Source organism: Haliotis asinina, chromosome 5 (genome assembly GCF_037392515.1).
Source record: "Haliotis asinina isolate JCU_RB_2024 chromosome 5, JCU_Hal_asi_v2, whole genome shotgun sequence".
Classification (NCBI taxonomy): Eukaryota; Metazoa; Mollusca; class Gastropoda; order Lepetellida; family Haliotidae; genus Haliotis; species Haliotis asinina.
In genome coordinates this window covers 60,402,381-60,524,276 of record NC_090284.1, presented here as the reverse complement: position 1 = coordinate 60,524,276, position 121,896 = coordinate 60,402,381, and the positions used below count along the sequence as shown (strand labels likewise).

Genomic DNA, 121,896 nt, shown 5'->3' with positions numbered 1-121,896 from the left:
GAAATTGGTGGGATCTTGTGCTGGACTCAAAGTCAGACCCTGATTTTATTGTTTTTTACCTTTGTTTTTGAATGTAAGTTAGGCATTCACTCTAGAGACCACTATTTCCAAGAGAAGAGAGCATAATGACAAGCTGTATTCATGACATCATTACATTGTCTGTGTAAGTTGCACCATTATTTACAAGTTTTGTAGAACAATCAGTCTCCTCAATCATTGACCGTGGTTCAAACAACCATGATTGTACAAATAACACAATAATGTATCAATCTCAGTATGTTTATTCAGGCTTTCAATTAGCAATATCTGCATGATGTTGATAATATTTACATTTGAAAAAACTCACATGCATATCTGTACAATCACTTTTAAAAATATACAACATTCTAAACTCATTACCACATACAAAAAGAACAATTGATAAAATGTTTCACTTTTTTCCCCTAAATTTTGGTAACCCATATCAACAACTATGATATCATTCACATACTCACAAGAAATATTAATCTCATGAAAAGGTTAAGAAAATATTTAAGACAAAACATAAAGAAACGAAAGATGCACAGTTTCACTCGGGTAGTTTACAAATTTATTCAATGTTTCAGACACTGTACAATCTTCCTAAACAGTTGACTGATTTGACCAATCATATTGATAAAGTTCACCAAAGCAATGAAAGGGATTAGGTATTTGGTGATTCAAATGATAACAAAGCCTGCTGATTAGATAAGGTGGGAACGTTCAAGGACAAACTTTTGAGAAGGAGACTCATGATCATGGCATCTCTCGCACACATACTCACTCACACACATAGAGACCTAAAATCCTTCAAAATCATTGCTAATCAACACCTCCAGTTCCACATACATAGGGTAATAAATAACACCGGCTTCTCATTTAAACACAGATAATTACATATGTATTCTGTAGTTAATAAGCGGTATCTTTTTCAACACAGAGTTCTGATTGCCCAAAAGTGTTACATTGATCTTTTGCATAGCAAATGTTTAAATATTTATGCCACAGCCCAACAGCCCTAATATGAAGACATACAGGGATGAGAGTTTTCCACTTATGCTCAAAATTCTGTGTATTTGATGGCACTGGTGTCATTCATATTGCTTCATTTACCTTGATTCCAAAGATGCCCATCCCATTTCCTTTATTTTCACTGACACCCATTCTCATCCTTGTATGAAGAATGCTTGTAATTGTCAGGGTTTTACAAACTGTCAACAGTTCATTCTCTACAATATATACGACATTCTTTCAATCAAAATTCAAAATGACATTTGTGCACAGACTACTCTGCTACAAACACATATGTATGCTCTTATTGTTTAAAAGACATCTTCAGGCATTGTAATTTTCTCAAGCTACAACCTTAAACTTATTAATATTCAAAGAGTAAAAATAGATACAACTCAGTAAAATATTTTGTTTCACTCGGTAACACTATTTCACAGGTGTTCAACTGCTCAAGGCTACCCTACCAACTCCTTAACCAAATGTAGATGCAGCAGTAGTATGAAGGTAGTGTGTGATAACAGGCATAAGAAATAACAAAGGGGCAGGCGAGAATGGTATAGCGACATCAAAACAGAGTGATGTTATGCAAAAAGTGTACTTTATCAACTCATAAGTACTGCTGGAGGCTTTGATCTTTCAGCACATCTTAGACTTGTGTATAGATTTAACTAGTGAACATACTTATCTGTCTTGTGTAATGTTGACTGCATGCAATGCATATTATATTCTCTAAATGAAATGTTTCAACTCATTGTCAGGGACTCAAAAATCCCATTGCCCTATGGCAAGTGACTTTTCAAAATATTTTTTAACCACTGAAATTTGTGTATCTGCTGACTAATTTATCTACTGATTGCTGCTTCTCCATCAGTTCAGTTAGCCATGAAATCTGTTGACAACAGTTGTACATTTAATGTCTTTCAGTAACGTAGAAGGAGAGCTGTTAAAGAATCTGATTAGTATAGGTATGATGTACAAACCATAATTAGGGCACTTCTGGGACTGAAGTCACTACAATGAGATCCTGGAACCCAACACAGTTAACTGTAGTGCTTTGGTCAAACTGACTACTGGAATTGAATAGTCACATAAACATAAAATTGTGGACTAGTTTGTTTGAGCCTGTTGTCTTTACCCTGCCCAGGAAAGTGTTTATGATAACCATTTAAAAAGGAAAAGTGCAGCATAATACAGATTTAATAATCTGATATGTCACAGTCACGTAAACTTAGAATACAGCACCACAAACTTTAAGAACACATCATAATAGTATTAAAACTTTTCTATGTAATTGTAGGTGATTAGGGTAGGGTAGGGTTAGGTTAGGTTAACCCTAATGTCTAGGGCTGTTACGATGCAGTCAAATATTCGGTGAATCAAACCGTATCCCTTCATGTATACAATTCGTTATTCATGGTCACCAGAACCGAATATAAGTGAATGTTTACAATATTTTATCTGAGCATGTTTTACTTGAGCGCTATTAAAGTGAGACATGCAAGAATGGAATATGTACTATCATTGCAGTAATGCAAGTCATGTTAATTTGCAATGGCTGCACATGGTAATGTGGACTGTAACTATTAGTCTATTACATCTCAATTTTGAGTGTCATGTCAGATCACTGGTTATTACTTTGAAAAATTAAGAGTCAACATGGGGGTTCCATACTCTGCATCAATTTGTGAATAATTATTTGAATTCTTTACCCAATATTCATGACACATATCATATTTGCTTACAAGTGTATTCGTTGCAGCCCTACTGATGTCGTCACGAGATGATGTGGTGCTGTATTCTAAAGGTGTTCCATATCATATCACATGTATGATGTACAGTATTTGACTTCACAAACATGTCAATCAGTGCATCCAGCATGTCAAACAACAACTGGTTTACATGAGTTATTCATTCAGATTCAAAAAGCTTTATGAAGCATATATGTAGCCACTGACAATATGCTTAACAGACAGCCCATCTGTGATTTTCTATTTGACTTTTCCATTATCAATGTAAATAAAGATTGGCTGATCCCCAAGAGAGGTTTCATTATAGCTGACAATAAATTCTAGTAAACTGATGATGCTGATTAACTATTTATCATATGTGAAAAATGTACTTGTTCTCTACAGGAATCATGATTTCATAATGTAATATGAGTTGGAAAATGTAGAAAATTCCTGCTGACACTGCTAATTGCACATAGAAAGCTAATGGTCCTGAGAATCAACATGAGGGGTTTGAGTCAGACTGGCATGCATTGTACTGTATACACAAATAATTCAGTGATTGAGTTTAGTTTTACGCCGCATTCAGCAATACTCCAGCTATATGGCTGCGGTCTGAAAATAACTGGAGTCTGGACCAGACAATCCAGTGATCAACAGCATGAGCATCGATCTGCGCAATTGTGAACCAAGGATGTGTCAACCAAGTCAGCAAGCCTGATTACCCAATCCTGTTGTATACACAAATAAAACATTAGAAACAACAAAATTACTGAAATGTGTACAACTGCTTTTTAAGTGAAGATAAATGAGGCACATAACTCAATAATGGTCTATTTACATCAGATATGTTACCGAACATAAACATGTGGTATTGTCATACATATGGTAGGTCAAAATCATTTTGCCAAAGGAGAAGGAATTAAGAAGCTATCACAACAAAACACTTGAGATGATAAAAAAACAAATCAACCTGCTTCATCAGGTTGTGTCACATCAACAGCAATAGTTTGAACATACAAGAAGGTCACAAGGTAGGTAGAATACCTGATATTGTATTGTATATGAGTATCTTTTGTTACTGAGCTCATGTATGAATGTGTCTTCTCTTGTGTTCTTAGTTTGAAAGGGCTTTGGTTTGTGTTCCAAAACATTAAAATGGGAATACATTGTGTTACACTGAGCAACTTGCATAATGAATACAGAATTGAAAAGAGCTCTCTCTGGTTGACCTAAATATTAAAAAGAGTTCTCTCTGATAAATAGTCTAAAAATGTGGTTACTGAATACATCTCCACCTTCCTGTTGGTATTAAGAGCTGTGCTCTTTCATGAAGATCACATAAACCATTCAACACAAATAATATCTAGATACAGGGGTTACATTGCAATACATCATTCACCCATACAATCTGGGTATAAACATTATAAAGCTTAAAAATATTCAACAAGGTATGCTGGTAAAATGATATTGACAAGTGATAACAAATAACATAAATAAAAATACAAAATCTAACACAAGAACTGTTTCATTTCAAAATAAGTAATATCTCACTTTTCACAAAGAGAATTCAAACAATTTTTGTAATGCACCATGACATCACAAAGACATCCATACCTCAAAACAGTTGGCATTTAGAGAGTGATGTAGGTTGGAATTCTGATTTATCATATCACGTTTAAAGATAAGTTTGAACCATGCAATCAAACCACAGAATGTCTGGCTCTGTAGTAAGTCTGTTTGATTAATTTAGAGACTGGATACATTCTATAGGAGACTGGAAAGAAACAGAGACTCTGGGTCACACGTTCATGTCATGTTACTCTTACAACATGTTTAATATTTGTGTCATCTTGGCATCACTGATATCAAGGGACAAGACAACCCCGAGAAAATCCACATTCTTCACACATCACATGACCAAGGTGGTCCAGTGAATGGCAAAGTCATATCACAGTCAGAGCACTTGCAGCAAGCTGAAGAGTTAATGGATATTATCCCCACCTGCTGCCTTTTCATTGCAAATACTACTGTACAAATGAGACAATCAAGTTAACTGCAATGTGAATGTTCCACATCTACACAAGAATGTGGATTCTGTTACAGCAAACAGTGATGACTACCATATTCATGTTGTAGTCATCAACTACAAAGAAGCACCACTTTCAGACAAGCACAGTTGGCTTCATGTTTCATGGTGCAATACGAGTTTGTTGAAGGTAATATACAGCACCAATTCCAAAAAAAGATGTCATGTTTTGAGTGTCAGTTTGAATAGTGTTCAACATGACTTCATTTCAGTTAATGAAAGGATAAGTATCATGTAGACATGTTGGGCCAAACAATACTGAATGTTAGTCCCATAAAATATAGAATAGTCCTAACAATAAAGAAATTGTTATCAACAAAATGTTCCTGCAAATATTGAGGCTTCTTTTTCAAAACAGTACCATACCATTTCTTTGCAAGAAGTAAGAATAACTGGATTGGTGAAGTTCCTAAAAGCCTGTGTGCACAAATCAGTAGGAACTCTTTGCATGGCACTGTTCTGACTCTGAATGTTCTACAAGCTCTCATACTCGTTGGTGGCACCATATTGTTTAGCCGTTGTCTCCTCGAAATCTGGATTTCTGTGTTTCTTGGAATATCTGTTCCGGTACAATATCAGTTTCATCTTGTTGACAAGTCTACGTAGATAGTTGCCTGCTGCACCTTCTGTTGATACTGACGGGTGGAAGTCAAAATCAGCTACTTCAATGACTGGCTTTTTGCGTAACTTGTTGAGGTATATTGTGCCAACAATAACGATGACAATTCCTATTGTGCAGAATACAATTGGTATGGTGAGAGCAGGAACATTCACAGAATCTGGAAGAAAATGCAGGAAACTTAGACACACTCATAAAAAACAAGCCTTTGCAGATCTGTGACTTAATCATTCCTAACAAGTGACATGTACCATCTGTGAAACATGTCTTATTATGCTACTACTTTCAGGCTCTAACAAGGTGTTTAGTCTGGGAAGGCAGTAATAATACAATGTAACATGGTGAAAACTAGATTATATGAACTGGAACATCCGTCACAAGCTTTCATGCACAACTGCTTTCATGTACAGATTTGGCTCTGAATGTCAGTCTCAAATAAAGCCCAGTTAACTCCTTGTGTATTCTTAGAACCTCTTGAATAATACACACTTTTGCAGTCATCTCATTTGAAAGCACATTACTTGAGTGAGTGAGGGAGTGAGGGAGGAAGCGAGCATATTAATACTTTAACCATTAGGCTGCACACACACCCCCCCCCCCCCCCCCCAAAGTGACAAACTTTGACCAACCTGGATCATACGCATAGACATTGAAGGATGACGACATGTAGCTGACGTCATTGTAGACCGTGAACATGACCGTCCTCCATCCCAAATGGGTCAGTTTGATGCGGACCTGATGGTTACAGGTACTCAGGAACTCTGCAGGTTTACACATCGGTGAAGATGGCACACTGGTGTTCAGGGCAGTCACATTCCAGCACACTGAGCTAGGGTAGCTGGGGGGTAGAACAGATAAATATTGAAATATATTCAGGAAATAGGTTATATTAGTTACAACTGATGTTTGTAAATTAATGCGACTAATCATTCAGTGGAGCATCACTGACATTTTTCAGTTATAGTTACCGTTATATTGCACAATTACTCAAGTTTTTATTTTGTTTGCTGCTGACATGGTCTTCTTCTATTATGGGAAGAATTTTATTTTCATTCTGTGTAAAATTACACCTGAAATTAAACTGATCCTACATAGAGCAGGTACTGTTAAATACATTCAACCTCTTCCCAATATTTTCTAATTACATATACATATGATAATAATTGAAAATATTTGAACAGTTAGTCAGCCTGATGGAGAGAGATGACATACCTTCCATTACAAGTAATGTTGACTGATATGTATTGCCCAATTCCTGCACTCAAGTCGCCAGCTACATCAACTGTCTTCATAGGCTCTGCAAGCACAAGACAAAGGCTTTAGTAATACAAGTACAGTGGAAGCCCTCAAAACCAGCATCCCTTCAATCTGGCACGCTCTCAATATCGACACTACATAGTTAATTAATGATCATTTGCACACCCTCTAATCTGGCGTCAGCCTACTCAGTACTTCGGCACAATAAAGGCTGCCCAAGTGACTGCTTGTACACACAAAACCAGCATCCACTATCTTGGCTCTCTTGTTGATTGGATGAACGTGTATTAACAGTGGATTACAGTTAAGTACAGTGGTTAAGCATAAGTAGGTGATGTAAAGTGATGAGCGGCACATGTCACTTGGCAAATTATATTAATTGGTGCCTCAAAATTTGTCAGTCACTCGCCGTGTCAAGATGGTTTTGAAGATTATCGGAACATGTAATAACAACACAGTGGACTGTGGTTAAATATGGTGGAGTATGGTTAAATATGGTGGACCATGGTTAAATATGGTGGTGTATGGTTAAATTATAATGGTGGACCATGTTTAAATATGGAGTATGGTTAAATATGGTGGACCATGGTTAAATATGGTGGTGTATGGTTAAATATGGTGGACCATGGTTAAATATGGTGGACCATGGTTAAATATGGTGGACCATGGTTAAATATGGTGATGTATGGTTAAACATGGTGGACCATGGTTAAATATGGTGGAGTATGGATAAATAGGTGGACCATGGTTAAATATGGTGGTGTATGGTTAAATATGGTGGTGTATGGTTAAATATGGTGGACCATGGTTAAATATGGTGGTGTATGGATAAATATGGTGGTGTATGGTTCAATATGGTGGACCATGGTTAAATATGGTGGTGTATGGTTAAATTATAATGGTGGACCATGTTTAAATATGGAGTATGGTTAAATATGGTGGACCATGGTTAAATATGGTGGTGTACGGTTAAATATGGTGGACCATGGTTAAATATGGTGGTGTATGGTTAAATATGGTGGACCATGGTTAAATATGGTGATGTATGGTTAAACATGGTGGACCATGGTTAAATATGGTGGAGTATGGATAAATAGGTGGACCATGGTTAAATATGGTGGTGTATGGTTCAATATGGTGGACCATGGTTAAATATGGTGGTGTATGGATAAATATGGTGGTGTATGGTTCAATATGGTGGACCATGGTTAAATATGGTGGTGTATGGATAAATATGGTGGTGTATGGTTCAATATGGTGGACCATGGTTAAATATGGTGGACCATGGTTAAATATGGTAAAGTATGGTTAAATATGGTGGTGTATAGTTAAATATGGTGGACCATGGTTAAATATGGTGGTGTATGGTTAAACATGGTGGACCATGGTTAAATTATAATGGTGGACCATGGTTAAATATGGTGGATCATGGTTAAATATGGTGGTGTATGGTTAAACATGGTGGACCATGGTTAAATATGGTGGTGTTTGGTTAAATATGGTGGTGTATGGTTAAATATGGTAGACCATGGTTCAATATGGTGGTGTATGGTTAAATATGGTGGTGTATGGTTCAATATGGTGGACCATGGTTAAATATGGTGGAGTATGGTTAAATATGGTGGTGTACGGTTAAATATGGTGGTGTACGGTTAAATATGGTGGACCATGGTTAAATATGGTGGATCATGGTTAAATATGGTGGTGTATGGTTAAATATGGTGGTGTATGGTTAAATATGGTGGACCATGGTTAAATATGGTGGACTGTGGTTAAATATGGTGGAGTAGGGTTAAATATGGTGGACCATGGTTAAATATGGTGGAGTAGGGTTAAATATGGTGGACCATGGTTAAATATGGTGGAGTATGGTTAAACATGGTGGTGTATGGTTAAATATAGTGGTGTATGGTTAAATATGGTGGAGTAGGGTTAAATATGGTGGAGTAGGGTTAAACATGGTGGTGTATGGTTAAGTGAGTGTTTGAGTGAGTTTAGTTTTACGCCGCACTCAGCAATATTACAGCTATATGGCGGCGGTCTGTAAATAATCGAGTCTGGACCAGACAATCCAGTGATCAACAACATGAGCATCGATCTGCGCAATTGGGAACCGATGACATGCGTCAGCCAAGTCAGCGACCCTGACCACCCGATCCCGTTAGTCGCCTCTTACGACAAGCTGTCAGTCGCCTTTTATGGCAAGCATGGGTTGCTGAAGGCCTATTCTACCCCGGGACCTTCACGGGTCTATGGTTAAGCATTATGCCTTAAAAGACATAAGATACTTTGCTTTGACAAGCAAGGAAGGTTACTCCCACATGTTCAAACTTTGGTGACTGTCACTGTGAACATTTCTCTTGCGACGAAATCAAAGAAACAACAAGGTAAGCTTACTGACTTTTTCATGTCACACATTACATACATGCATGCTTGTGTTGTATTTTTTAATGTTATCTTTATTGATGAATAAAGAATATGATGACTATCAACACATTGCTCACTTGTATTTTATGGCACCTGGAATATCATTCTCAGGTTGAAAAAGGGTAAAGTTCACTTTACCGGCATATTTTGCTGTCCCCAACACATGCTGGTTTAGAGGGCATCGACTGTACTTACATTTTGTTTCCAGAAAGACAACCATATTTATGACTTGTTACGAGAGTGTATTTTCTGTATATTTTGTTAATTAAGTATTATTATTATTATTGGGTCACAACATTTAGTGTTTTAAATAATATTAATAATTATGATGGATCACATTTCGTATAATAGATGGTTGGCATTTTTAAGATTTTGGTATCAGGCTGTCAGGAAATTATCTGCCCTTTGTTTTCTATTTGTTATTTCCGGGAGACTGCTAGAGATTTCTACAGTGTTGGCGATGGTCGTATGTGCCCGAACTTTCGGGAAATGACGGAATATATATAAAAAGGCTGGTTGCCGTGTTGAGTGGGGACACACACATTCTCTGGAGTTTACACCACCAATATCCGTCAACGCCCGAAACTGCTGTCAGACTGCTTGCCATGTGACATTCTGCATAACTGTTTCTCTCTTGCACTAAGACTTTGGTGAGTTTGCTATGTTATATTTTGTGACCCGCTGCCTTAGATTTTGTTTCATTTGTATTACATTTGAAATCGGTATTGTGAAATTGACGTGTGACTTTGTATAACTTGCTCTCTTTGCAAATAATAATATTTGAATGTTTCAGACTTGTCTGTCTTTGTTCTGTTTTGCTGGTTCACAGGCGATTTCTTACATCGTTTGTCACGGCAAATTCCTAACAAAATTGGGGGCTCGTCTGGGATAGAATTCATTTGACATTTGAGACCATTTGTGAAATTTATTTCAAATTTTTGCAATTTTGCAACAAGTTAAGTGTGCAGTCTAAACAGGAAATTATTAAACTCCATAGCAATTTTGCAGACAGTGCAAGTTACGTGACATACTCAATACACATGTGCAAAACATGTAAGAATCGTTCTTAATAAATAAGTTTAAAACTTCCATCATCTTAGTGCTAAGATGACCTTGGCTGACATGCACAAAGCAACCATAACTCCATGACTACCCTGCCTTTATACAACTGTTGACAGTAGTCTTAGTGATAAGATCAACATGTTACCTTCTCCCACATGCAAAAAGAGATCAAAGAACGAATTTAAGTCTTTAGTAAGTCCACTAAATTTTCTAATTTACTGTCTCCTATATAAGTCTCAGTTTAAGTAATGGTTCTATGATCACTGTAAAAATAGCTTCATGTCAGTAACCAAGTAGTTTGTGGTAGAATGGTGTCTTTCAATGGTATGTCTGTTATGAGCCTGATCAGAAAGTGAATATGAAGATTCTGTCAAGACACAATTTAACCATGTTAACATGATGGAGAATTCAGCATGCATACTGAAATCAGTAACATTAGGACAGCTGAATGTATACTGTTACTCTCTATTATCACCGGGTCTCTACTATCGCTACATGAGAAAACATCGGGAAAGCAGAAATACCATGCACCTCATCCCCTTTTTACATATCTTAATCTTGTAAAACAAATACATGGCTCTTCAAAATCAAAAGTGTAATGGCAACAACAGGCAGATCATTTGTATAATTTCCATCCTAAAAATGACAGGAAGAGACGTATAATAGAACTTCACCCTGCATATGGCAGCAAATTGTCTGGTACATTTTAAGGAAGCAAAACAATATATTGTTATGTTATTGTTACCTTGTATCGAAATGAGTAGAAGTTACAGATTTTTTGGTTGAAAACACGATGATATTACTAATGTGAATGAAATTCCTAAAATAAGTTTTCATAATAGAACTAATGAGATTTGCTACTTGTCTTAGTAAACATTTCAGAATGTCCACGATAATAGAGAGTTGCTTCCATATCCTGGATCAAACGAGACAATCAAGATTGCTACCCGTACGGTTTTACCTTATAAGATCTTATAAGATTCTTATAAGATTCTTATAAGAAGACGAATTCTTATAAGATTCTTGTAAGAAATAACTGGGAATAAGAAACTTATAAGAAATGAAAATGGTGTTTCTTATAAGAATCTTACTCATTTCTTAGCGACAAAAATTTCTTATAAGATTTTTTCATCTTTTTCTTACTTAGTATGAGAAACTTATAAGAAGTAAAATTTTCATTTTTTTACAAAATTTATTCTCTGATATCTACAACAAACAAAATGTACATGGAACAGAACATGATCGACAAATTTGTTCTTCTAAAACTACATAATTATAATATCATACTGAATGAGTTGTGATTGTGTGCCACATTGTTAGTGACAGAAATGAAGATTAAACATCCGCTGAACATATATATAAAATGCCAAATGTCAGTATCTGTTCATAATCTTGGTAATTATACATTTTCCTGTGATAATAGAGGGTCCCATGATTATCTGAAGATGATGTCAATAACAGCAGTCTGATTCTTTGGTATAGGTGCACAGTTCCCAATTAGGGTTGTAAGATTTTCTGATGATGATTAGTGAGCAGTTTAAATGGTAATAAAAACAAAATAATACTATTATCATGATTTTCTCAAGTCTAATAAGATAGGATGGAAGTAGGAAAACACCATGAATTTGCTGTTAATCACACAAATAGATTAAGAGCAGTCAGGTAGGACTGAGAGGCATTGAGGAGCAAGTACTTTGAATTCATGGCTCTGGGACAACTGCGAAACTTTGAAAACAAAATGTCGAAAATGTCATCAAGTGCACCAATTTAAACAAAGACCAATCTGTATAGCAAGTTTAAAAATTACAATTAAAACAAGAACTAGTCTGAAGTCTAATATGTTGTAAAGAAAACATAACATTTTCCCCCAAATTCTTTACATTCTAATGGCACCAGAACTCTTGACTGTATAGCACTTCATTAACTATTCAACAGCTTTGAGGAACACAGAAGGCAGACAGTGTACAGATGGACAATCACTACATACCCTTCTTTTTCAAACTGATAGGATCGAAAAACATCACTATGAAATTGACAGCTGGAGGGGGAAATAGACTTTTTTAACGTAATCAATGTATTTCCTCAGTTTTTTTCACAATTCTTCTGCTTGTAAGTCTGTTGCACTTTTAAGTAAAAAGGTTGGCCTTCAGTACAAATGGCATGCTCTTCGCTGTGGCTGATAACTGCATTCAGGAGATCCTACATTTACTGCTTATCAGTTTAAGTATCCTGCAACCTGCTGACCTAGATACAGATGATCAACCCTATATAACCCTTTAAACAAATCAAACATATGGATAGTTAAAGGCACAATGTCACACTTTTTTGACAATATTCTGGCATATATTTTATATAATAGGGGCATTTGCCCTCACTTTATAGCTTCCTATTCATGCAATAAAAAATTATTACCATTTATGTCTTGCCTGAAATCAATAATTGAAACAGCTTCTAAACAGGGAACACTTGTTTATTCATGGTATATGGAATGCAAAGATTGCTCTGGACATTGAAAACTGTCACACTTGGTATTGACGGTTTCTTACGGAAGTGGTTTCAATCACAACATGTGTGTAGCATATTCCTCAAGAGAGCTCCAAGGGACATAACTCTATGGGGTTCCCTTCAAACAATGTTTGGTAAAGGGCATGAATCGATTTCATGCAATGTTATGTTACTTCATTCAACCTTTTTGATTTCATACTGTCATCTAAATACATATTCTGGTGGGAAATATATATTATGTTAGCATCAATAATCAGCTCAGACAAAAAGACAGACTCGACAGCCAGTGCTGATTACCCTACTTTCACTCAGGATTTTAACCCCTTTCATGGACGCTTCAACTTCCACAACTTCATGCATGAACTCCAACAGGAAGTATGTAAGCTCTTTACACCACAACATCCCGCCATCTTCTTAATGTCATAATTATGTGTATTTGATATGTGTGTTGTGTTCCTAGCTGTTGTATATTGTTACTTTATGACTCAGTGAATGTAAAAAGAATTCCCTTTCCGGTAATAAAGTGATATCTATCTATCCATGAGGGCTGATAGTATTGAGGGAAATGTATTATGTATGTGGTGTGACACTGTGCCTTTAACGACACCATACTTTGATGGATTTATAATCTTCAACACCTTGAACATGCTAAATGAACTAATAGTTATCTACATATACGTCTGGCAAACTGATACCAGTCGAATCACATGATTTGAACTGTGTCATTACTGCTTGGTCTCGTGACGATGAGATAAGGGTTGATTAATTATCCATCTGGCACGTTTATCATGTTGTACTGTTACCAGTTCAGACAGTACCTTGGAAAATCACGATGAACAATCTTACATTATCAAAGAGTATTCTTACTTTTCCGAAGTCGAAATTCTTATATTTGTTTACCAATAAAGCATGACTTGACCCAGGTCTTCATTCTATATTTACATATTTTCAGCAGTATTGTCATTTAGATGGTACTTTGATGACAGACACTAAGACACCGCTATCATGTAATGGATAATGTTATCATTGATGAAAGACATAGAAAAATGATGCATTCCCGTGCTTCAAATACTCAATAATATCCGGAAATTGGCCAACACATGATGTTTATCTCCTAAGTGAGACTTAGGTTCATTATAAATGATAACTGCATAAAAAATGGTAACTTTTATGCTGAAACTATTAAGAATGTAGCTACCATGGAGTCTAAATATTACTATAAAGAGAAGCATCTAGGAGGGATTGCCTCAAACGTAAAACCAGGACGGATGTCACTGACAATGGTTGGGATCAGCTATCAGCTAACATAGAATTCTTTAGGGGAATTTAAATAGGGAAATACTCGGTGTGTCATAACAAGTTACAAAATAATATCTAGTTCTGTTGATCTTGCCAACTATACATTTTGAGATATTTAATACGATGCTTTTCTGTGGGTTTCAGGTATCACACTCTTTTGCATATCTTAACATAAACTTCACGAAAGAAAGACACGTCAGATGTTAATCACCAGATGAAGCATATTCAACACACATGAAAAAGCACAAAATATCCTTGAGATGATCTGTAGAGGCAGTAGGCAGTGCAGGCATTTCATGCCAGGTGAGTGGACTTTCCATTGTCATACATGGCTCAGCGACCTAATTGCCACCTATTGTTTTCACTAGCTAAGCAAGTTTTGCCTGATTTTACAAATAAACATGCTTTTCTGGATAGCCTCTTACGCATCCCACTGAATGCCCAGTTAAGTCCAAGTGAGCTATTTCGACATATCCAATTTGCAGTTGAGTAAGCTTAAGCGATACAGAGTTACAGTTATAAACAGTTTTTTCTCTATTTTCGACATTACTTTAATAATGAAAAACCTTAGCATCAAAACAGAATAAATATACAAATCAAGTCACTGAGAGACTACCTGTAACAAAATGTACGCATATTCTGCTGGTCAGAGGTATGCAATTAAACCAATGCCCTATTTGCATCAGTGTAGGGTAACACTGGAAGGCAGAACAAATATTGTTCATTTAGAGATGCACAAGAAAATACACTTCATCAACCAGCTCCACAAATAGTGCTATGAAGACAAATACACCAAATACTTAAGGGTCCCATTATTTACAGGTACAGATAAACATAAATGCATAAACATTGGTTCTGAAAACAAGTAAAGAGATATAACTGGCAAAAGGACCTCTAAAATACACATATAAACACACATATGTAAACAAAACTCAGAAAGTTTTCAGGAAGACAGTCCTAGACCATCAGAACACGTGGGAATTAACACAAGCAATTTTTATTTAGCATCCTGCTGGCACACAATAGACACGATGAAGTCCTGGTGCAACACATCTCCATCTTCTGGTTATGTACTGAGAACAACAACCTTGAACATGTGTGTTTGTTTTATCCAAATTCTGTGTGATAGGTTTGTCCTATTAAGTTCATGAATGATCACATCATTATAGTATGGGAATTTTGCAGATAAATTTCAGTGATGATTCATTTCACAATTTGAAACATAACTTAGACACGTTAAGATTGTGACAAGCTACAGATTTGTGTGAAACTGAAAGAAAGTGTTGCAGGTTAATATGAATATCCCACTGTGACACAACTGATGACTTGCACAAACATCGAAAGCATTAGTTTAAATCACAATTTATAGATTACATAAATATTGTGATCAAGTGATTTGAGAAAGACTGACACCCTTATCTAGCATTATAGGCTTGTCTAGGATTAGCTTAAGAGCTTAAAAATCGCCATAGGCTTATCTTTTAATATAGCCTCACAGCAGCCTGTAATACCAAAACAAACACCACTTTCTATCATGTTTAATGTCTTGTGGTAAGGTAAGACAGATTAGAACTTTTGACTTCTACACTCGGGGCAGATGATCTATATAAGCCCATGATGTTAGCTAGAAAATGTAGAGATTCTGACTTGACACTTATTTTGACCGAGATCCAGTCTGCATAGCCAAGTGCACTGCAATGCTGAGGATATGATCTGACTGAGTGATGACCTGACTGACGTGCATCAAGGCTAAAGATCACTGGAAACAGTCGTGACTACATGTTCAGCAAATGTTGAGCCTGTGCTGCTGACAGTGAAACTAACCTAACTAGTGACGATATGTACATGGTTCACACACTACTGCAAGTACACCTGCTCCTGCACAGCTTGATGGGAGAAAAGCTCAGAGTACCATAGGTCATACAGTCCCATTACTTAGGTGAAACAAGTTCCTGATATTACTATAAAGAGAGGAATCTCATAGGTGGATCCAGAGTAGGGGTGGGTGGTGGGTGCAAAACCCCCATTTTATCCTGAAAGTTTATTAAACCTGCTCTGAGGCTGCAACTCTGCACAACAAAACTGCTGTGCTAAGACCTCATAAAGTCTTAAAAGTTCTCCCGAATTTGCCAGGATTTATACCTGTTGTCCATGACCCCAGATTTACAAGCAGATCCCTTCACGCATGTATTTTAAACTTAATGCTTAATGTATTTAATTTATTTTTTCACAATATTTAATGCTTATAAAATTTATTATCTTACCTCACACATAAATGTTGTTTTCTCTTCTACTATTTTCAATGTACGCCACATACAACCGAGGCATATTTCAACGTACCCCGCGGTCAATGGCAACTCATTCGGTACTTTGTGGTAGTACTTCTTTATCTCAGATTACATTGACTGATGCATGATGCATGGAAATTTCTGATGTTTTTCAAATGCAAATCAATGAAAGGGCGATAACTCTAAATCTGTTTTTCTTGCGTTGTCTGCAAAATCTAGCGATGGCTATGAAGAGATTTCCCTTGCATTCCATTAAAGAAATTTTGGCAAAAAATTCAAATGTAGTCCAATGTGTGAATATTCAGAAGTGGAATTACACTGCAGCAAATTTAACTAAGACAATACCTGGAGGAAAAACAGAAAGATGCAAGATTTGAATGAACTGATTCACACAGGTTGGCTGAAGTGTATGATGCAATAACCATGCTTCAAACAGTTCAAAATTAATTGAGGTGTTCAGCATGATAAATGATAGATGCGTTGTTCAATGGTCCCTCGAACACATGGGTTGACGGGCACATGGGTTGACATACCCTCGATGTTTGTTTATGTTGCTCTCACTCTCAGGTCTCTGGGAACATAACTAAACATCGAGGGAACATCAACCCATGCCCCACTAGTGACCAGTGAGCAACTTATAATGTTCACGCTAACTATAAATACATTTTATACCATTACTGTTGCTAGGAATACTGTAGCTGTTGTCAGCACTGGTTTGAGTCTATATCAGTCCTACCACCATGACAGATGGTTCCAAAACAAACCCCAGCTTGTCTTCTATTATTTGCACACTTGCTTGTCTTTCTCAAAATCATATATGCTGGCCTGGACACTCGTGTTGAGAATACTTAAAAGCCTTGACACACAAAAGCAAAATATTATTCCATATTCATGCATCCATTTATAGAAGGTTCACCAAGTATATTCATGCAGATATTGCAGTCTATGAAATGACTGGAAAGGGGAAGACTGACCGTGACCATACCCAAATAGGTAAACATGTTTGTACAATGGGCATCCTGGCAGGGTATGCTGATGACACCCTTTCAAGGAATTTGGAATTTTGCCAGAATTTTTTGTTGGTGGACCAACACTTTATTTGGGTCATAAATGAAAAAGCAACAGAAATAATGAGAAGTGACAAAGTTACACAGCTCACTGACATTCAATTTACAATACAATAAGGATCAATATAATTTACATCTTATAAATAATCGCAGTTAAGTTATACCAGACATGGCTATAAAGTACTTAGTCATTGGAACTAATTCTTCAATGAGACAATGGTTGTCCCAGATTGGTGGCAGTAACACTGACTGACTAGGAAGCAGTGCGAGAACAAAATGGGCAGTCATAGTCTGCTGTACAGACCCTGAAGCAAATATAACCAAGAAAGCCCATGCAAGTCTTGAAAATGTGGCAAGTCTAGATTCCCCTAGCTTCTGAAAATGAAGAAAGTCTCAGGGCTCCATTTCATTATATTATTTTTTTTACTATGAACTTTTTTCAGTAAAATATGTTCATTTCAGAGACTAGTTGTTAGTCTAGGGTAGTCATGACACAGGGATGAAAAAAATCAGTCGTAATAAATCTCTGACTACAATACAATGTCTGTTTCCTGTATATATTACTTAAGTAGGGTATTTCATCATACTCCTTAATGACAGAATTTCCCATTAACAAGTGTCTAGTTGTCATTTTCTAAAAGTGACAAAATATTATGGTTAAATGACACTTCACCAGTAAGTCCAGCGAATTCCATGCATGGAGAGAGAACAATGGCAAATTCATCACATTAGTTTCTGCAAATTGTTGCATTTAACCATGTGAACGCAAAACAAGGTGAATGAGAATGGTTGAGATCCAGCATTAAGTCTGTGATGAAGGAAAGAGATCAGGGGTTTACTGGATGCAAAATATTGTCAATATTGACACGACAAAACACTGCTTAAATCATCAAGATGATGCTCACATATATTTACATGCATTGTATGTTACACATATACATTTATGCATAACAGAATATATATGTATAACATAAGCCTCACCCTATATTTTTTCCAGTTAATTTGTTCTGAAGTGAAATTCTGAAGTCTTGATAGAGCAAGCAATTAGCGTTTCAAATACATTATTGAAATTACGATGTACTTTAAAGATTTAATTGCCTATATTTAAAACAAGTATTTTAAGTGAAAGTAAAAGCTCACTGTTATGTGGCCAATAAATTGTTTATTTACTGTGAATGGATGAAAGTTTGTAAAGTTATAATAAAGATTCAGGCAAAGTTATAAAGTAAAAACAGTAAAATTTTGAGATGCAGTGAACGTTGCTTTCCACACAAAACAAAAAGATTACAGATTGTAATTATCCGTACTGGTTAGGAGAAGTGTTTCATCAATACAAGGCACTCAAAATCATAAAAGACTTAGTAAAAAATTTCATTAATGTGGCCTTTTTCAGTTGTTTGTCACTCAGCAATCCAAACTGTTGGGAAAAGGTCTGAATCTTTGGATTCTTCATGATTATGCATTAGTAATGCTTACATGTGTAAATGTCATCTTGGTATAAAACAGAATTGTTATTTTTCATCAAAACTTAATTTAATTGAGTAGTTTCAGCAGGAGAGAAATAGTTATTTGGGGTAAAGAAATCAATCCCATCATATTTTAATCAACATGTTTTTGCCTAAAGAATAAAAATGGTTATGGCATTTGTAAAACTGCCAGTGGATAAGGCTTCTTCAGCTATAGGTTGATCAAATTGGTGGCTATTCCCTAACTATTCTGTAGCATCACATCTTATTTTCTTATTTTCTTATGGTAGTCAGTTAATGTATGGGTGTGTATATCTACAATTTCTTTTCTGATAAACTATACACTCCATTTCTGCATGCTGGTCATTAACCTTGTTCAATCGAACGTTGATATTCATAAATCCAGGACAAAATCCATTTTTCTGCTTAGAAGAGGGTGGCAATTTTGGGGTGGATTTTGTCCACATGCATTTTGTCATTGTTATTCCCATCAACAATTAGTTTCCGAACTCTATAAATAGTATCTTTTATAATCATATGTTTGAAAAAACAGAACACCTCCCACAAATATGATTGAGGGTCTCTGTGATAAAAAGTAAATAGACGTCAGGATATATCCCTGGTAGGTGTAGAGACAGTCCTGTGGCAGAAAGCCTGGGTCCCTACGTAACAGTGTAACAAGTGGGTGCTTCTAACAGTTCCCTTCAGCTCATTAAGCAGATTAACCTTGACTACGATTTATCCCAAATTTTTAATGATTATGAGCCAGACCTACTGCATTTTCTGTCAAACACATTTCACACTGTTGTTTGACAAGCTGCTAAAGTGTCACGTTAAATAAATGACTCAGTAAGGAAAATAGAATTGTGTGCATAACACCAGTATCTCTATTCCAGTAATCATCAGCAGGGAAACTATTTTTTGCAACTGCGTGGTACAGCTCATAGGAAGAGACCTTCAAAATCTGAACAGGAGCTGTGACCAAGTGGCGTTAGCTTTTATCTCCTTGATAATGAGAGCACATTGCAACTTCGGACTAATGCTTAGTCTCTGAATATATATATAACTTTGTATGTAACAAATAAGCCCATTTGAATTGAAAAGGAGCTCCAGTGTGACCAGAGATTCAGAACCTGGAAAAAGCTAGAACAGCTTTACATTCACTGAGGGAGGGCTAGGCTGTAGGGAAAATAATTTGGCTAAGGGACTGTGAGTCACACAACTACAACATATCAGCAAGGGTAACTACTTCAGATCTATGTAGAACTTATAATCACCTGGTATTTGTTTACACTGACCCCACTGATAGCTGCTAGATGTTTACCATGCCATGTGATAAACATGTTATCTACAATGATACACGGACAAACCCAAAGGTACACCCACACCATAATGTTTGACTTATGACAACATTTCCTTCAAATAATTGTATTTTGTTTTTCTGTTGATCATTTCCCGTTCTGCTGTTCAAGATACTAACCGTTACCTTAATTTGCCCAAACTTTCAGTTTGTTTGTTGCTTACTCAGAAATATTCAAGCTCTATGATTGTGGTCTGTAAATAATTGAGTTTTGGACCAGGCAATCCAGTGACTGACATCATAAGTATCAGTCACTGCATTTGGGAGGCTAGATATTCATCAACCAGGTGAGCAGGTTAGATCTTCATGGACGAGCTGTCATTCAAAAATAACATTGCACCCCTAATAATTTCATGGTGCAGTGTTGATACACATACCATGAATATTTGACCTTAATCACAAATTTCTACCTTATTATAGTTGCCAATTTGTGATGGTCTAGCTATTGAACTGGGAAAACCCACGAAAACCTGTTTTGAAATACTTCCCTGCTTGAACAAAAGACTGATTTTGAGATTAGTCATTTCTTCCTTCTTATGTGTTAACAGAAAATAACCAATATTTTGGCAACATGTCCCCTACTAACGGTATACCAGGGATTGACATACATCAAGTTTGTGTTTACTTCGTGTAAATGACGGTACATGTTTTCAACATTTTGACCTTTTTTCCACCAGAGAACAAATGGTCTTGGGGAAAGAAAAATTTGACCCCCCGAATTGATAAAAACACGGACCTAACTTTTTTGATATTTCTAAGCAGCTTTCTTAGAATAAAAGGATTTTTGAATGTCTGAAATATTTTATTTCAGAAATATTCATGGCTGAACTTTCAAACCATAAATATTACAAATACAGTCATCCCTGGCCATAATGCATGCTTTGGGGCCCATGGATGATTGCCCACCCCACACAGGCCTGACTGTCAAATTATGACTAATATGAGACACCTGTGCAAACTTATACCAGGCATTTGAAAAACCATTGATATATATGATGAATACTGTACTTTGAAATCCGCACTGAATTTCACTAGGTTATGACGGTGAGTGGGCTAGTCAGCGGATTTGTATTTTCAATGACGTGAAGATGTGTGATCTATGGGCAACATTTTTGGATGGGAGCCACTAGTTACCCTGCAGTTTAACCAAATCTGTGGTATCACAAAGAACTTTATTGCAAGGGATGACCACATTCACATACATCTGTCATTTGTCTCATTTGTCATTTTATCACATATTTTCAATAATGCAAGAATAAAACACTGGGTTTAATTAAATTCTACTTCCCTCATACGTATGAGGATATATCTAAAATAGGTAAACAACCCAAATGATCCAGTAGTGTCTGGAAATATCAGATACTTAAACACCACAAGGTTGATTTTTTTTTTTCATTTCCACAGAATTTTTTTGACATATATGTAAGCATAACTTCACTGAAACTAAGCATTCTAAATTGAATGGATTACTTTTTCAAAATCAGGCCTATGTGTAAAATAGAAAAAATCATGTAAAAATGATGGAAATAAAGCATAAAAATGATTTTTCCATTTAACATTTGATAAAAAAATATTGATGCCACTCAATACCAGGTCATTAAAGACTGATGTGAACTCTACATTACATAAACACAATACACAATACAAGCCTATGTGAGTACACACAAGAAATGTACCAATAACAGGCATGAGAAAAATCAGCAAGTTTGTCATCCATGTACTTTGACCCTATCTGATACATGGCCTGCCCATCACATGCAGCTATCAACAACTGACTGTTCTACCCACACATTCATTTCACTCTTTGTTTACAGTGTAATCAATTCACTATCTATTCTTTAGTATCAGTGTGTGCCGAACTCTATATAACGAATCTATGTGTCTCATGTCATTGTCAGACATGTGATATGTGAACATGGTTTATTGGTGTTATTTACATTTGACAATTATTAATATACTCATGGAAACAAATAAGGGAACACAGTTTCTTCAGATGGTTTGTACTGCACTGTGGGTGAAAAGCAGGAAAAGCATGTAGGTCGTGTGTTCCTTTATTTGTTTCCATGAGTATATTTCAAATAGAGAATATCTTAATTTGCAACTAAAACATTACTCTCAAATGGAAATTACATTCTCTTACTCTTTATTTATATGATATTAAACGAGCTTCCCCTTTCATATCAAGTTTATGTCCCTCGTGAAATAAACTTGATATGAAAGGGGAATGCATTTTGTATCCTATTTATTACCCATGTTCTACAAAGTGAAAATATTGTTAAAATAAACCGGTATTTTGCTTTCCTATAGAGAACCATATAACGCAGATTAAAACATCATATTGGTGATTGGAATGTCAAACCGCTTCACTCCAGGAAAACATACGCTGCGTAGAGGCAATGTATTTCCTATACGGCAAACAATCACAAGAAAATAAACAAATTAAGACAGAATCAAGTCGTAATGAAAATTTAATTCTTTTCAGTTGAGGATTTGTTTTCAAAAGCAATAACATAATTCATCAAAACACTTGCAAAGTGTAAATATTTTTAACTTGACTACGTGACCTATATCTTGCCTGAACGTCAGTTGGCCATCAATGTCGGGCTAGTCGTCATGTTGAGAAGTGTTCCCAAAGAAGAAGATTCTAGGGAGCATTTAATTAGGAGCGTCAAACAGGGAACTGTATGTCTCAAATAGTTGTTCTTCATGTTAATGTTCTTCATCTGAGAACAAGTTACTGTAAATAATTCAGTGACGCTTCAAGCAGGATGCCAGTGACGCCTTCTCATCTCAGCTTGGAATTCCCACTTGTCGAGATTCGATGTTTATGTTGAAGACTCCACAAAAAATTGGATCTGAAAACACATCCTACAACCTCGAACGAAGATAATTTCAAGCCTATTGTGTTCAGATTCTGGGAAGTGCTTTTGACCCCTACATAAGCAGCCACGGGAGGCATGGAAGTGACAATATGTTTGTGCGAGAGGATGCAATGGATGCGGCTGACAGTGGCAGTGATAGAGATACAAGAGCGCCGCTCGTCTTTTGACGTTGTGTGTTACTGTGCAGTCCTGACAACATACATGCAGAAGGTATTCAATCTCTTGATAACATCCACAACTCTTCCAACCAATTGTCCATCAATTTTGAAGAAATCAATAACTCTTACGGGCGACGCCATATTTGTTTACACTCATGAGAGACCTACTAGATGCATTTGTTTACTTATTTTTATAGATTGTTTTAATTACGTTTTTATTACAGAAGCTTGAGTTATCATAGAATTGAAAATAATGCTAGTAACCACACTAAATGAAATAAATTTTATCTAATTCCATAGAAGTGTTTTCATTTTACATGCTCTCAGGTGCGAAAACTTGAATGAAAATCATGAATGGAATGAGTGATGAAAGTAGTACCAGTAATGTCAAAGTTCAGGTATTAGCAAATCAAGTCACTCGAAGGTGTTATGACACATATGTGTCATAACACTTTGTTATGAAACACCTTTACGAAGTACCATATGGGTAATAATATGAAATACTAGGCTCCACTGAATAATATTTTCATTTTTAAGAGAGGGGGTGGAATAGCCTCGTGGTTAAAGCGCCCGCTCATCACACTGAAGACACAGGTTTGATTCTCCACATGGGTACAGTGCTTGAAGCCCATTTCTGGTGCGTTAAAAGCTGTGTAAAACCAGTATGTGATTTATCTGTATTACAATATTCCATACATTTAGAAAAGAGCTAATTGTTAAGGTACACATGAACATCCTTCTAATAGTTTATATCCTACAGCTGTCAAAGGCTCTAGGAAGGCATGAAAAACACATACAGAATTACCAGTAAGTAAAAGTATAACAGGGGTATTCACATCTATAAATCAATATCTTGGACAAGTTTATTGCTATGTGACTGCAACATCCATGAGGTAGTTATATATGCTAAACAGCTGTTGGGCCATGTTTGGTGATATTCAGGACTATATCATGTTTGGTGATATTCAGGACTATACTATTTGTACAATGGTTAATATCACAAATGTCACAGTAACCAACTCAATTTCATTTCTACCTATCACAACTGAGTGAAACTCAATGAATCTTCATGAAACAATATCCTCTACCACTGAAGCTATCATGATTCACATTGGATTGTTTGCTTCATTAAAGCCAAATTTGGTTTCAGAAATCCTGTAGCTGTGAACAAACTTAGTTAGCATCGGCATTGAAACTAAAACTTCAATATGAAAAGCATAAATATGAGACGTTAAGAGCTTATTGGGCAAAGGGCATTCATTACAGGTAATAAGTTATTACACAATATTATCATATGGTAGTGTTGCATCATTGGTCATGGTTTACATAATACTGGCCTTCTATTAACCACAGCCACTTGCCTGTCACGTCAAACCATGAACTGAAAATGAACTTTTGAATAAATGACAGATCTGATACTCATATTGAAAATAAGTAACCAAAAATGACTGATGTCTGCCAAATTACCCAATGTAGGCTGTCACCAAGTTTGAAGGCACTGGGTACAACAATTCATGAGATACCACGTTAACAAGAGTTTGAAGAGTGGTCAAAGAGTTGTGGTGACCTTGAAAATAAGGTCAAGGTCAACAAAATCAACAGGTGTCTGCATAATCGCCCAATGTAGGCTGTCACCAACTTTGAAGATATTGGGTAAAACAGTTCATGAGATATCACATTAATAAGATGTATGGAAGGATGGAAACACGGGCACACACATGCTGCTGAAAACATAATTCCCTGTTTCAAGTTGCAGGCAATAAAGAAAATTATTAACATACACTGATCACTACACCTGACAGCAGCCAGGATACCGAACCCAGTGAGAGCAAGTGGGAGGGCACTTGAGTGTACTTGAGAGTTTCATTGGCTGGTTCATTTGCTGATATGCTCAGGTGTGTTTTTATACAAATGTTGCGTTTTGTTAATATATCCTCATTTTTTCTGCATTTGATCCAATCAACAAATACTGAGATAGTGAACTACTGCATGCCTGGGAACTGTCATTTGTCCAAATACAAAGCAGAACTTTTCACCGGTTTCTGTCCGATCCAGTCTGAGAAAAATGGATGCACTTTGTTTAAAATCAACAGACATTGTAATGTGCCATGTGTACAAGTATCACACCTACCTGTCTGTGTCTTTACATATTGTGAAAGAGACAGAATTCAAGTGCACGAGCCATTTATGGTGTATAGCCTGTTAGGTGTTAAGATCAAATTGCATGTGGTCAGTTTTTGAAGCTGTGTCATTGGTAGACAGGGTGGCAGAGAGATGGCTGTCAGTATAACAATCGCTGAGTTTTGTCTGTGACAGAGGCGGTTTAATCTCATTCTGCCCACAGACATAATAAAAGTGTGAAAATGAGAAACATCATGCCACCCCTAATTTATAAATGATCTTGCCCATGACAACAAAGTAATTTAATCTTAACTTAAGTCAATTAAAATTTGAATGTCTTGTTTCCAATGTAAAATATGGTCAAAAGTTTGTCCAGAAATGTTTGGCATTTGGTGTTAAAGCTGATTGCTTACTGTTTCTACGGTTTTACATAGGTGGGATGTGAATGATATTGGCTGAAAGGAGTCTGTTTTCTAAGATGTTTATCACAATTAACATGTTTTTTCTATGTTTCCATGGACATGGATCAAAACATTTCACTTTTCAAGCTGAGCATTGTTTAACAATATCCTCAGAATTTCTAATGCTACACTTTTCTTGAAAACTTAGTCTGCAAATCTGCCGATCCCCAAAGAGTAAAATGTGAAAAAAATAATTAAAAGTATGACACCAGTCTATCTTTTTACTGCAGATCCCCCCCCCAAAAACAAGATCTTTTTTCTTCAACTTTGACCACAGTAGTGATCCTTGCATGCATCACTTGTGGTTTTTTTGATGAGTCACCTTCTTGGGAATAAACCATCCAATCATCTTAGTTCAAGCCGCATGAACCAAAACATTGTGTCTGGACTATGTGCGCTGTGCAGCATAGCTGAAATTCCTGACCCTAAACCCACTGAAGAAACTTTGAAGCAGAGAAATTTGTCAGCAGCACAAAAGTGACATTATTCCTGGCAATACTTCAAAGCGGTGTCATACCCAGTCCTTAAACGTCCACTGTCCATGTTTCTCACTTAATACCAAGCATGTCACTGTCAGGTCTTTTCCAAATTGGGAATAGTTGCATAGTTATGAACAATTACTTCCCTGAATAAAGTTAGCAGAGACTAAACTTAGAGGTATCACAGCTTGAACTGGGGCAAGTTGATTGTCATACAGTAGAGGAGATTAATACTTTGCTTGAGAAAAATCAAATAATTGTACATGCTCACGGCGTAAACTGTATTTTGTTTTTCTATTTATGGTACTTGTTACAAATACAAGCATACTGGTTCCTGAAATAAAGCTTTTACGTTGTTGAAAATGTCATATTTTTTTTTTCATTTCACAACCTGTTCCTAAATGAATCCTAAATGTTTAATTCAAATGTCTAATTCTTTGAAGAAAGTCCTCCTTGGGGTACATATAAGCATTTTTATATCCATTAAAAATTCCACGATTCTTAGTTGTAACTATGTTTTGCAATAAAACATTTACAAAACAATTTACAGTGACCCTACAGAAAAGAGCTGGTAACTCTAGCTGTCAACCTCATTTATGCATATCTCACTTTTCATGCTGAACAAATAAGACAGAATGAGGGGAGGCCAGTGGCCGTACCCCAAGGAGCACTTTCTTCTAAGAATTCATAACCACTACAGGTTTGTATAATTCTTCCTGAGATGAAGTTGTCCTTGGGGTACATATAAGCATTATACAGACTCCCAAAGACTTGAAGCCCGGGACTGTTTTTCTGTGTGACATACGATACATTTGAAGCAGCAATCTATAAGCTCACTAAGACAGAAAATGACACTTGCCGAGTCACGTGACTACTGATGCCAATAAAGGAGGGGACATGAAAAAGGACCCATACTGTCAAGTCATGTTGATTGGCTGATCAGTAACACATCCATTTTTAAGTCCAACCCCGGCCCCACCAACTCAACATTTGGAAAGAGTATTTGGGAGAGTAGAACTTTGACTTGGCAAAACAGAAACTTGTCTGATTACACAATGCCATTTTTTAAGTGGTCAAATGTAACATATGTCATATCTGGGATTTCACTTTCTTAGTAAAGTACAAATTCTACTACATTTGGGACTGCACCCTCAGAGTCAGGCACCTGATCGCCTGTGGAAGTCACGGTGGCTGAGCGGGCTAAGCAGCTGACTTTGTGTGCTGGCGCAAGGGCCGTGGTAGAGCCCTGTAAGGATAGTCTCACAAGACAAAACAAAGTTCTTGTTTTGTAAATATAACTACATCTGTCGTGGGAGTTTTAATGGACCCCTAGGAGGACTTCTTCTGAAAAGAAACTCATGGTGACATGTTTGGTTTCTAAATTACATTTAACAGTCTTAAATCTACGATAAAGGACAGCAAAATTGAAATCAGTGTAGCTTTATCTTCCAAGTATTCACCAGAATCAGTTTTGAAGCCTTGTAAATAAGTTGATTCTAATCATAGATCTATCCATTAAACCACAGAGGTAGTTCTTTGCTGGGATGAAACCTAAAAGTTAACATATTAAGCCCACAAGAGGAAACCAAATACATACCTTTAACAGAAACACGCTGTGATACACTTCCACACTTGGCTGGGATAGTATAATATTTTCCTCGTCTCCTCGACAATGGGGAATTGACACTTTTGAAAGTCCCTTGACTACATGGCTTAGCGTTTAATGGTCTTGAGTTTCTCTCCCTCTGAACTAATGGTGGAGGAAATGGATTAAAGTACATATGAAGCACAGTTTCAAGTGTGAAATTTGCTTCTTCTTCCACTGTCAGTTCACAATGTGGTACGTCTGTATACTTGAAGAAAACACCATTCTTGTACCAGAAGAAGTCATAAGATGGTGGGAAGAGCTCTTTAGGAAACCTATCTGTAAAGTTGGCAAATAAATGAATCACTTTTCCAGTTGAAAATGTGTTCTTTTGTCTCTGATACTTGAGGGTTTGGTTGGAGTGCATCATTCCGTTCAAATATTCTGAAATAGAACAAGGCTTACCATTGAAACAGGATTAAACAGTAGAATCATTCAGCTCAATACACAAGTTCCATCATCTCTATCTGCAGTTAGTGTGGTAACAGCAGTTCTTAGAAGGTGTGACCTAATCTTGTTCGTTTTATCTAACCTAATTGACAAACATGTGACTTGTCAAAATAAATGACATGGTACATCACGTGCAGTTTGAGTATTTACAATTTCCAAGGAGGACAAACATTAGAGTGGGTGAATATTGTTTCATGGCAAAGACGAATTGTTCCAGTTAGTGTCTAGTCAAATCAGGTGTGAGTATAACCAATGGTCGATAGCGCGAAGTAGCACAATGTAACCACCAAATCCTCGTTTCAGTCAGATTTCAATACAGACATACCAAAGAGGTGTGGATATAGCCTTTTGGAAGTATGATGTGCCATAAATGTTGCCTTTTGATGTGTCTGATATATCCAAATGATATTTTGATAATTTAAGTTTCAAAACAGACACATCTGTAAACCTGAGAAATTATATAAATATGGGAAAAAAATATCTAGATCTAGATGATAGGTACTTGGATGGCTTTATATTCAATTGTCTGAAAATTTGGATGCCACTGGATGCATGCATGCTTTATTAGGGCCTATTCTGACTGTAAACCATAGCAAAGAGCAGAGCTAAAAATAAACTGTCAGTACTTGAAAAATCACAAAAGAAGTCAACCTGTCAGAGCAAATTCCATACTGCCGAAATTGACCATTTCTGAATATTCCTTCCCACCATACACTGCCACGGTCATAACCCATCGTCCTGCCTTCGTGGATTCACTGCTGAACAGGCGACGGTAAGAATACGTCAGGTCTCCTAACTTCGATTGGTAGTCCCTATCAGCATTGTTGTTCCAGTCGTAGCGGAACCTTTTCGATTGGGCGACCTTCCCCTGGTAATCTAGAAGACTGGCAGTGAAGGTCAGCAGAGAATCTAGTACCCCTGGTCCATCATTGGTCAGTACCAAGGTGTAGTTGACTGCAAATGTAAAGCACAGAAACATGTTACAAGGTGATCGGTTAAATACATAGCCACAATTGCATTTCAAACCTGTAAATCATCTAAAATCCTCTAATTAGTTTTGGGACAACTTGTGATGTCAGTGTACAATGACAGGCCACCAACAAACTCGCTGTACACCAAAAATGTCGCTGAGTTCACTGAGTGAGAATAGTTTTATGCCGCTTCTAGCAATAGCCCAGCACTATCATGGTGGGGATCACCATAAATGGGTTTCACTTATTGTATCCATATTGGAAACTAAACCCGGGTCATCAGTTACATGAAACCACCAGGCTTCCACACCGTACACTCACTGAGTTCAATGACTCAGGCACTGGATGAATTCAGTTGCATCTTCCAACCACTACTCGTTCTAGTGAACCCATTCTTACTCTAGTACAACTGCACTGTCTTTTTCATAAGCCACAAACAGGGTTAATGAAAAGTCAAAACATTGTTTCAACACCTTGGAACCAGTGTTTGTGTAGCATATAACACTTGCAATTACAAATGAGTCTTGACTCTAGCCTGTGAACGTGATCTTAAAAAAGCACACATTATAACACAGTTGCAACTTAAGAAGAACGTGAAAATTGTCTGAAATGCCCAAAAGAAATATATTTGGCAAATAGGTGATAGTTCTGTGAGACTTTGTGATGTCGTAAATGAGGAAGTTCTGACAAAATTGTTTTAGCATGCATAGCATAGGATATCTATACAGCGCACATAACCATGCACTAGTGCATGCTCAACGCGCTGGCATTGTTTTAAGTATAGTTTGATATTTATTTGAAAGAATAAAGACTACCATCCAATATAACAACACATTCAAGATAAATATGAACTTTTCCACAAAAATCTAGCATCAATGGAAATGCTTGTTTCAGTGCTATACCTACTTAACCACTGTAGTAAATTCAGCCAATGATCTTAATCTCAACACAAACCGTACAACAAAGAACTTTGATCAAATTCACACTTTATGCATGTTCAGTTCAGAAAATCACTACTAAATGAATTCAAAACAACTGCACAACCTTCAATACATTGTCAAATATTTCATTGCATGTCAGTAGGAATTGAAGACAACACAGATCTTAATTCCTGAACAGGCAGAAATGAATGATGGACAGACAATAAGCCCACTTGTGATAAAAAGCCCTTGGACAAAATAACCCTAAGCTAAATGCCCTCAGGATGTAAATTTTGCAAATTTTCACTCATAGGATAAAACACCCGATGAGTGTATTTCGAGATGCCAGGTTATAACATGATGCTTTCTGAACAGTTCCTCCCACTGCTGACAGTTGTTACAGGTAAGTACCAGATGACAGGTAATAACATGACGTTTTCTCTCACAGGTGACAGTTGTTACAGGTAAGTACCAGATGACAGGTAATAACATGACGTTTTCTCTCACAGGTGACAGCTGTTACAGGTAAGTACAAGATGAAAGGTAATAACATGACGTTTTCTCTCACAGGTGACAGTTGTTGCAGGTATGTACCAGATGAAAGGTAATAACACAATGTTTTCTCTCACTGGTGACAGCTGTTACAGGTTCCTAACTATGGCATGAAATGTTGTTTCAGAGCACTGACTTAAATTGGTCACTTCCTGTAATGTTTGAATTTGTTGGGCAGGTACTCATTGTGGCATGTCAAAGACATGGTGTTAAGATGGTCAGCAAGATTATTATTATTGAACTAACTTATTAAGTGTTTTTTGATTTCCTGCTTCCTTCCTAAGTTCGGAGTAGCTCATCAAATAATAATGTATTAGCAATATCATCCTTCCCCACCTGTATATAAGGGGTTAAGATGGTTAAGTCTAGCATATCACATTGCATCATGGAGGTTACTAGGAACAATGAAGGTGGTGTCAAGCTAGTGCTAGATGGGTATATGTACACCAAGAAAAGTTCACATAAAAGTTGTACAAGATGGCAATATCGGCGCTTGGTTGTATTTTCCACACCAGCCTGAATATGGAAGAACTGATTGTGACAAAGGAACACAATCATCCTTCTGACACTATCAATGTCAACCTCACCAAGGTCAAGAATAGCTGTATGATATTGATAGTGTTCTTGTAACTCTTGCCCAACCTGGGAAGATACTTGCAAATCCATCAGATGAAGTAGAAGCAGAAGCCTGTCGACTTGACAGTCTGTAGAGAAATATTCAATGCCACAAGTCTGCATCTTATCCTCCAGAACCCCAATCCCTGGTGGACCTGTTTTGAAGAGCCTTGGAATACCACAGGTGGCACTGCTCCCAGACACTACATCATTCATGACGACATTACTGAATCTGGACACCAAAGAATCACCATCTTTGTCACCCCAGAAACACTAAAAACTCTTGCTGCATCATCAATATAGTATATGGATGGTTGCTTCTTCTTACCGCCCAAGGTTTACAGACAGATTTACACCATACAAACTGAAGTGTGCGATGCACCTGTCACCTGTGTCTATACCATCCTCTCAGACAAGGGTACAAGTATCAACTGATCAACTGAACTATGTGCTTGGTGATTTATGTTTGTCAACTACTTGCTATTGCCAGAGTTTCTGAATGGTATTGGACCTTTTGTCCAACCCACTGAGAGTTTTTAATCATGGGGGCATGATTTAGCTTAGAGGTGCTTTATCTGAGGGTGTTATGTCCTTGTGGGCCTCTTGTCCTACCATCATAATGAATGAACCTATATAAAGTATATTTATTACCTTGTCCTTGACTGGAACACATTAGCTACTAAATCAGCACCAATGTAGATTAGAAGGTTAGAATGCATCTTCAGCAACACAGGTGTGTCTGTCATATTAGGTTTCTAAATTAATCGGATGGTCAGGCTCACTGGCTTAGTTGACACATGTCATCGTATCCCATTTGTCTGGATCGATGCTGATGGGGTTGATCATTGGATTGTCCGGTTATGTAACGACACTAAACATTGTGACCACAGCAATGAAAAGTAACAAAATTTAATATGTTGACAAACAGAGATTGCGAGTTCACTGCATGCGTATTTAAATGACTGGGGATCTGAAATCTACCATATGTTACAGGTTCATCATTAATTTCACACTACTTCATATGCTATGCACTTGCACATTTGGTGAATCGAACCGTTGCCCTTCATGAATACAGTTCGTAATTCATGGTCACCAGAGCCAAATATGAATGAATATTTACATTTTTTTAATGGAGCATGTTTTACTTGAACCCTTATGTCCTATTTCAAAGTGAGATATGCAAGAAGACATGTATGAGGCTGACACTCACAGTAGTGCAACTAATGTTAGTCTGCAATGGCTGCCAATGGTACTGTGGACTGTAATAGTCTATTACATACCTAAGAAATAATAAGAATGTCATGTCAGATCAATGGTTATTACTCTGAAAAATTAACAGTCAACATGGGTATTCCGTATTGTGAATCAAGCACTTAACAACAATACTGTAAAAGTGAACAATTATTTGTATTTGTTAACCAATATTTGTAATACATATCATATTTGCCACTTACAGTATTCGAGCAGGTATAGACTGCCTTTATAATAATGATGATAATAATAATACAAGGTTGTTGGACACAATCTGAAATTTGAAGTTGATTTTGCTCATGGTGATGTACTGCTGGACGGTACAGCGATGGGAGTAAACCAGGTGAAGTCCTTTAACAAATCTGCCCAGAGTCGGTCCTTTGTGGCGAAGCTTTCTGAGAAGCCATTGCATCGTGTTTACATGCAGTGTGTGGAACAGAACAGCAATCCAACCGACTCCTTCGTCTGGATGAAGTCGGATGGTCTCAAATGTGAAACTGAGGGCTTCCTTTTTGCTGCTCAGGACCAGTCACTTCCCACTCACAATCGCCAGAATGTTATTCTTAAAGAAAATATCAATATGAAATGTCGTCTTTGCAATGAATTCACAGAGACTGTCCAACACCTTGTCAGTGGATGCCCTTCCTTGGCACAAACAGCTTATCGTAAAAGACATGATGGTATGGTTCGCTGCTTTTACTATCGTCTCCGCCATGCCTGTGGCTTTGACTCCGAGGTCCATCCTTGGTACCACCCTGAACATGTCCAGGGCGTCCTGGAAAATGATGCTTTTAAACTTCTCTGGAATAGGCCAATATACAGCCTGAGACGAATTCCAGCCAACAAACCTAATCTTGTCCTTATTGATAAAACTAATGAAATTATTTATATCATTGAATTTTCTGTCCCGTTTGACAGCAATGTGATTGGCAAGATTCAGGAAAAGCATGATAAATATGCGGACCTCGCCTTTGAAATGTCTCGCTTGCATCCCAAGTACATTGTCGTCAGACTCCCCATTGTTCCTAAGGCATGCTCAAAGCGCTACAGAATATTTACAATGGGGTATTTACAGCTGAAATAATTAGTAGTATGCTGTGAAAAAGTGAGGTTTAAGTCTGGGCTTAAAAATGTCAATTGTGTTCGAGCTTTTAATGGCACAATGGAGAGAGTTCCAAAGCACAGGTGCAGAGTACAAGAATAACCGGTAGCGAAAGAATTTCAGTAGGATGGGATGACCAGTAGATCTTGAGTGTTTGAGTACAAGTTGCATGTGGGTACATACGGATGTAGGAGGTTAGACATATAGGAGGGAGCCAATCGAGGGAGCCAATGTCTTACAGAGGATCAGAAAGTCAATTCTTTCCTTAACTGGTAGCCAATGCAAATCAATGCCTTTATGTCATTCTAAATCAGAACCAACTTACAATAAAATATCGCTTATCCTGTATTGACAGTAACACTACCTCCATGCTAACATAAACAGTACTGACATATATGGTCTGGAGATTGTTATGACCAATGTTGGGATGGACACTCAAGTCATGGAGATTGTTATGACCTATGTTGGGATGGACACTCAAGTCATGGAGATTGTTATGACCTATGTTGGGATGGACACTCAAGTCATGGAGATTGTTATGACCTATGTTGGGATGGACACTCAAGTCATGGAGATTGTTATGACCTATGTTGGGATGGACACTCAAGTCATGGAGATTGTTATGACCTATGTTGGGATGGACACTCAAGTCATGGAGATTGTTATGACCTATGTTGGGATGGACACTCAAGTCATGGAGATTGTTATGACCTATGTTGGGATGGACACTCAAGTCAAATCATTCGCTGAACCTGACATTCCTGGACGTCATCTTTTCACTCACTTTTGTCTGCTGGCTCCACTGTGACCGGTGTCGCATTGGAGAATGGGGTGGTATGACTTCGGGTCGTTTGACTTGTGGGTGGAGTTTGACCAAGTCCCGTCCCTGGCCACAGTATCACCACGACCGTTACTGCACTGGCAAACACCCATAAACTCATCTTCCAGACGGTAAATACACACTGTCACCCTGTTGAGTAATCCTACCAAAGTTCAGCTGCGCTTGTTTATCTATTCGCTTCCGATTTTCTCCACTTCATTGCGTCTGCTAACGCCGCGTATCAATTTCCTCCTTTTCCTACCTATACTTTGTAGCACACACACACGGAAACAAATGACGTCTTGCAGATTAAACTCACTCCTACTCTCAGCGTAGAGTTTCGATGTTTGATATGAATGAAGTCACGTGTGGCTGGGGCGGTGTAAATATGAATTGTTCCCTGTGTAATCTGACGAGACGGTTTACGTTCAGAGTCGTTTCAACGCAAGTAGGTTCTCCCGGGTTGTTTCCTCCCAATTCCAAAGTAGGTCAGTTCATCCCATACTGGTAGTAGGGGTTGTTTCAGCCCAAATGAAGAGATGGTTTTCCATGACGAATGATATTAATTCTAAAATCTGATAATCCCAGCTAAGCTATGTTTTCACAACACTCAGGTAAGATATAATTGCTGCTGTGTTTGTGTCGTGATGGCGCTCAACAGCCAATATGAACTGATTCAGTTATTCAGATAATCTATGCAGTTTCCACACTACCCTTGGATAAATAAAAAATTGCAACAATTATATACCTGATATAATAACACTAATTATTTGCTGGAATTAAACAACCTTTAAACGGGATGAAAAAACCCGGGCGAAATTTACTGTGCTTGGGTGAACGTGTAACGTGTTCGGAGTGAAGGATTCCCCTTTCCCGACATATCTGCGTGATCTACAATAAAATGTACTGTGATGTTCATCTGGACTTACAGGATATTTTAAAGTAGAGACATGTGGAGCTCCAAGGTAGAGTTGGTCTTGGACAGCATTACAAGCTTGTCATAAGAGGCAGCTAATGACATCAGGTGGGTAGGCCGCTGACACTACTTATCCCTACAGTAGGGACAATTATGTACTAGTAGTTCTGGGACAGTCAGACAAACTAAACGTCAACCTCAAAACCCATTTACTGCCGACATGCTAACAGGCGAAGGCGACCTAAAAAACACCAGCACCCATTTGGCCACCGACGCTTCAGCAACGAAAAGTAGATCTAGAGGTCGGAAAATTGTAATAATTGTAGTAACAGAGACCATATAATGTATCCTAAATCTTGATATAAGTTATGAATAGCCATGGTCGAAGGCAATAATAAGTTTATAAAGTTTAAAAGGTCATTATTGGATATTATTTTTGTCAGATAACCAATAATGTTCGTGGTGAATATACTGTAAATGCGGACAAGCTACACGCGTATATGTAATGTACCGATTTGGGGATATGAGTTAACTGGTTTTGAAACCTTAAATTTTAAATATAATATTTTTTTTAAAAAGTGGTCCTAGGATATTTACGTCCAAAGTCTTCTTAGCTCCTACCCGAGACTAATATTAACACATATATTTTCATTCTATGTCTAAAAATGTACATCTACAAAATATATACTATTTCAAATGGGTCCCCAGTAAACGATGAACTTCAGGAGCTGAGAGGAAATCGCACTGAACTTGAATTGGATTAATGTTTAAAAATATTTTCTGGAAGACAGGCTTCTCCCTCCTCTGTTCCAAGTAGTGCTGTTTAATATTATTCAAAACGACGTTATTTTTTTCATCATTTGCTGACACGACCATGATATACATGCATCATCCTGACTCCATCCTAATCGTGTATTATCACAGACCCGAATTATGGGTTCTGGTATTATGAATGAAATTCAGACAATACAACTAAATAACAACGTTATACGACTGGGTTTTCTAGTCCGGCTACGTCTGTCGACGAATCATATACATTTGGTTCAACATTCCCACAGCTCATCGCAATTGCATGAATGGGAGCGGAAGTTGTATAATAAGAGCCGAAATTACGTAGATTGTGAGCTAATGTTGATCAATGTTATGATAAGAACCGTAAGACAGAGTCCGAGGAGATTTAGGGGCGTGTTTTCAAAGCGACGAACAACAATTTCTACTAGGCGTACATTACATAAGTCGTCTGGATAAAATCTTTGCTTCGTTTTCTTTCTTCCAGAGGCATGGCAGACGAAAATCATGTCTTTCCAGTTATTGAAAAACATCGGCAAGTTTGGAGGAATCGTTTTACAGGAAACGTTTTAAGGGATTTTAAAAAATGATAATATTTTAAATGTATCATGTTTCACTAAAGGGTACTAACAGTCACAACAGTTTGCTAACTTTGTTTCATCGGACTCCATCCTTCCTGCACAACGTGTCCTTTCACATGTTGTTTGTTTTTTAACGTCGTCAAAAGCAATATATCAGCTTATATGTGTCTTTGATCCACTCAAGGCGGCGGTCTTTTACATAAATATTTTTTTTCCGTGCTCTATCGGAACCTGGGAGCAAATGTCGTCTTTTCAACTTTTACATTATTTTTTCGCTGTGTGTTAAGAAGCAGGCTACCTATTTTGGGAACGTTCGTAGCAGTGCGAACTTCTTAAGCCCAATCTTAAGACATTGGCTACGATCATACTTAAGAATTCGTAAGGCTACGAACGTTTCGAGAATAAGGGACCAGTTTCATGCTTCGCTAATCACTAGAGAATTCTATCCGGCTACGTATTTCAATGGCGGTACATGTACAACTGAACACCGTGGAGTATTTTGTCACGTGTCGGTTTCGAAGGGCCGACAAGTGGTTGCACAGACTCGTGATCAGTCGGCAACATCCGGAACTTGCCCGTCTCGGAATAAACAAATTCGCGGATTGATGTTATTTCTGCGTCTAGTCACAGTTAGAAATCAGCCAGATGCTTTGGAAAGAGTGAGTGTAACTGCGAGGATGGACGACGCAGCGAAACGAGCTGTGATGAAATATCTGCATAAAAAGGGCATGACAACAGCGGAAATATAAGACGACATGAAGAGCACTCTGGGGATAACTGCGCCCCCCCCCCCCCCCCCCCACACACACACACTTTCAACTGATGTGGCATGTGTTGCTGAGTTGAAGCAGTGTATGAGTAGCAAAGATAATCACCCAAAAGGTGTCTGAAACCAAAGTGAAGGCTGTCCACGGTGACGAACGAATAAGTACTATTTTTGTGTGTCAGTTAATCATATCCGATGGATGTTTGTTCATTCTTTCAACCCCTTGTTTGTCCTAGACTCACTGAAAAATTGCCATGTTATAAACGGTTTGTTCAATCAATCAACCAGGCAAGCAAGCAATCAGTCAAGCTTTACTTACTCAACACTTTACTTTATTAAAACTACAGGTAAATTCTGACAGATCTAGTTTTAATTATCAACCAAGAAACAAATTGAAATCTTTTAACCACTAGAGTCATTTCTAGATGTATGGTGGTGAAATGTGTCATGTATTATATATATGTTGTATGTACAAAAAAAAAAAAATCTACATGTTCACTTATTACCCCAAATATGGTCTGAGTGTTGGTGTTCTTAGCGATATTGACTGACGAGATCAGTGTATCTGTATTTGAGCACACCAATATTATAGATATTTATATAAGTCTCTGATTTGAAGCACTACCTCCTGTTACACCTAGATCTTAATATAATAAGTCAGGGATGCAGAATATTTTTCAAGCAGTGGAGAATGTAACATGTTTAGTCATGAAGAATGAAGACTATTTTAATGGATATACAACTCCTTTTTTCTGTATAGGCGATACTGTTGTTATCAAGCCAGTGCAACATAGAATTCTAATGATATTATCAGTGTTGAAACCCTGCCTCTACAGAATAAAGAAGTTGTATACCTATAAAAACCGTCCTCATTGTTTGTCTACCTAACTTCTGGAATGCCAATCAAAGAAGGCATATTTAGTCTTGTTTCATAATTTTATTTGAATTCATTTTACTCCTTTGTAAAGAGTGTATTGGTATATTAGAAACATGGACTAGACATCTGAAAAATCATTCTGCAAAACATGACTTGTCATGTTCTGACAAAATCATAAACGTGTCCAGTGTGGCAGTAGACAAAATGTTGTTTTCCATGAGTTTGCATTCAGTGACATATAGTACTTTCATGAGTGAGTGTTTAGTTTTATGCCTCTTGGAACATCAGAAATGGGCTTCACACATCGTACAAATGTGGTGAATTGAACATGTGTCTTCAGTGTGATGAGCGAAAACTTTAACCGCTAGTCTGTCCATCGCCCAAACATACGTGCAAGACTGACTGCAGTAGTATTAAAGTACAGGCAATGCCAGCCTTCAGTGTGCCAGTTTCTTCCACTTCATTGGTTAATTGTTTAGGCTGTATGAAGTCAGATGTGTTTCCATGAAAGCCATAAAAATTGTTCTTGTTAATTGGGCTGATGAAAACCCCTTTTTTAGTCATATCATTAATTCTTGAATTATTGTGTAGTGGTAGTGACATGGGGTTCAGTGTTACTTTTATGATTATTGCACTATCATAATGATATTCTAATAGCAAACGAATTCATGTTTTACATAATTACACTCTGCCAGTGCAAATGGGAGTACACCACTTAGTGTCATGTCGAGATGAACACTAGGAACCTATCTGTGACATTACCACTTAAGTGACCTATGAAGATCCAGGGTAGAATAGGTCTTCCGCAACCCATGCTTGCCACAAAAGGTAGCTATACTTCTTGTAAGTGGCGAGAAATGGAATGAGATTGTCAGGTTCTCTGACATGGTTGACACGTATCATTGGTTTCCCATTGCGCAGGTCAATCCTCATGCTGTTGATCACTGGATTGTGTGGATTTACAGACCACCCCCAAATAGCTGGAATATTGCTGAATGAGGTGTAAAACTAAACTCACTCACTCACCAATCAAGCAATCACATTGGTATGAATGATAATGGCTTTGAGTGAGGGAGTATGGTTTTATGCAGTGGTTAGCAATATTTCAGTAATAACATGGTATGGAGCACCAGAAATGGACTTCACACATTGTACACATGTGTGGAATCCAGCCTGGTTCTTCATTGTGACGAACAAACACCCTAACCACTAGACTACCCCACCGTCCAATTAGGGCTTTTGAAGCCTGAGAGATCTCGTCTGATGTAATCAAAATTGCGACAGCGAATGCCCTACTTTGAAAAAAAAAAAAAACACACAAAAATCACTAAGCTTAACACTGTCACGTATTGCATCAAGAAATCCAATAAGGTTGCCCAAGCTTTAGTCCCTATGACCATCTGCAGTCTTGTCACAAGTGAAAGAGTTTAGTTTTATGCCACACTCGGCAATATTCCAGTTATATGGTGGTGGTCTGTAAATAATCAAGCCTGGACCAGACAGTGAAGTGATCAACAGCATGAGCATTGATGTATGAAAGTGGGAACCTATTACATGTTTCAACCAAGTCAGGGAGACAACCAAATCCTATTAGTCGCCTCTTCATGGTTTACTGAAGATCAACATGGTCCCCCAGTCATATGCATCCCTGAACTCCACAAAACAAACAAGTGAAACATGCATGTCATATTTTAATCCAGTCTGTGGGGGTAACCTGTACATCATACAAAGCATGATGGCATCATAACATTGTAACTGTACAAAACATACAAATATATCAGCCATAAACAGCACACAGTGGGACTGCACGGGTTATTGTGTTGTGTGCCTTGCTGGAGACCAACGGGACATTCATGAATAAACGCTGATGCAACAACTGAGAATTGTGTTTGCAAGACTGTGCCATTTGGTTGAGTTTGTATATATAAACAAAGCTGACGTGGAAAGTGTGTCTCATGGGTGGCTTACACTGTATTCAAACTGGCCTTGGCTCAGGCATATCGATAACAGTACTAGTGGTCCGATGTGCAAATACACACTCAGGCAGGCCATCACAGGAGAGTCCTTCAATCAACAATACAAGGAGTTGTGATGCACAGAGTAGAGTTAACATCCATGTTTGATTGCCAATCATCACAACCATTGGTGTGTTCAGGGCCTGCTCAAGAAGTTTGAAAAGAAAACAATTGGTCAAATGTAGAATTGAGACAAAATGAGAGTTCGTAAGCCAACTTTGGGACATGTGGTCACCACACACTGAGTTTATGTATTCTTACTCTGGAATCAATACAATGTGCCAGTGTAATGAAAAGCCCAAATACACAGGTTGTAACTTACAGTGACACCATCAACCATAGCAACCCAGTGACAAGTGTCAGAGTGACAACTTACTAAACCAACCCAGTCACAAGTGTCAGTGACAACTTACTAAAACAAGCAGGTCACAAGTGTCGGTGATGCGTCAAAACAACCAGGTCACAAGTGTTGGTGTGACAACTCATCAAAACAACCAGATCATAAGTGTCCGAGTGATAACTCACGAAAACAACCAGGTCATAAGTGTTGGTGTCACAACTCACCAAGACAGCCAGGTCATTACTGCCAGGATTCGTTGACACAATGAAACCACGAAGTCTCACCTGTCAAGGTACGCCTAATAAACACAAAATAAGCCAGGTCCAGATCAGTCTCTGCTCTGCCATTTTTGCCAAGATGCCCAGAATTGGTTGATACTGTGACATGCATGTTCATGTGAATAAACAAGTTCATGCACACATATCTGATACTCTGGGAAACTGGTTAATAAGATGACAACCTCATCTGAACAATGAAATGTAGAAGTTCTATAATACATTATATAAATGTCAATAGAATTTTGTCAGTTTTCAGATACGTCAGTTCCATTAACACAACAAATCACAACTGCCTTCATTCTGAAATGCATGCATTGTCAATGTGGTGCTGCAAAAATGTGCAAATTATACAAAAAAAAAAGAACCTATGAGGTGTCTTCAGACATTACAGAAATTAAAACTATAATTATGCAAAAAATATGAGGTAAAGTAAGTATTATATCACAACCTAAGTCCTTAAATAAAGCAGCCCCCAGGTTAGGGTGTCTAAGAAAAGGTAGAGGGTAACTGCCACAGAATCATGAGAACAGATAGCATCAGTTTATGACAAGCTTACATGTCTTTGAATCAAAGATAAAAAAGGCTTATATGATAACAATTTGAGCATAAAAATGATGATCTCCTACCGGGGCCATCATAGTGCTAAAATAATTTTTTGAGTATATTTTAAATATTTATTTTTGACATTTTTCACAAAATACTTCTAAAAGTGAAGTCACAAAACATTCTGAATTTATTCGATATCTTTATTACCATCATATACTTTGTACTACTTTGCAGTTTCATTTGATTTGGTCTTGCTGCCTCCATCATGTAAGAGATAGTGACACGTGGGAGGTGTTTCTGTCCTGAAGCTGCAGATACACACAACAATCATGCTAATAAAAACACGGAAGCTATAACTAAATCTGTACACAATCAAATAATGCTAACATATAGTCACAGATTTTGACTCGAAAAGTATGACTATCGGATTGATATATATGCATACTCACAAAAACTGCATTCATTGTGTGTCAAAAAAATTACTATCCTTGATATTACACCATTAAGAAAAAAGATTTTAAATATATGTATGATTAAGATAAATCTGTCCATTTACCAAATGTTTTGATATGTTTTCAGACAACTGTTGTGTCCAATTTTATTCATAGGGAAATGTCTTAAAATGATTTGGGGACAGACATACAAGTTTGACTCATTCTGAACAATCATTGTCCCAGTGTTGAAAAAAAGCTCTGACTGCTACATATTCACTAACAGCAAAATGTTTAGGCGTGAAACAGTATATCACAAAATTAGAAGAAGAGAGACATTTTGCCTTTGGTTCAGTATACTGTAATGCACACAAAAACTTTGGTATTGTCAGTTTTCATACCGTCATTTCATTAACTTTTTAAAACCTTCTCTAAAATGTCTAGAAATGGAATCATATTGTCAAAATCTATGTGTTTCTTGGCTTGATGGCAGCTGTTTTCCCAATAGTAAGTTCTGATGTACCAGGCTGCAATGGATCGAACCAAAGGCCTTCTACCGCAATATGTGGTAAGATCATACTGTTTCACCTCTGAACATGTTATTTGGTATAATATACAATGTAATCATTTTCACTCATAATGTTTACTGTAAAGCTATGTAAATAACAAAATGCCAGTTACCATGGTTACTGACTTTCAATGTTCTTGACATCTAGCACTATGACACTAATTCAACAATAACAAGAGCACTAGACATTAACTTCTGCCATTTTCCTAGGTCCACAGTGTTATAAACTGGAATCACAGCCTTACACATACAGAAAATCAATTCATCATGACTACTGACAAACTGATGCTAGCTTGTGGATTATACTTTGGTCTCAACGGGTGCTACCCAGATGTGTGTCACTAAATCTGCTCTGTTCTATCCTGTCTGATGTTAATACCAGAGAAGGTACACTATATTTAGAGCAATGCATGTGTAAAACAAAGAACTAGTATGTGTCTAATTGCATTTATAGCATTAACCGAATATACACATCTATATAACAGGAAATGAGTAACTGAGGAAGCTGACCTTTTTACAAAACCATGAACATCTTCCCCTGTTTTGTCTTTTAAACAGTGGTCATTGTGAGAAGGCAATGGGGCCATACAAGCCTCTCTGCACTTTCTATGGCACCAGTGAGGTACAATGAACCTATTCTGATATTCACTCTGTTAGAATAGAATATGGCTATGGTTACAAAGATATGATGATGTGGTTACTGGAGTTGGGAAACAACCTTTTGATTAAGTGGGGTTGGGGGATTTTCTTGATTTCAGGAATGTGGAAGAGCATTAAGTATTACACATGCTCAGTTTACAAATAACCTTAACTAAAACTAATGAGCTGTCTCTTTCAGACATGAAATGTTCATGGTTAACTTCTCTAACGAGCAACTCTCATGATATTCTTCCGACTTCTAAATGTACACCAAACATGTCTAGAAACCTGAATAAAGTATGTAAGAACAGAGAACAATATATATCTTTCAACATGGGGGGCATGGTAATATTTCTTAAAATGGCTTCTCCCTCACAGTAAGTAGTAGATACCAGTTCAGCAGCAGAATAGGATTAAGAATTAACCATGAAGAACCTGCTTCTTGCTCTACACAAAAGTGTTTGAATTCATGACAAAATTCCAAGGGTTCAGTCCATGTTAACAAGGGCAGTTCTAGATGGTCCTTACACAGAAATACTACAGCCCCAGTTTATTACAGGCCTTCGCTTCTTAGACTTATTGCATAGCAAGCAACATGCAAAAACTGAGAACACTTCCCGGAAGCAGCATTTGTAACACACATGAAACATTCAAGCTGGAGGTTTCATACCCAATATACACTTCCATTCTTGGAAATACAGTCAACAGGTAGCATGTAAGAGTAATTCTTAACGATCTAGTTCTCTCATCTGTTTTAACAGCTGCTATTAACTGCACAAATCTTGATGTATTGTCAAGCAACTTCACTCAGTCACTGTTTTCAGACACACCCTTGCAAGCTGTCACCTCCTCACAGTATATGCAGCACTGACAATATGATGTAACATACGCTGTGTGTAAGGTAGTTCAAGAGATTAATTACAGGTATGTTTTAACATCTAATTAGATACAGCTGTAAATCTTCACCGAGTTACTGATGAGTTAACCAGTTTTTGAACATGCTGCTTTACCATTCATCACCAGCCTTCCCTAGTTGTTTCTCGAAATAAACTTAAGTCTGAGTTTTTACTTAAGTTCAAGTTTTTGCTCAAATTTGAGAAAAGGCAGGAACATGCACTTTCCAGAATGAATGGAAATCGGTATCAAATTCAAACTTAGTAGACAATCTGAGTTTGGTGGACAGATTTCTTTAGTTGTTTGGACTTGTTTGTTTAAAAAAATGCAGTTGAGTTAAAAATTCAGCTGCTTCAAATTGTCAAACTCAGTGTGAGATTTGAGTGAAAACTTACGTTTGTTTCGAGAAATTGGGGCCTGGTCAATCTGAGAGACAGACTTGATAAGCATCCAGTTGGGATTTCATGACAATCGGATGATGCTCATGGATTGTCATTCAGCCACTCACATCTCCACAAAGAGCACCAACAAATACAGTAAGGTTATTGCTGGGAGTGAGCGAGGATGTGATGTGTAGTAAATGTAACAATCACCACTAGATTTACAGTGAGAATTTTACATAAACTGCTGAAAACATGTAGGGGATCAACTAACACCTGTATATTACAGGTAAATTTGGTATAGCATGACAGATTACCTATATTATATGGTGCTTCCTGTAGTCCTTTACTTGTTTTAGCATTGTATGATCATGAGACAATAGATAATGAGGTACCATCACCAAACCATTTCACATTAGTCAAGTGATACTGAATACCTGTAATTTTTTGTAATATTTTATACATCAACTGGAAGATAAAAGGAGACTGTACATTATTCTTTGTACAGGTCATTTCACTGGGAAATGAGTTCAAGTTTCCATCAGTTTCAGCTGCTAGGTTGCTGACTTTAACAAACAAAACAAAGGTAGGTACCAGTTTGAACCAGCACAGACCAAGTGACAAGCACAACAATGGAGCCTAAATCAAACCAGACCAAATCCCTCTGTCTGTTGAATGGCAGTGAGAAGCTTTGTTCGGAGGATGTCTTTCTGTGTGTATTTAGGCAGGTCAAGGAGGTTGAAGCAAGTGTGAGCAGCAGGCAGGTAATTGTCCCCTCCCCCGGTAGGCTGGATCACCATCTGTCAAAACACATGTACCAGTTAATGTAAACATAAGCCATTAAAACAATTCACTCACCTGTTCTGTTTTTTCTTGTTTCTTGTCTTACCTTCACTCAGCAGTATAAAAGCTATGTGATGGCAATTCTGAGCTTGGACAACACGATCCAATGATTGAACAATGCTGTCCAAGTCACGGAGCCTGTGTCACCTAGTACATCTGGTCACCCAACAATGACCTGCTTGGGATGTTTGGTGCTTTATCAAGTAACAGGTAGACAGCCTGTTTGTCTGGCTACTACAATCATCAGAGACAGCAACACTGTGTAGGAACTGATGGTGTGGAGGGTTGAATGTCGATGAGTCTTGCAAGACGGAAATTTAGGAAGGACAAGCAATATTTTGTTGTTGACTTTCATGAACAGTTAAGTAACACTGTAGCAGCATTTTGTTGTGGACAAATGAAAATACAGTTTAGATTCTTTTACAGGCAACCTAGGCACTGACATTGTTTGAGATGAAAATGTTGCATTTTTTCCCAAGTAAATTAACAGAATGAATGTTGTGTATAAACACCAACTGCAAATGTTTTCCTTATCGACACTGGGGTGATGAGGTAGCCCAGTGGCTTAAGTGTTTGCTTGCTATCTGAAAACTTGTTTACGATTCCCCTCACGGGTACAGTGAGTACAGCCTATGTCCCCACGTTCTGGCATCTCAAATAGTGATACTGCTGGAACATTGATAGAAGCAGCATAAATTCCTTCTCTTTCTACCTGTTTTCAGCAAGTCAAGTTTGAATTGAGCCAGTATGTGACACTGTGACCTAGCTTACACTTGTCATATTTGTACACATGTATTATGTACAGAATTAACATCACTAACATTCACAGACTCACCTTTACATATTTCATACCAAATATTGGAATCCTGTCACTGCCAGTGAGGAACACTGAAGATAAAAGCACAAAAATGACCGTCAGTGATCAAATTTGTTTGCTCATGAGTGAGAAAGGCAATTCCCTATCCTACCACACTGTTGTTTGCACAAAATCATATATAAAGTATACAGCTTCAGTTGTAATGTAATGCAATTATTGAAACTACGAACTGTAAAGTGTCCTATCAACAATCCCTCTAGCACTATCAAATGGCGAGGAGTTGCCAAACTTTGATGGTTTGAAGTAGTATGGTATAGTATGAAAACATACACTGTAATGGTCTACTCACATAGGAACTTCTTCTTGTCTTCCATCTCCATCTCATGAAACACCTCCCAGAAGAACTTGATGGTCGGGTGATAGCGATGGTACTCTCCCTTGTATTCTGTGTTCTGTAGTATGAACATGGTCAGACAATCATGAAACTGACTGATCATTTGAAAAAGTGAGTGAGTTTAACATCACGTTTAGCAACATTCCAGCAATATCACAGTGGGGACATCAGAAATGGGCTTCACACGATGTACCCATGTGGGGAATCGAACTCTGGTCAAGTCAAGTGTAATGAGCAAACACTTTAACCACTTGAGTACCCCACAGCCCCTTGACTGATCATGAGTCACATCTGGTCTTCGGCTATTCATTCTTGTTTGAAGAGGTTACTAACATTATCAAGTAGGCAAACTCTCTAATTTCAGTAATGCATGTCACCATATCTCAACTGTGTAAGTTAAAGCTCATGTAAATAAATCACTGGATTGTCTGGTGCAGTGACGATTAATTGCAGATCACCATCATAAAGCTTGGATAGTGCTGATTTCAACACTAAACAAACAAGACAAAACTATCTGTGAACAGAACCAGCCTCTGACATAGCTTATTAATCTTGAGTTGAGAGTAAAAGTCAAGAATAATGTATCTGATTATTTTATATATGTATACATGTATATACAATTTAACAAAAATGTTATTTTTTGAATAAAATTGATATTTTATACTTATCCTGACTCATGCTTATTATGCTTATCTCCTCCCTCTGTGATAAGATACTGGAATACTTGAAATCCCTTGAAGTTCCCTTCTAATGAAAGCAGACATACAATACACTCACACATTGGTGGGGGTATCACATTCCCGCCGATACGGTCACATGACCAGCGATGCTTGCTACTCTCTCTGAATCTCATAAGCACGACATGAGAATGATAATGAATTCAGCGTGCCTAGGAGGGGTGGTTGGGAGGGCTGGATTAATTTTATTCAGAAAATTACATATTTTTCCTTATACTGACTCATGCTTATGCTTACAGAATCCAACAGAAACGGTGGTGGGTCTGGCCATGCTGGATTCTGTTGACTACCATATAAGCACCTTCAGTACTACCCCACTTTTTCTGGAATTACAACAGCGATAGTTGGGTCCTGTTCTTCCAATACTCTTGAAGCATTTGTTGACTGGAATGTGATGATATGTAGGTCAGCTAGCATCCAGCTTGTGTCTAACTATATGTCAAGATTTTCAATCAAGACCAGTCACGACCCTTCCTCATGTAAAAGCATCTTCATTAGTACAAGGTCATATTCACTCATGCTAGCCTATTCAAGATGTGCGCATTGACTCTCAACCATTATACTCTGCAGAGTGTCTGCTGAAACTCAGAGCCTTTGTGGAACCTTCAGTTGTGCAACAACAAAGAGGCCCAAACTGGTGAATGTCATCGACGTCCTTCGTGGCAATGTCCTGTAGTTAGTGACTGTATTTGATTACCAAAAGCAGCCCTCCATTATAGTTGATAATGAGCAGTTTCCATGTAGAGTGAGTGTCGATGCCAAGGCTCTCACTTTGTATGAATTGGAGGCCTGCGGAGGCTCGAGTCTTGCTGCTTTTTGGTATAACAGCTCTCATCCAAACTGAGATAGTTTTGCAGGATACTTCCATAGGTGTCTCAGTAGTTGTGTCCTTGTCTTAGTACACTGGAGATATATTTTCAACGCTCTGACTAGGCATAATGATAAATCAAGAGTATCATGTGGCCTGAGGACTGAAGATAATGCCGGGATGTGGAATTTTCTGTCTGGTTGTCCAGGCAGTTGATTTTTAGTGATAAAACCCCACCTCAGTCCTAGATGTACATTCTCTGATGTCCAATTTAGTGACTGGTAGACTTCGCTTGTGAGGTGTTGTAGTACGACATTTAATCTGCATTGTTGGTCTTCCAGCTTGAAAAAGCATAGAAAGGTGAGTAGTTCTGGTACTTCAGCTTGATCTCCAGTAGGAATCATTTAGAATTGGTGAGTCTGTAGAAGTAGGTCTTGAGATAAGAGTGAAAGGAAGAATGGTCTTGACAGAGTCTAATTTCAATGGGTAGGCTATTCCAGGCAGTAGGAGCAAATGGCCAAATGGCCAGATCATTTGGTCCGTACATGAGGGACAACAAGGAGTCATTTGTTATCTGATCTGAGAGATTTAGTGTGGCAGGTTGATATCAATGAGAATGGATAGATAGTTTGGCACCATTCCAGAGAGACATTTAAAAGTAAGCCTACATAGTTTATAGGTGATTCTGCATTCAATTGGAAACCAGTGCAGTGATCTCAAAACAGGAGATATGATGTGATCAGATTTTGGAGTCAGTGACACAATTCTAGCAGCAGTGTTTCGGACATGTTGTAGCCTGGAGATCTGAGATTTTGTTGCATCAGTCAGGAGACTGTTTCAGTAGTCATGTGTACTCATCACCAGAGACAGGACACGGATGGCAGCTGAGTCCTTAGTTAAGTATTTCCGAATGCTGCTAATATTTCTCAAATGACAGAAACATCTTTTGATCAGCCTGATTATGTGATCATCAAATGAAAGCTCTGGATCAAAAATCACACCAAGATTCTTAACAGTGTCAGACACTGGAATCTGGGAACTGTTGCATTCAGATTTGGACACTGAGCATTGAGATCAACATGTATGTGTTCCGATCAGAAGGCATTCTCTCTTGTCATCACTCAGCTTCAACATGATTTCATCAAATGAGAACAAGTCTATGTCGATGAAAAATCGCGTCCAAAACACAAGAAAATTTATATATTTTACATAAAGACAATAACAACTACAATCCAAAAAATGAACACGACATAATTGTTAAAATCTAAATATTTTAGATATTTAAATACTTACCTTACCATAGGTCTATAGCATATTACATCAAGCTTCGCTTATGAGATCTGACAGAGTTGAATGCTATTCAATCTTGAATGGCTACCTCGCAATCTAAGACTGTCATGATACGGAAGTATCTGGATCTCCCCACTGCGCATACGCGCAGATTCCATGAGAAACTTCACTTTTACTTTTAGGTCCAAAGAGTCTGTAGTGGGGAGGAGCATCCAGCGTTGGGAGGGACTAACCGCCCTAAGGTAAGGCAAGTATTTAAATGTTCAGATTTTAACAAATTTTTTACTTACCTTACCGTAGGTCTATAGCATATGGATGCAACAGAGAGGACATTGGTGTTGGACTTAACATCCCACATATGCCTTGGGGCAGCCGGACCACTACTGATTCACTGCACACCAGTCTGCCACAACAATCCCTTGTGAAGGTCCACTGGAACCAGAATCAGAGTGGCAGGTCACGAACTAATCACCGGCAGGGTACGGTACATCATCTCACGTAAGTACAAGACCCCCATAGACCAAGGTAAGTAAGATCGTACTTAAAGGGCGGAAGGATGATTGAGTTGCTGTGCAACCACCAATGGTCCGAAAGACTGCAGCCCCTCAATATCTTCCACCGCCAAGTCCCGCAAGTAATGGCTGGCAAATACTGTAGAGGACCGCCAAAAACATCACGCCATAATGTCAGGAACTGTACAATTTCTATGCAGGGCCAAAGTCAAGACTAACGCTTGAATCTCGTGTGGGTTGTTCGAAGATGGGTGTGGAAGATTCTGTGCGTCATAAGCCGCCAGGATGGTCTGCCTCAACCATAAGGCTAATTTGAGTTCCGGGTGACTTCCCCTTTAGTAGTTATGGAAAAAGGCAGGAACAACCTTTTCCTAGTTCCCTGACAAGGAGAGGACTTTTTGATATATAATCTAAGGGCCTGGACCTGACAAAATAACTGCTCTTCTCGATCCTCTGGTCCGATGATGGCAGTAGGAGGACGGATGGTGAATAACCTGTCTGGTTGACCTGGCAGCTGGTTCTTCACTAGGAAATTCCAGAGGAGGCCAAAGTGAACAGCCCCATATCTGGTCTGTTCAAACCGGACCATAGTCACATCAAGCGCGTGAATTTCGCTAACTCTCGCCGATGTAGCTAGTGCCAGCAGAAACACCATCTTCCTTGTAAAGCTGTCAAACGATGCCCTGTTCAGCAGCTCTTAGGGGCGACCTCTCAAGTGCTGTGGCACAACGTTTAAGTCCCACGTCGGCGGCCGGAACTTAACCTTTTGGTCCTCCAACTTGAACGCCTTCAACATAGCAAGAAGTTTGGGGATCTTCGAGACCTTCCTACCTCCTCTGACAGCTAACACTGAATTTAACGCTAACAGGTAAGTACCAATAGTACTGCCCCTGAGCTTCCTTGAGCACAGCAAATAACGTAAAAACTCCGCCAGGAACTGGGGTGACCCTAGCGCCCAGGCAATGATCTTCACCACTAGAGATGAGTACCCCTTGGCCCTCAAAGTCCTTTGCAAATGGTCCAGACGCATAGATGAAACCGCACCGGGTAAAGGTGCAGTGTTCGACTGTGGGGATGACGCAGCAACCACGTCCTTGCTGGCCACCAGGGGGCGGCCAAAAGCGTCTGTCTGTATGTACAGGAGGAGGTAACGGTCACAACATCAGGTGCCCTCTGCGCGTTAAGTCCTGAAGAAATCGACTGATAGGCGTTGTGATTACAAACCTCAGAAACTTCCTGTGAGCTGGGTAGATGGGGATGTGCAGGTAAGCATCCTGTATGTCGAGACTGCACAGCCACTTTACCGGGACCAACATGAGGAGCAGCTGTTCCAGAGATACCATCTTGAAGTGAGGAGGCTCAATCAAGTAACGATCATTGAACGCTGCCATGTTGTGAATCATGTGTAGCTTGTCGGAGTCCTTCTTGGGAATGAGCCCTGGATACACCCCTGGATACACCCATGACACCAGCTGGGATGTCAACGGTGGAGGCTGTATGACCGGTAGCTTATAGCCCTTCTCTAGGATTCTGGTAATGTAAGGATCTTCGAGGATGGACCAGTTCCTCCAAAAGATGCCCAGTCTCCCGCCTACCGGTGTAGGGAAAACTGGCACAGCTGGGGACGGGAGGTCACGACCGCGACCTCTGGTAGTGGCGGGTTTAACAGATTCCTTCCTTGGGACGTAGTGCTTCTTCCCTCTACCGCATGTACTCGCTCTGTCACGAAAGGCAGACGATAGGGCCTCTAAAGAAAAGGGAGTTCTTATAAGACGCTGCTTGAAGATAGTCTTCTAATGGCCTTATCCAACACCGCCCCAGAGTCCGCAAAGTTCAGACTATGCACCAGAATTTATAGTCCTGCTTCTTCTTCTTCTGAAAATAAATAGCTACCACACATGTCTAGACAAGACGATGCTTGAAGTAAAAGTGAAATTTCTCATGGAGTCTGCGCGCAGATCCAGATACTTCCGTACAATGACAGTCGTTGATTGCAAGGTAGCCATTCAAGATTGAATAGCAATTCAACTCTGTCAGATCTCCTACTAAGCGAAGCTTGAGGTAATATGCTATAGACCTATGGTAAGGACCGAAATTAAAGCAAAAACTTATTGCTATATCAGGACCGAGTGGGAAGCATGGCCAGTCGTGTGACCTTACTGGTGGGAAAGGGAGACACCCGAAGCGTGAGTGTATTGTACATATGGTTCCATTGGAAAGGAACTTCAAGGATTTCAAATGTTCCACTATCTTTGCACAGAGGGAGGAGACAAGCTTAATTAGCATTAGGATAAGGAGAAATCAACAATGTTTTCTCAGAGCGCACACATTGGCAAATCAGCTTTGATTAAGGGAAGCAGACTAGACTCTGGGGTCATATTTCATATCTGCATTTTATAACACTCTTGATGCATGACTATAATTCAAGTCACCTTTTCCAGTTCCATGAAATCATAATTCTCGTTGCCCACAACCATTGCCTGCAGTTCTTGAGGATGAAACAGCTCCTGAAGAAGAATGTGGGAGTTTTATCTGTCATCACTATTCATATGATCCATTATCTCTATTCTCTTGATCCATCATCACCATTCATGATCCACCATCACCATTCACCCTATTTATCATCACCATTCATGATCTACCCTCACCATTCACCTTATTTATCATCACTGTTCATGATCCATCATCACCATTCACCCGATTTAGCAGCACCATTCATGATCCAACATCACCAACCATTCACCGGACTTATCATCAAAGTCTGAATTTTGAATAATCTGATGTGTCATTAATTTAACATTACAGTGAACATACACAATTGTTTCCTCATGAACTCATTGATCTGCTGACCTACTTGTAACCACAAATGTGCAAAGCCTGTTGCACAAGATAAAAGCATGGTACACCCAGTGAGTTAACAATGAGTTCCTAATCTTGAGTTGTGGTAGTCTGTTATAAATCAATACCGTCTACATAATCCATGCTACCTCACAATCAAATCATGAATGCACCCCTCAAGGCTCCATGCAGTACATCTTCTAATGAACAGGGAAATCAGATGAATACAGAAACCATGGGTGTGCTCAATACCAAGCAAATAAATCAGAACAACTGCAATTAGAAGCAGCAAGAATTGTAACAGGTTTGCCGAAATATACTCATCGTGAACATCTGTATTATGAAACTGGTTGGGAATCTTTAGCAGAGCGTAGGAGAAAGTGAAAACTTTGTCTTTTTCACAAAATACAGCATAATATGGCACCATTGTACCTTAATGATCTTGCTCCTGGGAAGGTAGCCTCTAAAAGTAACCATAATCTTCGTAACTCTGACGATGTCTCGCTTACCTTCTCACGATTAAAGTTTTCGTATAATTCATATTTTCCATCCACAATTAGAATGTGGAATGAATTTCCAGTTGAAGTTAGAAGCAGCTTGTCACTGAATTCTTTTAAATCAAATATTGCTGTAACACAAAACACAGCTCCCCAATACTTTGATTTTGGGCCGAGAATCACTAATAATCACCTTACAAAACTACGTTACATGTGTAGTCAAATTAATTACGATCTATTCCATGCTGGTATAATAGATAATCCAAAATGTTCTTGTGGATATGTTTGTGACTGTCAACTATATACTCAACAGAGATCTACCATGATGGCTCATTTACTCAGAGTTACCAATGTAAATATATATTCTGAGTTACTGCTATGTGGCAACGCAGATCTGACTGATGATGCCAATCAAAACGTATCTAAAATTGTTCAAACATATATTTGTCAATCAAAAAGATTTTCTTAATTATTGCAGTTGCCCCAGTCTTTCTCATCTTTCTGTTCTTGACTGTCCGCCTTGCATAATAAATGTAAATAATATTATGTAAATACTACAGAGGTGTTCAAAGTTGTATAACTTGTACCCAATCCATTTCTCATGAATAAAATATGTTTAAAACAAAAAGAAAAAAAGAAGTAGCCTAATGATGATACGCAATTTCATGTCAAACAAACAGGGATTTTCTTCAGTGCCTACTGGTGCACATTTTGTTAAAATCATTGTTGTAACAAATTTTGTTAAAGGAAGATTACAGTGATAATTTTTTACTTGCAAATCCTTGCCTGACAACATAGCCCAACTAATACCATTCATATGTGTGTGCGTGCGTGCGTGCGTGCGTGCGTGCGTGCGTGCGTGCTTGCGTGCGTGCGTGCATGTGTCAGTGTCTGGTATTAAATAATTTGTGCCACAGGGATGATAAAATATCCATTCAAAGACAATTTGAGTACAGGGATGTACCAGTATTTGGTAAGTTTGAATTTTGAGTTCAAATCACCCCTTTGGTAGTCTCATAGATAGATACACATTACTATCAAAGTCTAAGACAGTCTTTTCAATCTTAGAATTCAGTAGAAAGGAAATGAAACAGGCAACATCAGCTTCTTGACTTCTAAGTAATGCCTTTGGATACTACTTTTTGTGTATATGTTGACAAACATCAGAGTACGTACCAGGACATTACCACCACAGACTTTAAGGAATCCACTGCTGAAGGCATCAAACTGGCTCTCCACAGACTTGTTGAACAGGAAGTCGATGTACAGATCCACATACTCTTTCCTAGTAGAAAGAAGGTAGATTTAAGTATCCACCGATACATCAAATTATTTGGGACTCGACTGTATTTATTCAACATTCTAAACATCAAGTCACTCTGTGCAACGGGGACTCTGCCTTTCTCGGATTGCTGTATAAACCAGACTATGGTCCTGATGTAATCCTCCTTGTTGTCATAATGAAAAAACTCTCTATCTCAGGCTCTCACTATTTCGGATTTCAGACCTAAGTGTCAGCCCGAAAAGGTAGTTGAAAAAAACATTGCTTTATAGTCCAAAATGAACAGGAAGTATGCTTGGTCAATAAACCTTGAAAAAAAACCCCTGTTGATTGGTTTGTGTATTTTGTTTGGGTAACTGACATATGTATTTAACTGTGAAATAAGTGATCTAAATTCATATTTAACTCATCAGAAATGTTAAAGTAAAATATCATCTGGTAAATATGTCATATCTCCAAACTCTTGACCAGTGAATAATTCGAACCTTTAATATTCCTGCAATGTTATAGCAACTTTTACATATTTAAGTTTGGACCAGGCAATTCAGTGACTGATATCATGAACATCAATCCACATCATACACTGAAGTGACATCAAACAAGTCATGGAACCAGACCCAGTAGCAGTACCAAGGAGGATTCCTACTTGGAGCACAGCCCTGCCAACTACAGGCCACATTATCTCATATCATTGTGCTCATCCCAAATAAGACATATGTTGCAAAACAGAAGACTGTGTTCATATCATCATGTACAGTTTTACTGAATGATTGCACAGTTAGGGACCATTCATTATTTATAATGAGTGAGTGAGTTTAGTTTTATACTGCATTTAGCAATAGTCCAGCGGCGGCGGTCTGTAAATAATTGAGTCTGGACCAGACAATCTAGTGATAAACAGCATGAGCATCAATCTGCGCAAATGTCAACCAATGACATGTGTCAGCCAAGTCAGTGAGCCTGACCACCCGATCCTGTTAGTTGCCTCTTAGAACAAGCAGAGTCACCACCTTTTAGGGCAAGCATGCATTGCTGAAGGCCTATTCTACACCAGAACTTCAAGGGTCTCATTATTTAGCTAGAGGGAAGATGATGATCCTTATGAAGGAGCATGTACAAAATGACACTCCCACACTACCCCTACCCTACACACAAAAAGGAACACTCCCCAACATCTGCATGAAATGCAAAAATCAGCTGATCCATCTCTAGTATATGTGAACCAAACTGGTAGTTCTCTATCTCCGCTCTGAAAGTTATCATTACCTCCCATAGCCATAAATAATGAATGGTCCCATAGAATAAAAATGTCATATCTGACAGATCAGAAGCCATGATAGTATAAGCAAATTTATCAGTCAGTGATAATGTCAGAAATTGAATTGAAAGATGACCCTTATTCCCATTCCCTTTTAAAACGAACTCTACCTGTTGTCTTTGTTGACACATTTTTTGCTGCCGTTTTCGCACAGTTCCAGGGTCTTCACCTCTCCAAACACCTCCAGCGTGATCTGCAGAACAGTCCACAAGTGAATAAATTTGGTATACTGCCATGTGGAATTTCTTGAAGTTGATCACTGCTTTCAAATCAATTGTTAGAGGAAGGTGACACAAAACGGGATAATCTGGGAATCGATTTCATTGAGAGCACATACTGTCAGTCACAGGGGCACAAGTGTGTAAGGTGAACTGATACACCTCAGGCTATAAACTCAACTTAACTCAACACAACTTTCATATTACTCTTGCTGTTACATCACATGAATGAGGGAGTGGGTTTAGTTTCACGCCACACTCAGCAATATTCCAGATTGTATGGCGGTGGTCCGTAAATAATCAAGACTGGACCAGACAATCCAGTGATCAACAGCATAAGCATCAATGTGCAAAACTGGGAACCGATGAGATGTGTCAACCAAGTCAGTGAGTCTGACCACCTGATCCTGATAGTCGTCCCTTATGACAACCATAGTTGCCTTTTATGGGTTGCTAGAGGACTATTCTATCCCATATCTTGACGGGTCTACAGCATATAAATAATGTATATATATGACATGCACCAAATTAACACCCTAGGGCATGCTCAAAGCTGTACATTATCAATGGATCAGTATGCAATTAACTTTTATTCTTAACTCTTTGGGGAGTAAACCTGAGCAGTTTAGTGATGGTGAAAGGTTAACACTGACATTAAAACCCCATCCTACCTGGTACCCTTTCACTGATAGGTGAGCAATATTTTCAAACTAAGTAACTTGCATAAGAACACACCACATGTATACTCGGACCTTGTTATATCACAACAACACAACTTTACAAAACTATCAGTGCAGTTGTCATTGACTAAATTAGCTTTAATCCATCGGGAACAAAAGACCTAATATAAAGAACTAAATGCTGTATCAGGATCAGGTCCATACAATAAATGATCAATGCTATGTATACAACAGTATTTTAGTCCTATATATTTCATGGCACACCCAGCATAACATCAAACAATCCGGTCTCCCATAAAAATACATACCCACTGTGACCATCTGAACCTGTAGTAGAATGTTGTAAACATTAGCACTAATGCAGTGAGATGAGATAAAGTGATACATAATCAGATTGCTCCATCGAAGCCAATAGTGAACTGACCATGTTAAATTGCTACACCTATTGTAGATATGTATTCAGTTGTGTGATATTCTACATACTCACCTCAAAGGTAAGGCCAAACACTTCCTCCACATCATTTCCCTCATGCTCCAACAAATGCTGCAAGCTCCTGCAGTACACAAACACACCGGTACTCCACATGATGATGCACCCTCGGCATGTTAGATATAGTTATTACTCGCCCATTGGAGATACTGTAGTGTAATATAGTGTAATATCGCTTGGCGTATGACGTCAAAATGCTTCAAAGTTGTGACGTCACAATGCTAATGCCGATGTCACAATTTTACTAGCCCTTGCTTGACTCATGGAAAGCTGAGAGTCCTCACACTGTAGGGAATTTCTGTCAATTTATGTTGGCAAGTAATAAACAGAATACTAAACTCGCTTCTGTGAAATATCATTTTTGCTAAACTCAATAAAGATTTAATATCAAACTCGTTTTCGCTCATTTGATAACAAATAATTAACTCGTTTAACAAAAATGGTATTACATGGAAGGTCGTTTAGTATCCTCTATTTACACAATCATACTTCATGAACTTACTGACAAATCTGACATGTCAGACAACACAACACAATCATACTGAACATAGCTGTGGACCCTTGACACGACATACAACACTGTCAAACTTCACATGGTGATGGACCCTTGGCATGTCAGATATAACAACGATATTCTACATACCGATAAAACCCCTGACAGCACTGGTTTGTCAGCATTACAAAACTGTGATGCTAGAATATCTACTCACCTCCCTACAGTAGGCAGAAGTTGTTTCATGTCGTCTATTGTCGGTACTCTGAAACAAATTTTCACTGATCAAAGACTTAGTGTCTTTAGGGGTGATGTGTCCTAATAGAACTGGGTCTCCCTTTGTCAAACAATACCTGCATAAACCTGCACAGAGACTGATTTTCTCCATTTTGAGCAACATAGTTTCCAAAATGCCTACAAAAAGCTTTTAGTTTAGAATAAACTCCTCAAAAGTTTGTCAATACAATACTGACAGAGTTTTATTTGCAATTTTCCAAAAGGGTGAATCACACTCTCTTCAAAGTGCAAGGCTGCCATGAGACTGATACAGCATAAGCCTGTTGTCAGGTTACCGTTTCAGTAGTTTCTTATACAGAGCTTGTGGGAAGTGTAGATCAATGATGGTGAAGTTGTAGATAGCCAGTCCACAGAGGATGCCGATTAGATGGAACATGGAATTGTCCTCAAATGTCTGCAACAGTGGAGCCAAGATGGATGACGACAGTGGTGTTGATGATGATGATGATGATGATGATTATTATTCTTTTTATTTTAAAGAAATAACTTTGTGCAAGTGTTCAAACTGCTTCAAAGAAAAACAGCATATTTGACAACACTTACTTTATTGACATTAAATATTTAATAATAACACTTGCTCTCTGAAATCAATAATAACAAATATTGTATATATCATAACTTTATTTCACCAGTTATCTCTGATGGAGATCATCTACGACATAACTTTCATATCAATAAATACTTATATTTCTTCTGATCGACACTAAATTTGTCAGTTGCCAGTCCTAATTTACTTATAATTATGACCAATAACAACCTCCAAAAATTTGCCCTCACATCAGTGAGTGGAAAGAAAAAAGCAAAATGCTATTCATATGTCACATTTTGTATATCCAGAAGTTACTGATTTTATGTCAGGCCATACCTGTGGGTTAAACCACTGCATGTGGGATTCTTCATGGTAGCGGAACATCCCATACTTGGGGTCGAGAACCTCTCTCAGCAACAGCAAGAAGAACTCCTGGGGACACAGACAGACAAACATCATACAGGGTTACATTGTGAGGACTTAGACATTAGACAGGGATACACTGGGGGACAAGGATGTCAGACAGGGATACATTCGGGGACACAGACCCCAGACAGGGTTACAGTGTAGGGATACAAACAGATATCACTGTTAAAATGGGACCGAGGGTCATATCAGACAGGGTTACATTGTTGTGACACAGAAAGTGCTACAATGGGAAACAAATAGATATAAGACTAGGTTACACTGTAGGAATACAGAAATGGATACAATGAGACAAGATTACTCTGAGACACAAATATACATGATGGGTTTCACAGACAGTGTCACACTTATACACAGACACACATCATGCAGGGTTACAATCATGGAAACACGGACAGTGTCACGTGTATACACAGACACACATCAGACAGTGTCACACTTATACACAGACACACATTAGACAGGGTTATATCATGGGAACATAGACAGTGTCACACTTATACACAGACACACATCAGACAGGGTTACATCATGGGAACACAGACAGTGTCTCACTTATACACAGACACACATCAGACAGGGTTACATTATGGAAAACACAGACACAAACCAATCCTGATTAATTTGCAACTGCCCACACTCGAATGAAGATTTTATGGATATCAACTTCTTTATATGAGAACACAACGTTTCGGAGTTAATGCTTACTCCTTCATTACAACGTTTCGGAGTTAATGCTTACTCCTTCATTATTAAGATAATGCTTAATCTTCATTCTTATGCATTTCACTTCTAAATGCCCTTCAAAGACTTGCCCACACTCATTTTGTACAAATCAACCTTACAGATTTTGTATGCCAATCTTTAATTAACAACTCTGCAATTACAGCTTGTAATAATTTAGTAAGTATTCAATACAATATTTTGATTGATTACTAATACCTATATAAGATGCTTGTAAAATTATTGTTAAATATTTTCACAAATGTGATTATATATTAATAAATAGACAATAAATAGCATGCAACTACACTTCATACTGTCTCATTCAAGACAGCCTTCTCATAAACCAGTTAATTTGACAAAGATATGCACAGGTCAACCAAAACAGAATGCATCTTTCCCCAGAAACTTAACAAATAGTCAAATATCTCACATGCAAAATACCTCTCAAAAATATTATTCATGAAAATATGTCATGCAAGCTCAGACCCACAAGGTTTTCACTAAAGCCATGCACCTACGTATCCTGACGGCTAATTTTAAGTTAACAGTATGATGACTATATTAATACAAATGTCTGGACACGGCACCACTGAAAATGCATAAAGGGTACAAAAGGCTTTACTTAGACTCACAAACATGGCGGTCAAATATTAGGTTTAAGGGCCCCATGAAGTAACAGTGTAGAGTACTGTACTTTTGACAGTTTCTCTAGAGCCTGGAATGAATCACTGATCACATGGACTGAATGATAAATGATAGCACCTTACTGCTATGAGGGAAACAAACAAACACTTAGTTAATTCACAGATGTGTTGTGAATAACACTTGTGACCCTCTGAATGCGGAGAATTTTCTTCTGCATCCATTCTCTACATTTGTGTGTTCTGGACACATATTTGTGTTGCGTAACAAACTGGTACAATTTCTTAATTAGTAGCAACAGTGCTAGACTGATGAAGATTTATGAAGATGCTTTGGATAATTCCTTGTCTATCACTATTAGAATTTAGATTCTATGACACCTGACATCCAACAAGATTATGGAACAAAACATGGGCAAATTGTATTGTTCCCTGACTTGATGACATCCCTAAAATTGTTTAGTTCGAATTAAATGTCATCAATTACTCTATGATTACATGTATAAATATAACCAACATTATCGATAGCATTGTCATAACCAACTGCCAGGCAAGATATCACAAGTAAATGATGAGGGAAAACGTCAAACATGCTTGAAACAAACAACAGTTAAACAACAATCCACAGATCCATCGGCTAGTATCTTCGGTTCAAAAATAGTGGATTGTCAGTGTCTTTTCTAAACAAGATCACTGTATATTCCTTTATTATCACGAGAAGACTAATCAGCATTGCTTCTCTGAAACTGATGGATCAGTAGAACACAATTAGCCATGGATGTTCAAACCAAGGTTATCGAGACAGTGAAGTTGCCCTCCCAGGATATGAACAGCATGTAGCAATGTCCAGTAAAAATAATTGACATGCTAAATACACCACGTTGAATCGCACCTTACGAACACCGCCCTCATCAACTGCCTCCTCGCCGAGGAACACCACCTGCAACAGTTGCAGATAATACTGGACAGTCAGTCACGTAAACTAAAAAAAGACGGAATATATTTACCTTCTTCAATCCACCGGCATCTATTGCCTCTTCACCCATAAACAAAATCTGAAATGTAGGACTTGGTAATCATCTGTGTACATAAGAGGTTTGAGGTATTACCAGTATAGTATGAAATACTCAAATACATCACGAAGGATGTACTGCAGTATGTTTTGAAAATAACAGTACATTGCGTCTTTCAAACGCATGTATATTTTTATATTGTTGGCAAAGTTTACAGAAATGATGCCATTATGATATAAAGAAACAAGCAAACTCTTACTGTGATTGAAAATGCAAAACTATATATAAGCAGCAAGTTTCTATTAAGAATGCAGTATGAGCATAGCAGCATAGCAACATCAGGCAATTACAAAACTGTGAAAAATGTGCTAGAAAAGGTGGGTTCCTTAAATTCTGATTCATAAAATACTACAGCTAAAGATGGCTGTTCAGCACATTGTTTTACATATTGTAATGAACAGTATTATGATAGTACACACACTTGATACAATACAACATGACTCTGTATGTTCAACCATTTGTTGCAGTATTCCAGATATATTAAAGGAAGGGAAGACCAGAAATTTCAACAGGTAGAAGATTTTACACACATCAAATGCTGGGATGAGAATGGGTATAGTGAAAATAAAGAGGAAAAAGGGCTCTTTGGAGTTGTGTTAATTGAAACAACATAACATATATCATGAATGAGACAAGTGCCATCAAATACACAAAATTTGTGGATTTGCAGAATTCTCATCCCTGCAAATGAGAGACTATTTGTAACTGGTTATCAGTCAAATTGAAAACCGTGTTATTACAATTGTTATATTTGTTACTGGTTTTAGTGTATGAATACACAATGCCTTTAGAAAATGGACAAATGTAACACAGATTTGAACCCACGCTCTCAGAGTCAGGCTAAATTGTCTTCACAGAATCTGAGAGTGTGGGCTGGAATCCCAGATTTGACTCAACCCAACGAAAGAAGTAGAATCTGTACTTACTGAGAAAGTGTAATCCCAAATATAAGATATGTAACCTGGTTCTAGTATAGATGGAGATTTTTGTCAAATGACTAAAACTCTGGTGAAAAATATCACATGCTGTCATGGTCAGACTAGAATCAGTCAACTGTGGCAGTGAGTTAAGCTTTTCTATTTGAACAATAATTAAAACTGTCTGATCATGCCAGTTGTCATCACTGAAGATGTTTTGGGATGGGAGTGTTTCTAGAAGGTTGGCATTAAGTAAGAGCTTGTGACCAAACTTTCTGATATACATGCAATTGTCTCGCTCATGTTCATAAATGACTGATTCTTCAGTGTCTTGCATTGGTCTTACTTTAAGGGGTTTCTTTAAGTCAGCACTTGTGTACTTAATGAGCTGTTGAAGAGTGTCCTGCACCAAATTTTCACGGGTAACAAATAAGACAAGACATGGGTTCACTGGGTCAATAGGCAGGAAGAGACTTGAGAAATTCCTCTGAGCAACTTCATCTATTGCAGTCTGCAAAATAACATTTCACACATTAACAAAAGAATAAAGACCTCAAAAGCATCAGACAATATTTGAACACCCACAGCACATTTATATTAAAGTGTTTGTGTCTTGTTTGATTCTGCAATATATTCTGTGAGTGAGTGAGTGAGTGAGTGAGTGAGTGAGTGAGTGAGTGAGTGAGTGAGCGAGCGAGTGAGTTTAGTTTTGCGCCGCACTCAGCAATATTCCTGCTAACATGGTGATAGTCTGTAAATAATCGAGTCTGGACCAGACAATCCACTGATCAACAACATGAGCATCAACCTGCATAAATGGGAACTGATGACATGTGTCCACCAAGTCAGTGAGGCTGACCACCTAATCCCATTAGTCGCCAAACATAGTTGCCTTTTATGGCAAGCATGGGTTGCTGAAGATCTATTCTACCGCGGACCTTCACAGGTATCTGCAATATTCTGATACAAAATCCCCTTACAGAATCAAACAAGCAATGCATGACTGTTCTCCAAACCAAAACCATGAAGATATTGGGCTACATTTCTGCGATACACCAACCAAAACACTGACTAGAACACTGTGTAGGTTGATACACAATCCCCAGGCCAAACATTTTAATCACCTAAATACTCATTGTCGTCAACTCTAATAACAAGCCATAGTGACCCTAGCCTCTGCCCTACTCTGTACAAACAGGACTTACAGATGATACTTACCCGGAACACACTTGTAATTAACATATATCTCAAACATGTCATAAGACACTACTTTTATCTATCACAGGCTTTAAAGTTTCTATATTTACAGAATGTGATTTTGGCATCCCTTTCAGGTGACTATTACAAATGTGCAAGCTACAGTAACACTGTGGCAACATACCTGCATCTGCATCATAGCATCAGTCTGCAGGAGCATACTTTTGGCAGCCGCATCAAACAGGAATGGGTAGTTACAGAAGTGAAGACCCTACACGAAACAGATGGTGACATAAACATGAGAAATTGTCAATAGAAAATACATATACATGGTAACAGGAAGTTTAAATGAAACAAACTTCTTTTGATAACCCAATAAAAACAAATCTCCACAATGTCCCCACCTGCTGCCTCAGTCTTGAGTTTTGCTGGACCCAGCTCACATAGTCTGCTTTGATGTTGATTTTGTCCTTGAGTTCCCCTACATAAAACTTGTGATAGGGAATAATCTGCCCATTCTGTTCATTGACCACATTCAGTTTCTTTAAGATCTCCAGTGACACATACAGGCCCTTGCCTCGCTTTTCACTCTGAAACAAAAACACCACAATTGTATACAGAAAAGTGTTTTGTGTTAACCTGTGACCAGTGGAGTCTGGCCATGTGGGACAATGAAAGTTTCAGAATAGAATTATCTGACAGCTTTTCGTGAATATATAAAGGACATCTTGGTCATGTCACATTACATCTGTGACTACTTTTCTCGCACTGTAGCAACTAGGCGAATATTATCCTCACAGTCTCTATTATAGAGACTGCTATAGAGTCTATAGCTATAATCACGGCTTTTCATAATAACGTCATGTGTGAAGCCCATTTTCTGGTGTCCCCCGCCGTGATATAGCTGGAATATTGCTAAAAGCGGCGTAAAACCAAACTCACTCACTCACTCACTCACTCATAATAATGTCATTGTATTTATACATCTATCTCTAAACAGGAACACATTTTCATCATACCTCATGTGGGTTTGTAGTGTCTGGCAGTTGGAGGATATACTGGACACACTGTTTATACACCTGAAATACAAACACTATATCATACAAGATGTATGATTCCCAGGCAGTGAAATTGACAGAATGATGTGCCATTTGAGATTGACATCAAAAGATCCAAAAAAACACTTTTGAACAGCTGGACTGGCCATTGGTGTTATATGTCTATTATAACAAGAAGGCAAAGTCATCAACATCCCCTGCAATGGCAAAATAGTTTTCATGAATATGTCTACTAGCTATGATGATGTCAAATGTTTTGGCAAAGTCAAAGGAGAGCATTGAAAATATTTTATTCAGGATTCGAAAACTACCAAATGTGCACGACCAGACCATTCCTTGTGCCAAGATTGGTGAAGAAATATTGAAAGGTTTTACAATTCTGCTATGAAAAAGAACACTACCACCAAAATCAGTCAAAGTCAAAGTTGTTGCCATGGAAACGCAGAAATATTTTTAGTCATAATTGTGAAAAGTTTTAAAGTTTTCCACAGGAAAAGAGCCAGTCTAAGTAAACTTAGTCTCAGCGTATTTCGTTACACTCCACCACTGAGTCTAACAAAACCTAGTAGAAGGTCGCATCAGGTAACCTTTGAGTGACCAATGACCGTCCAATCAAACGCAAGACAATTAAATAGATTTAACCAATCAGACAACAGCTACTATTTAGGGATCGGAGGGACTTTCAAAATATTCAGGTCACTGACACAGATCTCTCCACAAACAAAAATCTGCATATAACACAGTTATTGGACCTACAGTATCTATGCTTTGGGGTTTCTGTTGACATGGTTACCATTAGCTAATATTTCCATAAGATAACATCCTTGAATATTGCCAAAAACACTATTTTCAGTGACTTTTTACAAACTAACGCATATAAATTGAAAAGGAGCCCAAGGGGGACCAGGGAGACCTGTGAAATTCTAGACTTGCTTAATTTAAGGCCTGTGCTTGGAAGTAGGGAAAATAATGTGGTTCAGGGTCTGTGAGACAGACTACACAGGGCATAGCAGGCTGAGTCAGGAAGGCAGAGTGAGATAAAGCAGTGTGGTTGACCTGTACATTCCTCAGCCCTGATCTAGGTCACACATGCAATATAAAACCCACTCTTGGATGAATTCAGTCAAAAAGCTGACATGGAATAAAACTTTCCAATACAAATAATTTGTCCATTTTCACACTGCTGTATGGTCTTTGTAGAGTTAGTCAATAAATATGCACAATGAGTATGACATGTAATTCCACCAATACAGTCATGCAATCATATTGATTTCAAAATAATAAGGACTCACTGTCTTGGAACTGCTAAATCCATCCATATATGAGAAACATGTGCACACAGATGAAGCAAGTGGTGATATCACACTTGTAAATAAGATCTTCTGTCCTTAAAGTATTTCCACAGACAGTCACAGGCATGGTATCCACAAATATCACTGACAAGTTATTCAAATTCTTAATAACTGATCATCATATTTTGCCATTGTCTGGGTACAGATTATCTACAATTTGGCGTTTACATGACATAAACAATTATGTTATTAACTGGGGCATCCTGTATTATGTATTATTGACAGAGCACATCCATGTGTATTATGATAACAAGAAGAGCCCTCAAGATATTTTCACTCATTTTGTAGAGGAATGAACATCGTCATTTGCCCTTTTCTGTCTATACTTTTTTGGCCTTCCCCCTTTACTTTGGTTTTTAAACTGTACACATACCCAACAGTCATTGTCACATTGCTTCACCTCCCACACATTTTCAAATTTATCTCCTTTGATGGTATCCTGCATTTTCCTTTGTTTATGAGTGAATGTCCTGTTGTAACAGGTCGCACAGAAAAACTGAGGGTGGAAGCTATTGTCAGACAACACATCAATCCCATAGACATGATACAGTCTGTCTGAGTACTTCTTACATGGCCTAGCAGCTCTCATTTTACCAAATGGTGTAAGTCTCCCAGCACATATCCGGCACAGTAATTCCAATCTTTTAAAGTGATTTTCACATATTTCCTCCATTTGGAATACAAATTCCGACAGAAATAACACATAAAAGCTGTGCCCTAAACATCCATGTGTTTCCTGTTGTCTCCCACAGTTATTCCCCAGCAGTGTAGACGTTATCAGCCCATGAATGACAGGACTGTAATGGCCATGGGTGCCTGACAAGAACCTGGTGGTGTCAAAGGTTAACCTTGGAATTTAAAAGTAGAATATACTTGTGTCTTGCAATAAATGTCCATTAACCCTTTGACTACACATTTTGATGATTAGCTTATATGAAACATCAAATGTTGTTATTTTTCTGAATATAAATTCTTCAGCAAAGACATGTTAGCATCAGGAAAGTGTACACCCCTAGCCCTACATGCCTGCATTGGGGGGGGGGGGGGGTGGGGGGGGGGGGGGGGGTATTTTCCCAGTCTGCCTGAAATATGAAACCCTGAATGAAACACTTCCACACTCATAGGCTTGTATCTATGGAAACACACCTCCTTTGGCCACCTGACTGACACAATGGGAAATTCAAATGTGGATTTAAAAATGAGAAATGCATTTTCAAAATGTTTGGTTTTCTTGACTCTCTGCATTCATGTACTTTGCTGTGAGTCTTCATAATGGTTTATACCCAGAGCGGCCCTTCCCACAGTGGCCTCTCAGTTTTCACACTTTGTTAACCCATCCCAGAGTGGACCCTTAACACTTACTTACAATAACATACTTCTTTATTCTGTGACTTAAAACTACCAAAAAAATAAACGTAACTAAAACACAATTATCATTTATTCATGACACAGGGTTTTACAGGATGCAAATTTCTGCATCCTACATGCATAAAAATTGACAATGGATGCAATCACATAGACTGCTACGTGCACATTGACGCAGAAAAAGTCCAAATACTTATTATCTTAAGTTGATCAAGTAACAATAAGTAATCCCTGAGTCTGCTACGAGCCAAATTATGATATCGTTTGCAGTTTGTGGTCCAGAACGTGAAAATTAAGAGTATGAATCCCAGGGACCCTCAAATTACAGTGCTCAAGGTAACTCCCTGATGTCATATAATACACATTGATGATTGTGAAAAAACCCAAATAAACCAACTCATAAGCATACAATCACAAATCAAAAGTGCAATATATTGTACTTGAGTTTACTACTTGAAACGAAGCAGAGTCGATGGGCATGCACTTGAGTGTAACAAAGATTTTCAATGGCTGTTTATTTCCTGATGCATTCAAGCCTCTTTGTTAATGGTGGGAGTGTAGCATGATAGGTGCTAAATTTAAATTGCATGAGGTCAATGACTGAAGTTGTGCATTGCATATTGTCATTAGCAGACAGGCAGGCAGACAGATGTGTCAATAACAGATATTGAGTGTGTGACAGAGGCTGCTTATCACAATCAACATGCTTTTGTTTTTTTATGTAACAAGTAAATTATTTACTATTTGTTGGCTGGTGTACACAATCATGATTAGACTACTACCTTATAATAGGTTTGAACCCTGAACTTTAACATAAAATTTTAGTGTGGTGAACCATCTTAAGCTTGAGGTTGAGAAGGTTGCTAAAGCCAGTACGCATGTGCAAGTCATGACTTCCCTCCCATCTCTCTGAGCAGGAGAACAAACTAAACGGCGATCCCTATCTAGATACATTTGGTTGTGGCATACTGCTGGTCCCAGTGTCTGACTGTATATTTCACAATGACTTTGACTGAAGTCGTCACATGTGACATGTCATGCCTGTTTGCTGTTTATTCAGTCAGTCGGGTCAGTCAGACATGTCGTGTTACTATGAACAATGAGACTGTAACAGGGGGAGAGGCTACTCCTTGAAAAGCTTGTTAGCGTATGCCGTGGGTCATCTTGTGATCACTGCTAGCAGCTTAGTTTTTAAGATTGAGATCAGTTTATTTTCAACAGCTGATTACATTCCCTGCGTGAGTGAGTTTAGTTTTACACCACACTCAGTGATATTCCAGGGGCGGTCTGTGAATAACCGAGTCTGGCCAGACAATCCAGTCAGTATTGGTACTGTAGATTTTATGTAAACTTTCAAGTCAGCATGTTATAGCTTCAGTTCTCGGTACATAGTCTAGAAAGACTGAATTCTATCACTGAAAACTTCTTTCACATAGTGCATATATGCATTTCTTTCTTCTGTTCATTTTCTGTATTGTTTTTCATCCATTCAAATATAATTCTTGCCATATTTCATTCACTCACTCACTCATTATAAAATTCCAACAGCTATAATAAACTGGCTAAAGTAATTCATTGGAAGCTCATGTCTAATTCGTAGATTTACCAGATCAGAGGGCTGACTAGCTGCAAATTTATAATGTCCGTCAGAAACCTCCTGTTTCGAGTGGTTGGACGAGCCTTGGTATCACCCCTTCTGCCATTACATCTAGCATGAATCAAAACAAGAGTAATCCTGCATCTATGACTGTAAGGTCATTTGTATTTGTTCCTACAATCATAACAGTAAGTAATGTATCATGCAACTTCACTTTTCACACTGCGGCAAATTTATACATTCCTACAGAGGTTACATATTATTTGAAGACAGTACTCACTGGGGGGCATATAAGCATTATCATGTCCATTAAAAATCTAATGACAGTTGTAACAATATTTTGCAATAAAATATTTACAAAACAAAAACTGCCTAGTGAGACCACCCTTACACTTCGAATGTACCCTATGTCAGACAAAAATACCACTCCTGGGTTTCCAGTCTTTGGGAGTCTGTCTGATATGTGTACTCCAAGGAGGACTTCTTCTGAGGAAGAATTATACAAACCTGTAGTGGATATGAATTCTTAGAAGAAAATCCTCTTTGGGGTACAGCCACCCACCTCCCCTCATTCTGTCTGATCGTTCAGCATGAAAAGTGAAGTCAACATATAACGAAGTTGACAGCTAGAGTTACCTGCTCTTAGCTGTAGAGGGCCCTGTAAGGGTACTCTCACAAGACAAAATAAAGTTTTTGATAATTTTTCATGATAAAACTGTTTAGATTCGTTGTACCCCGTGCCATAGTAAGAAAATGGAAATACCACAATAATAGACAGCTGTATAAATTTTCAAGTCAAACAAGGCATATCTGGATTGCTACGATCATGAATGAGTTGTGATTACGTGCCACACAGTTTGTGACAGAAATGAAGATTGAACATCAGTCAACTGAAAGTATATATAAAATGCCAAATTTATGTCAGTAGAGACAACATTGACTACAATGATAATAGAGGGTCCCATGATATATAAATATCTGACAGCAAACCCTTTATGGCTGGGTAGCTGGACCTGCATGATTCATTTCAACTTACGCTGACAATTCTGTGGAAATATGTTTCTGGTAATGCTGACCACCATAAATCTGAAATATTGGAAGAAAACAAACTTAAAGACATGAAAGTTCATGAAAGATCATTAAAGTTCATCAAGCAAACAAACACTGTGCCGATGTAATCAGAGCACCATATGGCAACACCTTTGATACAACATGGCATCTCTTGGTTACAATAATAAAATAAAATATAACAACACAACAGCAATATACTGTCTGTTATTAACGTTTGCACTAAAAATATCATAGCCACATGACAGCAACCTCAAGTAAACAGTAAGACAAAGTTATCAATATCCCCACAGTGGAAAAATACTCTTCATGAATATGTCAGTTAGTTACGACTATGCAAAATGTTTTGGTGTGTACATAGCAGTGAGTGAATCTAGTTTCATGATACACTCAGCAATCTTGCCGCTGTCTGTAAACAATATAATCTAGACTAGATAATCCAGTGATCAACAGCAGGAGCATTAATTTACACAAATGGGATACAATGATATGAGTCAACCAAGTGACTATATTACAAAGTGGAAGGAGAGTATTAAAAAGGTTTTAAAGTTCTGCTCCAGGAAAGAGCACTATCACCAATTTCAAACTTGTTGCCATGGAAACGCAAAAAACAATTCATGTTTCTAAGGAAAGCACAAAAATAAAATTCACAAAAAAAACAAAAAAAACACAAAAAAACACACATCTAGGGATCATGGTTGACATGTGTCCCAAGTTTTGTGAAGCTATCAAGAACAGTTTAGGAGATATGCCCTCCCCACTCACAACTTTGTCATTGCAGGGGTAGGGGGTGTTAAAGGTCACATATACTTTAATAGGGTACAAACGCAAAATCACTTGCTGACATCGTTATAAATGAAACCCCGTCATTAAAAATGCTCATTTTGATCTTTAATTACCTTAAATCGACCTTTTTGTCAACAGTGCAAAATTCTCAGCCGCAAACGAAATTTCAACCAATCAGAGCGGCGTGTCTCCGTGACGTAATAGTGGGTATAGAAATGAGGGTTTGTGCAGTATTCATCTACATTTCAGGGGTTGAAGTATTTCGTTTACAGGTTTGTACAAACCTGAAATCGCGAAAGCTGTTGAGAAAAATGAAAGCTATATGTTCTCACAATCTACTATCATTTAGTTTTGTCTGCTGCTTTGCCTAGTTTTTGAGTTACAACCCTTGTTTTCATAGACGATTCTGTCAAAATCACTTGGTGTCGCTAGGTTGTAATTCGTGTTAGGTGGTATAAACCTACACGTTATTTGTCATCATTCACTTGATGCTCAGTTAATGAATTTACAACAGGTATAATTAGTGGTAACGCCACTTAGATTACCCGACAAAGGCAGCCACTTGGCATTTCTTTTGTCTGGATTGATCACAGGATTAACCGATAACACGCTGATTGATTGATTAGTTTCATGGGGATTTAAATGGGGGATTTGTCAAAAAGTAGTATTTCTGTATGTACATTTACTAATCCATACTGAATACACTCTGTCGTGTCTGTGTCTATGTAAAACAACACCCTTCTTTCAAAAGATTAACCGCCAATACATTGATTGATTGCTCATTATTGGCTAACTAAATAACTTTTTAAAAAGAATGACACACATTATGCAAATAGTTGCCAGGTGTGCTATCATGGGTAACCAATGAAACTATACAGAAATGTGAAAAACCTGAAACCATACATCACGTTTTCGTATATTAGACTGTTAAAAGACACATCACTTGGGAAATCTGCAGATCAATTATAATAATTATATCACTTGTTTTTGTGGATATTGATGGATACATTCCTCGAAGAAGGTAATAGCCTGACATTGCTCCTATAACTTTAATTTTAATATTTGCATTTTTGTTTTTAATACGTTGTCGTAGCTTTCAACAGAATCATTGTTTTTGTCGTTAACTGTAATGATGCAGACGACATACACTAGGGCGTGGGTGCGAATTATGATTCATATAGGAAAACTATGAAATGTCTACATATTGCTTTCCTGTTATACATTCGTAGGTCGCTTCTTTTTAATAAGTTTCAAAATGCATACAAGTATGATTATAAAGTAATTAGGATTATGAGACCAAGTATAAAGACGATTATTGACAAGTGTCTACATACTAGTGAGTGAACGTTACAAACCAAGTAGATTTAGCAAGTGAAGAAATTTATCGCGCAGTATTTTCACTTCGACTCCGACCTCGCTTAGATTATGTTACAGGTTGTGTCATGCAAACTCCTTTTGGTCATGATTCAAATACATATTCATGTAATTTTGATTTTCTAACTTGATGAGAACAAACCATACATAATCTCATTAATTCAAATGGATTTGACTTCACGATTTTCAAAAATGGCGGAGCCCGGTCTTGGGATGAATGCTATTTAAGTTTGTTTTCACAGACTTACAAAATCAAAATTACTTTCTACTGGTAGTAATATATGTATTTTCTTGATGGACATTAGGATTTTACATGACATTGCTTATAACATAACAATTTCACTCTTGGAAGTGAGGTGGAGGTCAATATAACATTGCTTGCAATATAAATGTCACTTCGCCCCCCACCTTGCTTTCTTGGAAGAAGTCCTTATGTTAAAAGCTGTGTCATGCACATTCCTTTTGGCCATGATTCAAGTGCATATTTAACTACTAGTAAAAAGTAGCTTTGATTTTCTAACTTGATGAGAACAAATCATAATCTCAATAAGTCTAACAGACGGCGGCACCCGGTCTTGGGATGAATGCTATTTAAGTTTGTTTTCACAGATTTACAAAATCAAAATTACTTTCTACTGGTAGTAAAATATGTATTTTCTTGATGGACATTAGGATTTTACATGACATTGCTTATAACATAACAATTGGTCAATATAAGGGGGTCAATATAATATTACTTACGATAATATTGTCACTTCGACCACAACCTCGTTTCCGAGGAAGAAAGCGTTATATCCATGCAAAATCCTTTTGGTCAGCAATATGTAGTAAGCAGTCTTGATTTTATAAACTTGATGAAACTTGAACTCCATTTTCTATCCTGGAAGTGTGGTAGGGGGCAAACCATCCGATTTAGTATATACCACAGGCTTCCACAAAGCTCACTTCGCACACACTAACAACCAATTTAAGCAGAAACTACACAGTCTGGTGGAAATCTGTGCATAATGACACCATCACCCGACCCCAAGGAACAATTGATGGCAACACAACAATTCGGCATGTCTTTGGTGACGTCGAGAAATCAGCAAAATGACGAGCTTCCTACACATTTTCTATACATTTAACTGGAAACCGTTCCTTCTATGACGTCACTGTAGGGCTCTGGCGACAGAGTTACATAACCTGTCTGTGGTTTCGTTTGCAGGTGAGAAAGAAGCAGACGGCTTTTCAGCAACTTTTAAGCGCTTGGTATGAAATAACCACAAGTGTTTTTTTTTAAAAAAAAATGGTGTTTCGTTTATGCCTAACCAAAAGTCTTTCATATGCAGTGATAAAAGAGTACCAAAAAATTGAGTTTAGTGGTCCTTTAAAAATCAAGTCTGGACCAGACAATCCAGTGATCGACACTGAACAACACACCATGCCATCAAGGTACATCAACAACAATGAGCAAGTCACTGAGCCTTACGATCTAGTTGCCGCTTTGAGCCATCTTGGGTATTTTGGTACCTACTCTAACAATGCCAATAAGTACAGGTGGGATTTGTCTAAAATATATAAGTAGTCATGAAGAGCATGACTGCAGTGTAACATGGAGATTATAGGGAGGAAGGTGTTGCTCATGATAGACCCTCACCTAGAACTTTGGATGCCACTCTGTCAAGGTTGAGGATGTTTTTCCCAAATGGGCAGATGAGGGAGCTGTAATACTTTGGCTGGTCAAAGAGATGACATTCTGGGAGGATGAGGAACACCCTTAGGGCTTCCACATCGGGGGGCGAGGCAGGGAGACTAGGTAACAGATCTTGTTCTATGCTGTTGGTTATCTGAAACACAATATACAGATGTTAATGTTATGATTATACACCGTGAATCACTGCTGCAGACTAACAACCAATAATGACCTGGTTTCTTTTCTTCTTAGTCATAAAGGGAAGTAATTTGTGGATGACAACTTGAATTCCTTCCATGGCTGTCCCACTGCAACAAGTCCTGACAATATCTGCATTGCTTGGCCGCACTAAAATCTGTGTCAGAAGGTACTTGTAAAAAATCAATTACATGAGTTTTTATATATTATACAATCAATCAATCTTAACTCAGCTCATATTATCGATCTGCTCATTGTGAGTGATAACATGCATTACTGTAAACTACAGCAGTACACTTACAGTACTTCAGCAAAACAAACTAAACAGCCCCTACAACAACCCCAATGACAGCCCGACAACGAAACTGACTGATGCAATCCTAAAGTGACTCACCCTCTGAATGATGATAACGTTGGATGTCTGCCCGAGTTGATGGAGGTGGTGCCTGACACTCGGCATGTCCACACCAGGGTTGCGACTGCTGCTGCCATAATGGAGGTCTTGTCTACAATACAAACCAACACAGTAATGTGCAAGACAGTTTGTGTTCCAGTATCTGGATATTTGTGTCTAATAGGATTTTGTCTTAAAAAGCAGGCAGTCTGGTAGATGAGTTAACGAAAGTACATATGAGCAACATCAGCAAACAATATTCCAGCTGTATCAGAACAGTAAATCATCTTCCTAGATGCTGAGGCATCAGTGCCTGTGGCATGAAGTGTCATCCTCCGATCCAAGGAAACGTCTTAACTGAATATATAATACACCATAGAATAGAGGATGATTACTGACTAAAATGTGTGAACAAGAACACATGGTCACCAGTATCCATCGTAACCTCGTTCTGTTCCTGTTTTTTAACTGCACCATATTTTTATGTCCTGAAAATACATACTGCATTTGGTTTCCCTATCTAAAACATCCTCGATATCTCCAGGGTATACGTTCCGATAAGTCTCCACTATACCCTGGACGCATCTACGGCTCTGCCCAATAAATTTATTACCTCCCTTTGCTCCGCCTTCTCACAGTAGCCAATCAGCAAGGCCGCCGTTATAACTGAGCTTGCCAGTGTCAACAAAGGTAGCGGTCGCAACTGCAAAGGTTTGCTCGCAGTGCGTCCCAGATTTTAGGGAAATCATACAAACAAATTGAGAGGTCCGAAACTTTAAAACAACGCCTTCTACCTCTTCCAGAGAACCTCTGCATGGTTTCTGTTGCCAAGTATGATCGGTTAGATAATTCAAAAAACGAAAGTGAGTTGTGATTGGTTCGCTCAACTTCCCAGCGTAGACACCTGACTGGATCAAAAGACAGTCAAGGGAGGTAATAAATTTATCGGGCAGAGCCGTAGATGCCTCCAGGGTATAGTGGAGACTTATCGGAACGTATACCCTGGAGATATCGAGGATGTATCTATAATGGCTACTGTGAAAATCAGTCCCCTTTCGCATACTGTGCACTTAATCAAGAAACACATGACAAGGGCCATAACTCTGTAATAAAATGTACCACAGTTTCCATTTTTTAACTCTGTCAAGGCATTCATGTCCTGAAAACACATACCAAATTTGGTTTCCTTATCTAGGAACATTTTTTGAGAAAATCAGTACCCATAATCTCGGGTGGATGGCTGGAGCTCAAACTTCATGGTGGGGGAACAGAAACCTTGTCCATCATGGAGTGGAGGTTTTCTCCAATACCATCTCAATATCTAGACCTGCTGAATGAGTGAGTTTAGTTTTGCATTGCTGTTAGCAATATTCCAGCAATATCACAGCAGAAACAGACCAGTGCCCACTTGCACAAAGCGATCTTAGCGCTACAATGATTGTAATTCCCATACTCCAACATAGGCTTAAGACAGTCGTAGCGCTAAGGTCGCTTAGTGCAAGTGGACCCAGATATAGGCTCAAACCATTAAACCCATGTGGGGAATGAAACGAGCAAACACATTACCCACTAGGCTATCCCACGCACACCTGCTGAATGAATTCAAGGATATTATCCCCCGTAACACAGCATATACAATGGAGTATGATGTTAGATTTCATTATAATTTTTCCCTGCATGTATAATACAAATGATTCTCAGCATGAAATTAATATCTGTACTTACGCAACTAAGAATGATCCATTTATACAAGATGCATGAGAGAAGATTTTTGTGACATCTCTGAAAAAGATGTAAACATTTGTGTCTTTTAACAAAACATCTTATTCAAGGCAAAAAACACCTTTTTCACTACTGATAATAACGTGAATATATGATACAATAGGAATGACTATTAGACATAGGCACCCCACATTTCCCCTGCAAATATTATTACAAGCACTGTTACAATTTAATCAAGCATTTGGCACTAATTTCTTCACAAACTTTATTCATTATTCCAGATCGCTACAATCTACAACTTTTAAATAGGAAGTTTTCAGCACAATTTGTGTTATCAAAGCAAGATTGGCAAAATGAAACACATATGAAATCCACAATAGACAGCACTGTAATATAATCAAATAAACACTAATGTGGCTAAAAGACAATTGAATAATACATTAACTACTGACTTGTTAATGTATTCATTACCCAATATTTGGGATACATATCATATTCACCATTACATTGAATTTGTTGCAGCCGAACAAGCACTGTGACAACCACTCTTTTCAATATCATACAAAATCAAGCTCGTAAAAGCGTGTGACATACTCAGACAAGTCTATGGATGGCATTTCGTCGGATTTGAGTTGAGCAATTTCTTGTGTTCTCTGTGGACTGAGGGTGAGGATCTGTGTATCTGGGTCTAACTCTCTGTAGTCCGCAGCACGACATCTATCCTGTTGCACAACATGATTCAGTAGGGATCCCATTCACAAGTTCAGTGTCTACACTTCATGCACATGACAACAATGTATTTAAAATCTCAGCTTGCCATAAAAAAATTAACTTTGAAAATTTAAACTATAAATTGTGTATTCATAATGCTTAACCTATTCATGTAGAGAACTTTCTCTTGTTTTTTTTGAACATGAAGTGGAAACAATAGTTAACCAGTAACTAAAGCACGAGTGTGTTAAGGCATGCTGTTCAGAGGTGCTGAAAACTTTATTCCAGGTTGTTTCTACTCCACAGTCAAAAGAAAAAAACAAAACACCCTTTGTAAGACAGGATAAATTTTAATATTGAAGAAATATATTTGCCTTACCTCTGTAGTTACTATCACAAAACAATGATCACTCCCAGAAAAAGTCCTTAGTACATGCATTATCACAGATGCTTGATTATTTTGCACAGAATCACTAGGTGACTTTAATGGGCCTGCCACTACACATGGACTAGTTCTGTTATCATGGCTTCCAAGTCCAAGCTGGCCATTACCACCAAGTCCAAAACTATACAGTCTGCCTGACAACACTGCTAATGCTAAGGTATGCCTCCTGAAATACGAAAGTGGAAATTACAAAACCCAGAAGGCAATGTCATCAGTATCTGCCTGATACAACAAACAAACCAAGAAGCATGTTATATATCTAACAATGCCATAAACCATTTTACCAAAGCTTGCTACCATCATAACTAGAGCAAATAAAAGCAGGGAGCAAAACAGGGAGTTGTTTTCAAGTGTGCCTCACAGGCACTGTCATGAAAATTTAAGTGAGCCATTTCAGTTTCAGGTGTGCCATAAATTCATGGAATATCAAACTGAACTTCAAAACACAACACGACTTGAAGTGAATGTTAAAGTTGATATTGTATCATAACATTCACTAATAAATCATGAGTAATAAAGCAATGCTAGGTATGTATTTTTGTTTATCTACTGACCTCAAACTTTGAAAAGACATTGATGATTAGCTGGCTGCCTGACCTGTAGACTTTATCATTAGTCATCATTCATAATGTCACTTTAGGTCATGAAAGATAATAATGGTGAAAACATTCTTTAAGGTACTTTGGCAAACAAATCAAGTGTGTCAATTCAATTTTAGCCATGTCATCGGTGCAAAGGTACTAATTTCAATCCCTGGAAAATATGAATGATGACAAAATCAAATGATTCTCTCAGTTCATCTTGCTTTCAATCCCTACAAAGGAGGTGAAATAACGATAGCACTGATAAAGAAGGATTTTTAGACATTTCCAATGTTCTAATGATATTCTTGAAAACTCAAAATGATATTCCTGAAATGAAGAGTGATGATTTGCTTGCTTGCTATTTGATAAGCATCTTTGAAATGTACATGAGTGTGTTGACATCCTGAGAAAGTTTGACTGTTCCACCACAACAGTGAAACAAACTAAATGTTTCTTCAAAACATTACTGGTTTTCTTATCTTTAAATTATTCTTTGAATGTGTAATACCTATCTACTTCAGCTTTAATAAATCCAGACAGTGCTTTAGCTCAGATCAGGTATTTACTAATTTAGTAAATGAAACAAGCTTAAAAAAAATGAATACAAGAAGCTAAGTATCTCTTAGAATAACTTTTAATGAGTGGCATTTAGAACAAGGGACATAGGTCTATGGGGTTCAAAAATTTGTTGACAAGCGACTTGCCACAAGGCAAATGACTTCAAGAAAGTAACTTGTCCTGACTAACTTTCCACTTGCCCTGATTTATGACACAATGCTTGATGTTAATGTTTACTGGACTGTTTATCGAAGAGTGATAATTTCTCTCTCTACTGGCTCAACTCTTTTATTATTATTGCGAAATATAATAATTCATTTTGAGCATACATGAAATAAAATTTAAGATTATCTGCAGTATGAAAACATGAGTGGAAATTATCTAGTAGCCCAAAGACAAGTAAGATACCATTATATGATTGCCCAAAATAAAAACTGACTTGTCCCGTGCATCGGGTGATGGGATTTGTGAACCCCTGTATGGATGAACAACTTCCTAACTACAATACAAGCAACATTTCAGTGTAGATGTTCACATCACTATCAAGCTGCAATAGTATCTCAATTAGAACTACCATCCCAATGAACATTTGTCTTTATTTACCAAACTATCAATTCATTTTAAAAAAAAACTGGTAAGACCATGACGTGTTAGACTGTGGTTGATAAAGAATCTCTGACCTGCCACAGACTATCTGTGAGATCTCTGTGCCCATGAGTTCCATCACCTTCTTGGGAAGGATTTCATTGTTGGTGGACATGTGGCCCAGTTGTCCATAGCTACCAGCACCAAATGTAAACACACCACCTTCCTGAAAAAAAAACAAACCACAAACACATTATGCATGACCACTCCACAACTTTACTCACCTGTCAGTAAGTGCTCAGAGTATAATGTCCACTGCATACCACACGAGTCGCAATCTCCAACTGTGCCAGTAAACTTAAGCAAAGACACCATTGCCCCCATCCAGATTTTGATTTTCCTCATAACAACCTAGTATGTTTCCTCCTAACAACCTGTTTCATCAAGGAGTTGCACTAGGATCACATGAAATATGTCAAAACATTCAAATTTAAATGTACCCAATGAACACTTGCATCTCGGTTTTACTACTAGCCTGTTAGTTCTGGCCTGCTTAGGGTTATACCCACTTTAGGACTTGAAATACATGTGTCCAGTTTAAAAACATTGTAACAGATAATGTATTTTGACATCATAAAAAATGCTCTTCTGTCAGTTTACTGAGAATCTACTGCTGTAAAACATCAACCAACTTAACTGTGACCTAAGAGTGACTGTACCGTGACCTGTACTGTGACCTGTACTGTGACCTAAGAGCGACTGTACTGTGACCTGTACTGTGACCTAAGAGGGACTGTACTGTGACCTCATTAACCCTGTACCTGAGTTAGTGCAGCTGTGTGGTCCTCTCCACAAGATACATATTTGATTTTCTGATATCGGAGTGACTTGCACAAAGTTGGGAATGGTCGATCTGGGAAAAAAATAAAAACACAAAAAATGACATCACAAATACGTTTTTCATTAAAAAAGAGCTATGACATAACTCTGAACCACAACTTGGGACAGTACCAAAAGGAGGTACTGACAGGAGAGTTATGTTAGTAGAGCTGTGATTAGGATTCAGAATGTAGAGAACTGCATGATGATAAGCACAGAATGCTCATTTGATAATTAGCGCAAAATACTAGCCAACAATGTGAAATCAATGAAATCAATCACTGAGAAAAAAATATCTGCTCTGTGATAACAACCAATCAGAAAAAAGGTCTGCTGGAGGGTGGTTTAAGGGAGGGAGGTTTGAATAATGAATAAAACAATCAATTTAGTCAGGTAAAATATGCCATCAAATCACATTATTTATTTGAAAGTGGACAAGATGATATCTTCTAGTTTGAGTAAATTCACATTTCACAACTTAAATGCACATATTCTCATGAACACAATACTCAAACAAAGGTGGAACATTCACGTACATACTATTTCTTAAAAATATCATATAACTAATTTCCTACCTCTTTCATCATTTAACCCAAGCTGCCCAAAGCTGCAACAAACAATGATTTTAATGTATCATACATGACACATAATAAACACCAATTATGGAGATAATAGTGAGATTTGTTGACCAAAGCAAAGAATATACAGCTCTCTTTCCAATAAAAGCTGATTATTCAGCAAGTTTCACAAAGACCACAGCAACCTTTCCACCACTTGAACACTGCACATTTTGAACAAACTTGTAAAAGTGTTCTTTGAGTGAGTGTAGAGAAACCAGAACCAGAAACTACTTTTAAACCAGTTTTATTGATTTCAGATACCATACCAAAAACATTTGACAGCTCCAGCTTAAATTAATACCTATTTTAAGCAGTGATGGATTGGGACAAGATGGACAGCTTGAGATGTCTCTGACTTCAGTGAGAGCTAGGTTGGTTTTACCTGTTTCTTCCCCAGCCAAACATAGTGCCAGACTTAGAGAGGACAAAGCTGTGGTTTCCCCCGGCAACTACCTGAGCGATGGGGATACCCTTAAGACAGGTTAGGAATTCTGGTGTGTCTCGATGGACGGTGTTGTTACCAAGACCTAGCTGGCCATAGTTGTTGGCACCCCATGCTCCTACAAGACCCTCTGTCAAAGATAAAACACGAACATAGGTCAGTGGATATTTATAAGAGATTGTAGGATGGGATGCATTAAAATTTACATGACTGACACTGCTAAACATGTATTTAAAAGACAGAAATTACTATGGCTGAGTGAGGTTTCAGAAATGAGCTTCACAGATTATACCCGTGAGGGAGATCCAACCCAGGTTTTCAGCATTAGAAGTGAACACTTTAACCGGTTGGCGACTGACCCATCCGTAAATACTATGCTTATGGACAAATTTGACAAACGTTTGACACAGGACAGGTGATGATTTCACATGGGGCATTTATAAAACCATATGAACAACAGCAAACTTTACAACCTCAGCCTGTTGACATTAACTCTGTCATAGAAACATCAAGATAAGCCTGCAAAGGTTACTGATTCTTTAAAGAAAGTCCTCCTCTCGCTGGGGTACTTATGAACATTAAAGCATCCACCTTAACATCCTACAACAGTTGTAACTATATTTCATGATGAAAAATGTACAATACAAAAGAGTTTGTTTTTGTTAACAAGACAAAGTGAGATAACTGGACACCAAATCAAGCAAAAGGAGCATATCTTGAAAGTTCAATCAGCCAGAGAATTACAACACTGCCCAGTGCTGAGGACTGTGCTGAGAACCCTCGCAAGAGTGTCTGTCAAGTTGCTAATGGCAGATGAATGTGCATGGCCAGCTCCAAATAGCCCCTGAGAAGATCTCCACAATGGGCAGAGCTGCTGCATATGTCCACAGGAACCCGATATCGCACTGTAGGTTAAACATAGACCATAGATATACACTCACGTCATATATATTAATAGAGTAAAGGAGCAGCAGTTGCCATATTGGATTGTCGTGCAGACATCGACTCTTTCTGATTTCAAGCTGAAATGTACGCTAAGAATTCGGTGACATTCAAAACTATGCACACGTACCTCTCAATTATACATGTCCCCACACATCCTGCCTGATTTCCACGACATAACACCCATTTTATTAACTTTAATACGTCCTCAAACTCGAAAATCAAACCAAAACACCTCTGGGGTGAACGTTATCCTGTGCATATGTCTTAGAGGTGATAACTGCCCTAATCGAATGAGCTATCAATCCCTCAAAGGGAGATAAGCCTTTGTGCATATAACCCATACAAATAGTTGGGACAAGCTAGAAATGGTCTGCTTGCTTGCATGCCAAAAGACCAACTTTTCCACCACCATCACTACCAAACAACTGCTTATTCTTCCCGACAGCCTTTTATCGTTTGATGTAAGCCTTGAGAGTTTTACAGAAACCTACAACGTAAGCACATCTAAGAGAAGTACTGGATGACTGAAGATGAGATCGGACAGGAAGTTCCATAGGTGCTGTCACTTGTAAGGTGCTGCCAATCTTGGGATGATAAGAATGTGGTAAGCCAATGCTGACCATGAGCTTGTGAGTCAGTTCAGGATCCACTGACATTGCATTAATGTCACTGACCCATCTACCAGACGTTACCACCACAAGAAAAGCTGCCATCCAATTTAACACCTGTAGGAAAAGAGCCAATTGTGAAATGGGAGCAGACAACCAATCAAGATTGATTGACAACTCCCATGTGGACTAATCTGCAGGATAGCCAGATGGATTCTGTCCACACCTCTCCACCATCACCAGGTATATGAAATGCTGAAATAGCCTTGGGGTAACCCCAAATAGTTAAAGCGGCAAAACAGACTTTCAACTAAGACTGTAGGGACTCCAATACAGAGACTAATAAAAATGCAGAAAATGAATCAAGAATCCCCATGTAGACACATCAGTCCACATAGCAGGTCCAACTATCCTCATATTGAATTGTCTGTCCCTCTGAGATAGCAGGTGAGGTTGAAAGAGTAATAGTACAGGACGCTGAGCTAGATGCCCAGAGGCAAACAGATCCATCTGGAATGACCCTTACAACCAGGAGATAATCCAGAATATGCCCCGATTGAGCAAACACTTCTGAAGGGCTGGTATCTGAGAGTGTATCTGCACGAATGCTGTCTACCTCGGGGAGGTCACGTCATAGCTGAAACTGCTACGCTTCCCGAAGGAGAGACGGAGACACCATGCCATCTTGCTTCAGGATGTAGGTCTTCACCATCTTGTTTTCCATGTCTAGACAAACCACACAGCTTCAAACCTGCAAAGCATTTGAACACCAACTGGAGTGCTCTCAATTCTAGCACACTGATGTGCAGGCCCACTTTGTTCTCCTACCAAAAGCCTGATAGTGATACTGTGATGTCGCCCACAACATCTCCCCAGCCTGTGAGGGATGAATCTGTCTGAATTGAGAATGACGGCCTTGGGGTCTGGAGTCAGAAACCACTGGACAGGTTTGAGGGTGTCTGCCCACCACCTTACATGAGGGAGAAGTCTCTCATAGCTCTCTTGAGTGGGAAAACAACTGCGTTAGCGCCTGATGAATTGGTCTCATCAGATGTGCACACCTAACTACATACACTGTTGCTGCCATATTGCCTAGCAATTGGGAGCCATGTCCGTGCTGAAACAATGGGGGACTCGAGGGGGGAGTTCACTGAACAAACATTCCTTACTCAGAGAAAGACAGCATGAAAAAGTGATGTACAAAGTGGACAGTTTTGACTTACCTGCTTTTTGGCTTTTGAGGCCAAGAGCAGCCCTGTAGGGATGGCCAAACCATATCAAAAACATGTTGTTTGTTTAGTAAATATTTTCTAATAAAATTTTTCTACAACTGTCGCATGATTGTAAAATAGACATTTTAATGCTTTTAAGTACAATGCGAGGACCTCTTCTGGGAAAGAATGAATGGAAGAAATCTGTCTGCTATCATTCTAGTTCCATGCTCTGTCACAACAATGGAAAGAGTTTGGTTTTTGGTCAACATCGAACATCAGGGTACACCTACAGAATACCAGATACCTACCATCCATACTGTTTCGTGTCACATCACCCAAATCCTAAGGCTAACCCTAAACCTTGAGCTAGGCTCCAAAATAATGTTCTATAGTCTGCATGCAGTCACTGACCTGCGGTGAGAACCAGGCAGTGGTTGTTTCCACAGGAGATCTGCACCACACTGTGAACTGCTAGGGACTTGACAAGCCTGAGACAAAGAAGTGGACAAGGGAGTGAATGGATGAGTTTGCAAAATTAGTGAGAAAGGGTTTGGGGGTATGTGTGGATGAGCAAATGCGATGGCAAGTGGGTGAGAGTATTAGAGTAGTGGGTGGGCATGTGAATGTGGACAAGGAATGTGTTGGCATGAGAGAGTGGGCAAGTGGTGGATGAGACAGTGGGCAAGTGGATGAGGGAGTGTGCATGTGGATGAGAGAGCATGCAAGTGGATGAGAGAGTAGGCATGTGCATGATAGAGTGGGCAAGTGGATGAGGGAGTGGGCAAGTGGATGAGAGAGTTCGCATGTGGATGAGAGAGAGAGTGGGCAAGTGGATGAGAGAGTGGGCACGTGGATGACAGAGAAAGTGGGCATGTGAATATGGACAAAGAATGTGTTGGCATGTGGATGAAAGACTGGGCAAGTGGATGAGAAAGTGAACATGTGGATGAGAGAGTGGGCATGTGGATGAGAGAGTGAGAGTGGGCATGTGGATGAGAGAGTGAGAGTGGGCAAGTGGATGGGAGAGCAGGTATGTGGATGAGAGTGGGCATGTGGATGAAAAAGTGGACGTGTGGATGAGAGAGTGGGCATATGGATGAGAGAGTGGGCAAGTGGATGAGAGAGAGGGCAAGTGGATGAAAGAGTGGGCATGTGGATGAGAGTGGGCATGTGGATGAAAAAGTGGACGTGTGGATGAGAGAGGGCATGTGGATGGGAGATAGGGCAAGTGGATGGGAGATAGGGCAAGTGGATGAAAGAGAGGGCAAGTGGATGAGAGAGTGGGCATGTGGATGGGAGGTTGGGCAAGTGGATGAATTAGTGGGCAAGTGGATGAAAGAGGGCATGTGGATGAGAGAGAGGGCATGTGGATGAGAGTGGGCAAGAGGATGAAAGAGGGCATGTGGATGAGAGAGTGGGCATGTGGATGAGAGAGTGGGCATGTGGATGAGAGAGTGGGCATGTGTATGAGAGAGAGGGCATGTGGATGAGAGAGTGGGAATGTGGTCGAGAGAGTGGGCAAGTGGATGAGAGAGTGGGCATGTGGATGAAAGAGTTGGCAAATGGATGAATTGGTGGGGTTCAAAAATATGTTGAAAAGCGACTTGCCACTGGGCAAGTGACTGCAAGAAAGTAACTTGTCCTGACTAATTTTCCACTTGCCCTGATTTTATGACACCATGCGTTAATAGCGTCATTGTGAGCAGATATGAAATTAAATCCAAGATTATTTGCAGTTTGAAACCATAAGTGGAAATAATCTATTCGTCCACGGTCAAGTAAGATACCTTTATTTGATTGCCCAAAATCAAGGGCCTTGGGCGATGGGATTTTTAAACCTCTGAATTGGTGGACATGTACTGATGTAGATGAGAGAGTGGGCAAGTGGATGAGATGTTGGACATGTGGATGGGCAAGTGGATGAAATGGTGGACATGTGGATGAGAGGGTGGAGGCAAGTGGATGAGATGTGAACATGTGCATGGGCAAGTGAGTGAGTGAGTTTAGTTTTACACCGCACTCAGCAATATTCCAGCTATATGGCGGCGGACTGTAAATAATCGAGTCTGGACCAGACAATCCAGTAATCAACCACATCAGCATCGATCTGCGCACTTGGGAATCAATGACACACGTCAGCCAAGTCAGCCAGTCTGACCACCTGATCCCATTCGTTGCCGCTTACGACAAGTATAATTGCCTATTTCTGGCAAGCATGGGTTGCTGAAGGCCTATTCTACCCCGTGACCTTCACGGGTCAGATGGGCAAGTGAATTAGATGGTGGACATCTGGATGAGACAGTGGGCAAGTGGATGAAATGTGGACATGTGGCTGGGCAAGTGGATGAGATGGTGGACATGTGGATGAGCGGGTGGGGGCAAGTGTATGAGTGCGTTGGTGGGCAAGTGGATGAGTGGGAATGCAGGGGGTGGATGAGGGGGTGGGTATGTGGATAAGAGAGTGTACATGTGGATGAGAGAGTAGGCATGTGGATGAGCATGTGGATGAGAGTGGGCATCCACATGAGAGAGTGGGCATGTGGATGAGAGGGTGGGCATGTGGATGAGAGGGTGGGCATGTGGATGAGAGAGTGTGAAAGCAGATGAGTGGGTGAGAAGGTGGATGAGTGGGTAGGCAGGAGAATGACAAGATGCACATATATAATGAATGGTTTGGAAAATGAGTCGATGAGTCAGTAAAGTAACAAAACTAAATTAAATTGCAAATTAATCTGAAACAATTACCACTCCACTTTAAGAAAATGTGTTCTTTACTAATGTCCAATGATTATTGTTTTTTATTATCAAAACTGAGCTTTGAATAAGGATATCTGGTCACAACTCAAAACCAAAACATGGTTTAGAGAACAAGATGATTGTTGACACAAAACCACATGAGTACGTTTTCAAATTTGAATCCTTGTTCACAATTCCGTTTCAACAAGGAAACATTTTGTATTACTGATGAACCATTGCATTGTGACACATAATGCGAACATGAAATACAGTGATCATACTTCCTAGCAACACAAACTTACTTTGGCATACGGGCCATTTCATCTGAAATTTTCCCTCTTCCGAGCTGTCCCTGAGAGTTATCTCCCATGGTGAAAACCTCATGGGCAGATGTCAGCACCATACTGTGTGATGATCCCGCCTTGACTCTTATCACATGTTGTGACCGTAAGGTACTGATTTGCTCTGAAAGCAGATAAAAATATATTGATAGGCACATAAACATGTTCAATGTTACTACTCGCAAATGACAGGTGCAAAAAATAGTATACAAAGGTCAACTAACAATGGGAGTTTTTCAAAGTATAGTAATCATAAAACAGACAAACTTTATGGATAACAAGTTATTTTATGTGAGTGTGACATTTCAGTACAGACTTTCGCACCGTTGTTAAAAAAGAATGTTGACATTTGTCAGCATGCTTGACAACCTATTCACCCCCTTCTAAAGAAAACTTATTAAAATCTAAATATTTTAAATATTTAAATACTTACCTCACCATAGGGCTAAACATATTACCTCAAGCATTGCTTAAAAGAGATCAGACAGTCGTTGATACGCCATTGTACTGAATGGCTACCTCATGTATCAACGTGTGTAAAGGAACGGAAGTAACATGATCTCCCTAACCGCGCACGTGTGAAGATTCTAAAACTTCACTTTTACTGAAAAGAAATGAGTCCAAAGAAGTCCAGAGTGGGGAGGAAACATCCAGTGTTTGGGTGGGCATAACCTCCCTATGGTAAGGTAAGTATTTAAATGTCTAACATATTTAGATTTTAATCAATTCTTAACTTACGAGAGGATGGATGTCAATAAGTTTTGAGCCTTGCATAGAAAAACACAAAATATTGGTATGAACCACATTTATTTTTCAACATAGTCTCCTTGTGAGTCAAGACACAGGTTCCATCTTTTCTGCCAGGCGCTGATGCCATCTCTGTAGAAGGCGCCATTTTGGTCCTCAAACCAAGCCTCAGTAGCAGCAATAAGCTCATTATCATCCTGAAATCTATGACCACGCAACTGTTCCTTGAGATCTGGGAACAGATGGTAATCACTTGGTGCCAGGTCTGAAGAGTAGGTGGGATGTGGCAAGATTTCGTACCCACATTCCTGGACAGCAGCGGCTGCAATGCGAGAGGTGTGTACTGGAGCATTTTCTTGATGTAGATGAATACCACATCTGATCTTGTCCCGGCGCTTCTCCTTGATTGACTGTCGCACTTGCCTCAACAAGTTAGCATAATATTCCCCATTCATTGTTCTTCCTTTTGGTAAGTAATCTATGTGGAGAAGACTGTCGCCATTACCTTCTGCACTGATCTGGAGGCTTTTTGGTCCTGGGAGAAGTGACATGTTTCCATTCCATGGATTCTTGTTTGCTCTCTGGATCATAGTGGTGGATCCAGGTTTCATCACAGGTTAGTAGCCTAAAGTGAAAATCTTCTGGATTCTTGTTGTATCTGGTTAGCATGGAGTTGCTTATGGTGACCCTTGTTTGCTTCATTTCATCTGTAAGCATTCTTGGCACCCATCTTGTGCACACTTTAGACATGACGAGATGTTCATGAAGAATTGTCTCGATGGATCCATGTGAAATGCCTGTGGTTTCCTCTAACTCGTGGAGTGTGATTCGACGATTTTCCAGCGCAAGTCTATGCACTCTGTCAATGTTTTCCTGACTAGTGCTTGTTGCTGGGCGACCTGGACAGGGGTCATCTTCAAGACTCTCTCTACCATGCTTAAATTCATCGACCCATCGTTTGATGGTAGCAGATGAAGGGGAAGACTTCCCATAAACTGCTGAAAGCCTTTCTTCAATGTTCTTCGCCGAGTTTCCTTCAAGAACTAAAAACTTAATGACTGCTCTATAATCAATTTCATTCATTTTTCACTGCCGTGAGGGGGGGGGGGTCTCTTTCTGTCAATGTGAGCTGTTCAATAACTTCTGAGAGTAGGATACCAAAACTTATATATCAGCTACACCCCAAGGTTCAATGTCGTACCATAGGCTGTGACACTTGGGTATGAAAAATGCTCAAGGCTCAAAACTTATTGACATCCCCTCATATCTTACCATAGGGGGGCTTATGCATAAAAATTCGACAGACAGGATGGTGGTGTTGGAGGACCAACCAACAAAGGAACCAAACGTATCTGAAGAAACTCAAGACCGAGGAAACTAGTTGAAGCTTGGAGAAACGGGTAGCTGGAACAAGAGACAGACAGTAATCCTCAGTAGAGTCAAACTCCGAAAGAAAATCAGCAAATAAAGAAAATGCACCTGAAACATACACTTCCTTAAAACCCAAAGGTAAGAAAACAAAATTACCAAATGGGTGGAAGGTCAGGTGAGTTGTTGGGATACCACTGGAAGACTGGAAGCCCCCCAACATCTTCAACTGCTACATCCCGTAGATAGTGGCTTGCAAACACCGTGGAAAACTGCCAAAAATATCCCTCCACAATCGACAGTACAGAACAGTTTCTGTGCAGAGTCATGGTGGATGCTAAGGCCGGAATCTCATGCGGGTTGCTGGCTGACGGGTGCGGTAAGTGCTGCCATCGTAGGCTGCCAAAATAGTTGCCTGTAACCATAATGCCACAGTATTTCTGGGCACGTCTGCTTTCATCGATGAAGCAAACGGGATGAAAAGCCTTTTACGAGTCTGTCTTCTTGATGCTGACTTGGAGATGTACAATTTCAATGCCCGCACTAGAGAAAGAAGCATCTCGGAGTCCTGAGGGCCTAGAATGGATGACAACGGAGGGACAGAGAATAATCTGTCCAGTTGTCCAGGGAGCTGGTTCTTGGCGATGAAATACTATAGTAGACCTAAATAAACGCGGCCATGATGAGCTTGTTCAAACTTCACACAGGTTACATCCAGGGCATGGATCTCACTGACCCTTGCCGCAGTGGCCAACGCCAAAAGGAAAACTGTCTCCTTCGAAAGATTCTCAAATGAAGTCTTCTCCAAAGGCCATGGAGATGGTCTAAAACAACATTCAAATCCCAAGCAGGAGGACAAAACTTCACTTTTTGATCCTCCAGCTTAAATGCACCTTGAACACCTGTTGATCACACTTGACTGCTAAGATGGAATTAAGAGCTGATAAGTATGTCGCAATGGTACTGTCTTGAAGACATTTGGACCTTCTCAAGTAAAGTAAAAATTCCGCAAGAAACTGAGGAGATACTGTTAAAAGATTCTGGTTTCTGAGAGTACAAAACTTCTCAAAGGATGTCCACTTGTTTTCATAAAGAGATCTAGTAGATATCCGGTGCGCCAGAGCAATAACCTTTGCCACCCAAGTAGAGTAGCCCTTAGCTCTCAAGACGTAGTAACAGCAGCCAATCTGGTAGCGGTACCGGGTTCCTGTCGGGGAACCACATTCTGGCCAGCCACCAGGACGCAACCAAAAGCAGATGAATCTGGCGGGTCTGGTTGATCTTGGCCACCACCGCTGGTAGAAGAACTGGTGGAGGGAATACATAAGCGTGCAGCCCCTCCAACGACATGGACATGGCGTCGATCACACAGGCCTGTGGATTCGGTACTGGAGACACGTACAAGCGGAGCTGACTGCTGAGACATGTCATGAACAGGTCGATAAGCAACTAGCCGTGTTGTTGACACAGCAGACGAAAAGCCTCCGGATGCAGCATCCACTCTGTTGGCGATGGCCTGCCTGGTCTGGAGAGGGCGTCTGCCAGTACATTCCTGCAGCGAATTTGCACCCTGCAGGATGTGGCAAATTTGCACTCGAATGTTGCCGTCATCGAGAATGTAGGACAGCTGAAACATCTGGTCCAACAGCTGCTGGGATCTTGTGGTGCCTTGATTCCGAATCACCCAGACACCCATGGAGTTGTCGGATACTATGAGAAGGCACATGTTTCGCAAAATTGACATCCAATGCTCAACAGCGAGAATCAACGCTTGAAACTCCAGACTGTTGATGTGCCACCTGCATTTGGCGTCGGACCACAGCCCTGAGACCGTCTGACCGATGAGGTGAGCGCCTCAACCTTGAAGGGAGGCGTCGACAAAAAGTTTGTGGTCATGTTTCAAGTCTGTCAAGGAGACACCGGCGCAAACATTCAACTCTCGAGTCCACCATCGAAGCTACTGGTGAAGATGGTCCGTTAGAGGGAACCTGACATGTAGATTGTAGGCCTGAATGTGAGGGAGTAGAAAGCGCTGCAACGGTCAAAGCATCAGACGACCTCTTAGCATCAGGTCCTAAGTGGATGTGAGAAGGCCTAGTAGGGACTGCCACTCCCTGAGGGTCACTGACTGAGAAAGTCGGCGATCGGGAAAAGCCGCTATCTTTTCCCATCGGGCTGGTGGGATTCTGACAAGGTTGGAGTGTGTCATGAACAGGCATCCGATGAAGGTCAACTCCTAAGATGGTTCCAGATGGGATTTCTCGCTGTTGACAATCCACCCCAGTTGCTCGAGGAGACAAGTGGCAAATGCCAACTGTTTGTGTCGCCACTGAGGATCGAGATGATTGAGGAGACAGTCGTCTATGTATGGGTCGAAATCCACATTCCAGAGATGCAGAAACCGGGTGATGGGCATTGTGATACGGTGAATAGCCACGGGGTCGTAGAAATGCCAAATGGGAGTACCTTCCATTGGTAGTGATGGTTGTTGAATACAAAGCGCAGGAACTTCCTGTGCAGTCGGTAAATTGGAACATGTAGATAGGCATCCTGCAAGTCTACATCCTGTTGAATGTTGCGATGGTATGAATCATCCTCATTTTCCCAGAATTCTTCTTGGGCACGAGGAAGATGGGTGAGTAGTCTCTAGAGCATCCTTGTCGAATAGGGTCTGAATGCTGTCGGTTAAAAGCACACTTTGGGCCGAAGGGTATAAGCGTGACTGGGGCATCGTCGTCAGAGGTGGCGACACGGTAACCGGTCCAAAGTATGTCGGTAACGAATGGATCCCATAGAAAAATCAAGTTTCTCCAGAAGATCCTGAGTCTCCCCCCTACAGCAGTGCGTTGAGCTCCGGGTGCGCTCAGGCGCATGGCGTGGTCCATCAATGTTGGCCCTACCATGGCCGTGTGCTCTGCCAAACGCTGAACGTAACAGTGCTGGGATGTAACAGCTCTTCCCTCTTCCTCTGGAGGCTGAACGGCTACGAAAAGCAGATCCTAGAGCTTCAAAAGTTGAAAGCGACACTTCCGTGTTAGTCAACTCTGCGTGTGTCTATATACCTCAGGGATCATGTCATCGAAGAAATAACGTGATGAAAAAGGCTCCCTAGACAGCTTGCATTAAAATCTCTTTCTGCCAAGTACAGGGGTCGAGGAAGCTAGAACGCCCAACTGCTGGAGTCACAGCTAGCGCCGCTCTCAGATGTGCCAACACATCGTGTAACACTTTCCCCTGCCACTGGAAGAGCATTGAGAGATGATCCACCCTAGAGGCGGTGTCTTCAGGCGGCTGCCGACGTAGCTGAAGCTAAAGCTGAGATGGGTTTGAGCATACGCTTTAAATCCGAATCAATGGCCAGCATGTTGGAGTCCTGAACTCGGCATGAATTCTGTGGAGAACTAGCCAGGTGTTTAAGCGATTCATCACGAGCTGCCCCATTATCAGCAAAATCCAAGCTGTGAATTTTATAGTCGCCCTTCTTAGACTTTGGAGCCTTGATTGTGGAAGAGAGAAATAACATGGCAAAGTCCACATAAAGAGAAGCAATCACGTCCGCCACCATTGGATGCGCAGTAATTCTGAAAAAAAACCGAATAGCTTTTGAATCATCTGTGCCAGGACACGGAGAGAGACAATCTGGGAGCCTGCAGATGGAGGTAGATAGCTGCCCCCATCATCCGAGTCCTCAGGTGCCTCCTCATTGCAATCAGATGAGAAGAACCTTTCCTCCATGTCGTCCCATGATACTGTATGACTCTTGACGTCAAAGGCCAGCAACAGAAGTCGATATCCGAGGCTCCACACCAGAACCAAGATGAGCCTCAGGGGAGCACAATCTGAGACGCCGCGGCGAATGGCAAGATGTCGGTGTCTGGGAGCGAGAACGGCGTATGCGTTTGGAGTAAGACGGTGATCTGGAAAGCCTATCCTTATATGACAATCGACAAGGCAAAAACGGTCTGGATCGTGAACGACAACGCCGAGGGCTCCTGGTGCATCGACGGGACTTGCCGAGAGCGTTCCGGTTCTAAACACCTAGCATGCTCTTCCATAAGTTGTTGTTGTAACATCTCTTCCCTAGAGAGTGTAGCGGTAGGTATGCGCTTGGGAATTCTGTAGTGAGCGAGTGAGTTCAGTTTCAGCAATATTCCAGCTATATGGCGGCAGTCTGTAAATAATTGAGTCTGGACCAGACAATCCAGTGATCAGCAACATCAGCATCGATCTGCGCAATTGGGAACCGATGACATGGGCCAACCAAGTCAGCAAGCCTGACCACTCGATCCTGTTTGTCGCCTCTTACGACAAGCATAGTCGCCTTTTATGGCAAGCATGGGTTGCTGAAGGCCTATTCTAAGACGGGTAGGGAATTCTGTAAGACCTCATACGCGCCAGTATAGGTGTAGGCACTGACAAAGGATCGGTGGATGGAGGTGCCGATGGCGTTGGCATTGGAACAGGCATATGCGTTGCTGTTGTAGAAAATACAGCGTCCAAGGGCGCAGCCACAGACATTGGCGTTGGGGTCAGTGTCAGTGTCGGAAGAGTAGATGACAAAGTAGAGAGCAAAGCAGGTGATGGCGCTGGATCAGCACATGGTCGCAAAAGCATTCTCAAAAGCTTGACCGTGATCCCAGAGATGAAACAGGGGAAGACATTTTCCTTTTGATCTGAGTGAATCGCTTCCTTTTTGCCGCCAGATAGGCCTTGAATTCCTGAATACGGATATAAGCAATGATGGCATCGATCATCAAAAGTACAATTAACAGTAGCACAGTCCGGACACCGGGGGTGGACTTCTGCATCTGGCAGAGTGTGCAAAACAGCCAGGTCATAACAAAGCTGCAACACACAGAGAAACAAACAAATAACTTACATGAAAAAGCGCCATAAGGGAATTTGGTTTAAACGACAAAAACCCTAGAGCAGAAAAATGGAGTAACACCCCTGCAGAAATAATTAGCACACCCTAGCGACAAGACAGCTGACAGTACACAACCAAAATGGCTGCCTCCACTGAATTATGCAGAGTGTAAAAAACTGGCGACAAATGGATATTTAAGCAAAGTTATGTGCACAACACACACTGGTAAGAAAGACGGACTGGGGTCCAACATTACCAGCATGTGCAAGGAAAAAATGGGCAAACAAAACAGAAACTAGGAGATATCGCCGCGAGTCGAATAACACGAGGTAGCCAGGTAAGTGAAGATAAATTACTGTAATCTTCACCACGAATAAGGGAAAAGGTAGAAAAACCATACCTACCAGAGCATAAAACAACTTTAATACAAAGCAAGTAGCAAAATAGTGTAATCAAACAAAACTCTCATCTGACAGGTAAGACGCTTGAAGCAAAAGTGAAGTTTTGGATTCTTCGTGTATGCTCAGTTAGGGAGATCACGTCATTTCCGTTCCTATACACTCGTCGATACATGAGGTATTCATTTGGTAGAATGGCGTATCAACCACTGTCTGATCTCCTTTAAGCGATGCTTGAGGTAATATGCATAAGCCCTATTGTAAGGTAAGTTAAAAATAACTTCTTTACAGTTCATAATGATCTTTCACTAACATCTACTCTGATGAATTAAAGGTAGAGACAGCGTTATCCATAGAAGTCTCACCTCTTCCAGCATAATCAATTTCGGACATATGGGGAACAAGGAAACCGAAGTTTGGTGAGGAAACCAAACGTGATGATGGCCACTGATATTTTCTGCTTTTGTGTAACCAACAACATTTAAGTCCCAACCACTTGAATAATATACAACAGGCAAATGAGCAGAAATTAGGTTGAACCTTGCTTTTTCCATGTGGCATAACCCAGCAGAGCAAGCTGCAGCCTGTTACGCTTTATTGACCTCGTGTAAGATTACAGTTTGTACTAATCAGCTTAGTTGAAATAGCACTGATGTACTGATACGCAAAAGAAATGCAAGTTTTAAAAACATGGAAACCTCATAAAAATAGGCATTCATGTTTATGTAATGGTATCTATTGTGTCCAAGGATCTCCAGGTATTGCTACATCATATGTTATCATTATACAGTGTACTAGACTTTCTAGGACAATTTCTATCCCTGAGATGTAGAAACAGAAAGAGGCTGAACTGAATTACCTAGTTTCGTTCGTGACTTTTCATGGCCAAGCTGGCCGTAATCGTTATCACCACAGGAGTGAGCTGTCCCATCAGTGAAGCCAACAAGAGTATGATTTTCTCCACAGCTGATATCACAGATCTCCTTTCCCTCAAGGTTATGCAGTTGTGTTGGGGTATCCACGGAGGCATGGTCAATAGCGCCTAGGCCAAGTTGACCAGCACTGGCCTTTCCCCAACAGTACACAGATGTCATTGCTTCCTGTTAAACGTTGCCTTGTATTTCATCATAGGTCCTCAATATTATCATGCTGATGTGCTGAAATTGAAAAGTTTCAGAGAGTGACAACTTGCAAATGAAAGAAATGATAACCAATATTAAAGTAACGTCATTCTGGACTTAAAAACCTTCATAATTAATGGTAACATTTGAGCACTAATTAACAGTAATATTTGAGCAGCAACAATAAACAAATAATAATTGAATTTCTTTCTCAGTGTTTCTGATGTTTCTATCTACATCAGATTGTTCTGTAAAAATCCATTGACTGACGTCTTCCGATTTAATCTACTGTTATGCACAACTGGCATATGATAACATCTGCCACTCATTCAAAGTCGTCAGTTGCCTACGACTAGGGTTGTTAAATTTACTTGTTAGTAAGAATGAGTTCATGTCATATTTCATGATCGCAAAAATCCAATATCAATAATTTCTTAATAATCCTTTGCTGTGATAAATGAACACAATCAACATGGTCAAAACATGTCCTAGAACCTATTTTGTTATTGTTTCATGGAATAAAATAAATAATACAATAATTGATGACTAGTATTTGTTATCCAGTATTTGTGACATTATCAAATTTTACCCACAGTAGATTTGTTGCAACTCGAGTCTCTATGAAAAATGGTTGAAAAAACGCAAAATAGCCTTGCAAGGGTTGTACACTGTAACAAATGCAAGCAATTATTCTTGACTGCAAAATAAGAGTCTATGTCAGGCAAACTAAGAAAACTGAAATTAAAGAGAATTATACCTTTGCATTCAATGTAGTAAAGTATGTCTACATGTTCTTATTCTCTTCCCCACATGGTCACTCAACAAGTCAAGTCACATCTTCCCACGTATGCATGTTCTAAGCACAAATGCATCATAAATCCTATTCCTGTGGCTTCAGTGAAACATGTCACCTCTACCTAGCTGTCATTTCTAAAGATCAGCTGTAACCATAAATACATGAACTGGAAATCTGCACTTCAATATTGTGAATTTGTACTGACATTGGCAGATTTGGAGCCAGATATCTGCTTCTGACTATATCTAGATAAATACCTCAGCTATGTTTTCATTCAAGTTACTTTGGGAAATATATCTTTAACCTTCACACTCCACAGATGATGTCTTCACATGGACTAAAATAGACTACTTTCAGGATGAAATTAGCTTTTGCCAGCTCAGAGGCAGCCATGTCACCATTATATCCTCAAAGCTGAAAAGCAGTGTTCCATATTGAGGCCTGTACTCAGTTAAATGATACATGCATGACTTTTTGCAGGAAGTATAAGCCATAACTGAGAATTTCCAATTTTGAAATTTTAGACATTCGTACTGCATGTACAAAAGAATTATCCAGGTCAGTGTGGGACAAGCTCAGTGGTGGATGTCCTGTAATAACAATAATCTCTGTTCAATATTCACTGTTTACAGTTTCCTCAAAACATGACCTTGATAATGGATATCCAAGGGTAAATGGCTGTCTAAAGCCTTTAAGTTATTATTAAACAGGGACATAGAAAACTGTTTTAGTGTAAATGAACATGATATGGTACAATGATCAAAGGAAAGCAATGTTTTCCTCATCCACCACGTCTGTTTACAAACCAATAGGCATGTATTCACTAAGCTAAAGGAAATCTGCTATGATAGACAATATCCTTTTGGAGAGTGACACCTTTTGTAAAAATATACTGCTCATATACAATCATTATTAGTGATGATAAATTCAAATTTAGTTCAGTGTTTACAGATATGCAAATGTATGCATATACTTCAATGTATCTACCTCCATGAACACACAAATATCGATTTGATCCAGTTATTACCGTTATTTGTACAGATAAGTGGTAAAATGACATCTGTATTGGTACAGATGCAGACCTGGTGACAGTGGATTAGAAATAAAGGAGTGAAATTGGGTTTACACCACACTAAGCAATATTCCAGCTGTATGGCAGCGGTCTGTATATAATCGACTGTGGACAAGTGATCAATAGCATAATAATAATGACAGGGATATTTATAAAGCACCGGTGTCCACCCACAAACTTAAGGACAAGGAGAAAAGAAGAGTCACTGGAAGGCTTTAGTGAAGAAAAAAGTCTAAAAAAGTTTCTTGAAAGAATCTGCCGTTTCAGAACATTTTATGTGGAGTGGCAAAGAGTTCCATAGGAGCGGAGCAATATGTTCAAAACTATTCTTTCCGTAGGAAGAGAGGCAAGCTGGGGGAACTATCAGTAGGTGCTGATTCTGAGAACGAAGAGTCCTGGACGGGACATACTGATGGGATGATAGATATGAAGGAGCAAGATTGTTGAGACACTTGTAGATGATGCACAGGACTTTGAAATCTATCCGGTATGGAACAGGAAGCCAATGCAAAGATTTTAGCACAGGAGATATATGGTCATATTTAGAAGATAAAGAAATAATTCTGGCTGTGGTATTCTGAACCTTCTGGAGTCTTCGTATGTGTTCTTTAGAGAGACCAGTGAGGTGGCTATTGCAATAGCAATTTCAAGGCGGGAAATAACGAGACATCTAACTAGAGTATGTGCACTCTGCTTGGTGATGTACTTCCTGATTGTTCTGATGGTATGAAGATGCTGGTAGCAGATCTTACACAGATGTCCAGCTTGTGAGGACACGGAGAGATCCAATTGCAGCTGCACTCCGAGATCTTTGACCTGTCTTGAGGGAGAGATACAAGCAGAGGCAGTCATCACTTGTTCCACCTTCGCCTTGTAAATGTGTTGCTGTCTTCCCACTAGCAATACTTCAGTTTTCTCGTCATTTAGTTTTAGTTTCCTTTCAGTCGTCCACAATTTTATTTCCGATGTGCATGTTTCAATCTGGTGAAGGGTACTAGGTAAGGAGTCTTAATTGAAATTATTCATCAGTTCCACATCATCAGCATATGAATAGTGAGGAATGTCAAACTTGTCAGTGATGTTTTTGAGATGATTGAAATAGATAAAAAACAAAACAGGACGCAGTACTGAACCTTGTGGCACAGCACAAGAGAGCACTGTATTCGCAGATAACTTTCCAGAGACACACACACATTGTCTTCTATTGTAGAGATAAGATGTAAACCAGGCAAGCACAGTTCCGGCAATGCCTACTTGATGTTGCAGGATGTTGATGAGTTTGTGGTTGTCTACAGTATCAAATGCTGCACTGAGGTCTAGGAGAGTCAACAGTGCCATGTCTCCAGAAACTACAATACTCCATAGGCCATTCACAACTCTCAGGAGCAAGGTTTCTGTCTAGTGATGAGGATGATAAGGAGACTGGTAATTATCCAGGATGTTATGCACATTCAAGTGGTCCTTCAGTCTTTTTGTAGCAGCTTTTGCCACTAGTTTTGAGAGACAGGTCAAATTTGATACAGGTCGGTAATTTTTAGATTGTTGCTATCTCGTTTGGAACTCTCTAACACTCATGTCACAACAGCATCTTTTAAACAAGAGGGGAAAACTCCAGATGAAAGGCTTTTGTTGATAATGCCTATGATAACTGGCAGCAGATAATCTAGATGATCTGTCAGAAGATTAGCTGGAATTGGATCATTGAGGCAGGTGGTCTTGTTAGATGACTTGATGACGGCCAGTACTTCTTCTTGAGTACAAGGTATGAACTCCGTCAGACACTTGCCATCAAACAAAGTATCTGAGAACAACATACCTGACTGTTGATAATCCTCAAGGAGTTTCCTGATCTGACGAATCTTACTGTCAAAGAACATATTGAAATTATAGGCTGGCTCAGCAAGACTGTCACAAGTGGGAAGAACTACTTCTTTCTTCTTACCTAAGAGAGAGTTCAAAACATTGTGCAAAGCATGAGTATTGATGTGTTAGATTAGGAACTGATGTCACATCTCAACTACGCCACCCAGTCTGACCATCTGATGACGTTAGTACATGGGTTACTAACAGTCAGTATTCTAACCCGGACCTTTGCGGGTCATAGAAATAAAGGAAGATGTACTATTACTGCTTACTAATTAATTCCTTTCTTAAAAAACAAGTCTCATATAAGTATTTACCTAAATTACACAAAATGTTAATATTATAAATATTATGCAAATACATTTAAGGACACACAAATATAATGTTATACATATACTTGTATGGATACACAAATATTAAGCATATAACTTAATGGATATAGAAATCCTCCCCTGAAAAGCTATATCAATGGCAATTTCAAAATGTTTACTCAGCCAAATAAAATTACAAATCAAGACATAGAGAATAACAGATCATTTCCAGTTTGAAAGTCTGAACTACACTCGAGGTCAAGATCACATAATTTTCAGTCACTGTAGAACTTGTGTATGTTGTGACAGTTAAACAAGAGATACTGCGATCTTTATAAACTGAAGGAAGATGAAGGTGTACATAATATCACTCACTTTAAAGAAAATGACCCTGTCAGCTGGACTACCTATATTAATGTAAATCTTCCTAAAATATTGTAAAAGAGAAATCTATGATGAAGCACGAGCAATTAATATATCATGTACTTTTATTATGTTATGATTCATCATTATATTCTGATTAGCTTGACACTGTGTACATGTACTTTAAATTGTTGTTATTTGCTTTGTATTGGCTCTTCGAATGCAACACAAAAAGCAAGTTGAAATACACCTTGACGGCAGTTTCTAGCCTTACATGCCCCTGTACCTGTGTCAACAATATCATTGTTTTCATTGTGTACACCAGTCACAACAACTTTCAGTGACAACAATAAACACTTTTCAGTACCACTGCGAACTATATAATCAGGAACAACAACTCAGATACACAACATCACTCAAAAGTCAAAACTTCTGCCACAAATACCAAAACTCTGACAGTTTAAATATATTTTCCTCTTCCTGTAAACAGTATGAATCACTGAAGTCGTCGCAGTTCGTTGAATTACAAATTATATTTTCATTAAACCTACCACCTATCACGTAAAATGTGTATGTTCACCTATATTGCCAATGAAATCGGGTGGAAGTCGCTAGAACAGTTCAATATACTTGCTTATTTTGCATGGTAAACAGACGACAACAATAACAGCAGTGACAACCCGCCAAACGTCTTTCGTCTCATCGTCATTGTGCGTTGTTTATTTCTCCCTGCAATTCTGGCACACTTAGCATTACTCTACTCATATTGTTTGTTTAAACCATTGGCATTTTACCACACGTACATTGTTTTGCAATTTCAAGCTTCACGTTTCCGTCGTCAACATTCAGGCCACTTTCAGTCTTCCTTCTCGATAGTTCTTGTAATTATCTCCCTTGTAAGTTGAACTTCCGGCTCCAGATCCGCGCAGACTCGAGGGGTCGTTTCAAAACTCCAAAACAGGATTTAGCGCGCGCACGCACGCACACACATTAAAATATAAGAAAGAAAAGAATAGCACGACTGTAAAAGAAATGAAATATATACTTTCGTTGAGTACACAAATGAAATTTAGTTGTATAAGATAAAATTTGACGACCATTTGGCACGGTGACATTTTAGCCCAAATTACTAACGTCGCTTAAAAATTATATATACTGCTCTTTCCCGCTTGTTAAACTTCAAATACTTTAAGTATGTTTGGTTGATTTCCATCAGAGACAGATCTGCATCTAATATCAGCTCACTGTTTATAACTGTACTGCTGTCCATATTAAATTAAGACATGTACTTCAATAACATGTGATTCATGACTCCTGGTTTGCGGTAGAGAATGCATATATTTCCTGTCTAGGCTATAACAAAATGTCTCTCAGGAAAAAAACACCTCCCTGAAAACAAAACACTTCCATTCTGCTAACCAATCCTGGATGCACGTATTTCCTTAGATAAATAGCAGGAAATATGTTTTTAAAAGCATGGCCAGTGAATACAGAATTCAAACAGGTATTGATTCGTCAAATATTTGTTTGTGTTGCTCGGCACCGCACAAATAAATAACGATTTGCTGGAGGCTGTGTCTTATCCTTCTGCAGCTTCTGACCTATCTCGACTGACGTGGGGAGTGACGCTTGACGTTGGAGTTGACGTATACAGTGATTATTAAGCCTTTAATCATTACAGACCAGCCCCCAAATCGACCATGTTACCTCACGCTGATGTTCGTCATAACGTTTTGTTATGATCCCCCTGGCGCGTCAATCACCATCTTGAAGGTCCTTGGTGAATCTTGTTGCATCTGAAAACATTTGACGAAATACCGGCCATCTTGCAGCCCGTTAGTCCTTGGAGACTATTTGGCATTCCCAAAATACACTTATAAATACTGCATGAAAGCAAGAGTAGACAATGTAACGTGTTTCTGACGACTTTCTGTGAACAATCATTATCAACAACACTAATGGCCGGAGCCTTTTGATATTTCACTGAAACTGAAGTTTCAAAATAAACAGTGATCCCCTGCTCGTGGTCCATGTGCAATACGTGCTGAACTTCAAGGTGTTGGTTCCGAAAATGTCTTTGACCGTCATTTGCCAGATCTGCCTTCTGAGGGCCGATTTACAAAACTGGAGATTATCCAATGGTAATCAGTTATTTGGAGTTATCCATAGGCGCATGACGTGGCCGTTTCATACGGAGCATGAATACAAACACCTTCGGTTGCAAACAAATCTCTGGAAATTAAGTAACAGACGACTGTTGTGCCGACAGCGACAATACTTGAAACCCTGAGAAATATTGTTTATGACATGTAACACAAAATTAGTTCTGTTTTTTTTTTAGCTCTTAAATCCTCATCCCTTAAACTGTAACGGAGCACGTGGGATGTATTTTCCAAAAAATAAATTACTTCCTTTCCAGGTAGGAAACATATTCATTAAGTATCAGATAATATTTCAACATTCTGACATGGATATATATGAGTAAAATGGATGTAGACACTTGCTGTAACAGCAGAGTTGAACTGGGTTTTACGTCACATCGGCATTGTTCCAGTCATATAGGGTTCAAATGAAACATGCATACTTAACTCAGATTGATCATCTTTCATAAAAAGTCTCTGACTGAATAAGAAGAGTGAATGTCAGTCCCGACCCAAGTGGACGATACCCGAGATGTAATCTATTTCACATCACTGACCAGTGACGTCACAAACCAGGGTAAGAGATTGTATCAAGAGCTATAATTTCCAAGAGCTGTATATCATGATTAATTGATTCACCAACTGTTCCTTACTATACCCATGAAGGTCGGGGTTTGAATATTGAACATCAGGAACCCATGATTGTCGTAAGAGGCGACTAAAGATATTGGCTGGTCAGGCTCGCTGACTTGGTTGTCACATGTCATCGGTTTCTAATTCCGCAGATCGATGCTCATGCTGTTGACCACTTACCACGCGTACCATGTGTGAGGTGATGTTTCGATATATAAAAACAACATATAAAGGTAATTATCAAACAGTTTTGATATCTTGCCCCTTATCAATCCAAAATCCCACATCAGTCCATGGGCAAGAAGGACATATTGGGTTTCTGGTTCATATAGGTATGATATTAAACACTGTATAAGATCCCCGTTATCATAATCAATAATGTCAAACTGTAAATGCAGTGCATTTTAACCATAGAAAATATTGTCAAGGGATTTCAAGTGAGCTGACGAAGTACTAGTATTAGAAAGCGTTACTCCAGCTTAAAGCTCCCGAAGCGATATTGGGTCGTTCAATAAAATGCCTTGATAAACTATGACACCCGGTAGGGTTGTAATATAGGTTTGATTATTACACTCCGTGTGATATGATCGTCTTTACTGCAAATGCGAAATAACGTATATCACTTAGGATATAATGTTAACTTGAAATCATCTTTAAGATGCCATTTCGCAACATGATTCCTAAAGCAGGAAGGCCCATTGGAGTATAGAACTCTGAGCTACGTCTGAGTGTTATGGAGCGACAGATTTACTGTTCATGAGATGTCTTCCCAGCGACTGTTATGCATGATATCTGACCTGATATATAAATAGTAATTTCATTTCATAGTTCATGGAAAATAATTTATGGCTGGGGGTGTGATGATGATTTTATGGAGATACATGTACAATTTGATAACCCACCCCCACCCCTACCCCCTGCTTGTCATGTACAAAATCAGTGAACTCCTCCCAGTTAGGATACCGTGACACCTTTCAGCGAAGTCAGCGACTCGGACCAAACGATCCCATCTGTCACATCTTACCATACTGAAGACCCGGATTCAGAATTCTAACCCGGACCTTCTTACTCGGTCCAGTGCTGTATGCATTCGTACCCGCTGTGTTCCTAAACGTGCTGAAAGTTTGCTGTAGCCTTTACCCATTCAATCAGCCCCCTTTTAGTAAAGGCTGTCAGTCCATGAAGATCCGGTTTTAATAGAATGAATCTTCAAGCAGCCAATGCTTGTCGGTAGAGGCGTGGTCATGCTAGCTGACTTGGGTGATTGCGAAGATCGATGGTATGAATTATTGGGTTCTCTGGTTTACACTCTATTAGATACAAACTAGTTTCATTCATACAACGAGAATATTAGTGAAAGTGTGGGGTGGGGTGGGGTAGCTAGTGATTAAAGCATTCGCTCTTCACGCCGAAGACCCAGATTCGATTCCACAAAAATGGGAAGCCCATTTCCAGTGTCCCCCATAGTGATACAGCTGAAATGTTGTAGGCTAAACGCGGCGTAAAACTAACGGCACTCACTCACAACTGCTGCATGTTTACATATGTATTTATTTCAGAACACAGGTCACATGCGAACCGTGAAGGTCCAGGGGTAGAATAGGCCTTCAGCAACCCATGCTTGCCATAAAAGGCGACTATGCTTGTCGTAAGAGACGACTAACGGGATCGGGTGGTCAGGCTTGCTGACTTGGTTGACACATGCCATCGGTTCACAAGTGCGCAGATCGATGCTCTGGATTGTCTGGTCCAGACACGATTATTTACAGACTGCCGCCATATACATAGATGGAATATTGCTGAGTGCGGCGTAAAACTAAACTCACTCACTCACTCACAGGTCACATGCACAGACCGAAATATACCCAAGTATTTATTACTTGTGGAAAAAAAACACATTCCGATGAGAAGTGTACTTTTGGTTTCACATTTTACACAACTAATTTATGTGTGTCATGAATCGATATTCATGTGACATAACAGTCATGCAATGGAATTCTGGAATCACGCTTATTTTTTTCTCTCCGCGGGAAACACACTTGACACAGTGCCGGATACATAGTTTGGAAATTTCCAAATGAAAGAAATCTCCTTTGACTATACATACCGGTTGTGAACATGGTATAAAATAGAACACCGATCTTCCGATAGATCCTGATGCGTAATTATTCAACGAAATCTCTTACAGATTTATTTCGAACTCCACTTTTATGGTTCCAGATCAAAGTCTGACACATCATCCGTTTGCAAAAAGCCAGGTCTAATAGTGTTCATCATGTCATCTTTGTTGTAGAAACATTCAAAATGGCACGTCCATATAAGTAAGGTATATGTGTTAAGAATTGCGCAAGTCAGCCCACGCATAATTTGAAATAACGTTATTGAGACGACCCCGAATTATCTTGCAGTACAAGACTTGCTGGAATTAGTCTTGTGCCACTACGTGCTTTCAGAACTAAACTCCATTTATACTGGAGTCTGCGCTGTGAGAACTTTGTTTCACCGCTGCACTCCCTGACAATGATAACGAAAGGACATTTTGACGAATTTCCCTGAAATCTATTTATAGTCTTAGGTATTTCCATAACATCTCACATCCTGCTGCTAAATGCGCCTGTTTCCCGTCCACCATGTCCTTCGTAGATACGCGATTTTAAACCCGGAGACATGGAAATATTGCCACCAAAAGGTATGTATGTATTTGCTGTGAAGATAGTACGTATTTATGTTGAAAGATTTTTGTGAGAAAACACAGCACCAGTCAAAATACCTCGAGTAGAGTGGCGGTTAGTCCCTTGTAGACCCGATAAGACCAACAGAGCATGGTCAAGGTTCATATTCATTGAAAAACCTACTGTATCTGTTGCCGTTACGTCGTTTGGGCTGATCACAGTAGATCTACCATGCAACTCACATTCATTGCGCCATGTCTGCAGGCTTGTATTCATCAAACATTCTATAACTTGAATGACCTGTGCACTGGAGCATGTTAAAATACATTTTAATGACCAGTTTTAATCAGTGTACATGCCATATACTAATATTGGTGAAATGCACAAAGATGGAAAGAACTTAAAAAGACCTGTTTTGGAAAAGTACACATGTATAAAAGTAGCAAATTGTGCAGATAAGATAAATGTAGATTACGGATGATAACATTTATTGGAAATCAATGCAAGCAGGGTTCTCCTTGACGCTGTTAACCTGCGTACATGACGCAGTGTAAAGTGAAAATGCGCATAAAAACATACACTGCGTCGATTCTGATGCAATGAAATTACTAATCAAAACCACACAGTTCAATGCTATATGTAATAAATGTATCTAAATTGATTTCTGATTTCAAATGATTCGAAAGTACACACAATAATTCTTTAGAATTCAGATTTACAGGCATGTACCTGAAAAAAAAAGAAATGATTAAATGACAGTCTATTATCTATGTAACTTGCTTGACCCCCAAATTTGGATTTGACGCCCGAAAAGAATTTGGATAGTCAACCTGACCCTCAAAAATAAATGTCAAGGGGGACCCCTGTACTGTGAGATAGAAGCAATGCAGAAAGTGATAAAAACTGAGGGAGCACTAGGAATCCTGACAATGTCAACATTCTGAGAGCATGTGAGGATGATTCAAACTCGGTAGATGATTCAAGGTTTTATTTTCTCTTTTGTTCAAGGACTGGGCTGCATAATATATACACTGTGCAAATACTTGACGACATATCTCATATCACATGATCACTGTAGAGTACGTGTTGACTCACTTTCACTGAACCATATTATTTTCCCTTCCACTTAACCCTGGCAATGTGAAAATCCAAAAAGAAGCAAGTCTAGATTTTCCTCACGTTCAGGTTTAGAGTTTTTCATCTCATAGGAGTTATTTTTCTTATTAAATGAAATTGTGAAATTATTTGTATTTATCAAAATGTGTGTGTGTGTGTGTTTTCATTCATGAACTATGTGTTAATCTATGTAAAGTGCTGCTGTCATTGCAGTGACTATAACAAATTTAGTTCATCTTGCTTAGTATGTGACTATTTATGGTGATGATGTCATAACTGATGACTGTACTTTTGATGTACATTTGTATTGGAAAGTTTGTGATTTTGTATGCAATAGAGAATATTCAGTGAATTTGTCTATTAATGTATGATTTCATCATACCAATAATCAGATGTTTTATTTTTGTCTAAAGCTGGACTGCCATGTGTATAATGATGGATTTGGAAAGCCAGTGCCTGATTCACTCTGTTAGTCAGCCAAGAAAGGAAATCAGCCTTTGTTGTCAGAGGAAAACCATTTCCTTTGGACCCCCATTTCTTAACTTGTGTCTCCCAGATTTATACTTTGTGAGTCACTTGGGCCACTAAATTATCTAGTCTAGATGAATCTGTGCATGAACATTGTCTGATTCGCCCATCCTCATTTCTAATAAGAATTAGTCAAACCCGAATGTATCCAGGTCTTGGGTATTATGCTCAAAAACTAGTCTGCCACTTCCGGATACTAAAGTGTTGTATGAGCCCAAGGGAGTTGAGACTGATAATACAATCTCGTGGCTGAGATTGATATCCAGTGATCAAGGGAAAAATAAGTGCGCCATGAGCATATACTAGTTATGTGGATATGTGTGCTATATAATGGTAAGTTCCCGATAATGAAATATTAGAATAGAAAGTAAGTGTCATGTGAGGCCCAGTACCTAGGGTATACAGTCCATATTATAATGTTACTCTGGCCTGTGAAATCTATTGTGTGCATGTACATTTTTGTATGAAATTAGTAACAGACAGGGGAAATGTCATATGCCTCAAGGTACATTGGTGAGAGGTTTGTTCATAAGCCCCGCTTGAAATAGTAAGTTAGGTTCTGACAGATGAATTTATTTGGAAATCTTTTGTTCCCCAAGACTTCTACACTCCCGAAAAATAAATAAGTGAACCTTTTTATAAAAGAACCCCATATATTAGTTAGGCATAGAATGATAAACAAAAGCAGGGTTTACAGGTGTAAATCTTTCCATTATTTTTACCTGTATAATTTGACTTCATCTGACTGCATGGTGGCTGTGGACAATGGCCGAACCAGTCATTTAGGAAGCCTTGGTTACAGGCCATCCTGGAAAATAATCTTTCTACTGCATGATAGGACATTTACATCACATACAAGGATGTGACTACATGTTGTGGCTGAAGGCTTTTGTGTAACTGATTTATTTAGTAGCAGTTTACGGAGAAACTACTAGGATACATATATATACAGCAGTACACTCCGCCTTTGTGTTACATGGTCCTTGACATGTTTAAATCTTACGTTTTTTTGTGTTTTTATGTCCATGACATGGTGTGTTACATCCGTTACAAATTACAGTGATCTGACGATTTATTGATACACACTGATGCATCAATCCATGGGCTTCCGATATTATGAATCAATACACTGTTGCATATCCCGATACAATACATCAAATGGGCCAATACATCGATGTATAATATTGAATATTGCCGAATTAAGATATCGTTACTGTTGTTTGAGGATTAAAATATATGCTTTCTTATTTTCCTGTCGAAAGTAAAAGTTTTCTCAGAAATTCTTGAGTCAAGGTCTGTGTCAGACATGACACTCACATGTTATCAACATTCAGCCATGTATAAACTTAATTATCTCACTTCCAAATGAACATTGAAAAATGGTGGTGGAATTTGAGGAAAACGTGTAAAATCGGTTTTGTTTTGATGTTGAAGTGCTTTATCATGTTTATACTTGGTGTTAGAATTAAAGATTTCGGTATTGTGATACGTATCGTATCATCACCTTATATTGAGATTCACATCATATTGCAGCTAAAGTGTACAATACTTTAGCATTAAACCTAAAACTGCCTCCATTACACAACATATCTCTCCAATAAGGACGGAACTGAAGGCCAGTATCTTTCGTTTATTGGCGACCTAGCTTTGCATATTGGCGACTTTAGCGCGTATATTGGCGCCCCACTTTCACATACTGGTGCCCTATTTCTGACCCTGTCCTAACGCAGAAATCAGAACAATAATACCCCTGTTATTGAAATACAGAAACAAAAACGCAATGTTTTCATCCATTAATTACACGTAAAATGTCACTCTAGCACCGTCACGTTCCACAACAAAGTGTACAGATTTAGCAGCAGTATAACGGGGATAACAACCCACTCATCTGCAGTCAAGTTGTACATACATTGCATAAAAGTAGCACTGTCGTCATGTTTTGCTGGTTTTTTGTTTTTTGGGTTTTTTTTGTTTTTTTGGTGGGGGGTGGGTGGTGTTGGTGAAAAAAAATGATAGGAATTTCATTTTTTTTTCAATTTAAGATTTTTAAGTAATCACCACATTATTTCCTCACCTCAACGACATGTACTTTTGGTCAAGTCTGTATGGACAACGGGCCCATTCAAATAAAAAGCGGTTTTAACCAACACGCGAACACGACTCCCACAATGCATTCTTCTCCTGTGGTGTGGTGACGTTACTTGGCCTGTGCCAGTGATTACATGTTTCTTAAACTCCTAAAAGCGACATCGGTGGTTAGGTTTACATTGACCAGTTTGGCGCAAGAATTTCTGACCTGGATGACACATGTCATCGGTTCCCAATTGCGCAGATCGATGCTCATGCTGTCGTTCACTAGACTGTCTGGTCGAGATTCGATTATTTACAGACCGCCGCCATATAACTGGAATATTGTTGAATGCGGCATAAAACTAACCTCATTCACCCCTTTGAGTCCTTACCTCTGTGACAGACTCAGTGTCCTATTCAGATCATCAGATATACTTAATATTTTGCTGTCTGATTTGGATTCATTCCATCCCTTTCATATTGCCAGGAATCTAAAATCTGCATTGCTCATTGCCTTTTTTTGAAGTGTTATTTTTTGCGAGAGTTTCCAAGCTTTGATATTCAGAAACTGAGAGGCTTGCCAAATCGTTTGGTACACTTTCCTTTTCTGCCTGTTAAGAAGTAAGCATCGGTTCATCATGATCTGCTCAACTATTCATGTGGTCAAATTCCCGTTCTAAGTTTTGCGACTCGCACAGAAAATCCTCATCTACACAGTTTTTGCCCCTTTGCAGACTGAATAAAAACTGTCACTCGAAATGCTTCCATTCAAAAGCTTCGGAAAATGTATTTTGAGTGACAGACACAAGCAACCCTATTCGCCTGACATGGTTTGTTTTGTATCTCCCCAATACGCTGTCTCGTGCACAGTAGAACATGTTCTTAACGTGTGTATCGTGCATACCATGCTACCCATATATAGGACGCCAATATTGCTATTGCTGTGTTCGGGTGCAAGGGTTACGAAACTAGGGCGCCAGTATGCATGATTTTAGGTTTAAGCGCAATAAACTCCTCAGACTCACCAATATTCGCGCGGCTGGTTGAGTCCGAGGCCATTAGCCCGAATCTTCGGAGTTTATTCCTTACATATATCATGGTGACTAAAATTTTAAAGTCTTGATGTAACTTATGGGAGGTTGAATGCCAGTTCCAAGGGAGGTTGAATGCCAGTTAAAAAGCTATATGTTGTTTGGTTCTTGAATTGATGGTGTAACTTTAAAATATTGCATTGTCAGGTCTTTAATGTGGCATTCTCAAAAGTTAAAAATATATCTTTGTATTGTCCGGTGTCTCTGTGCATTATACGGCCAGTAAAATTGCCGTTGTCTTGTTTCTAGAAGTTGTAACAGTTTCTACATGGTGTTGCATCCTGTAAATCCTTTTGGCATATGTTGTGTGGTCCCTTAAACTGTGTTTATAGCTTGTAAACCATATAATTATTGTGGTGTCTAATTACTGCTGCAGTGTCAAAGCTTGTAAACTCTATGTGGTTCTGTTGTATGGTCTGGGAGTAGTAAAGCTAATACGATTGTACTTTTCACTCCCAGGCATGGTGTTACAGTGTAAAAACCTCAAACATACAAGCACACTCACACATGCACACATACGCATGCACACACACACACACACACACATTTGTATAGCGCCAATATCCAGTTCACTTCTTCAAAGGAGCCCTGTTTAATAATGTTTTCTTGTATGGTCCATTGCAGAATACTGCAATCAGTTGGTGGTATTTGCAATGTCTGGTACCTGGTAAACTTTACCCCAATCTCCCTATATGCTTGTTTGATTTTAGAAGCCAAAAGCCCTGAAGGATTGTATTGTTTTAACCCTAGTAATGATATGTTTGAGACTTGCTATCCTCAGCGTGATGTTGAACATTAATCCCATTATTATATGTCTTTGGTGTGTTTATCCTTCACAGGACTTAATTTAGTGCTTTGTTACTTGCACTGGTGCAACTCAATATTGCTGTTAGTCAGACTTGCAGCAGGTACAAGTCATTTTGTGAGAAATAATTCAACAATAAATCTAATATTATAAGCATGTGTATGTCAGCTCATGTTTCTTCTAATCTTGGAATAGTTATGGCACCGAAACATTGCTATTTATTGACACTTGACTATGACAGCTCTTGTAAACAGGGATCAGCTACGTTTCTGTGTCATCATGGAAATATGTTTCTGCACACCGAAGCCTCTGACATGAAAACACACTACATTGCAAAAGGAATTTGGCTGGTGCAACAAGGTTTTTATCTAAGGTTGCACTTGGTGCAAGTAGGTTAACATCTAGAGCCCTGCCACCCATATTAAGAATCTTATTCCAGATTCTTCATCTTTGTCTCACTGGTGTTACATTTTCTGCACACTTCAGGTTGAGGGATATAGAGAACTGTTCTGAAGTCCTTACATCCAGCCATCATGTCTGATGAAAGCTCAGTGCAGGAGAAAGCCTCCAAACTTCTTGGAGAGGACCCATCCAAGTCTCAAATCAAGGTGGACAGGAATGAGTTTGCGAAGCTCTTGCATCAAGTTTTGGCTTACAAAAACCTGGCCATGTGCATACAGAGTATTGCAGGGGAGAACAAGAAGCTGAAGCAGAGAAATGAAGACTTGGAAAGGACAATTCTAAAGTCAAACAGGAAGTTTAGTCAGATGGTGATTCAGGACAAGGGGTCAAGGTCAAGTCAGGTCACACCTAATGAAAAAAAGTCAAGGTCATTGCCTTCTTATTTCAATTTTGAGGACTTCAGCCTTATGCCATCTGTTGCAGAAAGTCGGAGCTTGTCACACCTTCAGAATCAAGGTAGTTCAGAAATACCTGTTCCACCGGTTAGTTTGGGTAAAAGTGTTCCAAGTCAGGCTCCATCATCTCTGTATGTTTCCAACATTGGTTCAAGTATTCTCACAGATAGTGTCCTAACAAGGTGTTCCACTGACAGCAGAACTAAACTGAAAGAAAGAGGAATTCTTCATGGTTCTGATCAGGAAGTAGAACTGGAAAAAACAGATCCTTGCAAGGATGAAGAAACAGGGTTTTCTCTGAAGGTCGATGGTGACCTCAGGAGCCTTAATGTAGTCCCTCAGTTTATCCACCCAACCAACCTAAAACCAACGTCTCCTGTATATACATCTTTAACTTCACCAAGCCTGTCCGTGAGTTCTGATGAACAGGAAACTGTTGTCAGGGACGACCAGTCTCCGCAGGAAGAAGTCCATGTGGTTTGTCCTGGAGTTTCCAGACAGTACTTTGACGTTGTGGTCAAAGAACTGGCCAAGTCCAAGCAACTCATCAAACAACTTCTAGCCAAAAGTCAGGAAAATCCAAAAGATGTCATGGTAAGTATTGGTGTTCATTACATGATCTAAAATGTTTGGGCTTGCCAGGTGGTTATATGTTTCAGTTGTTAAGTTGAAGTTCTAGGTTCAGTTCCTCATGTTGGTAAAATGTATGGAGCTCATTCCTGGTGTAATATACTACTGGCATATTACTAAATGCGACATAAAACTATACTCACTCACTTACTCTCCGAAAACTTTATTGGTGATTATTTCTGAAATTGGTAGTTTGGTAGGTTCAGTAACACAAACAACAAATAACCTTGACATTTGCAGACAGACATACACACACAAACAAACAAACAAACAAACAAACAAACAAACAAACATATGCTATCTGTATTTAAGTGCAGTAATGTTCATTGACAGGACACAATAGCCATGAAGCAGATGGTTCATTCTCTGGCTGTGGAAAATGAGAGACTGAAGGAGTCCAACTTGTACTTCCGCAACCTACTCGTCAGAGAGGCAACAAGTGAAAATGTCAACATACCTGCCAATACTGAGATCCTCAATTTTCATGATAAGGTAAGTTTAACACTTGCTTCTCATGGCAGTACTGTCTATCACTTGGAATTCATTATAGCAGAGCTGGTAGAGGCATAAAGAATGAAACTGTTCTGTTTCCTCTAATGAAAAGGTTATACATGCACTCCAGTACAGTGTTCATGAATAGCGTCTGACTCTCAGACAAACCGACAGATTTTCTGACGGTCAAGTGGAAGTCTGCAACTTGCTGCCCCAGTGTCCAACTGTATATTTCACAAAGACTTTGACTGAAGTTGTCATGTGACATGTCACGTGTTTGCAGTGTATAAATTTTACATTTGTTGATAATTTCAATACCAATTATAAGAAGAATGAAGATTTTTATGGATATCAACTTCTTTATATGAGAACACAACGTTTTGGAGTTAATGCTTACTCCTTCATCAGGTGATAGAGAATGGGGTACAGAGCTACATTTATATGTGCAGATAAAACAGTAACAAAGTAACAAGTGGAATGAATTAACGAAAGCTGGAATTTTGATCATGGACAATGTAGTCGCATTTCCAGTGGAACCGATTCCATGACAAACATGATCTGTATGCTATACGAGTAGCACTTTTAATGACAAGAGAATTGAATACAATAGTTATTTCAAACCCATTTTCTGAAATGTTCAAATTATTAACTTTGAAACAAGTGTAAAGTTTTTATCTTTGTTGAGTTTATAATCTGATCGATCATTAACCCGAATGTCCTCCTGATGTTACCCAGTAATGGAATATCTTTAGATATTCATTTAGCTGAAACATTGAGATGCACACATATATGATGGTACTATCACATGGATCTCGTACTGTGTATTTTGTCACTGACATCCAACTTGACCATCTGTATGGCTTTCGCTTCAGGTTCAGAAGCTTGAGCGCCAGCTAACCTTGAAGAATACCGCTTTGGATCAACTCAACAAACAGTGTGAGATATGGAAGCGGTATGGTCAGAAGGCGATGACCTCCCAGTACTCAGCCAAGACTGATGAGACACCCCTGCAGACTCCAGTGAGTTTCCTGGCTTGATTCGGATTGTTTGGTCCTTACTCCATTATTTACAGACCACCACCATTTAGCTGGAATATCGCGTAAAAGTAAACTCACTCACTCTCTGGGCTTGATTAACAACTTGCACAGGTGCTGCTATAAACTAATTTGCACTTCAGTTGCACCTACTATTAATACTTTGCTGTTCAGAGAACATAGACTTCAACTGGACCACAGAATCAAAGGTACTGCCATGAAGCAGTGATCCAATGATGAGACAGTGGTTGAATGATGAGAAAAACTTAATAACTGTTATGTCATGGAATGTAAAGATGAAAGATAAATATGATGTTTATAAGACCCAGCACAATTTTATTGGGCCAAACCAATTTTATTTCTTGCTTTACTGATTTTTGTTGAAGTTATTGAACTTCATTTTGTAGGAAGTTTCCTCTTTCTCCTACTCCCTCCCTCCAAAGGAAAAATGGTATAGATTTGATATTTATTAAGGTATTGATCTTTGTTTGAGAAAACTTGTTGCACACTCAAATCTCACCAACTTCTACTGAATCATATCTCACTGATTTATAAATGTGAATCTGTATATAAAAGAATAGTCTCTCATTGGCATTGTCTGTCATTTGGCAGATGGAACACAAGTTCAGCCAAACAGAAACAGTATGTGTGGAGTCCCGTTCGAATCAGACTGAGGCAGATGATGTGAGCAGACGGTCACAAAGAGAGGAAGAATTGACAGCCATGTTGACGGAGTCTCGTCTCAGTGGGCAGAAGTTAGAAAGACTTGTTGGAGATGTGACACTGGAGAACCAACAAGTGAAGGAGAAACTGGAGATGCTCACAGATCATTACTTGGTAGGAATGGTGTTTGGCTTTACTACTGATTAAATGTCTACTTCATGACAACTTTAGAGTGAATGTTTGTGTGGGCTCACAGATCAGTATATGGTAGGAGAGGAAAATAGGAAGAACTACTGATAGAGCCACTTCTTTACTTTATCTGTAAAGTGTTTCATGTTTGTTTGACTGGTTCACCATCCAATGACATGTTATTTGCCACAAAAAATGTCACCATACATTAATGAATTTCCTAAGAGTTGTATTGACTGTTGTCACTATTGACTATTGACATGTTACTGTGCAGTGTTATGTTGTTATGTGTAAATGGTACACGTTTAGGAGCCTAAATTTGATCGTTTTGGAGGATTATTTTCTCCTCAGCTTATATAGGTTATCACACTTGTGTGTTTTGGGATGGTTAATGTCCTGCATTGTATATTGAGCCTTGGCGAGCTAAATGCATAGTGTTTATTCCTAATGCAGGATATTAACCATCCCCAAACACACAAGTGTGATAACCTATATATCATACAATGTCATTCTTACTTTAAAATTAAAAAAAATGTGATTTCATTTGCCACAGATCATTAAACTAAACTTCCTGAGATATGCCCGCATATCTATAACATCACAAATATGTGCGTAGTAATAGGTGACGTCACAAGCTCGGTGACAGAGTTTTCTACTGATCACTCATTTTGCTGCGTTACGTCATGTAGTTTCCAGTCAGTTCTTTATGTTAAAGAGCTTTTTGTTTTCAACAAATATTAACTTCGTTTGAAAAATGACAAAACGCATGTGTGGAATTTGGGAAAATTTCAGTTGACCTTTTGAACAACAAATACGATGTTCGTGAGGCATTTTGCAAGCACACTTGTCAAACAGTTCATTCGAGATTTTGCTCGCTTGCAGTCAATCTGGGCACAATCGCTGATAGATGGACGTGACGCCATGTTTGTTTACAGTGTGAAAGTAGTCCCTAAAATTTTTGCATATGACCTCTCTAATTTGCATCAGTATCTGTATATGACCCCAACGGATACCGAATACATCCGTTGTCTTTGTCCTGCCAAGAACACTACCCATTGTATGATAAATGTATTTACATTCACAGCTTGTATTGTGGTTGAATGTTCTTGATTATCAGTTGTTTCTGTGACTTGTTGCTTTATAGAGGTAATGGTCAACATCACAAGATGAATAGGCTTCACGAACTCTTTCTACTACCAGTTGATGATGACAGTTGTGGGCTAGCAATGCTCTTGTCTCTTTGGTTGTAGAACCTGGAGCAGAGCTACCATCAGGTTCTGGAGAACATGGCGGAACTGGAACGGAACCAGGATGCTGCAGAGACTCGTGGACGCATCAAGGCCTTGGAGCTGGACATTGCAGACAAGGACAAGATGTTGAAGGACAACACGGAAGAGATGAAGTTCCTCCGATACCAGGTACTTATATATCCTCACATTACACCTCTATGGTTAGGTATACTGCTGATCTTAGAGGTAGCGGGTGGGGGCGAAGGAGGGAGGGTGGTGGTAGGGGTGGTACTCCAAATAATAGAAGAGATTGTATCTGTAAGCAAGTGTCATTTACTGCATTTTTCACTAGATCACAATGTGTGCACTTTACTAAAGCATATAGTGTAATGGTGACCTGTTCATATAGTAGCATTGTGTTTGATGATATACACAAGTGGGTGGGGTAGCCTAGTGGCCAGAGTGTTCGCTTGTCATGACAAAGGCCCGGGTTCAATGGCCCACATGGGTTCAGTGTGTGAAGCCCATTTCGGGTGTCCCCTGCTGTCACATTGCTGAAATATTGCTACAATTTACTCGCTCACTGGTGTTATATATTCATGGTAACAAGTATCACAACAGTTGTATATATGACACAGAAAAGTGGGGTGTTTCAGGGGTTCAAAAATCCCATCGCCGGACGCATGGGACAAGTCAATTTTCATTTTGGGCAATCAAATAATGGACCACTAGATAATTTCCACTTCTGGTTTAAAACTGCAAATAAACTTGGATTACATTTCATATCTGTTCATAATGTAACTATTACATTTTGCAATAATAATAATTACTAGAGCTATTGTTCTTTGAAATTTATCATTCTTCAATAAATAGTCCAGTAAACATTAACATCAAACACTGTGATATAAAATCCGGGCAAGTGGAAAATTAGTCCGGACATGTTACGTACTTGAAGTCACTTGCCCTGTGGCAAGTGGCTTTTAAAAAAATAATTTGAACCCCTGTGTTTATAGAGGAATGATTACTTTTGTCTGCTCTGATGATTTCATATGTTGTGTTTGAAGAACTCAAACTGAATGTGGCTTTGTAGATCCAGAGTGCCCAGAGCGACATGGGAACACTGAGCCAGCAGAAGACACGAGCAGAAGCCATGCTCAAGTCCCAGCAAGAGCGGGCCAACCAGAAGGAGACACAGCTGTTCACACAGTGCAGCAAACTACAGCAGCAGGTAGGTGTTCTAGAACATTTCACAATCAGTAGCTTTATGTAAGTACCAGCAAACCTCCATGGAGATTTCTGGTTAGATTTGCAGCTGTGGGGTAGCCTTGTGGATACAGTGTTCGCTCGTCACACCAAAGGCCCATGTTCGAGTCCCCACATGAGTACATGTGTGAAGCCCATTTCTGGTGTTCCCTGTGATGTTGCTGAAATATGGCTGATAGCGGCCTAAAACTAAATTCACTCACTCACTCCCAGTTAGATTCTCTCCACAGCAAACATGGCAAGCTGTAAGAGTTGACTAAATGGATCAGTGTCACTTATGATGACTTGGGTGATAAGGATGGGTTTTACCTCCTCAGTGTGGATGTTTGTCCCACTATTAGTCACTGAACTGTTTGGTCCAGACTCCAAAATCTTCAGATAGACATCACATAATTTGGATGTTGCACATCAAAGATGAGGCATGAAACAAATGGAATATTGTAAACATGCACATAATGCCTCTTTTTATGAATAAACCGATAAAACCTTGTATGAATTTAATTATATTATCTTATATGAAGTAAGTTGGTGAGTATGGTTTTAAGCTGCTTTTAACAATATGCCAGCAATAGCAGGCTTGGGTGTGGGGGGCAGCACATCAGAAATGGGATTCACATGTTGCATGGGGAATTGAACCTAGGTCTTCAGTGTGACAAGCCAAGACTTTAGCCACTACGCTACCACAACGCCCATCATATATGAAAGAAATGTGTACAATGAAAATAACAAACACTTTAGCATAATAACGTTGGAACGTTCTAGTATGTTGGCTTTTCTCGTGATCAGTATTTATCCGAACTATGAATGATTACTTAAGTTTGCTGCAAAACAAGACAGCATCTGCAAGTAACATTTCATGGGTCGAGGTCACTGTACTGAAACAGAGGGCATTTTGAATGCTTCATGAATTTTTAGGAATAAAGAGAGCCTTCTTCAACAGAACAGAGCAAATGTTTGCTGAATAAGGTAAAGTTAATATTTATGGCTAGGTGGGGATGATAATTTTTATAGAGAAGCCAATACAATTTGAATGATTGATTCCTACTCCTCCTCAACCCTCCTCCTGCGCCCCTCACCTCCACCCCTCAGCCCCAAATGCTGACCCCCTATCTTCCCAGAACAGCATGAGTGTGCGCCACAGTATCATGTGCAACATAATTTGTTGAGAAAAGAAGAATCACATGAATGTTGCAAATAGAGGAACCTTTGTGTTAGCCAGAATATGCATCCAATAGGAACCACAGAAATCAAAGATGACGCTTTGTGTCGCTTCATGTAAATGGTAAATTAATGTCATGTGTTCAGTTCAGCATTTTTCTCTCCCTTCTGCAGATTCATAGGCTCCAGAATGAAAATGAGAAACTGGTGATGAGACTCTCTACTCAAACAAATGTTGCCCGTGTCCAGCCGGTGATGCAACATGTGTCACTGGAACCAACATCCATGCCTGTCATGTCGTCCAAAGCTGATATGTTTCCCTGGCAACGTGGTCCGAAGGACGTGAGTCTGTTGACAGACAGTGAACTGGCTTCTTCTGATCTAAACTACAGTGATTCATGTTTGCTGAAAAAACAACTGTCGCCAGAGGATGAGAAATACTTGTGCCATCATTGTTTAAGAACTGACTTCAAGGATGAGAAAAGTTTCAACCAGCATATGCAGAGATGTGGTGATTAGCATGATCTCATCTCAATTACTCATTGCCATCTCATCGCCATTGCTAAATGGGTTTCCATAGTTTCCACATTATGCTGGAACAAAGACAAAAAATACTGCCACAGTGCTGCAGGCATTCATTGCCAATAAATCAACCCATATGGAAACCAGCACTCCAACAAATATGCACTTTGATATAGTCCTACAAACACTTATATACCCAGTGAAAATTCCATTAAAGCAGAGGTCTGCTCCTTATCCTTGCTTTCATATCATGTAAGCAGCTGTATTTCTTGTAAACCTGAGATGCTTGAGTTGAGCTCATTACTTCTTGTATTTCTTGACTTAAAATAGAAACAAGCCACTGCTCTGTTGGTTCTGTCGTTTGATGGGCCATGGAAGAATGTTGTCCTTTCAAACCCATGAGGTACTGGCAAATTTGTGAGATCGGCAGCCATCTTGGATTTTCAGTTCATGCATTGTTTTTTGCAGAGTTGCAAGAGTGAACTTTGCATTGTCTGTGGCAGTATCTTTCAAGCATGTAGCTGTATTTTTGAATAATCAGATCCTTTCTGTTATTGATTTTCATCAACCTGGGCCATCTTTTGTATAAAGCTGACATGAAATTCTTGTGGTAGAAGTGTAAAACACATCAATGCAAGTGTCTGATTTGAAAGGTCTCTGTGTGTGAAATGTTCTAAGTATTGCAATATGTGATAGTGGTATATTAGATTAGATATTTCTAGATTGGCTCATTTTTAAAAATTTTTCGAGTACAGATGTTTGTCATATCTTTACGAATCTTAATTCAATCTTTATTTAATATGGTATTGCTGATAATTGTCCACTGGTGGGACGGAACACCTCAGTCATCAGCCGAAGGATGTCCAGTTATTTTGTTTGGAGTAGTATTTGGAACAGTGGAAGAAAGAATACCTGTACTTCGAGTATATGATTTCAGTTTATCAATGTTCTGATAGTCAGATCATATCTCCTGGATTAGCGTGATGATATTGTTAATTTTTTCTGATCCCATTATATTCAGGTGTGTTTCTAATTAGAATTCTAGAATAAGCAGAGATATCTATCAGGTCTCTTCACACTTTCAAGGCAGAACATGAACACAGAACATTTTATTTTCAACCTTAAGTGTTTGTATTTGTATATGTAAGTGATCCAAAGGGTAATTTGGGTTTCAACACTCGATGCTGTACCCAGTCCGTTATGTCAGATACTGATACAATGACACTACATCAGCTACTACCACCATTAACCTCAAATACACAATAGTGCCTGTCTCATATTATTCAACTCATTTAACCTGTACACATGCACACACACTTGCACATGTACATGCACATAAATACCATATATTCTAGTGGTGTAAGATGCAACAACATGTTATAGGATATTTATACAAGTTAGATATCCATGCAGCTACAGTAGAAGCTGTCAAAACTGGCATCTGTCCAATCTGCCAAGTTGTCAATACTGGCATAAACTCTCAGTCCCATCTGTGGCTTGTACATTTATTATCAGCTCTACAGTCAGGCACATTGTCTAAACCGGATTATTTCTTCAGTCCCAATCAGTGCCGGTTTAGACAGCTTCCACAGTTTTTCTCTCATTGTTTCAACCAACTCAGTTCCCAGGGCAGTATTCTTCATGCTGTTAGACTCAGCAAGTGATCACACACTCTCATCCTCACACGGTACGAGGGGACATGTTTTATGTATATTTGAGCTCAGTTTGTTTGAAGAATGTGTCATCAGGGTATCGCTCACCTATGCATATTGCCTATCCTAACTTTACGACGGACTGGGATGCATAAATAATAGGCTTGAAATACTAATAGGATTATGTAAGATTTAAGTTGTTCCAACCCAAGCCAGGTTTTGGCCAAAACGTTTTCGGAAAACTACCTTTGTAATATCCCTGTTTCCTCAAAATCCTTTTATAATATTGAATAAAACATTCAGTCATGTAAAACTATCCTCTTCCACTTCATTGGTCCCACTGACATTGATATGCATGTCACATGAACCAACCCGTTAATGACAAGAGACAGCAATATAAGCTTTGACTGTATTGTTATAACCTGGGAACATTTTACTTCCTATGTAGGAATAATTACTGACATTGTGTTTTGATGCTTAAAAAGGATTGGCTGTTGGTCTCCCATGCTGAAAACCTGGGTTTGATTTTCCACATTGGTACAATGTTGGCAGTCCAATTAAGATGTCCCCAGAATGATTGCTAAAAGCAGCATAGAAACTCACTCCACTCCACTCACTCACTCACTCACTGAAGTGTACATTATTAGTTCTATGTTTTATGTGTGTGAATACATGAGTCCTACTTTTCACCAATGGAAGTGCCTTCTGTGTCTGTATGTCTGTGTCATGTGATCAGTCATGTGATTAGTGTCGTGTTTGCTGTGAGTTGACTGTAGTGTGAACTGGTTAAACCTTGATGATGATACATTTCAAGATATATGCTTTGTACAGGTGTGACCTGGGTCGAGACCCAATAATTGCTTTCTATTTATTGATATCTGACTTGAAAAAACACGATATCTCAACTGGGTTAACAATCCTGAATTTTTTTGTTACCTTCTTTATGTTGAGCAGTCTGTCAAAGTGAAAATAGTCCCAGGTGTCTACATTTTACTTCCTGTTTGTCATCTTATTTTGTTGTACAGTTAGATCATGTACAGTACATGATACTTTTGGATCTATTTATGTCACATTGTCCTTATGTACAGGCATAGCAGACAACATCTGGCCAGTAAGATCCCCAAACTGGCAGTCGCCGGGTGATGTAATTAAGGAGGTGTTATATTCCACTGCCAGAAATGGCACAACTACCATCATTAATTACAACTAACTGGTCTGTGTGAAAATAAAATTGGGTTAATTAATCCTGTGTGAAAGTGAAATGGGGTTAATTAATCCATTGCGACCATAATTAATCTATTGTTGTCCAGAATTAAGCAATGT

The 121,896-nt window shown here is 39.0% G+C and overlaps 3 protein-coding genes across 4 annotated transcripts; 1 reads left to right on the top strand and 2 right to left on the bottom strand.

The window, feature by feature from the left end:
• Positions 1–265: 265 nt before the first annotated feature.
• LOC137284959 (uncharacterized) lies at positions 266–34,808 on the bottom strand. Its single transcript, XM_067817042.1, has 6 exons — positions 34,587–34,808; positions 29,043–29,345; positions 27,894–28,325; positions 6,677–6,761; positions 6,094–6,302; positions 266–5,624 (listed from the first exon to the last, which is right to left on the bottom strand). Exons 1-6 carry the CDS (start codon positions 34,741–34,743, stop codon positions 5,320–5,322), a joined length of 1,491 nt encoding a protein of 496 aa, XP_067673143.1. The 5' UTR covers positions 34,744–34,808; the 3' UTR covers positions 266–5,319.
• A 5,421-nt stretch (positions 34,809–40,229) lies between these two features.
• LOC137284957 (probable E3 ubiquitin-protein ligase HERC4) lies at positions 40,230–100,711 on the bottom strand. 2 transcript variants are annotated; one of them, XM_067817041.1, is made up of 29 exons: positions 100,632–100,711; positions 95,162–95,459; positions 86,884–87,046; positions 84,257–84,333; positions 81,019–81,208; positions 80,592–80,623; positions 79,959–80,050; positions 79,233–79,363; positions 77,345–77,576; positions 76,849–76,976; positions 76,258–76,314; positions 74,533–74,644; positions 73,905–74,094; positions 70,074–70,123; positions 64,685–64,744; positions 64,070–64,255; positions 63,850–63,936; positions 62,815–62,979; positions 61,486–61,533; positions 59,022–59,117; positions 58,432–58,550; positions 58,077–58,124; positions 57,364–57,430; positions 56,089–56,171; positions 54,555–54,663; positions 52,476–52,550; positions 46,652–46,754; positions 46,321–46,373; positions 40,230–45,442 (listed from the first exon to the last, which is right to left on the bottom strand). In XM_067817041.1, the coding sequence occupies exons 2-29, from the start codon at positions 95,394–95,396 to the stop codon at positions 45,287–45,289; spliced, it is 3,144 nt and encodes a 1,047-aa protein (XP_067673142.1). In that variant the 5' UTR covers positions 95,397–95,459; positions 100,632–100,711; the 3' UTR covers positions 40,230–45,286. The 2 variants fall into 2 exon arrangements, with proteins under 2 accessions (XP_067673142.1, XP_067673141.1); XM_067817040.1 differs by lacking the exon at positions 61,486–61,533 and adding an exon at positions 61,371–61,418.
• Positions 100,712–105,205: 4,494 nt separating this feature from the next.
• LOC137284956 (uncharacterized) lies at positions 105,206–120,936 on the top strand. The gene is made up of 8 exons (XM_067817039.1): positions 105,206–105,291; positions 111,371–112,335; positions 112,705–112,863; positions 113,736–113,882; positions 114,510–114,734; positions 116,000–116,167; positions 117,069–117,206; positions 118,574–120,936. The coding sequence occupies exons 2-8, from the start codon at positions 111,418–111,420 to the stop codon at positions 118,916–118,918; spliced, it is 2,100 nt and encodes a 699-aa protein (XP_067673140.1). The 5' UTR covers positions 105,206–105,291; positions 111,371–111,417; the 3' UTR covers positions 118,919–120,936.
• Positions 120,937–121,896: the final 960 nt, after the last annotated feature.

Bases quoted from the DNA above. Each gene is read 5' to 3' on its own strand.
- LOC137284959 (XM_067817042.1), bottom strand. From the start codon at position 34,743: ATGAGTTTATGGGTGTTTGCCAGTGCAGTAACGGTCGTGGTGATACTG. The intron at 29,346-34,586 runs GTGAGTGAAAAG...TTACATTTGCAG, and splicing joins AGTGGAGCCAGCAGACAAAA to TCAACTACACCTTGGTACTG. The intron at 6,303-6,676 runs GTATGTCATCTC...TCTACCCCCCAG, and splicing joins AACATTACTTGTAATGGAAG to CTACCCTAGCTCAGTGTGCT.
- LOC137284957 (XM_067817041.1), bottom strand. From the start codon at position 95,396: ATGACATCTGTGTACTGTTGGGGAAAGGCCAGTGCTGGTCAACTTGGC. The intron at 58,125-58,431 runs GTAACCTGACAA...AATTTGTTTCAG, and splicing joins TATAAGAAACTACTGAAACG to AGTACCGACAATAGACGACA. The intron at 46,755-52,475 runs GTGACTTGAATT...TTCATACTACAG, and splicing joins ATTTCATGGAACTGGAAAAG to AACACAGAATACAAGGGAGA.
- LOC137284956 (XM_067817039.1), top strand. From the start codon at position 111,418: ATGTCTGATGAAAGCTCAGTGCAGGAGAAAGCCTCCAAACTTCTTGGA. The intron at 112,864-113,735 runs GTAAGTTTAACA...CTTTCGCTTCAG, and splicing joins TCCTCAATTTTCATGATAAG to GTTCAGAAGCTTGAGCGCCA. The intron at 114,735-115,999 runs GTAGGAATGGTG...CTTTGGTTGTAG, and splicing joins TGCTCACAGATCATTACTTG to AACCTGGAGCAGAGCTACCA.